Consider the following 123,718-nt stretch of genomic DNA (forward strand, 5'->3'; position numbering starts at 1 on the left):
TTGCATTTGCTTCTTAGGGCTGCCATCACAAATTTCTCAAACTGGGAGACTTAAACAACAGAAATTTATTGCCTCATAGTTCTGGAGGCTGGAAGTCAGAAATGAAGGTGTTGGCAGGGTTGGATCCTTCTGAGAACTGTGGGAAAAATTTGCTCCAGGCCTCTCTTCCTGGCTTGTAAACCTGTCAACGCTATCTCCATCTTCATGATCCCACAGCATTTCTCTCTGTGTGCTGATGTTTCTTCACATGGCCTTTCCCGTGTGTGTCTATGTGCCTGTTTTCTCTTCTTATGAGAACACTAGTCATTGGATTAGGACTAACCTTACTCCAGTATGATCTCATCGGCAATGACTCTATTTCCAAATAAGGTCACATACACAGGTATTAGGAATTAGGACTTCAACATATGAATTTTGTGGGGGACACAATTCAACCCATAACAACAGTACATTTGAAATTTATGTTTCCATGTCATTTTACTGATGGCAATTCTGCCTTTTCCCTTAGAAAATGGAATTAGGGTCCGAGGAATAAGGGTCTTTTCCATTTCCATATCTTAACACAGTTCCAAGGACAGTGTTCTGCTCTATAAGCCTGCAACAACATTCTTAATCACCTGCTGGCAATAGACAGGGATTTCAGTGAGCTTCTAAAAACTTTTTTTTTTTTTTTGAGACGGAGTCTCGCTCTGTCACCCAGGCTGGAGTGCAGTGGCCGGATCTCAGCTCACTGCAAGCTCCGCCTCCCGGGTTCACGCCATTCTCCTGCCTCAGCCTCCCGAATAGCTGGGACTACAGGCGCCTGCCACCTCGCCCGGCTAAGTTTTTGTATTTTTAGTAGAGACGGGGTTTCACTGTGTTAGCCAGGATGGTCTCGATCTCCTGACCTCGTGATCCGCCCGTCTCGGCCTCCCAAAGTGCTGGGATTACAGGCTTGAGCCACCGCGCCCGGCCTAAAAACTTTTAATGTGTGGGCTGGGTGCGGTGGCTTATGCCTGTAATCCCAGCACTTTGGAAGTCCGAGGCAGGAGGATCACTTGTGGTCAGGAGTTCAAGACCAGCCCAGCAAATATGGTGAAACCTCATCTCTACAACAATACAAAAATTAGCCAGGCATGGTAGCATGCACCTGTAATCCCAGCTACTCGGGAGGCTGAGGCAGGAGAATTGCTTGAACCTGGGAGGTAGATGGTGGAAGTGAGCTGAGATCACACCACTGCACTCCAGCCTGGGCAACAGAGCAAGACTTCATCTCTAAAAAACAAAAACAAAAACAAACAGACCAACAATAACAACAACAAAAAACCCTTTTAATGTGTGGTCTATTCTCATTAGTGAAGAGAAAAAACTCTTATCTGCATTCCTCTTGGCTGGATAGGCAGAACATGTAGTTACCTGCTTTGGATGAGCAATGGTTCCCTTTAATTTCATATGGCAAGGGCTGGCAGCCAACTGCTCTCATCTTACCCACGATGAGGCTCAGCAGTGGCTACAAAGGTCAGCCACAGAATGGCAGGAGATCTTGTTTATCATGCTTTTGATTCTTGAAGATGTGACATTTATTTTGGAACTATCAATAACCAAACAGACTTTCTCCGTGTAGAACTAAAACATAGATTGAAAGAACATGGCCTCACTGGGGACTTAGCTACTGAGAGATCATACTGAGAAGATTTAGAAAGGCTATGGGAGGCTCCAATTCACCCCCTGTAATAACTGAGACCATGTCTAATCACAGAGGTGTGGGTGGGTGAAAACATGGGCTCTACAGTGTCATGGAGGCCAGCCACAGTGGCTCATGCCTGTAATCCCAGCACTTTGGGAGGCTGAGCTACTTGCAGGGCTGAGATGGGGGTATCACTTGAGCCCAGGTAGTCAAGGCTGCGGTCAGCTAATTGTGTCACTGCACTCTAGCCTCAGTAACAGCAAGACCGTGTCTCCAAAGAAGAAGAAAAAAAGAGTCTCATGGACCTGGGATTAAAACTCTGCTCTGATTTTAAGTTAAGTGATGGCTCCATTACCAAAAAAAAAAAAGAGGAACTAAGTAAAGGCAGGTGCCTCCTGATATGATGCACCAAAAAGAACACAACATGGTTTATGTAGCATACCTACCAAAAATGCATAATTAAACTTAATCATGAAGAAACAGTCATGCCAGCCTAAATTAAAGGACATTCCACAATACAATGAGCCAATACTCTTTAAAAATGTCAATACCATAAGAGAAAATGAAATGCTAAGGAACTGTTCCAAATTAGAGAAGACTAAACAGATACGACATCTAAATGCAATGCTTTATCCTGGATAGCATTTTGGGTTGGAGAAGAGTTTCTAGAAAGAACAATATTGGGACAATTGACAAAATTTAAATATGGATTGTAAATTGTGTCAATGTTTGACTATGGATTTTTAATACAATTTGATAATTCAAGTTCATAAAATTTGGATAGGAATTGTATTGATACAATTGATTGTATTGTATCAATTACATTTCCTGAATTTGATAATTTTTAGTAGATACATGATAAAGTACTTAGGACTGAAGGGTCATAATCTCTAAAATTTACCCTGAAATGGTACCGAAAAAATTAGAATAAGAAATAGCCAGGTGCAGTGGCACACACCTGTAGTCCCAGCTACTTGGGAGACTGAGGTAGGAGGATTGATTGAATCCTGTGCACTATGATCTTGCTGTGAATACCTACTGCACTCCAGACCAGGCAACATAGTGAGACTGTGTCTCAAAAAAAGAAAAAGAATAAGAAATAATGAGGATCTTACCTCTGCAATAGCAGAGAGGGAGAGAGAGAGACAAAGCAAATGTGGCAAAATGTTAACAGTGAATAAATAAATCTAGTTAAAGTGTATATGAATTTTATTGTAATTATCTTGCAATTCTTCTGTATTCTTAAATTTTGTTTTTCAAAATAAAATGTTTAATTTAAAAAGTAGAGATGGGCCAGGTGCAGTGGCTCATACCTGTAATCCTAGCACTTTGGGAGGCCAAGGTGGGCAGACAGCTTGAGCACAGAAGTTGAGACCAGCCTAGGGAACATAGGAAAACCCTGTCTCTACAAAAAATACCAAAATTAACTGGGTGCGGTGGCATGCACCTGTGGTCCCAGCTACTCAGGGGCTGAGGTGGGAGAATCACTTGAGACCGGGATATGGAGGTTGCAGTGAGTCGAGATCACCCCACTGCACTCCAACCTGGGCAACACAGTGAGACTCTCTCAAAAAAAAAAAAAAAAAAAAAAAAAAGGAGAGATGAACCAGCCTGGACATTGCCCAAGACACTGATCTAAAGGGGTGCTAAAATCTCCCTGGAAATGTAACTTGAAAAAAAATGTACTGTGAAAACATACCATAAGCTTCCATTTGTATAACATTCAAAATAGGGTGTAGGGGATGAGGAAATGGCAGCCTAGGAGGAAAACAGCTGCGGTTATAAAAGGGTAACAGGAAGGATCCTTGGAAATGTTCCATATGTTGACTGTAGTGATGGTCACACAAAGCCACACATGTGAACTAAATACACACGTGCATGCACACACACACACACACACACAAAACCCCCTACGAAGGAGTACATGTAGAACTACCTAAATCTGAACAAGGTGGAATGATTGCATGAATGTCAATTTCTTCGTTTTTATATTGTACTATGCTACATGGGGGAAGACTAGGTGGAGAGTATATGGGATCTTTATTACTTAATACAACTACATGTAAATCTACAATTATCACAAAATAAGAAGGTTTAACAATAGATAAATTTTATGATATTTAAATTAAATCTCAATAAAACTGTTAAAGCTGACTGAGATGGCATATGCCTGTAGTCCCAGCTACTTGGGAGGCTGAGGTACGAGAATCCCTTGAGCTCAGCCTAGGAAAATAAACAGACCTCTGTCTTAAAATAAATAAAATTTTCAAAAAGTAAATAAAACTGTTAAAAAAAAAAAAAAAGTAATGAGTCCAGCCACACGGGAACATATCATGATTGTTCTAAGTTAGTGCTTCTCAGTGGAAGCAGGACACTGAGAAAATGGGTGTTTTTGTTTGTCACCATCATGGGGCACTCTTGGGATTTGATGAATGTTGGATTACCTGCATTCCACACTATAGAAGTACACAACAAAGAATCAAACAAGGGCCAGGCCCGGTGGTGCACGCCTGTAATCCCAGCACTTTGGGAGGCAGAGACGGGTGGATCACGAGGTCAGAAGTTCAAGACCAGCCTGGCCAACATGGTAAAACCCCGGATCACGAGGTCAGGAGTTCAAGACCAGCCTGGCCAACACGGTAGAACCCCATCTCTACTAAAAATATAAAACTTAGCTGGGCGTGGTGGCACGTGCCTATATTCCCAGCTACTCAGGAGGCTGGAGCAGGAGAATTGCTTGAACCGGGACCCGAGAGGTGGAGGTTGCAGTGAGCCAAGATCACGTCATTGCATTGCAGCTTGGGCTACAGAGCAAGACTCCGTCTCAAGAAAAAAAGAAAGAATCAAACAAGACCCATACTGTCAGAGATTCAAGTACATTAAACATACACACAAACATAAAAACAATAGCAATACATTTGTTTATAATTATCTGAGCCTAGAGTTTAATCCCATATACAAGTAAAAACAAAAGTAATTTGTGTATGGTTTTAATATACATGGAATTTTCTAGGAATACAACTATTGTGTAAAAAAAGCAAAGGTTTTATTTTTTTTTTTGTTTTGAACTTTACCAAGAGTTATTCACCATTTCAGAAAATCACAATAGTGACAACACTTCCAAAATTTGAGTCACAAATATATTTTCATTAGTCTTTAGAGGCCATTCATGATATATATGTACATTTTATACATATGTGCATTTACATATGTGCATTTACCATATATGCATTCATAATATATATTTATGCATATGTACGTATATATTGAATCCTTATTTTGCAATGTCAGACATAAATAAAAAGTGTTGACCATATTCAGCTGAATATTACCTACAGAGTCTTGCACTGTTGCCCAGGCTCAAGTGCAGTGGTGTGATCTTGGCTCAGTGCAAGCTCCGCCTCCTGGGTTCACACCATTCTCCTGCCTCAGCCTTCTGAGTAGCTGGGACTACAGGCGCCCGCCACCACGCCTGGCTAATTTTTTGCACTTTTAGTAGAGACGAGATTTCACTGTGTTAGCCAGATGGTCTTGATCTCCTGACCTCGTGATCCGCCTGCCTTGGCCTCCCAAAGTGCTGGGATTACAGACGCGAGCCACCGCACCCAGCCTTACCTTTTTTTGAGACAGGGTTTCATTCTGTCACCCAGGTTGGAGTGCAGTCACACAATCATAGCTCACTGTAATCTTGAATTTCTGGGCTCAAGTGATCCTCCTGCCTCTGTCTCACAGTAGCTGGTACTACAGGCATGCACCACCACGCCTGGCTAACTCTTTAAGTTTTTGTAGAGACAAGGTCTCACCATGTTGCCCAGGCTGGTCTCAAACTCCTAGCATCAAGCGATCCTGCTGCTTTGGCTTCCCAAAGTGCTGGGATTACAAGCTTGAGCCACCAACTGTGCCTGGCCCAGTCGAATATTATATGTCCTGTAAAACCAAACTCATTCGTTATAAGTAGATACAAGCATCTGATTACTCAATTTTGTCATCTAATAGAGACATGCCTGTGCACCTACATATTGTAATACATATTATTTTCTAATAAATTACTTTCCTATTTTTCTCCTTTATATTATAGTTAGGTCATTAAGTAGAGTATTTATTGTTGTGTATGTAGATTGTATTACCTATGAATTTCATGCTGGGATTTTAAAGAGATGTTACAAAATACAGCAAGGTGAATAAAGGAAATATATTGGAGTTTGGGTTGACAGGGCTTGGATCAATGATTAAAGGGAGTGGGTGAAGGAGTCAGGTATAATGTGTTGATTTCTGACTTGGACAACTAGGTGGATGGTGGCGCCATTCACTGATACAGGCAATACAAAAGAAATAGTGGGGTTTAAAGAGGGAAATGATGAGTTCGGTTTTTGAGATTTTTAGCTTGAGGTGCCTTGGGATGTGGAGGCATCCCATGGGTACTAGGATATATACCTTCGGGTTTAGGAGATAGGTTTAGGTCACAGGCAGACTGGGAAGCATCAATATATTAACTAATAACTTAAATCAAAAGATGTATGAGATGGGCCAGGGAAAATGGACAGAGGAAGAAGGTACAAGACCAGAGCCCTGGGGGCACATTTAATGTCCAATACTTTTTTTTTTTTGAGACAGGGTCTTGCTGTGTTGCCCAGGCTGGAGTGCAGTGGTGCAATCATGGCTCACCATAGCCTCAACTTCCTGGGCCCAAGTGATCCTCCCACCTCAGTCTCCTGAGTAGCTTAGACTACAGGTACATGCCACCACATCCAGCTAATTTTTAAATTTTTTTTGTAGAGATGGGGTCTCACTATGTTGCTCTGTTTGGTCTTGAACTTTTCAGCTCAAGCCATCCTCCCACTTTGGCTTCCTAAAGTGCTGGATTTACAGGCACGAGCTACTGTGCCAATCAAGTGCCCAGTACATTTAAAAGCTGGGCAGAGGAAGAGGCCTGCAGAGGAGCCTGAGATCAAGCACCCTTAGGAGAAGAAAAGAAAGTAGAGTCTGAGGTCACAGAAGCTGATGGAAGAGTATTTTTCAACAATGGGAGAAAACCAGTCAAGATTGAGATATGTGAGATTAGAAAGCGGAGTTATGGCTGACCTTGGCTAAAGGCATTTCTGGCAGTGGAAGCCAGACTGGAAGAGGATAAGAAGTGAGTGGGGGAGAGCGAGTATGAGCAACTCTTCCTGGTAAAAAAAAAAAAAAGTTGCTGTCCACAGAAGATAATGCTTGGTAGGTGGAGAACATAGGGACTGAAGGAGCTGAGGCGGAGGGATGGAGAGGCTTAAGCATGTTAACTGCCACTGGGAAGAAGTCGGTAGAGACGGAAGCTATGGGAGTGTAAGAAAAAATTCATTCATTCAACAGTTGAGCACCTCCCACGCGCCCGATCAGTATGGCCGCCCCCACTTGAAAACATGCGTGTGGGTCGCCCATGTCTGACAAGTTAATGCAAGGCTTTATAGTTAGGTGAAAGCAGTTCTCCTTGAGCTCTTTCTCCTAACAGTTCCGATTCCGACCCTGACTCCAACAGACACCTCGTGGGAACGCACACACCGCTCGAACTCATGACCCCAACAGAAAACTTAAGGCCACAACTAAGTAACGGATCGCTGCCAAGGCCAAACTAGCCACGCCAATGCCACCAACGGAACCTCCCTAGCGCTCCGCCCCCGCTCGCGAGAACAGGGGCAACGGCGCGAGAAATCGCTTTCTGGTGAGCTCCGCCCCTTCTCTTTCTTTGTTTTCCTGTCCGACGATCTCGCGGGAGTTAGGCGACAAATCCCGCGAGCGCAGACCCGGGGCTGGCTCTGCGGCTCTCGCGATATTTGCGCGAGCCTGCTTCCTTCTTTCCTCCCTTGCCAGTCCGCCTGTCTTCCTCCCCCTCTTCCCTGCCCGGCCTCCCCCTTCTTCCCCCGCTGGCCCCCTCCCCGCAGGGATAATATGGTCTCCGGCGATGGACGCCCCAAAAGCAGGTCAGTTTCGGGCCTCCGAGCTGGGTCTGGCAGTTGGAAACGCGCGCTGTCTAGGCGCCGAATTCCTTGCTTTTCTCGCCTGGAGTCGCTCGGCAGGCGCCCAGGCCCTCGGGGCTCGGGTTGTGCTCCCCTCAGGGCCTGCCTGCTGGGCCGCCCTGTGAGCCTTGGCCGCGGAAGCTGGGGCTCTGGGTCCTCACCCTCTTGCGCGACCCCCGCAGGGCCGGCCGCCCCACCGCTGGCCTTGACCAGCACCACTCTCTCTTCGGTGGCCGCTGCCTGCTGCCAGCGACTTCCTGGCCCCCGTCAGCAACGCCAGGGGCAGGGAGAGGCCCACCATCTTCCCCTGCCCGCCCCCTCGTTGGCGAGCGATGAGGGCGGGGGCCTGCGTCTCCGTGTTCGGGTTTCACGCAGCTAGATGTTGATTCCACGGTCCAGCCTCAGGCCCCTCAGTCTCTCTATGCCTCTGGAAACCGAGTCAGGGGCAGTCAAGGTTGAACATTGGTCAGTCAGTTCTCCGACCATTTATTGCAACGCTGTCTCCTCCCCCGTCCACCTCCCTCTACAAAAAAGAAAAGAAAAGAAAAAAAGACTATTTGTTCTGAAAATGGGCTGTGCTTATGTTTTCTCCTTTTGGATGAAAGCCTTAACAATGTTGAGGGTCCTGCCCACCCACCGCTATGAGTCTGCACAAAAGATCTGAAGGTTCTTTTCAACCTCAAGGCTGCCTCCCCGCCACTGCCCCCTAGAATGTTGGGAGCTGAGGCACATTCAAATGAGACCTCTGGATCTTTGACTTTGTAGTTCAGCTTCAATTCGTGCAAAACCAGAAGGACTTGTCTCTTTCGGGGAGAATATGCTAATTTCCTAGATATTCTGTTACTTTTCAGTACTATGCTCTGGTAAGGACTTAATTGAGAAGTTTTTTTGTTTTGGTTTATTGAATGCTCTAAAAATCCGTCTTTTGGTTTTTATTTTTAATCAGCCCCTCTAATGTTAATTGTGGAATTCACAAATTCCTGTCTCTGCAGTTTTCAAGACATGTCTTTCCAAAACGTCCCCGTGGATTATTTAAATCATTCTTATTGTCCCTTTCCAGGTTTTCTTCGTTACATTTCAGGAGTGAATAATCTTACTAGTTTTTACTTGACAAATTATGGTTTAGAGCTGTGCTGTCCAGTGTGGCGGATACTAGCCCTGTGTGACTTTAATCAAAATTAAATAAATTAAAAATTCAGTTCCTTGGGCACCGTAGCCACATTTCAGGTGCTCAATAGCCACACGTTGCTACTGACTACTTTACTGGACAGCTCAAACATAGAATATTTCTACCATTGCAGAAAATTCTATTGGATAAAGCTAGTTTCCAGGTATTTTCACTTGAATAAGATATTTTGTTGCTGCGTTTAATGAAAATATATATTTTTTTTCAGGATACGCCTTTGAGTACCTTATTGAAACATTAAATGACAGTTCACATAAGAAGTTCTTTGATGTATCTAAACTTGGAGGCACCAAGTATGGTAATGTTGCTTTACATTTTCTTGGGTTTGTTTAGTCTCTAATGATGAAAATGCATTTGTCAAGCTGAGCTGAAGAAATTTTAAATGTATTTCCACCGTATTGTAACAGGTACACCTACACATACCTATACCATTTTAAATACTCCTCTTGAGACAACTTTTGTTCAGGGGAGATGTGGGCCCATACCTTAACTTCTCACTTAAAAATCTAAGTTAATTAAGGACTATTTTTTTTCCTCAAAGAAACCAATAATGCAGTTTTCAAGTTTTTGTGAAGACGGGGGTCTTGCTATGTTGCCCAGGCTAGTCTTGAACCCCTGGGCTCAAATAATCCTCCCGCCTCTGCCTCCCTAAGTTTTGGGATTATACATGTAAGCTACTGCGCCTGGCCTAATATGATTTTTAGAAGAACCTGACTGACTGATTATATTCTACACCAATTAAATGTATATTTTACTTTCTCTTTTCTTGTTTTTTTTTTTTTTTTTTTTTTTTTTGAGGCAGATTCTTGCTCTGTTGCCCAGGCTGGAGCACAACGTCATGATAATAGCTCATACAGCCTTGAACTCCTGGGCTAAAGCAATCCTGCCTCAGCCTCCCAAGTAACAAGGCCTACAGGTGCGTGCCAACACACTTGGCTAATTTTTATATTTTTTGTAGTGATAGAGTCTTGCTGTGTTGCCCAGGCTAGTCTCAGATCTCAAGTGTTCCGTCTGCCTCAGTCTCCCAAAGTATTGGGATTACAGGCATGAGCCACTATGCCTGGCCTATTTTACTTTGTCAAATGAACAATGCCCACATCTGTTCTTTCTGCTGTCTGTTGAATAGGAATCACCAACAGTACCCATTGATTTGAGTTGTTCTGAAGTATTGGGCGTGATTTGCCCCAACCTCCACACCTACAGTTTTGGCAGGCATTCTCATTCACCTTATCAAGGTCAAACCTTTCTCTGTGGTCTCAGAAGAGTGAATGTGGGTGACCTATAGAGCATTGGATGGAAGTTTTGGCTTTACTGACAGTTGAGTAACTTTCTCAATTAGGCCAATAAAGAGACCTGTTTAGAAGACTGATTATTCTTTGTGAGCTTTTCATGACAGTGACATGAAAAGGTAAATTGAATGCCACATCTGTTGCAGTCAGTTTTGGAAGGAGCTTTAACCTTTTTTTTCTTGCATTATTTAATTAAGAAGATTGTTCTTTTGATTTTTCTGTAGAGTTTGAGGAATTTAAATATTCTTGACTGCTCTGTGTAATAGGTTTTGTGTATTGTGAAATACAGCTATTTTGGGGTATCTTAGAGAATCCCCATTTTAGAATTAGGTTGTCATTTAAAAATAAACAGTTTGCCAAAATGAGAGCAATATCCTTTACCTTGCATGTGTAGCTGCAGTGATTTGTGTTGATATGTTTGTTAAAGGAGGTTGATCATTTTCTTAATGATGTATGTCTTTCACATTAATTTTATCCCTTTACTGATGATGAGTTTGCATTAATTTTGAAAAGAAAACAGCTAGATTGATTGTTTACAAGAACAGTCATTTTATTTCCCTTTTACTTCTCCAAAATCTAGTGATCCTGGCTTGGAAGTCTTTTAACCCAGATTTCATAGTTTAATAAATTAAAGGAGCACATATGATGTTTTGAAAATTGAGTATAAATTCTGTGTATAATCTGTAGAAATGTGCTTACTTGAAGATGACCTATATTTCTCAAATTTAAGGAATCAGTAGGAAACTATCAAAAACAACTGTAAAATGCATTGAAAGGGAATGATTGATAATCTGAAAGTTAAATTTTCTCTGGGAAATAAGCTGTCATGGGAATTTGTACGTAACGGTACAGAGTACATGTGTACTTAACATAATTCCAGAATTACCAGTTTTTATAACCATGATAAATGCAATAATAGAATACCTGTGAATATAAATACTTTCAAAACAGAAAGTTGGTTTTTATTTATGTGGGGTCAATACCCTGGTTTTTATTTTATTTTATTTTATTTTATTTATTTTTTTGAGACAGGATCTTGGTCTGTCACCTAGGCTGGAGTGCAATGGTGTGATCTCAGCTCACTGCAGCCTCTGCCTCCTGAGTGCAAGCAATTCTCCTGCCTCAGCCTCCCAAGTAGCTGGGACTATAGGCGTACATCACCACACCCAGATAGTTGTAGAGACGGGGGTTTTACCATGTAGGTCAGGCTGGTCTCGAACTCCTGACCTCAAGTGATCCACCCACCTCAGCCTCCTAAAGTACTGGGATTATAGGAGTGAGCCACTGCGCCCAACCCCTCCTGGTTTTTCAATAGAGTGATTATTATGAGAGGTTATTAAGTAATAATTAAGTAATTTCCTAATAAGGAGTAAAATTTGAAGAATTGACTTTGAAAGAAAGGAACTTAGGAAGTATTTGGTTGTTCAGCCTTAGAACAAAAAATTCTTACTGCATTTTTGAAAGGAACAGATTGAATTGCCTCCTAGACATATCCCTACAAAAAGATATTGCTTTGGTAGTCACCAAGGTTCAGAGCCAGTCTTCTCTGCCTCCATTCCACATTTTGATGCCTGCTAGGTTGAGAATGACTGTTGTAATGAGTAACAATTAATGAAGGGAATGGATTCTATCCCTCATAAATGTTGCAGAGTAAAGACAGTTGAGAAACATTGTTCTGAGCTCCATGCTAACCGTATTAGGGATGCCTACAGCTGCAAGGAACTGAAAACTTGCTGTCCAATGACTTTAAGAAATAGGAGTTTATTTTTCTAACGTAACGAAGTGTGGAGATGGGCAGAATGGGGCTGTGCAGCACCAATCTCAGCAAGGATCTGGGCTCGTCCTTTCTTCCCGTTTTGTTTTTATTCTTTTGGTTGCATCTCCAGGCATTATGTCTGTGTTCCAAGCAGCTGGAGGAACAAAACAAGAAGAAAAACCCTCTCCAGGGGCTTTTGCCTCTTTGGCCAAAGTGTCAGTGGCCACTCTTAGCTTCAAGAAGGCTGAAAGATGGAATAATCATGGTCTTCTATTATCCATGGGGGATATGTTCCAAGACACTCAGTAGACACCTGAAACTATAGATAGTACCAAACTGTGTATATACTGTTTGGTATATATATTTTTCCTATACGTACATATCTGTGATATAACTTAATTTATAAATTAGGAACAGTAGAGATTAACAATAGCTGGTAATAGAACATTTATGACAACGTACTATAATAAAAGTTATGTGAATATAGTCTTTCGCTTTCAAAATATCTTATCGTGCTGTTCTGCAGGTAACTGAAACCACAGAAAGCCATAGATAAGATGGGGTACTGTATTTTACCTTTACAGCTTTTACAATAGAGAAAGGAAAGGGAGAAGTGGTTGGGAGTGAGTGGTAAGTGAACCAGCCTAGTCTATCTGCGTTACCAACCTGATGCCTTCTCTTATTCTGACTTTAGGTAGAGTTCAACACAGATTATTTGATTTCTGCTTTTTTACTGCTATTTTATCCTTTTGCTTCCCAAATTTATACTCAAGGTACCTCTATGGAAGTGGGCACATCTGAGACATTGATTACATTTTGATCTTATATCATTTTGCTTGTGCAGAATCTTTTTTTTTTTTTTGAGACAGAGGGAGGCTCGCTCTGTTACCTAAGCTGGAGTGCAGTGGCACGATCTTGGTTCACTGCCACCGCCATCTCCAGGGTTCAAGTGATTCTCGTGCCTCAGCCTCCCAAGTAGCTGGGACTACAGGTGTGTGCCACCACATCCGGCTAATTTTTTATTTTTAGTAGAGATGGAGTTTTGCTATATTGACAAGGCTGGTCTCAAACTCCTGACCTCAAGCAGCCCTCCTGTTTTGGCCTCCCAAAGTGCTGGGATTACAGGCGTGAACCACTGCACTTAGCCGGTTGTGGGGAATCTCTTTAATATTCTGGAGCTGGCTATCTGGCACTCCAATGCGCTGACTAGAAACATGTCAAAATCTAGGTAGTCTCAAAATGTAGATTTTGAGTAACTCTTAAAAAAGAAATTATAAAGATAGGGTCTCACTGTCACCCTGGCTGGAGTGCTGTGACATGATGATAGCTCACTGGAGCCGCAAACTCCTGAGCTCAAGAGATCCTCCCACCTCACCCTCTCGAGTAGCTGATTTGGGTGACTCTCTTAAGTAGATCTCTGAATTTGAAACTATTGCTATTTTTAGGGAGAGGAAAAATCAGTGTTGTCTCCATGTATGATGGAGGACAGTCAACACCAGATAATTAGAATGAACAGCATAGTGGAAACATGAATGACTATCTCGAATGAAGGGGAAGACAGTAGAGAGACTGGCCTAGCTGGAGTGAAAGGTAGTTTTAAGATAGTACCTGTTACTGGGCAACAGGGCCTCTGGTGGTGTAAAGCCCCCAGGCACCCCTCTTTATCTCAGGTCATCTCATTCACTCTTTCTTTTGTCCTTTCTGTCTGCTTGCTTTTTTAACCACAGTACTGCTTAGTCCTCCAGTAGAGCTGGGACTTAGTGTCCAAATCCTACCTTGCAGCCTTTGAAAGAAAATCCTGTATTTATTTAGGAGAGTTTTTATCATTTAGAAGAATCACAGAAAGACAAGAACATTGCAGATGGTACAGAAAGTCTCATTTTTATGTGTATACAAAAGTATATGTAAATATGCTACTTTTAATAAAAATAGAGTATATGTTGTAACCCTTTTTTTCACTTAATATATCATGAACATCTTTCCATGTCATTGAATACAGGTATCCCTTGCCATCTGAATCTATTTGATTTCTCGGTCACGGAGCATGAGTTCAGGTAGAAAGGGATACCTGTACTTCTCTACAGCTTCTAATAGCTGCACGATATTGCCTGTATGAGTGCATTATGGTTTAGTTAACAGACCTTTGAATATTGAAGCTGATAGTAACTTTTCTCTATAAAGTTTTGCATGTGCTAATACTTACATTTTTGTGCAAACTTGTCATTATATAGAATTGTTGGGTTGAAAGTATGTTATTCCCTCCACCCCATCACACACTTTTATTTTTATACTTTTACTATTTTCTGTTGATTCCAGTCTTTTACTTTTTATTTTTTGAGACAGAGTCTTGCTCTGTTGCCCAGGCTGGAGTGCAGTGGCACAATCTCATTTCATTGCATCCTCCACCTTCTGGGTTCAAGTGATTCTTCTTCTCCAGCCTCTGGAGTAGCTGGGATTACAGGCCGATGCCATCACACCCTTCTTTTTTGGTATTTTTGGTAGAGACGGAGTTTCGACATGCTGGCCAGGCTGGTCTCGGAACTCCTGGCCTCAGGTGATCCACCTACCTTGGCCTCCTAAAGTGTTAAGATTACGGGCATGAGCCACTGCGCCCGGTCTGGTTCCAGTTTTTACCTTGGACTGTAAGGAACAAAAACTCACTCAAGTAAAAAATAGGTTGCAGTTTCCAGACATCCAAAGACAAAGGAAGAAAGCATAGTCAAGTTTCAGGGAACCAGAATTTCTAAGCCAGAGGCAGTGTTCTGTTTGTCACTTGAAGGCTGCCTGGTTTCCTTATTTTCTGTTTCTTTTTGAATATCCAGTCTTCCATCTCTACAGCTTACTTTACTTACTCATTTTTGTATAATGCCCAATATAGCCACTGCTGACCATTCTTGTATGTTATGGCTGGATTTCCAACCGGTTAAGACTGTACCTCTAGGTGACTCTTGTACTTGTTTTGTTTTTTTCCTCAGGGTCTTGCTCTGTTGTCCAGACGAGTGTAGTGGTTCAATCATGGCCCACTGCAGCCTGGACCTCCTGGGCTCAAGTGATCCTCCTGCCTTAGTCTCCCAAGTGGTTGGTACTACAGGCACATGCCACCATGCCTGGCTAAATTTTAAATGTTTTGTAGAGACAGGGTCTCCCTACGTTGCCTAGGCTGGTCTTGAATCCTGGCCTCAAGCAATCCTCCTGCCTCAGCTTCCGAAAGTGCTGGGATTACAGGTGTGATCTGTTGTATCTGGCTTACCTGTTGTTTTAACCTATTTTGACTGCACTTGTCAGGAGTCTATTGCTGGTCCGGTTATCTTGCTGGTAGAGACACAAATCTGGTCATCTTTTATGCGGACTCTTGAAAGACTGGGTTGGGAAAGCAATGAAATAGTTTGCTTGTAATTTGTACACATAGTACATAACTTTCCAAGGATTACCTTTACCTGACATTATCCTACTGGTCCATGTTCAGCCGTATATTTATCAGCCCTCCACATTTCAACTTTGCTTTTATTGTCAATTTCTATTCTAGATTAGGCCCTTTTGGTTCCAAGGAACAGACACTAGCTCGAGTGAAGAAGGATTTATTGTAATGATACAGCACAGCACTCTCCAGGCCAATGAAATGTGGCTGTCTCTCAAGAAAATGGTGGTGGCCCAGAATTAAGAAAGTTCTTTATTATTTTCTCTGAGGAGCTTCAGATTTCTACCCTGTTCCACTCTTCTACTTCCTCCACTTCACTATAGACAATCCCCCTCTGCCCACTCACTTTGTACATGGCCTCAAATGGCAACCTCAGACCCTAGCTTACCTCTTAACACCTTTCCGGTTCAGTCTCTCTGTGTCCTGATTACACCTTTCTGATAGGTGAATCTAATCGCCCCAGTGTCTCCTTTCTCACAAGACTTTTGGTCATCAGCCTGCCAGGGGATTGGCTTTTGCTTCGCTGCTGTAACCAAGGAGGCCACAGGCCACTGAGAATGGTAGCAGTTTGATAGGCACCACGAAGGACATCTGTTGTATTATGTTAGCAAATAATGCCAGTTTACATGCTTACCAGTAGTGAATGAAAAGAATATGTGTTTCTGAACCTTGATCAATAGTAGATATTATTTTTCTTGTTGGCTCAATTTCTGTCGGTGAATGAAGTGAAGAAAAAAATGTTTTTTCTTCTACATTAAATTGGGGAGTTTATTGTGAAGATTTGAAGGAAATACGAAAATTGAGGGGATCTGATTGTGTGGTCAGATTAGACTTTTTGTTCCCTTCAGTAGGCTTGTGTATAGCCCATGATTCTGACTAAGCTGATTTTCCCTATTTCTGCTTTCCTTTCTTTTTCTTTTCCTTTTTTTTTTTTTTTTTTTTTTTTTTTGAGATGGAGTCTCGCTCAGTCACCCAGGCTGGAGTGCAGTGGGGAGATCTCGGCTCACTGCAACATCTGCCTCCCAGGTTCGAGTGATTCTCCTGCCTCAGCCTCCTGAGTAGCTGGGATTACAGGTGTGTGCCACCACACCTGGCTGATTTTGTATATTTAGTAGAGATGGGGTTTCGCCATGTTGGCTAGGCTGGTCTCAAACTCCTGACCTCAGGTGATCCTCCTGCCTCAGCCTCCCAAAGTGCTGGGATTACAAGCGTGAGCCACCACTCCCGGCCTAATTTTTTTTAATCTTTTATAGAGATGGGAGTCTCCTGAACTCCTGACCTCAAGCAGTCTTCCTGCCTTGGCCTCCCAGAGTGCTAGGATTACAGGTGTGAGCCACCGTGCCCAGCTCATTATTCTGCTTTTCTTTTTCTCTTGGTTCCTCTTTGTTTCCATCTGTTTTCTGCCTTCTCCCTAAGTCAAGTTCAAGGTATCACAGAACGAGACTGAGGCAGCCTATTAGATGTGGCATTTGTGCTTGGCTATTCCCTATGCCACTGGCCAGACTCTAGATTGGTTGTCTGTTGGAAGGCTGGCTCCAGGTCCCAGCCATTCATGACAGGGTGGCAAGACTACCCAGAGCCCACCAGCAATTGGTGTAGAGGGAACTTTTTAGAAAGAGGGCTGTGGTATAGGCATTCTGAGGACCTGCCAGTACAGGTGAAAAAACAAAATCTTATGCAGGGATCTGTTTTGTTTTCTGCTTCCTCAGACTCTTGTCAATGGCAACGTATGTATGTATGTAAGTATGTGTTTATTTGAGACAGTCTTGCTCTGTCATCCCAGCTGGAGTGCAGTGGCATGATCTTGGCTCCCTGTGACCTCTGCCTTCCGAGTTGAAGTAACTCTTGTGTCTCTGCCACCCGAGTAGCTGGGATTACAGGTGCACACCACCACGCTCGACTGATTTCTATATTTTTAGTAAAGATGCGGTTTCACCATGTTGGCCAGGCTGGTCTCGAGCTCCTGGCTCAAGTGATCTGCCAGCCTTGTCTTCCCAAAGTGCTGGGATTACAGCCATGAGCCACCGTGCTGGACCCAGTGGCAATTTGTTTAAAAAGAGGGGGAAAAAAGGTCAGAGTTTGTTTATTTATTTGAAGAGACAAGGTCTTGTTCCATGGAGGTCAGACTTTCTTTATTGGAAATCATCTCTATCCTGCCTGGTTCTGGTTAGAGACAGAAACACTTCTTTGCTTCTAGTCAGACATGGGCATGGGTGAGTCCTGTTGCCAGGCCTGATGTGATTACAGGGCTTTTTAGAAGGGCTTCCTAATCTTTTCTCCAGGCCCCTAGCCTTCAGCAGGGCTAGCTTTACCCTGTAGCTATGCTGGCTGGTTCCTGCTCTGGTCTTCTAGCCCCCCTTTCCCAGTCTGGACTCCAAAGATGCAATCTCTTTGGGGGCTTTTGGCAGGCTTAGAGAACCTGTGGCTTCAGTCTTTCCCCCTTCCTTCAGGCTGATGGGTTTCTCTGTTACATTTAGTTATCTAAAGCCTGCTTACTAGAGTACTGATATTCCTCATGGGTAATTTCTTCACTACTGCTTGAACTTGGAATTTTCCATTTTTACCAATAACACCACCCTTTTACTTCACTCTGCTGCTTCATGATAAGCAGGGAAGATAGTTTTAAATCTGCCGTGTGCAGATAATACAGATAAGGTTAAAAATCTAAGTAATGTGCCTAAGGTCACAACATATCTTCTAGGTGAGGAAACTTAGCCTTAAACTCGTATCTTCTGATTTCAAGACCAACACCTTTTCTCTCCAATACCATACTATTTCCCAGTTTAGTAATGTCAGTAATAAAAAAAAATTTTAAGTATTTGTTGAGTATGTATTTATCCACTTCTATAAGCTCTGTTATACACTTGGCCAAGGTCCCACAACTAATTACCATTACCTACTAAGTGGTGGAACAGAAGCATGAACAAAAATCTTGATTCCAAAACCTATGCTTGTAAAAACCTATTACAGCAGGGATTGCAAGCTCATGCTTATAGGGACCAGAGAGGCAACATAAACAAGTGAAATGCTCTGCTGGGAATTGTGTGGCAAACAGGAAGGCACATGTCCTATATAGAGTAGGTGCTTACTAAGTTCCAGCAGAAGTATAAGGTTGTATTGTAAAGTGTTCTGATTGAAAGACCTGTGGTTTTTTAAATGTTGGCAGTTAAATTTAAAATGTGAAAACTCTGCAGAACAAGCAAAACATGTCTGCAGGCCAGCAGACATGAGACAGAGTTTGTGACCTCTCTACTGAGAGATACACTTTATTTTCTAATCTTTGCAGCGGCTATTTAGCCTTGAATAGTAGAATCTGCAGTCTTGGGAGCCTTGGTTTGCCTTTCATCAGATGCTTCCCATATACAATAGCAGACCTCAGCATTTTTTTTTTTTCAGAGCCTGAACCACCTATTGGATCTTCTACTAAGTAACTGATCAAAGGATATTTATTGTTACCAGATTATTTCAGAAGTGGGATAACATGAATTACTATACTTAACCAGTTTAAATTACCAGCATCCTGGTTCCTCCGTGGTGTTTTTAATTACCTGTCCTTAAAGGGTTAGCTTTGTGGATTCATAGAATTCTAGAAATTCCTAATTAGAAAAGGCAGATGTAATCTAGTCCATTTTTTTTTACTTGTTGCATGAGTCTCTCAACAATACCATTTAATTCATTCAGCTAATATTTATTGAGTACTTGTATATTTCTAGCAAATGAAAGATGGCTAAGATAGTATCTGTGCTAAAGAAAACACACGATTTAGTAATGGGGACATACAAGGAAAATATGCGTAAAGTACAGTACTATGTTGTAGCAATTTGGGTCTAGTCAGGAGATAGAAACCACATAATAGGTTAAACAGAGGAAACTTAATATACATAATTATTAACTATGATAAGAATAATTGTAATACAGAAAAATTGTATATAGTACTGTAGGATTAAGGGAGAATACCCAAGGAAGGACAAACTTGGAAGAGGTTCAGAACTCACTGGAATAGGTGTGGGTTGGCTCACAGATAACAGAGAAGTATATTGGTTTTGGCCAGGTTGGAGCTGGTCTGGAGTTGCTGGGTAGGCAGTAGGCCACCCTCTGGAGTGCAGGCAGGGGATCTAATGATCAGGAACTAGTGGTGTGGGCATGCGTTGGGAAAACAGATGCTGGTAGGGGGCAAGAGCCCTTCAGAGCTCATAGGCCGTGTTGGAGCTTGCAGAAGGAGTGACGGCTCAATATGTGACCTTCGAGGCAGCTTACAGATGGAGTCCACGTGCTGTCAGAGCAGCAGGCCTTCTTTACGAGAGTGCCTCAGTCCAGGTACTGGCACAGGCAGGAGGCCTTCAGAGCGTACAGCTATATAGGGACTCCGGCTCCCATGTTGAGAGGGCTGTGGTGATATTAACATGTTTGTATGTATTTGTATATGTGTGTGGGTGTGTGTGTGTGTGTTTTAATATACAGTGTAATGGTGTCCACATTTGGAAGTTCTGCATAACTTGATGAACTCTTATTTCTCAAAGACCAACAATGTAATGAGCAGACTGGTAGAAGCTTATTTCATTCAAATATTGCTCTGTTGCCCAGGCTGGAGTGCAGTGGCACAATCTCAGCTCACTGCAACCTCCACCTCCTAGGTTCAAGTGATTCTCCTGCCTCAGCCTCCCGAGTAGCTGCAATTACAGGTGCCTACCCACCACGCCTGGCAAATTTTTTGTATTTTTAGTAGTGACGGGGTTTTACCGTGTTGGCTGGGCTGGTCTCAAACTTCTGACCTCAGATGATCCACTCACCTCGGCCTCCCAAAGTGCTGGGATTACAGGTGTGAGCCACCGTGCTCAGCCTTCATTCACTTTTGAGAAACTTTTTGCCAAATATACACATTTGAGTAACCATAATTTGTCAGTTCCTTCAAGTGAAAAACTGTTCTTTGAAAAAAAATGGCTTAATTTTAGCTTGCAACTCAATCATACAAGAGTTTTTCTGCAGGCAACTGATGTACTTTGGTATTGAGTAGAAATGTTGTATAAATATATTTCATTTTTGTCACACAGAATATTAAGACTTGACCTCAGCAGTTGAGATTTAGTAAAATTAAGTTTTTCTGCTTCTTAGGGACATTTTTAAGTGAAACTGGTATTTTGTGTGATAATAAACAATACAAGTACTACAGGTTGAGTATCCCTAATCTGAAAATCTGAAATCTGAAACTTTCTGAGCACCGACGCTCAGAGGAAATGCTCATTGGAGCACTCTAGATTTTTTTCTTTTTTCTTCTTTTAAGATGGGGTTTCACTCTAGTCTCCCAGGCTGGAGTGCAATGGCACAATCTTGGCTCACTGCAGCCTCTGCCTCCGGGGTTCGAGCGATTCTCCTGCCTCAGCCTCCCTAGTAGCTGGAACTACAGGCGTGAGCCACTGCACCTGACAGGGTTTCACCATGTTGGTCAGGCTGGTCTCAAACTCCTGACCTTAGGTGATCCATTCACCTCGACCTCCCAAAGTGCTGGGATTACAGGAGTAAGCCACCACACCTGCTGGATTTTGGATTTTTGGATTAGGGATACTCAACCTGTAGTACAGTTTGGTGCCCCTGCTTTGAGTCCTGCTAAGGCATCAGCAGTTTAGGACCACATTTTGAAAATCACAGTATGGTGTTGGAGGCACCCCCTGAGGAACCTAAGCGAGAGATGATGTAGTGGTGGTTTGGGCTAGATTTAATGGTGATATTGATAGAAGACAAAAAGATGTGGGAGAGAGGCATTGAGGAAGATGCCTCATTGTTTTGGCATAAACATCTGGAAGGATGGTGGTGCTATTTACTGCTCTAGGAAATGGAAGATGAGGTGTGATGATAAGGGGAAGGGGCAGAAGGGAAGTCACTGAGTTCAAGTTTAGGTACTAGTGAATTTGGGAACATACCAGTATTAAAGTAAACATGTTCAGGAGGAATCGGGCATGTGGTTTTGGAGCTTAGAAGGCAGACTTGGACTACAGAAAGTATTTTGGAATTATTAGTGTAGATGTAGTGATAATTGAAGCCATAGGGGCAGTTGTACTCCCTGGAAGAAACAGTGTAGAGTAAGAAAAAAAGTGAGTCTCAATATGAACTCTGAGGAACTCCTACATTTAAAGATCAGATAAAGGAGTAGAGGTTAAAAAGGAAAATAGGGCTACCTAGAAGTGTTAAGAACTATAAAGGCTTGACATGGTGACTCACGCCTGTAATCTCAGCACTTTGGGAGGCTGAGGCGGGAGGATCTCTTGAGCCCAGGAGTTAGAGACCTGCCTGGGCAACATAGACCTCTATCTCTATTTTTAAAAAATGAAAAAGAACTGTAGAGGATCTAAAATTTTACCTTCCTCGAAAGTTAACAAATTAACCTGACGTAATTTCCTGTGTGTTGGCAGGAGGCACCTGACTCCTGGATCCAAGACAATGGATTTTACTCACAGCAAAACATTATCCTTATTACCAGTATTTATGTTGGTTTCCCAAGCTCCAGTTTCTACAGGGTAATGTTGAAGAAGGCCAGGTAACACCTGCACACACAGGGGTTGTGTTACAGGAAAGGAACTGTGGCTTAGGAAACCCAAGTGTTTTATAATGGGTAGTAAGCATGCCTGCTCTTTGCTCCAGAGCGAGACGCTATGGTGTATTTGAAGACTATTCACTATATAGACATCTCTGAAAAAGTAGTCTGGAACAAAGGCAGTCATTGCCTCTGTTCACAAGTCTTGAAGAAATGTGAGATGGGAGACATGGAAAATTGCCTTCCAACAGTATGTTAGAAAGAAAACTGGAAGATGGTGGTGTGGAATCCAGTAGAAGGAGTGTTTCAAAAAGGAGGTAATTAATAACTCTGTTGAATATTGCTACAAGGCTGTTGGGACTTTAGCTAGACCTGCTTCATTTGTGTTTAAGGATAGAAATCATATAGATTAGGGCTAAGGTGAATGGAAGGTAGAAAAGTGGGCACTGAAAATATAGAGAATTTGAAGAAAGCAGTACTTTTGTTGTCAGTTGGGGCTAAGAGCTGTTTAAATGTTGATGGGAAGAAACCAACTGAATTGGAAACCAGTTTGCAAAAAAAGGAGAGAGGAAATGATGACTCTTGGGTCCTAAAATGGTTAATGGAAATAGGATGCAAAACTCCTATAGAGAAGTTATCATTTAGTAGGAGGAAGAAGTCCGCAGCTCCCTTAACTGGTGAAAGGGTGAATTCAGAGGCAGCGAGGCTTGTGGGTATAGTAGGAGGAAGTTGAGAGGTAACTGTTAGTTTCTGTTTATCAGTGGGGTAAGAATTGGGGGTAGGTCCTGTGGAAGATAGAGATTAAATTTTAAGGAGAGTGGATGAAGATAAGAGTTAATTGATGTGGAGTGTGGGAAAATAAGCAGATCAGAGAAACATTAGGATTTCTGGGTGAATAGTGAAGACCTGATTGAAGTTATAATCATGTATTTACATGGGTACTAGTTTCTCTGCGTTGATGTTTTAGGAATTTTTTCCTCATTGTTCTTCCTCAACATAAAACTTAAAACCACAACAAATTACCATTCATACCTATTAGAATGGGTACTGTATAAAAGACAGACAATGACGAATGTTGGGGAGGATATGGAGAGATGGGAAGCCTCATACACTGCTAGTGGGGATGTAAAATAGTGTAGCCACTTTGGGAAACAATTTGGCAGTTTGTTAAAAAGTTAAACATAAATTTACCATGTGGCCCAGCAATTTCATTCCTAAGTATCTATCCAAGAAAAATGAAAACGTTTATTACAGAAAGATTTTCAAATGATCTTAGCAGCATTATTCATAGCTGAGAGTTGAAACCAACCTAAATGTCCTGCAGTGGGTGAATGAATAGGCAAAACTTTGGTATACAGTGGAATACTATTCAGCAGTAAAAAGAAATTGACTATAGATACCTGCTACAATGTGGATGAACTGTAAAAAGCAGGCTCAGTGAAAAAAATACAGACGTAAGAGACTTTATTTTATGATTGCATTCATATGAAATGCACAGGAAAGGCAAAGAATAGATTGGTGGTTTCTTGGGTTAGAGAGGAGGGGGAGAGGGATTAACAGTAAATAGGCATGAGAGATCTGTTGAGATGATGAAAATGTTCTAAAACTGATCTATGATGTTGATTGTACAGCTTGGTAAACAACGTTACAAAAATCACTAAATCATACACTTGGAAAGGATGAATTATAGTTTTAAAAAAGAGAGAATAGTTCTTAAGCAGGGAGGTGATATGGAGTGGACCAACTGCGGGGGTGGGGTGAAAAAAGAACAGGATTGGTGTTTTCTTGAGCAAATGGGGTAAAAGAACAAAGAGGATTAATGTAGGGTTTGGGGATGAGAGATTGAACCACATTGACCCTAACTGCATAAGTAAGGAAAGCGTGGATAGGCTGGTGCCTATGAATAAGGAGAAAGTCCCCACAGTGTTGGAAAGAACAGGTGTGGTAAGAGTGGGGACCAGAGAGGTTCTGAAGTTTAGGGAACTTGCAAGATGGTATAGTTGGAGCATAAGAGCATATGTAGAGGTGAGATGGCGAGAGAAGGGAGGAAGAAAGGGAATAAATGGGCCTTCCTGAACTTTATACCTGTTTGAAAGTGGGGATGTAGAATTAATATTGTTGAAAAAGCAAACCAAGGCTGGACATGGTGTCTCCTGCCTTTAATCCCAGCACTTTGGAAGGCCAAGGCTGGAGGATCGCTTGAGGCCAGAAGTTGGGAGGCCAACCTGGGCAACACTGGGAGATCCCATCTCTATTAAAAAGAAAAAAACCGGAGCATGTGTTCATTTTTCACATCTGCTAGTTTACTCTCTTGTTATAACTCTTCTACTGGAATATCTACCTGTAGGTTTAATTTAAGGGTTAAATGGAATAATTTATATAAAGTACCTCTGTATCTGCCCCTTAGTCTTAAATAAACAACTGCAGATGTTATTGTTGGAAAAGTTGAGGAAGAAAAGCATATTTGTTGTCTATTGCATAACAAATTAAACCAAAAGCAACAATAAACATTTATGACAGTCACAATTTCTGTAGGTCGGGAATTTGCAGTGGCTTAGTCGAATAGTCGTGGCCCAAGGCCTCACTCACATGGCTGACAGGCTGGCGCTTCCTGATGATGGAGAGGCTTCAGTTCTTTTCCATATGGGCCTCTCCTCAGTGCTGCTCAATAGTCTCATAATAGGCTGCTGACTTTTCACCGAGTAATCTAAGAGAGGAAGGCTGAAGCCAAAATACTTTTATAGCCCAGCTTTGGAAGACACACTCTGTCATCTCTGCCATACTCTATTGAGTCAGACAAGCAGAACTGATTTCAGTACAGATTATATGAGAGCATGACTATCAGAAGGCAAGTATTATTGGTATCATCTTGGAGATTGGCTACCACAGGGAGAAATAAGACATTTTGTTTTTGTTTTCAGAGAGAGTGGTATATTTATTCATTTACATCTTCCCTGGCAGTAGGTCTCTAGTCTTTACTTTTGCAAATTTAGACAAATTTGAGATCGTTGGTGCTTCTTCATGACAAAATGTTGAGTTAACATTTGTGGGGCCGGGTGTGGTGGCTTATGCCTGTAATCCCAGTACTTTGGGAGGCCAAAGTGGGAGGATTGCTTGAGCCCAGGAGTTTGAGAACTCCCTGGGCAACATGGCGAAACCCCATCTCTACAAAAAAAAAAAAAAAAAAATTACACAAATAAGCTGGGCATAGTGGTGTATGCCTGTAGCTCAGCTACTCTGAAGGCTGAGGTGAGAGGATTGCCTGAGCCCAGGAGGTCAAGGGCACAGTGAGTCATGATCGTGCCACTGCACTCTAGCTTGGGCAACAGAGCAAGGCCTTGTCTCAAAAAAATAAAATACATTTGTGATTAGTGTTTTCTCATAGCACTCTTATTTGATAATTGCTTTTTAATTTTTGAATAAGAATTTTTTAAAACCCTACTTGTTTAGTTATAACTAAAACAGTAGCCTTTTGCCCTGTCCCCAATTTCTACTCCCCAGAGAATACTATTTTCAATTCCCTTGACTGTTTCTTCTGGTAATTTCCTCCATGTTGTTAAATTGCCCTTCTTATACTACTGTTTCTTGATTTTCCAGTCTTAGACTTTAGTAGTTTTGTACTGTGAAAATGGTAATTTGGCACTTCTTCTGTGTATTTATGCAACTCAATTTTTGGTGGAGTCAATGTTCAGCATTTATGTTATTGTGACTATAAATGTTCTTAGTCCGTGTAGTAAATGATGATTGTATCTTATTTCTCATATAACTTTGTATTTTTCCTGGGATTAATGGATTGCCTTTTTTTGTTTGCTTAGTATTCTATATTGTTATGAATAAATCATCTCTAAACTCTCCAAAAGAACTAAATTCCTCCTCTTGGTATAATCATGTAATCTATGGGTAATTTTTTTTTCTTCTGTTGGTGACATCCTATCTGGACTTCATCTTCTGGTCCATCTGGGACTGACTGCATTGTAGCTTGCATAGCCGTTGTCGTAGAAGAGTCTGCTCTCTCTTTGTTTTGGAGACTTTCTAAGATTTAGTGGTTTTCTATTTTTTGTTTACTTTCTGGTTTTATAGAGCATGTCCTCCACTAGCTTCCTAAGAAAGGATGCCTGAGAAATACATTTTTGAGACCTTGCTTGATTGATCGTTTTCCTGTGTAAAAATTTCTTGGTTGGAAATTGTTTTCATTTGGAATTTTGAAGGCATTGTTCCATTGTCTGCTAGCTTTTAACACTCCTCCTAAGAAATCCCAGGCAATCCTGATTTCCTAAACTTTGTTTCTGCTTACTTTTCCCCCATGTAGACATTTATAAATTTCAGCTCTCTCTCCTCTGTTCTGCTCAATCCATTACTAGTCATCCATCTAGTAATACTCTGTTTTTCAAAATTTTGTTGACTTTGCCTCTCCCTGTCACTTTTTTTTCTAGTGGGTTTATAACTTTTACAAACAAAAAATATTCCTGAGATTGTTTTTCCATAATAATTATCTAAATAAAAGGTTAATCTTGTATATAATTTCTGTGATAATATTTTCCTTCTCATTATCTCCATATGTTCTATTAAAAAAAATTTTACCCTGTAATTCCCCTTGGCTTGGGGGACTTTTTATGTTTCTAATTGAAGTAAAGATGGAAACTAATACTGGTTAAATGCCAACTATTTATTGTACTTTGAGAGCTTTACATGTACCAACTGGATAGATGAGGTAGGAAAGATATTCTTCACATCTCTGTTAGGTAGCTGATAGACCCATTTTAGTAAGAAAATGTATTAACTCAGTCACTTTCCAGAGGTCATACCTGTAGTAAATACAGGCTTTTAATCTAGTATTCAAAAAGGATACTGTAGTCCTTTTTCTACTTTACATACAGTTTTATGAGTCTGTGTGTGTGAAAATTTTCAAACATGAAAGTAGGGAGATATACAACACTGAGAGTGAACGCTAATGTAAACTGGAGTTGGGGTAATTGTGATATGTTGATATAGGTTCATCAATTGTAAAAAATGTACAGCTCTAGTGGGGAATGTTGATAGTGTGGGAGGCCAAGTATGTGTGGGGGTAGCGGGTATATGGGAAGTCTGTATATCTTCCTCTCAGTTTTGCTGTGAACCTACAACTGCTCTAAAAAAAAATTAAGCCTATCATTATGTTGGCCAGGCTAGTCTCAAACTCCTAACTTCAAATGATCCTCCAGCCTCGCCTCCCAAAGGATTACATGCTAGGATTACAAGCATAAGCCACCGCTCCCAGCTGGTCATCACACTTTCGCAGAGGTGCCTTCACCACTCGCCCCATCTAAGGTTGTTATCTTCTGTCCTGAACCCTACTCACTTCCCTCATAGCACCTTCTACTGTTTCTAAATATTTGTTTGTTGACTTGTTTATGGTCCGAATCTCCCAGTAGGCTCCAGCTTCGTAAGAGCAGATACCACATCTCATTTGTTCACCTAGTGCTGGAACATACTAGAAAAGTGAATAAATATATTCATTTTGTTGTTATTTTTTGAGACAGGGTCTCACACCCATTGCCCAGGCTGGAGTGCAGTGGCAGGATCAGCCTTGACTTCCCATGCTCAGGTGATTCTCCTGTCTCAGCCTCCCAAGTTGCTGGAGCCATACCCGCATGCCAGGACACCTGGCTAGTTTTTTGTATTTTTAGCAGAGATGGGGTTTCCACCATGTTGACCAGGCTAGTCTTGATCTCCTGAACTCAAGCAATCCTCCCTCCTTGGCCTTTCAAAGTGCAGGGATTACAGGTGTACACCACCATACCTGGCCAATAAGTATATTCTTAATCGGGAAAAAAAGTAGGGTGAGAATAGTCTTATAACCCACCACATAATTGTCAGCCATTTATCAGCGTTTTGCCAATTTTTTGTTTCATATATTTCACCGTTTTTTAACCTGTATTCTTCCATATACGTAGCTGATATATAAAAGGACTTTTAAAAAATCACAGTGCCATTGTTATTCCTAACAAAATTAAGTAATCCCTTAATATAATCGGTTTTTTTTTTTTTTTTTCTGGAGACACAGTCTCACTCTGTTGCCCAGGCTGGAGTGCAGTGGCAAGGTCTCCGCTCAGTGTAGAATCCGCTTCCCGGGTTCAAGCAATTCTTGAGCCTCAGTCTCCTGAATACCTTGGATTACAGGCACATGCCACCATGCCTGGCTCATTTTTGTATTTTTAGTAGAGATGGGGTTTCGCCATGTTGGTCAGGCTGGTCTGTAACTCTTGACCTCAAGTGATCCACCTGCCTTGGCCTCCTGAAATGTTGGTATTACAGGCGGTGAGCCGCTGAGCCCGTCCACTTAATAAAATCTAAAACTGAGTTCATATTCAGATTTTTCTGGTTGTCTCAAAAATATATTTTTACATTTGGTTCGATGAAACAGTATCCAAATAGGGCCAACACATAGTATTTGGTAGTTATGTCTTTTAAGTCTCTTTTAATCTGTAATAGTCCTCCTCTCCTCTTTTTTCATGCCATTTTTGTGTTGAAAAACCTAGGTTCTTTATTCTATAGAATGTCCCACATTCTAGACTTGGCTGATAGCTTCTTTGTGGTTTCATGCTTTCCTACTATCCCCCATGTTTCCGGTTAACTGGGAGTTAGAGCTAGAGGTTTAATTAGATTCAGGTTTATTTACGTCCTTGTTTTTGCAAGAACACTTCTTAGTTGGTACATGTAGTTTTTGTTTCATCAGGAGGCAAATAATATCTCTGATCTCTTACTTTTGGTGATGCTAAGTGGGTATGAGTGTTATCAGCTTGCAAGTTCCCCATCCACATAAATCCTAATGATTTTAGCGCCTATTTGTGACCATTATCTAGATCCATTATTTCATTAGGTGTTGCACATTGGTGATCTTTCAAATTACGTCATTTCTTCCACATTTACTAGCTGTAATTCTTCTATAACAAAGTACTTTTCTCTATTTGGTTACCTGAAGTAAGGAAAGATAATGTTAACTATTGATTTTCCCCCTTTGTCAGTTTTCAGAGTAATGAGTTGATGCCCTAGCAACTTTCATTGGTGATCAGTGAAAGGTTTTTTAAGAGTCATTATGAACTAAGGGCTATTTATATATTTGATGTATTTTGGTGAATTATAGTTATTACTCATTTTGATGCTCAAATTGACCCATTAGTGTCCCTATTAGTCTTTGATAACTTCTTTGGTTTCAGACACTGGATATCCCAGGGTCATTTTGTACAAATCCTTCTCCAGACTAGAATCAGTCATTTCTCTGAAAAGGTGTTCTGTTGTGTGTGTTTAGGAAATAGTGTTTAGAAAAAACAAACAGTTATTAGGGGTTTGTTACTGTTGGGTTGTTGTTATTCTGGGCATTTTCAGTGACAGAGCTAGGATATACCTTTTTTTAGGAAGAGAAAAACATAAGTTCATATCCATGTTTATAATTGAAGTGTAAGGACTTTTTTTTTCTTTAACTTGGCTACTGTGACTTTTTTCCCCAGATTTTAAAAGTAAGCTTCATTAAAAAAAAAAAAGTAACGTGCGCTATTGGAAACTGAAAAACACAAGAAATGAGGAACAAAGTCATCCACAATCATAAGCAGTTTGACATGCCCTTTTAGGTCTTGTGTGTGTATATATACATGACATCCAATTTTATGTGATTGAGATCATATAGTATGTATCATGCTTTTTCACATATCATGAACTGTTAGTTGAGAACCCCAAAGCTACCTTCTGCCCTTCAGCTGCCAACCTATTGAATAAGTCCTGATATACACTACCTAGGTGGTTTAACAGTTCTGTGTTCAAGATGCATCTTTTCTATCAATTATACCAAGATATTTACAAATTGGCTAACTCACTAGCTCTGCTTTTTATCATACATTGTCACCTCAGGACATCTATAAAGCTTAGATGTTGCAAAATAAAGATTGAACTTTGTTCACAATAAACAGATGCTTTACCAAAAATGCACATAGAGACCTATGATTAATATCTAAAACCTGTGCTCTGGGTATAGAGACACTGGCAAAGAGCCTCACCCTTCACCCCTTTTCCCTCTTCTATCATTTCAGTGACTAAGTACAGTACTGTATCTAGCTCTAAGAGGTAGGTTAACAAATACCACTCCCAGAAGACAGGTCTTCCTAAAAAAGGGATGTTTAAAAATGGATTATTTTACTGCCTTTACTTTTAACATACTTTGAGCATTAGGAGTTTTGTATACTTTAAACACAACAGTATTAACTAAATTACATATATAGAACAATGGTTAGACGATCTGAACTAATGTAACTCAACAGACACAGAAGTCTTCTCTCTGTATACTTCCTCCTCCTCACCCCCCTCCACCCCACCCAGTGAACAGTTAGCATATTCTCCAAGACTTCAGGTTTAACAATTTCATTCCCAAAATGCAAACGCTCCTGTGAAATAACAAAAAAAAAACTTCGTGTTACTTTAGCTGTCATTAGCTACTCTGATTTTAAACTTATATGCTCTTGAAACCATGGTAACAAAAAGTACTTTTTTGCTTGCTGCTTGTTACACAAATCACAGTCTCTGAATAGCAGCACTAATGACTGAATATACTTTTCTTTCTTGTGATTCTTTTTGTACTTAGTACCAAGAAGGTACTCCCAATAAGGAAGTAAGTGGAAATGCTGTGTGAGATATATGCTTAGTTTTTTCGTTTATCCTTTCATTGTTTCTTTTTATTAAAATACACATACTAATGTATTTTTAAAATTATATTTCTCATAATACACATTTGATGATCTTATGTTTAATTATTTTAAAATAATATGGGTATATTTTAAAACTCTCTTTCTTACAGGAAAGTTAGCATACTATAAACACTGTTCTGCCCTGCTTTTTCTCTTAATGATATATTCTGGAGCTCACTGTTTATCAGCATGTAACTTTACTCCCTTAGACAGCTGCATGGTAATCCATTGTGTGAATTACAGTGATTTATTCAACTAACCCCATATTAATTCAGTCTTCTCTTTAAATCGTAAGGAAACACTTTTGTGTGGCGCAATCTGGTGTGAGAATTTAATATGATTGAAAATTTAAAAATATTGAAATCACTTTCTCAGTTGTGTCCTTAAAGTAATTTTTTTTTTTTTTGAGACGGAGTCTTGCTCTGTAGCCCGGGCTGGAGTGCAGTGGCCGGATCTCAGCTCACTGCAAGCTCCGCCTCCCGGGTTTACGCCATTCTCCTGCCTCAGCCTCCCGAGTAGCTGGGACTACAGGCGCCCGCCACCTCGCCCGGCTAGTTTTTTGTATTTTTAGTAGAGACGGGGTTTCACGGTGTTAGCCAGGATGGTCTCGATCTCCTGACCTCGTGATCCGCCCGTCTCGGCCTCCCAAAGTGCTGGGATTACGGGCTTGAGCCACCGCGCCCGGCCGTCCTTAAAGTAATTAAGAGTGAATCAAAGTGTTTGTGAAATGAATTTTACTCACTCAGGCATTCCAGTTTACTTTTAAACTTAGTCATTTTTGTTGGAAATAATTTAAATTTATTAAAGACTTTATACAATTTAATCATTTTCTTTTTGCCATACTAGGGGATGTCTACATTATTGAATTCAATTCTGATATTCTGTGCTTTTTAGTTTTTCTGTGAATTCCTTGAATGTCAAGTATTTGTCATGGTTGCAGTATGATATTCCTAAATTAATGCAACTCTTGTATGAAGGTTTTTATCTCTGCTTTTTTCAGGGCTTTGAGGTTATGTACAGGAAAGTCAGTTACAAAACACCTGATGTTAACATGAACGATGTTATACTCTAGTTTGTTAGACTAAAAATGAACTGTTTAAATTGAGAAACCTGCATTTTTGTCTTTATCTAACTTTTTGCTGTGGCATTTTAAAAATAATATATAGGTATGACTGTTTGCTTGTTAATCGTAATATTTTATTGAATCAGATGTTCTGCCTTATTCAATACGGGTCTTGTTGGAAGCTGCTGTACGAAATTGTGATGGCTTTTTAATGAAGAAGGAAGATGTTATGAACATTTTAGACTGGAAAACCAAACAAAGCAATGTTGAAGTGCCCTTTTTCCCTGCCCGTGTTCTTCTTCAAGATTTTACGTAAGTAATGGGTTTATTTTTCATAAATGAACTCTTAGAGTGTGTTTCCTTTTTAAAATTGAGACTCTTGGCTGGGTGTGGTTGTTGACACCTCCCAGCACTTTGGGAGGCCAAGGCAGCAAGATCACTTGAACCCAGGAGTTTGCGATCAGTGTGGGTAACATAGTGAGACCCTGTCTGTACAAAAAAAAAATTTAAAAATTAGCTGAATATAGTGGTGCATGCCTGTAGTCCTAGCTACTCTGGAAACTAAGGCGAAAGGATTAGTTGAGCCCAGGAGGTTGAGGCTGCAGTGAGCTGTGATCCCACCACTGCACTCTAGCCTGGGTGACAGTGAAAGACCCTGTCTCTAAAAATAGAAAAAAAATAAAAATTCAGACTCCCTGATGGATGGTTCTGTTTTTTTGTTTTGTTTTGTTTTTTTAATTTTAAGGTTAGTTTATAAACTTAAAAATTTTGCCCTTTCTAAACTGAAGCAATTCATTAAAAATTAGGCACCTGTTTTGTATACCATTTATTCAAAAACTGCTTTTGCTTAACTACCTTCTTATGATCTCTATGTAACCAATAGGTTTCTCAAACTTAACATATTGAAAACTTGATTTTCTCTGTCACCTAGGCCAGAGTGCAGTAATGCAGTCATAGTTCACTGCAGCCTCAACCTCCTGGGCTCAAGCGATCCTCCTGCCTCTGCCTCCCAAAGCTCTGGGATTACAGGCATGAGCCACTATACCCAGCCATCAAAACTTGATTTTTTGATTGTCTGTCTCAACTCACCTATTTCTTTCTAAGTCTTTTCTGTTATAGTAAATGTCACCATACGCTCCCATTTGTTTAGGCTTCAAATCTAGGAGTTAGCCTTGATTTTTCTCTCTCTTTAATACCCTCTAACCAGTCTATCAGCAAGCTCTGTCAGTGCTACCTTTGAAATATATCTTTTGTCCAATTATTTCTTTCCACCTCTATCACTGTCATTGTGGTTCTAGTCCCATTCTCTCTTAACCTGGACTATAACTGCAATAGCCTCTTAACTGGTATCCTTGCTGTCACACTTGGAATCAATAGTCTGTTCTTTACACAGAAGATGGAGTGACTTGGTTACAAATGTAAATCAAGTCATATTATCCCTCCATATACCAGCTGGCTTCCATCACACTTAAAACAAAATCCAGAGCCTTTATCATACTCTGAAAGATTTTGCCTGATCTGGGTGTCCAGGGATTATTTATTGGAAGAGTTAACCTTGAGCTGAGTTTTGAAAGAGGCATAGGGGTTAGCTAGAACATCCTCTTCACCCCACCCACTCAAATCTGGTTTGTGTGCCACAGCTCTTTGTAACCTATGTATGCTGCCATTACAGTACTTGCGATACATAGCCGCATAAGAAATAAATGGTATTTCTTACACCATTTATTCAGAAACTGCTTTTGCTTAACTACCTGCTTATGATTTCCACATAGCCAATAGGTTTCTCAAACTTAACATATTGAAAACTTGATCTTATTTTGAGATACAGTCAACACTCTGTCACCTAGGCTGGAGTGCAGTGACGTGATCATAGTTCACTACAGCATCGACCTCCTGGCCTCAAGCTGTTAATTTATGCAGCTATTATAGTACTTACGATACTATTCTGTAATCATTATCTTCCCTAAAGTTTTTTTGAGAGCCAGAACTATGTCTGACTTGGCCTTGTACCATTGGTATCTAGCACACTGAAGGCATTTGATAATACTTGTTATATATTTGGCTGGATAGGTGGGTGGATGAATGTAAAATGGCAAAAGCTACTGTGGATAGCTTTGGGGTAACATGAAGGCACTAGGCAGAAGGGGGTGGAACTAGGAAAAGGGGAGGGTGCATCAAAAAAAATACACGGCGAAAGAGAGTTTCACAGGCAGTTTCCTTGAAGTTCACTTATGCCTCCAAAAATTCTCTCTTATTATTTTTGGCACATTTGCCCAAGTAATTCAGTCCTTAGATAATGTTTAATGTTAATTCCCATTAAACCAGGATACTCCTAAATTTAGATAATAACTACATTATGAAAAATGAATGTAAACTAGACAGGGATACTTTTAAAATGTGAAAATGAAAAAGTTTATATTGATCATTTATTAAGCATGTATAAAAAACAATTTGGACTATAATTTGACCATTCTTTATTTTTTAGTGGAATACCGGCAATGGTGGATTTTGCTGCTATGAGGGAGGCAGTGAAAACTCTTGGAGGTGATCCTAAGAAAGTCCATCCTGCTTGTCCAACAGATCTTACAGTTGACCATTCTTTACAAATTGACTTCAGTAAATGGTACGTCAATACAGATATTTATAGACAGCCATGCAAGTTAACTGACTGGAAATGTGTCGTGTAGAGGAAAAGGAGTAGAGATAATTTATGGCAGAGAAAAGTATGCTAAATTTAGTATTGGCTAGTATATAAAAGCTAAAACTGGTGAAAAGTTTGGAATGGTGGGTTTTTTTGGAATTAGTCTGAGTGTAAAGTTATTTTCATATTTGTGTATTTCTGCTGACATTTTTGGTAGAAATGTATACGCCTAGGACCTGCCTTTTGGAGTGAACCTCTGAATTCAGTCTTTGTTTCCTTTTTGTTTTTTAACCTACTTGTCTTTCAGAAAGAATCGAAAGATGTGAGCCATGAATGGTTTTAATTATTTGGTGATTAAAAACATTGAACTCACTAAAGCTCTATTTTCCTTCCACTGAAATAAGTATCTTGTATTTATAAGGCCCCTTTGATTAAGACCAAACTAGAGAAGACGTATTTCTGTTGCCATAAATTAACTTTTTTAAAACATTCCCTGGAGTAGTGGAATAAGACTGTAATTTATTATAGCCCATGAGAGAGATTTTTGCCCTCGAGATAAACTGTAGCTCTAAATTTCTTTTAAGTTGTTAGGGGGAAACAATCTGTTTCAGTACTTGCTAAAAGTTATGTGAATTAGTAGAGTATATGAAAGTGATTTTACTGGACTCTTAGAATTATGTTTTCATTTCTGTAAATTTAAATGACCTGTTATATATATATACACACATATATATATAATCTGAGATCTGCCTTTGAAACCTGAGTTAAATGATACAGTAGCCTTCAAACATCATTCAGTTACTTCTAGATAGCATTGCTAGTGTGCATTTTTTTTAAGAGCTAATTTTTGTCCCTTTTAAATGGCTTTATTTTGTTTTCTTTTTGGAATGACAGTGCAATACAGAATGCACCAAACCCTGGAGGTGGTGACCTGCAGAAAGCAGGAAAGCTTTCTCCACTTAAAGTGCAGCCTAAGAAGCTTCCCTGCAGAGGCCAGACTACCTGCCGAGGATCTTGTGATTCTGGAGAACTAGGCCGAAACTCAGGAACATTTTCTTCACAGATTGAGAATACACCCATCCTGTGTCCTTTTCATTTGCAACCAGTGCCTGAGTATGAGATTGTTTTTCTTAGTGTTTATTAATACCAGGTTATTTTCCAGTTAAGAAAATCAAATTTATTCTCATTCCCACCCAATTACTATGTTGTATTGTAACTAATATGTTACCTTCACACTTAAGTACTGGAATGAATTTTTATATGTATTTCCTGTTATACTAAAAGAAGTAAATTTAGTGAAAATGGTGAACTCTAAGTACCATTCTCTGTTACCATTACTAAGAAAACAAACCTTTCTTAAGATTTATCTGTAAATATAATTTATCTTTTTGACGATTGTAAGCAGAAAATGGGGTCTCATTTTAAACTAAAATTTTTACTTTAGTACATTTGTACCATTCGTATACTCATTATAATGTCATTCATATTTCTTATGTTAATTCCCTGTATATATTTTTAGCATTTTTTTCCTACTAGGGGGTTTCTTATCTTTTCCTATTGCATTAAGTGCTCTATGTTGGCTGGGCATGGTGGCTCACAACTATAATCCTGGCACTTTGGGAAGCCAGAGCAGGTGGATGACTTGAGCTCAGGAGTTTGAGACCATCCTGGGCTGCATGGTGAAACCCTGTCTCTACAAAAAATTACCTGGGTGTGGTGTCGTGCCCCTGTGGTCCCAGCTACTCAGGAGGCTGAGGCAGGAGAATCTCTTGAACCCAGGAGGTGGAGATTGCAGTGAGCCAGGATCATGCCACTGCACTCCAGCCTGGGCATGACAGAATGAGACTCTCTCAAAAAAAAAAAAAAAAAAAAAAAAAAAACCCTATGTTAACAATAAAATTTTTATTTTTTATGTTTCAAATCTAGTAAGTTCTTTTAAATAAATGATTTCCTATATGGTAACATGGAAAGTAGTAAATATGCCTACAAAATAATTCTATTCCTAGGATTTGGCTTCATTTCCTAATAGGTAATTTTTTTAAATAAGAAAAAGAGTTCTATGGCCAAGTGAGGTGGCACATGCCTGGAATTCCAGCACTTTGGGAGGCCGAGGCAGGCGGATCACCTGAGGTGAGGAGTTCGAGACCAGCCTGGCAAACATGACGAAACCCCATCTCTACTAAAAATACAAAATTAGCCAGGCATGGTGGCAGGTACCTGCAATCCCAGATACTCTGGTGGCTGAGGCACGAGAATCGCTTATACCAGGAGGCAGAGATCACAGAGAGCCGAGATCATGCCACTGGGTGACAGAGCAAGACTCTGTCTCGGGGGGGGGGCGGGGAAGGAGTCCTACGACTTTTTAAAATATATACTATAAAGTTTCCAAACTTTTAAAATTTATTTATTTATTTTTAGAGACAGGGTCTGACTGTGTTGCCTGTGCTGGTCTCAAACTCTTAGGCTCAAGCGATCTTCCTGCCTTGACCTTCCAAAGTGGATTTTTTTGTTTTGTTTTGAAACAGAGTCTTATTCTATTGCCTGGGCTGAAGTGCGGTGGCATAAGCATGGTTCACCGCAGTCTTGACCTCGTGGACTCAGGTGATCCTCCCGCCTCAGCTTCCCAAGTAGCTGGAACTTCAGGCACGCACCACTATGCCTGGCTAATTTTATCTGTAGACAAGGGGTGTTACTGTGTTGCCCGGACTGGTCTCGAACTCCTGGTCTCAAGTGATCCTTCTACATTGGCTGTCCAAAGTGCTGGGATTATAAGCATGAGCCACTGTGCCCAGCCATATTTTTATTTTTAAGAGAGTTATGTGAATTGTTTTTGTCTTAGTTTAAATAATTCATGTAAAATATAACAATTTATCCCATTGTGAGTAAACGGTCTTTTTTTTTTTTTTTTTTTTTTGAGATGGGGGGGTCTCTGTCACCCAGGCTGGGGTGCAGTGTCACCATCTATAGTCCACTGCAGCCTCCAACTCCTGGGCTTAAGTGATCCTCCTGCCTAAGCCTCCAGAGTAGCTGGGACTACAGGCACACACTACCAGGCCTGACTAATTTTATCTACCTTTTTTGGGGGTAGAGATGGAGTCTCACTATGCTGCCCAGGCTGGTCTTGAACTTTGCTCATGCAGTCATCCCACCTTGGCCTCCCAAAGTGCTGAGACTGCAGGTATGTGGCACTCCACCTGGCCTTGTTTTTTTAATTTAGTAAAAAATACTTACACTTTAGGTTTTAAAAAGTTTAACACATTTAAGATTTAGAGTAGCTAAGAGTAATGTCCATTCATTTATCCTAAGTACCAAATAATACGTTAATTCCTTTGTTCCTGACCGGATCTTCCAAATTCTGCCTAGTTCTAAAATTTTAGGCTTAAGATTTTTATAAAGCCACAGGTTATAGTGACCTCGTATGCTCTTCCTTTCTAAGGATTCAGTATAATCTGTGAGTCTTTTGCCATCAAATTTTGACAGTTTTATGTAATCGCTTTCTTGTTCCTGTTGCCTAGTTGTCCTGGTTGTTAGGAACATGTTGACTTTTGAGATTAACACCTCTTATACAGAAATTAATTTCCTGAAAAGGCAGATTTATTGATTCAAAATCATTGATTTCTTTAGTTTTTGTTTCTTTTTATAACTGGCACATTGTAAATGCTTAGTGCTATATTTTTGTTTCTAAAAATCCAATCTTCTGTAACATTTCCCCATAATTTTGACTCTGAATTACAAAGCATTAAGATAGATTTTATTGTAGTTCCTGGCTATGTGCTAATAGTGACTCATTGGTATCCTTTAATATGTCAATGAAGTATTAATTACAGACTTAAAAAGTTGAGTAGAAAGATGAGAGCATAACCTTTGGCACTTCAAATTACCCCCTATTTGAAGTCAGTTTGTGAGCCAATAAATGTTTATATGGCACTTTGTAGCCATAAGTGCTGTTGAAAGGTAAAATAATTGGAGTGGCTCAGAAAGCTCTGTTCCCTGAGGCCCTGAAAAAATCTCACTAAGATATGCTTGGCTTCAAAAGATGACTCAACTATGAATTATTAAAGTAATCTTTGTTTTAAAAAAAAAAAAAGTTTTGCGGGTGTGGTGGCTTACGCCTGTAATCCCAGCACTTTGGGAGGCTGAGGGGGGTAGATCGATCACCTGAGGTCGAGAGTTTGAGACCAGCCTAACCAACATGGAGAGACCCCATCTCTACTAAAAATACAAAATTAGCTGGGTGTGGTAGCACATACCTGTAATCCCAGCTACTCAGGGGGCTGAGGTAGGAGAATCGCTTGAACCCAGTGGGGCAGAGGTTGCGGTGAGCCGAGATCACACCATTGCACTCCCACTCCAGCCTGGGCAACAAGTGAAACTCCGTCTCAAAAAAAGTTGACTATTAAACAACTGTAATTATCTGGACTAATAATCTGGTCCCTGGAGTACATGTGTAATCTAAGTTATATTGATAGTCTAGTGAACACCCAGTCACCAGCTGGCAGGTAAAAGAACCAGCTTAAAGCTGTTTGAAATAATTTTTTTAAATACCTATTAGATAAAAATAATTTTCTAAAAATGGTACTATGTTACTGCATAGAGGTCAATTATTTTTGTCTCTTAAATCATATAAACTATATAATCCATGTAAAGTGAACTGCTACTTATACATAAAGTAGAGCCTTCTTTTGGTATGAGATGAATGAAATATTTTTGCAAAAAGCTGTTTTTAAACTATAAAATGATGTTGAGATATTGTTCATCAATGCCGCATAGCAATAATTAGCACCCATCTCCTAGTTTAACAGGCACAAGAGCCAGGTGGGGAGGAAAGTACATGCTTGTCGAAGCTACTACCTTCCTCTTTTGTTGAAGTGGATAACCCAACAGTGTATTTTTATTATCACTTTAAGTACAGGTTTGGACATTGGTGTAATGTGGCTTTCTTACACTCCGTAAAGTACAACTCATTTTTGTAGTTTTCTAGTGTGTTATTTTAAAGCAGAACTTTGTTGAAAAAGAATAATTCTGAGAAACCTAATAGTTCTTCCAAAGATTTTAATAATATATTTGTGTATATATATATATGCCTAAGAATGATGACTTAGAAAGAAACAAGGCAAGTATTTTTTGTAATACATACATTTAATGCCAGCTCTTCTTCCTTTTAGACCTGAAACAGTGTTAAAAAATCAAGAAGTAGAATTCGGCAGAAATCGAGAGAGGCTTCAGTTTTTTAAGGTATAAATGATTCAGGGAAATTTTTGTATTGTAATATATAAACTAATGATAGGTACAATTTTTATATCTTTAGTTGTTTTTTGTTTGTTTGTTTGGTGGGGGGTGGGTGGGGAGACAGAATCTCGTTGTTACCCAGGCTGGAGTCCAGTGGCGTGATCTCAGCTTACTGCAGCCTCCACCTCCCAGGTTCGAGCAATTCTCCTGCCTCAGCCTCCCGAGTAGCTGGGATTAGAGGCGCACACCACCACGCCTGGCTAATTTTTGTATTTTTAGTAGAGTTTGGTTTTCACCATGTTGGCCAGGCTGGTCTTGAACCTCTGGCCTCAGGTAATCCGCCTGCCTCAGCCTCCCAAAGTGCTGGGACTACAGGCATGAGCCACTGTGCCTGGCCTATTTATTATTTTATTATTTATTTATTTATTTATTTTTATTTTTGAGGAAGAGTCGTGCTCTTGCCCAGACAAGAGTGCAGTGGTGTGATCTTGGCTCACTGCAACCTCCGCCTCCTGGGTTCAAGCGATTCTCATGCCTCAGCCTCCTGAGTAGCTGGGATTACAGGTGTGCACCACTGCCTGGCTAATTTTTGTATTTTTAGTAGAGACGGGGTTTTGCCATGTTGGCCAAGCTGGTCTTGAGCTCTTGGCCTCAAGCAATCTGCCCACCTCAGCCTCCCAAAGTGCTGCGGTTACAGACATGAGCCACTCTGCCCAGCCACTTTAGTAGTTTCTAAAGGCATTGTAGTAGTAGAACGCTTTTGTGCCTCAAATGAAATCTTATTGGAAACCCCATTGTGTAAAGAAAGATGAAAACAGTGGCTCTAGTTTAGGAGAGAGAGCTTGGAGGGAGCCTTGTACACTGAGCCTTTCTTTCTTCCCATTCCTGAGAATCTTTGGAACACAGTTGAATACTGTCATTTGTCTGGACTTTTTTAACATTTTTGTTTGACCTAAAGGGTGTCTTAATAAAAAATGTATTTAGGTTCAGTATCTGTATCTTTGTTTTTAACTATGTGATAATGAACTTTGTATTTACCGTATTGAACATTAGTTAAAATATTTTTAGTGTTAATATTACACCTTGATTGTGAACACAGATTCATATACTAACATTTGTATTTCTTAAATTTAAACAAAATATAGTGGAGTTCAAGAGTTTTTAAGAATGTGGCAGTAATCCCTCCTGGAACTGGAATGGCTCATCAAGTAAACTTAGAATATTTATCAAGAGTGGTTTTTGAAGAAAAGGACCTCCTCTTCCCAGACAGTGTAGTCGGCACGGATTCACATATAACGATGGTGAATGGTTTAGGGATTCTGGGGTGGGGTAAGTAAATGACTAAATATATTTCATTTCTTTTGGGGTTAAGAATGTCAAGAACATTGTAAAAGAACATAAATTACTGAGTTTTTATAGCCTCTTTGAGGCTCCGTGTTTTTCATCTGTAATAGCAGCAGCAACAACAAAATATTAATCGAGAGTTTGTGATCAGTGTTGTAAAAGAGGATTTATCAAAAGAAATTTACACAGTGCCTAGCACAGCACTACCATTTGTGAAGTAATTGAATGATGATGATATGTCTACAAAGGTTGCTTCTTTGTCTAAGGTATTTTGTGGCTTCTCCTGGTCTTCTTTATTAGTCCACATTTCTTGCCATTTTATACAAGGCCCTTCACAACCTCTGGTGTCCCTTTAGCCACTCACCAACACCCATCTTAGAGACTAGTCATTTCTTTACTTATATGGGCTGTCTCTTTTCTTTTTTTTTGTTTTGGAGACAGAATCTTGCTCTGTCACCCAGGTTGGAGTGCAGTGGCACAATCTTGGCTCACTGCAACCTCCACCTTCTGGGTTCAAGTGATTCTCATGCCTCAACCTTCCAAGTAGCTGGGACTACAGGCACATGCCACCACACCCAGCTAATTTTTGTATTTTTAGTAGAGATGGAGTTTTGCCGTGTTGGCCTGGCTGGTCTTGAACTCCTAGCCTTAAGTGATCCACCTACCTCGGCCTCCCAAAGTGCTGGAATTACAGGCGTGAGCCACTGAGCCCAGCTAACTGTGCTCTTTTATACCCCATGACTTTGCATAGGCTATTTCTTCTGGCAGAATGCATTCTGCCGACCATGACTTTGTTGAAATGTGTCTACTGTTAACTCGGTCCAAGACTGGCCTCAGTTATCTCCTGAAAGCCTTAACTCGCTTGCCGAGTTCAGTGTACCTCACTTTGTAAACTTACTCTTTCACAGCGTGTTATAATTGTTGAATTTTTTGTCCTTTTTCATTAGACTGAACTTGTTGAGGTTGGCAGAGACTGGATTTTGTTTTTATCTGTATCTTGAATACAGTACAGTGCCTACATAATGAATACTTAAACTAGTATTTTAACTTGAATATACTTAAAACTAATACTTTGTCTTGAATATAAAGGTAAAATAATAGTTTTTTGACCATGCGCATGGAGTCATTTCTTTTGGGAAGCCTTGGGTTCAGTGTCTACATTAATAGCAATATAGCAACTCTGTAAAGTACTATGTAAGACAAGCTCATGAAACACCTAGAGACTCAGATGTTACAGAGATAAATTATCTTTAAATATACGGTGCTAATATACCTGTCTTTATTACATTAGGGGTTGGAGGCATTGAAACAGAAGCAGTTATGCTTGGTCTGCCAGTTTCTCTTACTTTACCAGAGGTGGTTGGATGTGAGTTAACTGGGTCATCAAACCCTTTTGTTACATCCATAGATGTTGTTCTTGGTATTACAAAGGTAAGTTAAAGTTGTGGTAGCTCTACAACTTAGTGAACATTATTTTTATAAAAATGGAAGAGCCCTATGAGAGCAGGGATTTGGGTTCATTACTGCATCCTCAGGTCTCTGACATTAGCCATGTCATCATAGTTACAGTAATAACAACAAATGTAGCATTTACTTTGTACTAATAAATACAAAGAAATTTGTTGTGTTCACTTATGTTAGCTCGTTTATTCCTTGTAACAAGTCTGTGAGATGGGTGCTATTACTATTCTCATTGTAACTCTGAGAAAACTAAGGTACAGTGTAGGGTTTAGTGACTTACCAAAGGGTCGAAGGGCTGAGTAGTAAGGGGTAGAACAAAGATTCCAGGCAGTCAGATTCTTGAGTCCATTCTCTTAACCATTATGCCTTATTAGTGCCTTGTTGCCTTAATGAACACTTGCTGACTACATGATTTTTTTTTCATTTTTCTACGTGAATTTTTAAAAAATGTTTAGCAAAAGTTAATTGTATCTTCTTTAAATTATTTGCCCATTAGAAACTGTCGCTCTACTAAGTAATGCTTTCAAAAACATGGACTGTAGAAATGTGATATATCATTTTTCTGTTTCCGTTTTAACATTTCTCTGGATTATGTAAAAACCTTTTCTCTGAATTTCTAAAATACTGGCTGCAGAACTTCAATATGTATACTGAGCTTCTTAAGCGTATTAATACACAGACTCACGGATTTCCTAGTGAATAATAATTTGTAACTCTTCTTCCTAAATGTCTGGCTTTTACTAACTTTACTTTAATGATTAAGTCCTATTTTGTTAAACGATTGTACCTGGAAAGTGTTCCACATGTAGTTCCAATTTGGATCCCAGTCTCAGCATTTTTGGTTAGATGATTGGCACAAAGGCTTTCAGGAGTATCAGTCTCAGCATTTTTGCTTAGATTATTGATATGAAGGCTTTCCGGATGCTCCAGCTTAAGGAAATGATAATGCCTCCCTCCCAGCATTTGGTCTTGATCCTTCTTCCCTAATTAGAAAAGAATTTGGCATCTTAGAGAAATTTTTTTTTTTTTTTTTTTTTTTTTTTTTTTTTGAGATGGAGTCTCACTCTGTAGCCCAGGCTGGAGTGCAGTGGCCGGATCTCAGCTCACTGCAAGCTCCGCCTCCCGGGTTCACGCCATTCTCTGGCCTCAGCCTCCCGAGTAGCTGGGACTACAGGCGCCCGCCACCTCGCCCGGCTATTTTTTTGTATTTCTTAGTAGAGACGGGGTTTCACCGTGTTAGCCAGGATGGTCTCGATCTCCTGACCTCGTGATCCGCCCATCTCGGCCTCCCAAAGTTCTGGGATTACAGGCTTGAGCCACCGCGCCCGGCCAAGAAATTATTGATTCAATGTATGGTACCAAAAGATCAAGAAGTCAATTGGGAATTGCAGGATTATTTCTAAAGGAAAAGGAATATCCCATTATGTTTTTACAGAAATCAATTCTTTTCTTTAGACATCCTGAAAATTAATGCAACTTTTTAGCCTTCTCTGGCTGTTTTTTCCTGACAATATTACTATGTGTGTTTTGACATTTTAATTTATTGTTAAAAAATTAAACTATTAAGTATGTTTACATTTATTGAATATATTATTACTTCTTTTTTGAGACCCTGTTCCATTTATGATCCTTACAGGAGTAATCCTGTGTTGTTTTTTTGATGAGAGCAGCTTTTGGTTTGTAATATCTAATCTGTATTTCTCTCATCCTAAAAAATATAACCATACATGAGGAAACATCTTTACACTTAGGGTTTGAGTTTCTGTATCTATAAAAAAGGGTTTGGATTAAGTGATCCCTGGCACTTATAAAATGTTAGGGCTTAATATTATTCATAGATCGAGGATAGTTTCATTCTTAGTCACCTCCTTAGTCACTCGTATACCAATCTGAGACCATTTTACAATTTAGAAAAGACGAATAACTGGTTGGGTTACTTGAGAGTATAATAACCAAGAAAAATAATTTTAGAAGGAATTAAGTTTGAAACCACATGTTAACAAATTCTACCAAAGTGGGATTTGCCTGTGATTAAAGATGCTGTAAACACTTTGGCCAGTAATTACAATTTGAAAAATTTTTATAGTCAGTATATAATTTTTTATTTAAATATACAGTTTCATCAGTCTATTAGTATTTCATTAAGTCTAAGATGCCATCAGTGGTTAACAAACACCACTGTTTTATGCACTGCTAAGAAAGAACAAGGGGCTATATGCAGTGGTTCACACCTGTAATCCCAGCAGTTTGGGATGCCAAGGCAGGAGCATCACTTGCGGCCAGGAGTTCAAGACTAGCCTGGTCAACACTGTAAGACCCTGTCTCTACAAAAAAAAAAATTTTTTTTTAATTTGCTGGGTGGCCAGGGGCGGTGGCTCAAGCCTGTAATCTCAGCACTTTGGGAGGCCGAGACAGGCAGATCACGAGGTCAGGAGATCGAGACCATCCTGGCTAACACAGTGAAACCCCGTCTCTACTAAAAAATACAAAAAAACTAGCCGGGCAAGGTGGCGAGTGCCTGTAGTCCCAGCTACTCGGGAGGCTGCGGCAGGAGAATGGCGTGAACCCGGGAGGCGGAGCTTGCAGTGAGCCGAGATCTGGCCACTGCACTCCAGTCTGGGCGGCAGAGTGAGACTCCGTCTCAAAAAAAAAAAAAAAAAATAAGCTGGGTGTGGTGGCACATGCCTGTAGTTCCCAGCTGCTCGGGAGGCTAAGATGGAAGGGTTGCTAGAGCTGGAGTGTTGGAAGCTGCAGTGAGCTGTGATCACACCACTGCACTCCAGCCTGGGCAACAGAGTGAGACCCTGTTTCTAAAAGAAAGAAAGAAAAGGGCTGCCAGCTAAACAGACACACTATTGAGTTGATGTGCCCTGATTTCAAAGACATGAAAATGCTAATTATAGCCACCTTGAGCTTTCAGGCCCCTTTCTACCCTGATTAACAGTGACATTGGACCAGTCTTCTCTTTACTCCTTATCTTAAAATACCCCCAAAACCAGAATGAGTTGATTCTTAAGGACAACGAAGGATCTCATTCCTTCACCATCACTAGTATTGATTAAAAATTATATTTTATAGTTTTCAAACAATCCTTGCTAATCTTGTCTTTGCAATTTTGTATGTGTTTCTGTGTATCCCTTTTATAGCACCTCAGGCAAGTAGGAGTGGCTGGAAAGTTTGTTGAGTTTTTTGGAAGTGGAGTTTCACAATTATCTATAGTTGATCGAACTACAATAGCAAACATGTGTCCGGAATATGGTGCTATCCTCAGCTTTTTCCCTGTTGACAATGTGACATTAAAACATTTAGAACATACAGGTAAGAAGATAAAAGATCATTAGAATAAGCATGTTACATTTCCAATGTGTTTGATAATATTTTATAAATGACTACCTTATACATGTTATTTAATATTCACAAAATTACATTATGTTGAAACAACAACTTCCAAGCAAACATCAGATGTCTTTAAATTAGAGTGTTGCCGGGCGCGGTGGCCCAAGCCTGTAATCCCAGCACTTTGGGAGGCCGAGACGGGCGGATCACGAGGTCAGGAGATCGAGACCATCCTGGCTAACACGGTGAAACCCCGTCTCTACTAAAAAATACAAAAAAAAACTAGCCGGGCGAGGTGGCGGGCGCCTGTAGTCCCGGCTACTCGGGAGGCTGAGGCAGGAGAATGGCGGGAACCCGGGAGGCGGAGCTTGCAGTGAGCTGAGATCCGGCCACAGCACTCCAGCCTGGGTGACAGAGCGAGACTCCGTCTCAAAAAAAAAATAAAATAAAATAAAATAAAGAGTGTTGTGTCCTCAAACCCTAGTTCCCTGTGACGCATTGAAAACAATTTAAAGGACTTATTCAAACCATTGGTCCTGACTTGACTGTTTCCCCAAAATAATGGATACCTCCACCTCTACTTAGGGGTCAGAGATTGCAGTTTAATGGAAGTCAGCCTTAAACATATTTACAGCAGTCCCCTTCTACAACCAAGAGTAGAGGAGCTATCAGACAAAGGGGTTTGGGAACCAGTTTTCTATCTAAAGAAGAAGAAGCACAAAATTTTGCAAAAAACAACATAGGACCACAGGTTCCAAATTTTTTGTCACCTGATTAACTAGGAATTTTGGTCACTCTTCTATTGACTGTTTAGATTAAAGTAGAAAGTACCTATAAAACAAGATAATGTTGATATTTCATAAGGCTGCTCTTTAAAAAGTAAGATCTCTTTTTTTAATCTCTTTAATGAGGTAATCATTGCTGAGTTACTCATTTCTAAGCATAGATATATATTTGGAGGATATATTGTAGTATTCTTCAGTGTGTGGGCAGATTATTATGTTAGTTAATCAGACAGCAAAATTGATAAATGGTTATATAGAATCCTGGAGGGAATGATCCCCCCAAAGGCAAAACTTCTGCATTTGAGTTGGTAGAACATTCAAAGTAGAAATGGTTAGAAGTGCCTCATTCCTTGCTTATTAATCTTGAGTTAAGATTTTAGTGATCCTGTGTAACAAATTATCCTAAAATTTAGTGGGTTGCACAAGCAGTAATTATTAGCTCATGGTTTCAGTGGGTCGGTAATTGAGACAGGGCACAGTGGGGACAGTTCATCTCTGTTTCATGTTTCGAGCCTCAACTGCAAGATTTGAAAGGCAGGGCCTGGAATCCTGAAGGCTTGTTCTGCTTGCATGTCTGACAGCAAATTACGAGCTGTCAGCTGAGGACTTAGGTAAGGCTGTCAGGCAAAACACCCTCATGTGGTTTCTCTGTGTAGTCTGGGCTTTCTCACGTGGTAGATTCTCAAGGATTAGGAGAAAGAGAAATGTAAATGAATATGTAAATAGTATTTGTTTCTTGCTCATCACTGGAATTCAGTACTCTTACCCCCAAAGATTTCAAAATTCCTTACTGAGGCCAGGCTCAGTGGCTTACACCTATGATTCTGGCACTTTGGGGGGCTGAGGCAGGAGGATCACATGAGTCCAGGAGTTTGAGACTAGCTTGGGCGACATAGCAAGACCCTGATTTCTACAAGAAAATAAAAAATAAAAAATTAGCTAGGCGTGGCAGTACAGACTTGTAGTCCTAGCTACTTGGGAGACTAAGGAAGGAGAATCACTTGAACCCAGGAGTTCAAAGCTGCAATGGGCTATGATGGCACCACTGTACTCCAGCCTGGATGACACAGTGAGACCCTGTTTCTAAAAATAATAAATTTATTGGTGGGATGTTATGGCTCATACCCATAATTCCAGCCCTTTGGGAGACCAAGGCAGGAGGATCTCTTGAGGCTGGGAGTTCGAGACCACCCTATTAAAAAAAAAAAAAAACAAGACCCCCCCTCTCCCCACATCTGTACAAACATTTGTAAAAAAATAACCAGGCACGGTGGTATGCTACTTGGGAGGCTGACATGGGAGAATTGCTTGAGCTAGGGAGGTCAAGGTTGCAGTGAGTTGTGATTGCAGGACTGTGCTCCAGCCTGGGCAACAAAGTGAAACCCTGTCTGAAAAAAATAATAAGTAAAGAAATTTCTCACTGCATTTTGTTTGTTCATCTTGGTTTTAGGTTTTAGCAAAGCCAAACTCGAATCAATGGAAACATACCTTAAAGCTGTGAAATTGTTTCGAAATGACCAGAATTCTTCAGGAGAACCTGAATACTCCCAGGTATATGCAGAATAACCCACCTAGTAGTAAAGAGTGTAAATTGTGGTGTAATCCCAGTGCTTTGGAAGGCTGGGGTGGGTTGGTTGTTTGAATTCAAGAGTTTGAGACCAGCCTGGGCAATATGGTAAAACCCTTTCACTGCAAAAAAATACAAACATTAGCTGGGCATGGCTTGTGCCTGTAGTCCCAGGTACCTGGGAGGCTGAGGTGGGCGGATCGCTTGAGCCTGTGGGGCAGCAGTTGCAGTAAGCTGAGATCATGCCACTGCACTGCAGCCTAGGTGACAGAGTGAGACTTGTGTCAAAAAAGAAAAAAAAAAGGAAATTCTGGAGTACCTGACCACCTGGGTTTGAATCCCAGCTCTAAGACATGTTAGCTGTATAACCTTGGGCAATTTATTTAGCCTTTCTGCCTCAGTTTTCTCATCTCTTAGATACTACAATAATATCTGCCTCTAAGGATTCTTAGATATTAAAAACAAATTCATGGAATAGTTCAGACACATAGTAAATACTTAGTAAAGGGTAGCTAATCTTTTTGTTTTGCTTTTTGAGACCCAGTCTGGCTCTCTCACCAGACTAGAGTGTAGTGGCACAATCATGGTTCACTGTAGCCTCAACCTCTGGGCTCAAGCTCCCACCTTCCTGAGATTACAGGCGTGAGCCACCACCATGCTAAACCCCCTTTTTGTTTTAATATTACTATTTTTTTTAATGTTATTATTTTTTGGACCCTGGGCAGGGTCTCCTTTTACTGCCCAGGCTGGTCTCAAACTCCTAGCTTCAAGGGATTCTCTAGCCTTGGCCTCCCAGAGTGCTGGGATTACAGGCAGGAGCCGCTGGGCCTGGCTGAGGGGGTAGCTATCATTATTATTATTGTCATTATTATTATTATTATCATTATTATTATTTAAGTAATGTTATTGTAGCCCAGTACTTTTGTTTTACTCATTAATTTTACGTAGAGTTTTATTGTAGTGAATTTTGTAATATTTTGTGAAGTCTAGTTGTGGTTTTTGGGTTTTGGTTTTTTTTTTTTTTTTTGTAGAGAGAGGGTTTTGCCATGTTGCCTAGACTGGTCTTAAACTCCTGGCCTCAAGCAATCCCTCCTGCCTTGGCCTCTCAAATTGCTGGGGTTACAGGTGTGAACCACCAAGCCCAGCCTATGAAGTCTAATTTTTTAGTATTTAAAATAGTAATAGTGACTCTTAATTCTTTGCTCTAATTTATTTCTACTTTATGATAAGAGTAATATCTCCCTTCAGAATAATCAGTTTTGATGTTATCTGCATCTGGTTTACTTGTGTATTTTGCAAAATTCCTTTATTAAGATACACACTACTATGCAGTCTTACGTATTAGTTTTAAAGATATTTTACAATCTAAGTAAATACTTACCTGAAATTAGCCAGGAGTAGTGGCATATTCCCATGGTTCCAGATCCTCAGGAGGCTGAGTAGGGATGATGACTTGAGCCCAGGAGGTCAAGGCTGCAGTGAGCTGTGGTGAGCCACTGCACTCTAACCTGGGTGACAGAGCGAGAACCTGTCTAAAAAAAACAAAAACAAAAAAAATGCCGGGCGCGGTGGCTCAAGCCTGTAATCCCAGCACTTTGGGAGGCCGAGACGGGCGGATCACGAGGTCAGGAGATCAGGACCATCCTGGCTAACACGGTGAAACCCCGTCTCTACTAAAAAACACAAAAAACTAGCCGGGCGAGGTGGCGGGTGCCTGTAGTCCCAGCTACTCGGGAGGCTGAGGCAGGAGAATGGCGTGAACCTGGGAGGCGGAGCTTGCAGTGAGCTGAGATCTGGCCACTGCACTCCAGCCTGGGTGACAGAGCAAGACTCTGTCTCAAAAAAAAAAAAAAAAAAAAAAAAAAGATTATCTGTTGGAAATGTATATCAAAATAGGCAGAATTCATTTCCAGGAAAGACTTAATTTTAATAAAATTCATTTTCTAGGAGTGTGTCAAGGGTTTCTAACAACATGGCTTTACAGTTTTAGTTAACTGTTCGTTAAACTCCATGAGGACAGGAAATTTGGTTTGGTATTGTATCCCCAGCTCCTAGAACAATGCTGGCACATAATAGATATTCAGTAAACATGTTAGGTGAATAAATGAATACATATAGGACCCATAGAAATTGAATTTGTGTGCTACTTTGGGCAAATCTTTTTACTTCTGATCATTTTCCATCATTTTCACCTCTATTTATTAGATCTAGTGCTTTTTCCATGTATTTTCCTTCTTCACATTTTTTAAACTACAGAAGTGGAAAGAATAAGAAAAAGGGAAAACTTTGGTGGTAGAATAAAATGAAATAAATATGCCTGTTACAAACCCTTGGCTAGGTGCGGTGGGCTCACGCCTATAATCCCCACACTTTGGGAGGCTGAGGCAGGCAGATCACCTGATGTCAGGAGTTCAAGACCAGCGTTGCCAACATGGTGAAACCCCATCTCTACTAAAATTACAAAAAAAGAAAAAAAAATTAGCCAGTTGTGGTGGCGGGGGCCTGTAATCTCAGCTACTCAGGAGGCTGAGGCACAAGAATTGCTTGAACCCAAGAGGCGAAGGTTGCGGTGAGCCGAGATGACACAACTGCATTTCAGCCTAGGCAACAGAGTGAGACTGTCTTTAAAAAAAAAAAGAAAAAAAATGGCCGGGTGTGGTGGCTCACGCCTATAATCCCAGCACTTTGGGAGGCCGAGACGGGCAGATCATGAGGTCAGGAGGTCCAGACCATCCTGGCTAACACGGTGAAACCCTGTTTCTACTAAAAATACAGAAAATTAGCTGGGCGTGGTGGCATGTGCCTATAGTCCCAGCTACTCGGGAGGCTGAGGCAGGAGAATCGCTTCAACCTGGGAGACAGAGGTTGCAGTGAGCTGAGATCACACCACTGCACTCCAGCCTGGGCAACACAGCGAGACTCTGTCTCAAAAAAAAAAAAAATTCTCACCAGGCCAGGTGTGGTGGCTCATGCCTGTAATTACAACCCTTTGGGAGGCCAAGGCAAGAGGATTACTTAAGGCCAGAAGTTCAAGACCAGCATCATAAGCAAGGCCCTGTCCCTACAGAAAAGGGATGGATGGCTTGAGCCCATGAGTTTGAAGCTGCAGTGAGCTATGATCGAGTCACTGCACCTAGCCTTGAGTGATAGCAAGACCCACCCATGCTGGAGTGCAGTGGCGTGATCTCAGCTCACTGCAACCTCCAATTCCCGGGTTCAAGCAATTCTCCTGCCTCAGCCTCCCAAGTAGCTGGGATTACAGGCACGCACCACCATGCCCGGCTATTTTTTGTATTTTTGGTAGAGACGGGGTTTCACCATGTTGGCTAGGCTGATCTCAAACTCTTGACCTCAAGTGATCCACCTGCCTCAGCCTGCCAAATTTCTGGGATACAGGCGTGAGCCACTGTGCCCGGCCCAAGACCCTGTCTCTTAAGAAAAAACAAAAACAAACTTGACTATATAAAGAAATTAAAATCATTAGGATGTTGATTTCAAGAGAAACTTCTTAAATGGATATTTATGGGCAAAGACTAGGATCACCTGAATCCACTAAATGAAAGTATAAGTAAGCCAGGTGTGGATACTCACGCGTGTAATCCCAGCATTTTTGGAGGCTGAGGCGGGAGGATTGCTTGAGCTCAGGACCAGCCTGGGTGACACAGTGGGACCTCATGTCTACTAAAATTCAGTTAGCCAGGCATGGTGGCGCATGCCTGTAGTCCCAGCTGCTTGTGGGGCTAAGGCGGGAGGATCACTTGAGCCCAGGAGGTTGAGGCTTCATTTAGTCCTGACTGTGCCACTGTGCTCCAGCCTGGACAACAGAATGAGACCTTTTCTCAATAAAAATAATAATAATAAATAAATAAATAAAGTGTAAGTAGTTGGATCAGTCAGAATAAACAGGGATATAAAATAATGTTGAAAGCCATGATGAAAAGTTTCGAGTTGATTATATTCACATAAATGCATGAAGGAAATAATAGAAATACCAGAAGAAATAAATAAAAATCTAGTTGGGAAGTAAGATTTTTAACAAAAAATACGATTTCTTAACCAAGGAATAAAAGCTTGGGTTGCTGGCCAGTGAAACCCTCTGGAACAGGAAAAAGAACCCTTTCTCTGCTGTGTCCCTTCAGCACCCTCTAGTGACCAGTTGTCACATCATGTGTGCTGACAAAGGAGAAATGTTTACTAACGGTTTACCTCTGTGATCACAGAGCTGGCAAAGGAGGGTGAATTTGGTGCTCAGAGGCAATAAGTTGAGAGCTGATACAGGCATCTATTTTATCATTGGACATCAGTTAAGACAGTGTTTATCTTTATGAGAAAAAACACTTGGGAAACCAGATTTTGTATATGCAGTACAGTTGGTGTTGTGGTAGTTTAATTGCATACTGATCTACTAGTCTTGCTTTTAGCAAATTTTCATGTTTCATACATTTAAATGTGCTTGTTTTAAAATCTTTATTTCTTGGGATTGAGGGTGTATTATACTATTAAAACAAATTGCATTAAAATAAATACGAATATACTTATTCTGCTTTAGAAAGTAATGCTTGAATTGGAATCCATTGTAAGAAATTCTGATTCCTTGTTCTTTATCTTTCTCATTTCCTAGGTGATCCAGATTAATCTGAATTCAATAGTTCCATCTGTTAGTGGTCCAAAAAGACCTCAAGATAGAGTTGCTGTGACAGATATGAAAAGCGATTTCCAGGCTTGCTTAAATGAAAAGGTAGGTTATTGTTATCTGTGTTTTTCAACCCGCTTTGTGCTAAGTAGTAAAGAACCAACAAGGTGACCCATAAACTCAGTTCACTGCTATGTTTTATATATTATGGCACACACCAGCAGCCCCCTTATTTTCCTTCTGTCTGATGTGCCAGTCAGTCATTTGGTACAGTTCTATTGTGAGGATCAGAGATTGATTGTGTCTATTTCAATTAAAATTATATACAATTTAAAGTTGAGTTTGTTAGTCACAGTAGTCTCATTTTTAAATGCTGAATAACTACATATGGGTCTTGTATTCATGAACAGCATAGATAATTGAATACATCATTACAGAAACTTTCTTCTTTTTTGAGACAGAGTCTCACTTTGTTGCCCAAGCTGCAGTGGCACAATCTCGGCTCACTGCAACCTCTCCCTCCCGGGCTCAAGTGATTCTCCTGCCTCAGCCCCCAAAGTAGTTGGGATTAACAGGCGTCTACCATTATTGCTGGCTAATTTTTGTATTTTTAGTAGAGACAGGGTTTCACCATATTGGCCAGACTGGTCTTCACCTCCTGACCTCAAGTGATCTGCCCACCTCAGCCTCCCAAAGTGTTGGGATTATAGCCATGAGCCACCACACCTGCCCTACTCTCATAAAATTTGGTAAATGTGACTGAATAGCAGGTGGTCTCTGGCTTTTTGGGGTTTGTATTTTCTGTCTCAGAATCACAGTTTTAGTCTTGTCACTTTCTCTATTCTGAGATCTCTAGTACTTGACTTTCCTTTCAGAGCCTTTCTTTTTATGATTTCTTGACTTTTTGTTCAGAAAATGTTAAACTTGTACAAAAACAAAATAGTCCACTGAATTGCCATGTACCTGTTAATTAGCTTCAATAATTAGCAACTCATAGCCAATCTTGTTTCGGCTATACCGCACTGACACGTACAGGATCCCTTTGGAGGAAATCTTTGGGGTCATTTTAGCAGAAAAAAATATGTGCCATCTCTTGAGAATTACTGTAAACAGGGATGATTAAGAACAACAAAGCCAAATAAGATCTGGATTCTGAGTGGTAGGCTGGACTTACTTAGTAGATAAAAATTTTGCTTGTGAACATACCAGACTCTTATTGTGCCTATGCAGATTTATGTGTCAGCTGAATTAAACAACTACTGAATGTTATGGGCCTTCAGCATCACTCACAAATATGATTTTTAATGTTAAATTATCAGATGTCCAGTCTGCTATGTTTTCTGCCGGTGTTTTATTCTGTACATACTCAGAATATTTAGTTTATATTTTTGTGGAAATTTGTATAGGTTGGATTTAAAGGCTTCCAAATTGCAGCTGAAAAACAAAGGGATATTGTCTCCATTCATTATGAAGGAAGTGAATATAAGCTGTCTCATGGATCAGTGGTCATTGCTGCAGTTATCAGTTGTACCAATAATTGCAATCCATCTGTCATGCTTGCCGCAGGTGGGTTGTAGTTTATGGCCATACTTTTTTTTTTCCTTAATTATTGTTAGCTTTTCTGTTATTGTAACTTTCTGTTTCTTAGATGATGCAAGAGTGTCTACATTTGATATTGAGAGACTTTCTGTTATTTTAGTTAGGTCTTAAGGAGCCTGAGTTTGATTTATGTTATTTTGTTTTTATTACACTGAAGGTAAATTTACTGTTTACTATAACTTACCTATCAATTAATTTTAGGTTGTATCTGCTTCTCTTGTTAATTTAGAACTATAGTTATTTAGCAGGTATTTCTTGATTATCTGGAAGTTAACCATAACAATGTGGGAGATTTCATTAAAAGTTATAAAAGTAGTAAAAGATCATTGTCTTGGCAAGGATTGTAAATGAAATCAATTTGTATGCCCATTGGAACATTTCCTTCGATGTATAAGACCATGTATAATGTGTTACATTCCCCTTAGCTTATTGTAATTATGACTTTAAAATGGTTCGCTTTAGAAAAAAGAAAAGAAGAAAGAAAAAAAAGATGGTTTTGTTAATGTGTACTTACATATGTGCATCTTTTGTTTCCAGTTGTGTGAATGATGTCAGCCTGTATCTTAATAATTTTCAACATAAAGGCTAGTATATTTACTGTAATTTTAAATTTGTTGTAAATGAAGCAAATCAGTAGAATAAAGTGGAAAAAATAATGACAATGAGTTTATGAATTCATAGTTTAATCTGAATTGGAGATGAATCTGTTAAATAAATTACTTCTCACTTTTTACTTTAATATGAGTGAGAGAGGGAAAGAAACATTGGCATAATAAATCACTGTTTGTTGGCTGTGCAGGTCTTTTGGCTAAAAAGGCTGTTGAAGCTGGTCTGCATGTTAAACCTTATATAAGAACAAGTTTATCGCCAGGCAGTGGGATGGTTACACATTACCTCAGTTCAAGTGGAGTATTACCGTATCTCAGTAAGCTTGGGTAAGTGACAACTATCGCTGTTCATATTGATATTGGTGTTCAGTAGGTACTGAAGCTTCTTGTTTGTGCCTTTCATATACAAAGAGAAGATAGAGAGCCAGGCGCGGTGGCTGACGCCTGTAATCCCAGCACTTTGGGAGGCCGAGGCAGGCAGATCACAGGGTCAGGAGATCGAGACCACGGTGAAACCCCATTTCTACTAAAAATACAAAAAAAAATTAGCCGGGCACGGTGGCTGGCGCCTGTTGTCCCAGCTACTTGGGACGCTGAGGCAGGAGAATGGCGTGAACCCGGGAGGTGGAGCTTGTAGTAAGCCAGGATCTTGCCACTGCACTCCAGACTGGGCGACAGAGCAAGACTCCATCTCAAAAAAAAAAAAAAAGATAGAGGCCGGGCGCAGTGGCTCACGCCTGTAATCCCAGCACTTTGGGAGGCCAAGGCAGGTGGATCACGAGGTCAGGAGATCGAGACCATCCTGGCTAACACGGTGAAACCCTGTCTCTACTAAAAATACAAAAAATTAGCCGGGCAAGGTGGCGTGTGCCTGTAGTCCCAGCTACTCAGGAGGCTGAGGCAGGAGAATGGTGTGAACCCGGGAGGCAGAGCTTACAGTGAGCCGAGATTGCGCCACTGCACTCCAGCCTGGGGGACAGAGCGAGACACTCTCAAAAAACAACAACAACAAAAAGAAAGGAGGATAGAAAAAATATGCTTTAGTTTTACTTGCTACCTTGCCATTACCATACAATTTTTGATGCCTTATCACTCAGGAAACACTTATTGGGCATATCAAATGAGCAAAGCACCAGCTCAGATACACAGAAGTAGGAGATGTGGTCTTAGCTTCAAGATACTTAGTTGGAAAGACAAGACAAACAAGTATAACCAAATAACAGTTACAGTATAAGAAAAGATACCAAGTATGCACAATGTCTGTGAGTTGTGTAGGTCAGTTCAAAAAAGAAAGAAATCTTACAGTTTGCATTTATTAACTGAAAATTGTCATAATTTTAGTTTTATGAGGTTATTGGGTCTATAATACATAAGTTTAAGTTGTCCCTGAACTTTGGAGAAAGTAACTTACGATTTTTGGGCTGGGCGCGGTTGCTCACGCCTCTAATCCCAGCACTTTGGGAGGCCGAGGCAGGTGAATCACGAGGCCAGGAGTTTGAGACCAGCCTGGCCAATATGGTAAAGCTCCGTCTCTACTAAAAATACCAAAATTAGCCAGGCATGGTGATGCACACCTCTAGTCCCAGCTACTCAGGAGGCTGAGGCAGAAAAATTGCTTTAACCCGGGAAGCAGAGGTTGCAGTGAGCCGAGATCATGCCACTGTACTCCAGTCTGGGCAAGAGAGCGAGACTCCATCTCAAAAAAAAAAAATTACATACGTTTTTTATGTAATCCAAAACAATTGATGCTAGTTGTGCAGGAATTGTTTGGTTTTGAGACAGTGTCTTGCTCTGTTGCCCACACTGGAGTGCAGTGGTGCAGTCACAGCTCATTGCAGCCTCGACCTCTTAGGCTCAAGCAGTCTTCCTACCTCACCCTCCTGAGTAGCTGGGACCACAGGTGTACACCACCACACCCAGCTAATTTTTATATTTTTAGTAGAGACAGTTTCGCCATGTTGGCCAGGCTTGACTCAACCTCGTTGCCTCAAGTGATCCGCTCATCTCAGATCGGATTACAGGCCTGAGCCACCACATCCAGCCTAGCTGTATTTTCAGTGTCTGTTTTGGAACATATGAGTCATCAGTTCCTTTGCAAAATGATAAATTTTCGATTTTTTTGCTTTTAGAATAGCATCTGAAAGTAATTTAGAGGACGGTGCCTGTAATCTTTTAGTTGTATCATCTTGGATTTATTGTCAGGGACTCTTCTTGGGTTTAACTGGTTGATAATTAAGAGATTACTCCTATCAGAGTGCCCAGTTACAGTGCCTCTTTTGGGACCTTTGGTCAGGTTATTATAGCCAGGTCCTCTTTACATTTTAAACCCTTGGATGGAAGTACAGAATCAATTATTTTAAAAGGTCATGTTATATTCCTAGCAAGTAGTATTTGGGGGAATTCTCTTGTGCATTGATAAGTGCTGTTAAGGCTCTTCAAAGATTTGCATTCAGCTTTGAGACCTGCCTGAGCATTTTTATTTTTTATTTTACAAAAAAAGTAGCTGGGCCTGGTGGCGAGCGCCTGTGGCCCCAGCTACTCAGGAGGCTGAGGAGCAGAATTGCTTGAGCCCAGGAGGTTAAGGCTGCAGTGAGTTTGTTCAAATAGCATGCCTGAGAGTTAGACTTGATTGCTCAGAATGTTGTGAAGTGAATATATTGATGAAGGTTAATCCATGTGTCATGAATAGTCTTTTAAGTAATCTTATTACAGGGATAGAAATACAAGATAAGACTTATCTTTTCTCTATAAATATTGTGATGTGCTATTCAGTCACATTTATTTTTTGAAATGCAGATTTGAAATCGTTGGTTATGGATGTTCAACTTGTGTGGGAAATACAGCCCCCTTATCAGAAGCAGTTTTAAATGCGGTAAAACAGGTAAAATGTGTGGATCGGCAAGCCATCTAAATGGTTTTCTTAACTATGTTTTGTTATTAAATTATAGAAAATATATATTGATGTGTTTATATTTCTGTAAACTCTGCACCTCTTGGCAGTTGCAACCTGTGAATGTTTAAATGATTGAAAGACTCATTTGTAGATCCTTGAAATAATTCCTTCATAATATAAGGAATTGATTTAGTTTATTCGCAAGATGGATAGTTCTGTATTTAAAAGTTAGTAATATGTTTTTTGGTTAATCTCGCCCTCAGACTTTAAGATTGGTTATATATGATTATCCAAATTTGTACCATCTCTAGAATTGAATATGTTTGTGTGTTTGTGTTTTTTTTCCAGGGTGATTTGGTTACCTGTGGAATTTTATCTGGAAACAAAAATTTTGAAGGTCGTCTTTGTGATTGTGTTCGTGCCAATTATCTTGCCTCTCCACCGTTAGTGGTAGCTTATGCCATAGCAGGCACAGTGAATATAGATTTCCAGACAGAACCTTTAGGTATCTTTTCCTTTATGTATATGTATACCTACACATATGTTTCCCCATAGAAGTCATTATATTTTTGAAATGTTTCTTAGACCATCTATTCTTTGAATTATTTCAGGAAAACTTATGATAATGTATAGTTATTAATTTCTGTGTTTATGTGAAGAAAATAAAATGTGCAGGTAATTAGTTCTTCCAGCCGCTTAAGCCTGAAGCACCCAGTTGAATCATTTACTTGATGTCCATAATATGTCTTTGAAAAGGTATGAACATTTTCAGAGAGTTATTTTTTTACTGAGTGTCATGTTCAAAAATTTTAACCAGGTACTGACTCCACCGGCAAGAACATTTACCTGCATGATATTTGGCCTAGTCGAGAAGAAGTTCATCGAGTAGAGGAAGAACATGTTATACTATCCATGTTTAAAGCATTAAAAGATAAAATAGAAGTAAGAGTCTTATGTGTTTCTTAAATAGTTTAATCAATTTGCAGTGTTCTTTTATTTCATATATCTTGTTTTCTGACTAGAATAAAAATTAAAATTACGTTATTTTGAATGCGGTTTTCAATGTGTAATAGTTTGTATCTGGAATCTATAATTAAAAAGCAAATGGCGGCTGGACACAGTGGCTCACGTCTGTAATCCCAGCACTTTGGGAGGCCAAGGCAGGTGGATCACCTGAGGTCAGGAGCTCAAGACCAGCCTGACCAACATGGAGAAACCCCATCTCCACTAAAAATACAAAAAAATTAGCCAGATGTGGTGGCACATGCCTGTAATCCCAGCTATTCAGGAGGCTGAGGCAGGAGAATCGCTTGAACCCGGGAGGCAGAGGTTGCGGTGATCCGAAATCGTGCCATTGCACTACAACCTGGGCAACAAGAGCAAAGCTCCATCTCAAAAAAAAAAGGAAAGAAAATGTCTTAGAGTATCAGAATTGATTAGTGTTGATTGGATGATCCATGCAGCAAACCATCGTGGCACACATTTACCTGTGTAACAAACCTGCATATCCTGCATATGTACCCCAGAAGTTAAAATAAAAGTTGAGGAGGAAAAGAAAGAATTGATTAGGTGTTCAGAATACATCAGTGAACAAAACCCAGAATTCTCCTGGGGAGAGGCAAATAAGCTGTAAAGAGAATAATTATATAAATTATGCAATTTTAAAAAATTATTATTTATTTTTTGGTGTTTCTTGGGAGATGGCGCCCCACTCTGTCACCCAGGCTGGAGTGCAGTGGCCTGAACCAGCTCACCGCAGCCTTAACCTCCTGGACTCAAACAATCCTGCTTCTCAGCCTCCCGAGTAACTGGGGCCACAGGCGCTCAGGCCCAGCTAATTTTTTTATTTTTTGTAAAATAAAAAATAAAGATGCTCAGGCTGGTCTCAAACTCCTGGACTGAAGTGATCCACCCACCTCAGCCTCCCAAAGTGTTGGGATTACAGGTGTGAGCCACTGTGCCTGGCCTAAGAAATGGTGAGATTTTTGGATGTAGTTTGAAGGCTTTGATGTGGAACAAATATATCGAAAAAGCAGAGGGTTTTTCTCCATTATAACATTCTTAGACATTAACAGCATACCTCATACATGCTTAATCTCTCTGTGGCAACATGTAGAAATCTTTCTAAATTCTTTAACTTTTTTTGGACTCTGTAGTCTTTATGTTCAGTTTATATTGAAACTTTCCCCTTACAGTGTACCTGGAGATCTGGTATGCTAGAATTTGAGGAGCAAATTTTTAATCATTCTGTCCAAAAACCTCATGATTTTTTACAATGCACTGTTTTGGCTGGGCATGGTGGCTAACGCCTATAATCCCAACACTCTGGGAGGCCAAGGCACACGTATCACTTGAGCTCAGGAGTTTAAGACCAGCCTGGGCAAAAATAAAAATTTTAAATTAAAAAAAAGAAGAATACACTGTCTTAATTTTCTTTCCAAATGGATAAGGCCTATTTTTGTTGTTTTTGTTCTGACCTAAGTACTATTTTATTCCGTTGATCATTCATGTGCCTCTTCTTCTGAGCTCTTTTAACTGTATTCACAGATGGGGAATAAACGGTGGAATTCCTTAGAAGCACCAGATTCAGTTTTGTTTCCATGGGACTTAAAGTCTACTTATATCAGATGCCCTTCATTTTTTGATAAACTCGTAAGTACTGTTTGACTATTTGATCTTTTAAAGATTGTTATAAACTAAGAAGTCTTGTAAAGAGTTAAATGCCTTGAACTTTTACCTTCTAGACCAAAGAGCCAGTTGCACTCCAGGCTATTGAAAATGCCCATGTCTTATTATATTTGGGAGACTCTGTCACAACAGATCATATATCACCTGCAGGAAGTATCGCTAGGAATAGTGCTGCCGCTAAGTATTTGACAAACAGAGGGTATGTGTACATGGCTTTAGAGTGTTTTTGTTTTTTCTTGTTTCTTATTGATTCAGAGGCTTCTATTGGTCATGTTCCTTTTTTCCAGTAAATACACGCTATCGTAGATATCTGACTGCCAATGTGTTTGTCTTAAGCAAGAATGGAGAATGGAGGGGGGCGGTACCTTCTGTACTTGTCTTTGCTTGTGACTTTAGACAATGAAATTGCAATTTTAAATTGAGCCCTTATAGTCTCAATAAACAGCTGATTGGAAATAAGATTTTTCTTTTTCAGTGCTACTTTATTGAAAAATCAGCTTGGTTTTACCTACCAAATGAAGCCTGCTCATTTGGTTAAAACCAGCTTCCCATAATGGGAGTAAGGAATTTAAATGTGTATTTTATGGGCTGTGAAATGTACATGTGTGAGGCTGGGAATGATGTGTATCAAATCAAAAGACAATGAATTTCTGCTTCATGAGCCAAAAATTTTATAGGAACAATAAATGTAAATGTAAAGGCTGTTTATATTGGAGATAAAAACTTTAGTAAGATTTTATTTCATTTCTACATGATTAATCATGTAGAGTTGCCCTGTTATCAAAGGACTGTTTTGACAATGAGACAAAGTTTTGCTAAAAGCAGAATGTGTAGTACTGCTACCTGATTAGCTTATTGGATGCTTGTTTGATGCTTGTGTAATTAAAATGACAAGCTTTTTCATTGATATTTATTTATTTATTTTTGAGACTGTCACTCAAAAGACTATCACTCTGTCACCCAGGCTGGAGTGCAGTGGTGCAATCTCAGCTCACTGCCACCTCTGCATCCCAGGTTCAAGCGATTCTCCTGCCTCAGCCTGCCAAGTAGCTGGAATTACAGGCACACGCCACCATGCCCAGAGAGTTTTTGTATTTTTAGTAGAGACGGGGTTTCACCACGTTGGCCAGGCTGGTCTCAAACTCCTGACCAAGTGATCCGCCCACCTCGGCCTCCCAAATTGCTGGGATTACAGGCATGAGCCACCGTGCCTGGCCAAAATGTCCATATAGCTTGTCTTGACATGTGATAATATTGCATAGCTTTTATTATAAAGTGGTGAGAAATAAGTTTTCTTTCCTATAAATATTTTTTTGATTGTGATTTCCATCTTCATCATAATTGTGACATACTTCCAAAAAAGAAAAACAGTCAACACTTCTCTCAAATGTACAATTTTTGTAATTATTATGCCTTCTGGTATGTATTTCTTAGCACATTTAATCCAGTAGTGTTCATCAATTAGAATTTTCTAAAAATAAAGACACTCAAACCTCCTAACACTCCCACCCTGAAGTAAGAATTTAAATGCACAAATTTAGAGTATTGTTGCCTCTGCTTAAAAGACCAGATCAGAGGCCGATGAAAGTCAGTTGTTGATTGTTGAGATATTTATGTCAGTTATTTTTCCCTAAAACGTTATATATAGTCACTAGTCCAGTAGCAATACCCCTAGCACCCAGATTATGTTTTCTAAATACTATTTCCCAGTATGGTGAACCAGTGCTTCATGGAGAAATTAGTGATTCCAGATCTGGGACTGGAAAATGTACACGATTTTACCAAAAATTACCAAGATTACCAAAAACAAGGGAGTTGTCAAGAGACCATCAGTCTTCTGTCTAAAGGTCTCAGGGCCAGGACCAGCTCATTAGCTTGAAAACTGGTAAATATTATCAATTCTTTAACCAGCCTTTCCTGTATGGAATGTATTTCAGCATAACCAAATCATTGATGAAGGAAAGTTTGTCTTTTGTTTGTAGAGACGGTCTCACTCTTTCCCGGGCTGGAGGGCAATGGCAGTTGGCTCTCTGCTGCCTGGAACTCCTGGGCTCAAGCACTCCTCCTGTCACACCCTCCTGAGTAGCTTGGGACTACAGGCTCACACCGTCATGCCTGCATAATTTTTAAATTTTTTGTAGAGATGAGATCTCCCTTTGTTGCACAGGCTGGTCTCCAACACATGGGCTCAAGCATTCTTCCCACTTTGACCTCCCAAAGTGCTGGTATTGCAGGTAGGAGCCACCATGCCTGCTGGAAAGTTTTTCTTTATAGAACTTTTATAGCTAAAAAATGAAGAAGGAATGGGTGAATTATAGTGTCACTATTTTACAGTCTCTAGTAAAATAAGCAATCTAGCCCACAATGAGCTGGTAACATTCCAGGAAAAGACAATTGGCTATCTTGTGCCTCCTGATAGAAGTACACATGACCTATGAAGCATTGTTGCCAAAAATTAAAAACCCAAATCTTATCAAGCCACTGGATCTAACATGTGATTTACAAGAACAGAAGGCAGAAGAACTTGTTAAATGATCCATGGAGATGCAGTCAACACAATGTGGGTACAGAGAAGTATACAAGTGACTTTATTTCATCAGATAGAGCACAAGCAGGAGGAAGGAGAGGGAACATATACTGTCACTCCTTGGTATAGATGTGGGATTGGTTCCAGGACCACCCATGTATACCCAAATGCACACATACTGAATTCCTACAGTCAGTCCTGCAGATGCATGAAAAATTCCTACAGTCAGTCCTGCAGATGCATGAAAAATCGTATTTGCAGTTTTCTGCATCCTGTGAATAATATATTTTCTGTCAGCATTTGGTTGAAAAAAATCGTTGTATAAGTGGACCCACACAACTCAAATTTATGTTTAAAGGTCAACTGTAGATTAAAACACTTGAGATCAACTGAATGCATTTATGAACTGCATTTTGATCCTGATTTGAACAAGCCAACTTAAAGTAGTTTGGAAATAATCAGTGACATTTGAATATTGACTATCTGATGTTAATAAATTGTGATTTTTTTTTTTTTGGTGTAAAGATTTTAAATCTATATCTTTTAGAGAAATGTACTGAAATGTATGCTGTTAAAATATATCTCAGTTTTGCTTCAAAATGATCTAATGGGGTTGACTGTAGAAGAAACCAAGAATCCGTTAAGTTATAGCTTAGTGATAGGCGTGTGGACATTCATGGTTTTGTTTTCTTTTGTTTGTGTTTGAAATTTTCTGTGATAAAAAAAATTTTTAATAAGTCTTACAACTCAGTAGTGTGTGATTGTTTTCCATATGTAATGAAAACTGATTTTCATTACTTTCTTGTAGCCTTACCCCTCGTGAATTCAACTCTTACGGAGCTCGAAGAGGTAATGATGCTGTAATGACAAGAGGCACTTTTGCAAATATCAAGCTTTTTAATAAGTTTATTGGAAAACCAGCTCCTAAAACAATTCATTTTCCGTCAGGACAGACGGTGAGGATGCACACAAAGTATTTAGACAATTCTAACTGGATCAAAATTTGTATTAAAGATTTTTGTGTTTGTTTTAATCTACAGCTAGATGTATTTGAGGCTGCAGAGCTGTACCAGAAAGAAGGTATCCCACTGATTATTTTAGCAGGAAAGAAATATGGTTCAGGAAACTCCAGAGACTGGGCTGCCAAAGGACCATATTTACTGGTATTGAATCTTAAAATTTATCATCTTAAGCTTCAAAGAGTTTTAAATGTTCCCTTTTGTCAGTAACATACTGTCAAAGTTTATTTGGATTTTTTATAGTTATTTGAACCTCATAGGTATAGAGGGTTTTGTTTGTTTCAGTGATCTTAGATAATACTTTGTACTCATCTCGTTAGTATCATTTTAATACTCTTGAGTTTGGTTAAACCTACATCAGTCTTATGTGAAGAAGTCAGCATAATAGAGGGAAAGGAAATTCTGTTTTAAACTGTTGTTTTATAAGTATACGTATTGATTTTTTTGTTGTTGTTGTTGTTTTTTTGGTTTTGAGACCGTGTCCTTGTCACCCAGACTGGAGTGAAGTGGCGCAATCACTGCTCTCTGCAGCCGTGACCTCCCAGGTGCAATCAGTTCTCCTGTGTCAGCCTCCCAAGTAGCTGGGACTACAACCATGAGTTACCACCCCTGGCCAATTTTTGTATTATTTGTAGAGATGGAATCTCCCTATTTTGCTCAGGCTGATCTTGAACTCCTAGGCTCAAGCGATCCTCCCGCTGTGGCCTCCCAACGTGCTGGGATTACAGGCTTGAGCCTCTGTGCCTGGCCCCCACTGTTAATTTTACTTGCCTCCTTTTGATTCAGTTTTCTCAGATTTGCCCCATTAGTGGGTAAAAGACTCTGAAGTAGTGGGCCAAGCTTCACCTTTTTTCCCCCTAAATAGGAGATTGTGGTGCCTGGCTGTCTGCCAGGAGGACATTTCTCCTGAGACTGTTTCCTTATTGCAGAGCAAATAGGCCATCTGCTGGGGGGAATAGTCATGTGACATGTGCTTTTTGCCATTTCATACTGACAAGTGCTTCTCTTTACAATTGTAGCTTTAAAAAGGCTGGCTGAAACACAGATATCATGTAGGCCTCATTCTTATTTTAATCTTTAATATCTCCTTTAAAATGTAAATACTCTGAGGGGCTATAGGAATAAACCAAAATCTCATCCTTCTAAGATACTAATTATAAGTATTATTATGAGTATTAATGATAGGTATAGGTTCTTTTTTATCCTGGAAAGTGTTTTAGTGTTTGTATTTGATGTTGAAAGCTTTCCTCATATGGCAGGTGATGCTTGGCCCTCCATTTGTTAGATATTAAAAAACTGATTACAAGCCGTGGATGAGGGCTGGGTTTTGTCAGTTACTGTGCCTTACTATAGGTGATTGGGTGATAAGCTACCTTTTTCATTGAGAGATTCTATATGTTCTTATCTGTATTTTCTCTGAGGCCATTCAGTGTCTTCAAGGAAAGAGACTCGTTCAGGATGTAGACATCTACTTAGTCTCCTGTTTCAGGGGTATTCTCAAGCCCCTATGCCCAGTGTTTGTCAGTCTAGAGAATGTATTCTCTTCCTTATTTCTGCTATAACAGAAAATGAGTAAAAAAATTTTTTAAAAAGAATATATTCTCAAGAGGGGTGATGGCACTCCCAAAGAACAGAAATTGGTTCTCAGGTGGTAAAAAAAAAAAAAATTTTTACTTTTTGCACGTGAAGTACAGATAAATATAGAGTACATAAAAAGATACACGGCATCTTAGTGGTGTTAAAATTTTGGAGAGAAAGGAGGTGAACAGGAAGACACAATTATGGGGGGGGAAGTCTTAAAAGACTCCTTAGGTAGACAGTGGAGAAAAAAGTTGAAAAACACAAGTCTAGAGCCTTTGGCTCATTTTTTTTTTCCAGAGAATAAACCTCTACTCTTGTGGAGTGGGGATTGAGCTGGATCTTACTGCTTTGTGTGGCCTTGTAACCTGTATCCACAAGTATTCTGAGAAGCTCATCCTCTGAATCTCAATCCTTTTCCTGGGGCTTGTGTTGCACATTAACTCAGACCTTGACTGGTATCACTCTCTAATTTCATTTTATCATTCTGTGGTTTCAACATTGTCTTCTAAATCAGTTACCTATCTCTGTTTTCTAAATATTTATAGAATTCTCTCATCCTATTCCCTTCGTTGCTATGGGCTTATACCCTCTTTATTATTGTTGTTACTTATATTTTTTGGAGACAGAGTCTCACTCTCTTGCCCAGGCTGGAATGCAGTGGCGTGATCTCCCTGCAACCTCCGTTTACCAACCTCAAGTGATTCTCCTGCCTCAGCCTCCTTAGTAGCTGAGATTACAGGTATACCACCATGCCCAGCTAATTTTTCTGTTTTTGGTAGAGATGGAGTTTCACCATGTTGGCCAGGCTGGTCTCAAACTCCTGACCTCAAGAGATCCGCCCACCTCGGCCTCCCATAGTGCTGGGATTATAGGCATGAACCACTGCATCCAGCCTGTTCTTGTTATTTTTTATTTTATTTTTTATTTTTTTTGTAGAGACAGGGTCTCTCTATATTGCCTAGGCTGGTCTCAAACTCCCATCCTCAAATAATCCTTCTGCCTCAGCCTCCAACGTACTGGGATTATAAGCATATAAGCCACTGTGTCTGGCCCCATATACCTTCTTTATTCCTTTATTTTAGTGGCATTTCAAGAGTGTTGAACACATATATTAGATCTGTCATGTTTAAATAGAAATCCTTCTGAGCCCTACTTTGGGGTCAAAGGAACCAGCCCATTTATAGAACTCTTATGATGTGGTAGGCAGCGGCAGTACTTAACCCTAGAGCAGCAGAAGGGGAGCCAGAATAATTTAGGGAGCTCCATAAAAATTCAGAAAAATAATCTATAAAAAGTTTCTGTAAATACTTTGATAGAATATTGATGCAGTATGAGGTATTAGACTAAAAGTATTTAGAGAAAGGCCAAAGTAGATTTTTACCCCCTTTAAATGCTCAGTAAATAACTTTCACAAGTGATTGGAGGAAATAAAATGCACATTTATTACAGGGTGTGAAAGCTGTTTTGGCCGAAAGTTATGAAAAAATACACAAAGATCATTTGATTGGAATTGGCATAGCTCCACTTCAGTTCCTTCCAGGAGAAAATGCAGATTCCTTGGGCCTCTCCGGTAGAGAAACATTTTCTTTAACATTTCCTGAAGAACTGTCTCCTGGAATTACATTGAATATACAGGTATCTCTAAAATTTTCAAATATATGATTATGCACTCAAATGTTTATGAATTGAATACGAATCAATTGCTGTAAATTATATAGTGAAGTCCCTTAATGCATGTTAAGTTGCCATTTAAGATGACTCCCTCCGCCATACTTAAATCTAGCTATGTTAATAGTTCAGGTTCTCTGAGGAAAAGTGGAAAGAACTGGATGCTTATACCAGAAAAAAGAACACATGGAGGGGAATCTTGACTTCCACTTAACAAGTGCCAGTTTCCTTTTCATGGTGGTCATGTCATTTTTTTGCTGTCCCGATCTAATTTTGACGGAGGCATACATACCACTCCAAAGAGAGGGCAAAGTTGAACGTTCAAAGTTAGAGCAAAACAGACTTTACAACTAAGAAAAAAGGGGAAAGAGTAGGAGTTATTGATTACATGCAATGAATATTTGGTGTAAAATGAATATGAATAGTGAGTATAACTTCCCCAATTAATAAGTCAAAATCTAAATGTAGCTATTTTTCTACTTAGCTATGAAGCCCATGATCAGGTATCTCAGGTGTTTTTCTTTTTTTTTTTTTTTTTTTTTTTTTTGAGACGGAGTCTCGCTGTGTCTCCCAGGCTGGAGTGCAGTGGCGCGATCTCGGCTCACTGCAAGCTCCGCCCCCTGGGTTCACGCCATTCTCCCGACTCAGCCTCCCAAGTAGCTGGGACTACAGGCGCCCGCTACCACGCCCGGCTAATTTTTTTGTATTTTTAGTAGAGACGGGGTTTCACCGTGTTAGCCAGGATAGTCTCGATCTCCTGACCTCGTGATCCACCCGCCTCGGCCTCCCAAAGTGCTGGGATTACAGGCTTGAGCCACCGCGCCCGGCCCTCAGGTGTTTTTCAAGCAGCAGAAAAGTTTCAGGCAATCAGAATATAAGAAATTAGAACCAGGATAAATCAGACAGAATATGTGGCAAGTATAGTCATTAAATATGAAGACAGATGGTCTTAACCACCAAGTAGCAGCTGGAAGATTTACTTGCTCACATGAGATGTTTTTGTTTCTTGAAAGACAAGCACTGGAAAAGTATTCAGCGTGATTGCTTCGTTTGAAGATGATGTGGAAATAACATTGTACAAACATGGAGGATTATTAAACTTTGTGGCACGAAAATTCTCATAGTATCTACTTACCATGGATACCTTTCATAACTGATAACTGCAAAGCCTTTTGTGCTGGACCCAGGAATCCTTACCATGGAGCTGCAGATAGTCCCAGTATACTCACTTATCTCATCCATGGATGTAAATGATGATGAATCAACATAGTAACTGAAATGAAATCTTCTTGATTTTAAATAATATACGAATGGTGCTATTAACATTGCTAAAATCAACGTGTGAAGTGTGTTGTGGAAGAGACCTGTAAGTATGGGGGGGGGCGATATTTTATCAGACCATTTTGTAAATAAAGGCAGAATTTGTGTTGAAGATTCTTATATGAGTAACCTTCCTGGAGTTGTTTAGTTTTGCACCAATAAAACTGTGTACTACTGTTTGTTGGTTTAAGAGTAGCAGATTGAAATACAAGAAGCCAGATTAGACTCTAAAATTGTGGTCATTGGAATCTCATTTATAAGTGGACCTTTTAAGTATATTAATTGCTCTTCAGAATTGAGCTGGACACATTTGGCATTCTTAGTTTGTCATATAATCAGGTTTATCCTTAGTCTAACTTCAAGGGATAGAACCTGCCCCAGGTCACAATCATTCTGTCCAGTCCAGCCAAGGTTCCCTCCACATACGAAGATGGACCATGGCAAAATACAACTGATTGTGTGGCACCATGTATTAGCAGTGGAAATACATATCACATATGACGCAGCCTTTAATGTTTCAGCAGTTTGCCACTGTGACTATCTGACAAGCCCCCGATGGCATTATATTAATTGGATTAGATTTTTTTGCTCACCTTATGTAATACTGTAACTTCCTATAACCTAATATTTTCGGTGTCATTAACCAAAATTTCACACTCATACTTGCTAAAAAGAATGTTATTTAATCATTAAACTCTGAACTGATTTCTTCTAGACATTTAAATTATCCACCCTCAATTATACGGGTACTCAACCCTATGCATTTTTTAAATGTTGCTATTTCTTCATTAAATTGATTTCCTGTCATTTTGAATCATTTATCACCTGCGATGCATGATTCTATTAATTTTGTTATGTTTTAACCAAAGCTGACTGTAAGGATAAAACACTTAAGTTGTTGCTGAGTACTATGTATCCTCAATATGCATGTCTGCCCATCACATCAAATGTTCTGTCAACAAGATGTTTGGCAATTTTTTAAAAAAAGGTTGGAAAATTAATTATAGAAGGTTCTATACCATTTCTTAATTAAGAAATTTAGCAGGCTAAAGGTTAATTGTAGCGATTTTTTTTTCACATAGAGATCTTTCTATGACTTAGTTACTGCAATTCAGAATTAGTTCACATTGCATAAATAATTACTTGTTTTAAGCAAAATGCTGAAACTACCAAACCAGTGGATGAAGACCACTGAGAACTTTGCACATAATCATACAATCTTTTGAAAATATTTTGCAAATATGTGTTTAGACAATAAGACGGACTAGAGTTTGACAAAATGATTTCCTTATTTAAATTTTGTATAAGTATTTTCTTCGACACTTTCAAATTATATTGTGTTCTTGATATATACTGTATATTTATTTGTCAGTGCATGTGTTTTTAATTTACATGAAAACATGAGTTAGGAGAAATTACAAGTTGAATGATGAAATGCCTGTATGTGCTCTGAAGAAATGGTAATTCCAGATTGTGCAGCAGGAAACAAATCTGTTTTGTTTTGTTTTTTGTTTTTTGAGACGGAGTCTTGCTCTGTCACCAGGCTGGAGTGCAATGGCATGATCTTGGCTCACTGCAACCTCCGCCTCCCGGGTTCAAGTGATTCTTCTGCCTCAGCCTCCTGAGTAGCTGGGACTACAAGCATGCGCTACCACGCCCAGCTAATTTTTGTAGTTTTAGTAGAGACGGGGTTTCACCATGTTGGCCAGATGATCTGAATCTCTTGACCTCGTGATCCACCCACCTCAACCTCCCAAAGTGCTGGGATTACAGTTGTGAGCCACCGCACCCGGCCTATATTGTTCTGAAAGCATACTCTATATATAGTTATGGGCGGAGGCACAGGCATCCTCAGCAGCTGATTCAGGAGATGATGGTAAAGCTAGCTAACTATGAATTAAACATTCACATATCCAGTCTACCTAGTCCAGTAATAATACAAGCAAATCTTGTATTTCAGGAACAAATCAAGGTTCTCTTAATTTTTTGGCTTATATACAATGAAGTTAAAACTTGATAAACATGGTTCCAAATTGAGGAGGAGAGTCGTGGATGTATGTTTTAATATGTATACCTTATAATTCTGCCTCTAGCCAAATGCTGTGTTTGCAAAATGTGGCATCTGTTTTTATTGTCTATATCTTCTTTTTTGACTATACCTGGATAATTTTGTGTTACCAAAAAAAATAAGGAAGTGTAATGTCAGACACACAAGAAAAGCAAATCAGTGTTGTAAGCTTAAAGTACAATTTCAAAGGTCATTACCAACAGCAGGGTTTTTTTTATACTTTAAAAACATTATGCTACATGTCATTGCCATTTTCATATTTTAGGGTTTTGCTACTCTTATACAATGGAATCAATGAAAATGTCATCCAGCCACTGAATTGCCATTATTATATCTAAAAAGTATCTAAGATGACAGTTGTCACTATTTTATCTCCATGCTGACATTTGAAAGAAGGTACTAGTATCCCTCTAGCCAGAGTGCTCAGGTTTTCATTGGTAATCAAACAACAGTTGTACTAAAGGAAAGTAAAGCTAGGACCTAAGTCAGAATCATAGTTGCCTGCATATATGGTAACAAGGTTGTGTTCATTTGCTTTCACAGTGATGAATGAGAGGATGAGGAGAAATTATTTGACATTTTTCTGTGGTTGAATAGAAGACACCTTTCTTTTGTCTTTAGGTTTAGGAGAAGATACTAAGATACTGGATGTTTACCCTATCTTAGTTTGATTGGAGTGATAAGAGAGAAGAAGAGGGTGGACTTTGGCTTTTTCAGTGTTTTTTTCCCCTAAAGGGTGATATTGCTGATGTTTCTATCAATTTTACACATAATATGTGGCTATGAAAACATAATCTCACTTAAGTAACAGACAAAGTAATCACTTTGTCTATCACTAAGTAATAGACAAAAATCATTGTCTATTATTTAAAGCCAACAAAACAGTGTAACAGTTTTAAGTTCAATAATGTTAAGTATTGTATAAAAATATATTGGAGGCGAAGTTCAGTTGATGACAATTGTGTATATGTTACTGATGCTGTAAATTATTTTTAATAAAGAAAATTGTATTATCACATTTGATTCTTGTTCTATTTTGTAGTACTTGGAAATAAAACAAAATGATGTAGGAAATGTGCTGCCATCCGGCTGGGCACAGTAGCTCATGCGTGTAATCCCAGCACTTTGGGAGGCCAAGGTGGGCAGATCACAAGGTCAGGAGATCAAGACCATCCTGGCCAACATGGTGAAACCCAGTCTCTACTAAAAATAAAAAAATTAGCCGGACATGGTGGCAGGTACCTGTAGTCCCAGCTACTTGGGAGGCTGAGGCAGGAGAATGGCGTAAACCTGGGAGGCAGAGTTTGCAGTGAGCGGAAATTGCGCCACAGCACTCCAGCCTCGGCAACAGAGTGGGACTCCGTCTCAGAAAAAAAAAAAAAAAAAACGAAATGTGCTGCCATCCAGATGCTATGTGTTCCTGTGCCTCTGTGCTACAGGAGCAGCGCAGGGCAGGAGGATGCCTGCTCTCTGTGCTGCCTGTTCATTAATGTTCATGAAGCAAGTCATTGGAAGCTGGGAGCCAGGATCCCAGGTGTATTTGTTCTCGCATTGTATAAAGAAATGCCTGAGACTGGGTAATTTATTTTAAAAAGAGGTTTAATTGGCTCATGGTTCTGCAGGATGTACAGGAAGCATGATGCTGGCATCTGCTCGGCTTCTGGGGAGGCCTCAGGAAACTTACAATCACGGTGGAAGATTAAGTGGGAGCAAGCACTTCACATGGCCAGAGCAAGAGGAGGAGAGGGACAGGGGAGGTTCCACACTTTTAAACAACCAGATGTCAGGAGAACTCACTATAGGGACAGCACCAAGGGGGATGGTGTTAAACCATAAGAAACTGCCCCCATAATCCAGTCACCTCCCACCAGGCCCCACCTCCAACACTGGGGATTACAATCCCACATGAGATTTAGGCGGGAACATTGATTCAAAAAGATGTATCCTTTCTTCCCACTATTAGCAACCTAAATGAGTAAGGTTTATTTATTAGAATTCAGTAATCATAAACCACAATTGGCACTTTATTGGAATTTTCTAAGGATTCCAATTTAGTATTCTAAGAATTTTGCATTACAAAGGCTAATACCAACATAGGCACAAGCTGATAGTTTGAATATCCGCCTGGGAGGAAATTTCCAGCTTCATCAGTGTAGCATTTAGTTGGTTTACAGTTTTCACTTGATGCTAATTTTGCTTTTTAATTACAAAGTAGCTTCAGCTTTACCATTTTGATTTGATGTATGTTATAAACCTGTGTTGTATACTTGAAAAATGCATTTATTGCAAAAGCAAATAATTCTCACAAAATTTGCTTGTATAACAACAAGTGTGGGCCAGGCGAGGTGGTTCACATCTATAGTTCCAACACTTTGGGAGGCCAAGGCAGGAGGCAGGAGGATCACTTGAAGTCAGGAATTTGACCCCACCCTGGGCAACATAGCAAGGCCCTGTCTCTTAATAATAACAATTAGCTTGGTGTGGTAGTGTGCACCTGTAGTCCCAGCTACTTAGGAGGCTGAGGCAGGAGGATTGCTTGAGCCTAGGTTGAGGCAGCAGCGAGCTATGATTTATGCCACTGCACTCCAGCCTGGGTGAGAGCAAGATCCTGTCTCTTAAATAAGTGTGTTGTCACTGTGAATGTTGTGTTTACGTGGTGGTAGTACTGAATTTTAAAGCATTTTTTTTTCAATATTTTCCATCTATTAATATCTGTATGGTCTGTGGCAGGGTCCCTTTTTATTACCAATATTGGTAATTTGTGTTTTCTTTTTTTTCCTTGATCAGTCTTTCTAAGGGGTTAGAAATTGAATTAATTTTTTAAAGAGCCAATTTTTTACATTGTTTTCTGGTTTTTTGTTTGGTTTTGGGTTTTTTTTTTTTGTTTTTTTTTTTTTGAGACGGAGTCTGGCTCTGTTGCCCAGTCTGAAGTGCAGTGGCACGATCTCGGCTTAACGCAACCTCCACCTCCCGGGTTCAAGCAATTCTCCTGCCTCAGCCTCCCGAGTAGCTGGGATTACAGGCATGTGCCACCATGCCCAGCTAATTTGTTTTATATTTTTGGTAGAGACGGGGTTTCCCCCTGTTGGCCAGGCTGGTCGCAAACTCCTGACCTCACGTGATCAGCCTGCCGCAGCCTCCCAAAGTGCTAGGATTACAGGCATGAGCCACCGTGCCCGGTTTGTTGTCTTTTATTGGTTTCTGCTCTTAAGTGTTTCCTGTTACTTATTTAATTTCCTCCTTTCCCCCAGCTTTGTTAACACTTTTCCTCCAATGTAAATGTAAATATTTAAATTTTCCTCTAAGCGCTGCTTTAGCTGTAGCCCACTGTGGAGACTAAAGCCAATTTTGAGCATTTTAAACAACTTGTAATATATAAAGGAAGTATCATAAAACTGCTGGGATATTTTATGGGACATTGTTTTATAATGTAAAATCATGTCTATACTCTCACTGCAAATTGTTCATTTTGTTTCACTCCAGTTTTTTTTTTTTTTTTTTTTTTTTATCACTGAGCTCTTTTTAAAAACAAAACAAAAAAAGCCTGGCCTCAATCAGTTCTCCCACCTCAGCCTCCCAGACTGCTGGGATTACAGGCATGAGCCACCATGACCAGCCACTGAGCTATGTTTGAGAGCCACTACGTAAAACTGCTCCAGTAGCCAACTGAAGAAACATTAATACAACGACATGACATTTTTTTCACCCCTAGAAACCAGTCTCACTATGTGGCCCAGGCTGACCTCGAACTCCAGGGCTCAAGCACTTTTCCTGCCTAAGCCTCCTGGAGTAGCTGGGACTATAGACTTGCAACATCACGCCCGGCTTAAAATGAGATATCTGGCCAGGCACGGTGGCTCACGCCTGTAATCTCAGCACTTTGGGATGCCGAGGCAGGCGGATCACGAGGTCAGTTCGAGACCAGCCTGGCCAACATAGTGAAACCCCGTATCTACTAAAAATACAAAAATTAGCTGGGTATGGTGGCATGTGCCTGTAGTCCTAGCTACTTGGGAGGCTGAGGCGGGAGAATCGCTTGAACCCAGGAGGTGGTGGTTGCAGTGAGCTGGGACCACACCATTGTACTCCAGGCTGGGTGACAGAGCAAAACTCCGTCTCAAAAAAAAAAAAGACAACACATCTTGTCTTACGTTGGTGGAACTTTAAAAAATCATGATATCCAGCCAGGCGCGGTGGCTCACGCCTGTAATCCCAGCACTTTGGGAGGCCAAGGCGGGCAGATCACGAGGTCAGGAGATTGAGACCATCCTGGCTAACACCGTGAAACCCCGTCTCTACTTAAAAAAAAAAAAAAAAAAAAAAAAAAAATACAAAAAATTAGCCGGGTGTGGTGGCGGGCGCCTGTAGTCCCAGCTACTCAGGAGGCTGAGAGGCAGGAGAATGGCGTAAACCCGGGAGACGGAGCTTGCAGTGAGCCAAGATGGCGCCACTGCACTCCAGCCTTGGCAACAGTGCAAGACTCCGTCTCCAAAAAAAAAAAAAAAAAAAAAAAAATCATGATATCCAATGTTGGCATTATTGAGAGGAAAACATGATTTGGCAACATGTATTAAGAGGCTTAGACCGGGTGCAGTGGCTCACGCCCGTAATCCCAACACTTTGCTAGGCTGAGGTGGGAGGATTGCTTAACCCAGGAGTTCAAGACCAGCCTGGGAAACATGGCGAAACCCCTCTCTACAAAAAAGGAGCGGGGCGTAGTGATGCGCGCCTATAGTCCCAGCTACTCGGGAGGCTGAGGCAGGCGGATCCCTTGAGCACAGGAGGCAGAGGCTGCAGTGAGCTGAGATAGTGCCACTGCACTCCTGAGCAACAGATTGAGACCCTGTCTCAAAATAAATAAATAAAAAGGCCTTAAAAGTGTTTATTATCTTATTCCTAGTAATATGATGCTGAGCAGTTTAAACACATAAAGTGCACGAAAGATTTATGTATGAGGATATTCTTTAAAACAAGGAAATGGTCACTTAAAGTGAAAAAGGCAATTTCCAAAGTACATTTTTTTTTTCTTTTTTGAGACGGAGTCTTGCTCTGTTGTCCAGGCTGGAGTGCAGTGGTGCAATCTCGGCTCACTGCAAACTCCACCTCCCAGGTTCAAGCGATTCTCCTACCTCAGCCTCCTAGGAGCTGGGATTACAGGGGTCTGCCACCATGCACGGCTAATTTTTGTCTTTTTAGTAGAGATGGGGTTTCACCATGTTGTCCAGGCGGGTCTCAAACTCCTGAACTCAAGTAATCCACCTCCATCAGCCTCCCCAAATGCTCGGATTACAGGCGTGAGCCACTGCACCCTACCAAATACAATATTTCAAAAGAATTCACAGAGTGGAAACAGGCACATACCAAAGAGGCAGTTGTGGATCCAGTAGCCCTGCCTCCAATTCTCACAATTTACAGATTCAATCTTAATTCCCATTCCCTCATCCCAAGAGAAGTAGAAAAATACCAATATAGCTGGAATAATGTCAGGTGGAAATAACTCAGAAGCCACTCAAGGGAAAAGGCATGCAGAGGGGCCTAAGGGAGCCAGTAGGATTCCAATTCTGGTTACAGAAAAATCCAAGTCAAAATTACTCTGACAATCTAAAGGAATGAGATATTAATTATGTTCCCCTGGGGTTGTGAAAAACAGCCCTGCCTTTTGGAGATTAGAAGTGAAGCAGGTGCCGGGCACGGTGGCTCAAGCCTGTAATTCCAGCACTTTGGGAGGCCGAGACGGGAGGATCACGAGGTCAGGAGATCGAGACCATCCTGGCTAACACGGTGAAACCCCGTCTCTACTAAAAAAATACAAAAAACTAGCCGGGCGTGGTGGCGGGCGCCTGTAGTCCCAGCTACTTGGGAGGCTGAGGCGAGAATGGCGTGAACCCGGGAGGCGGAGCTTGCAGTGAGCTGAGATCCGGCCACTGCACTCCAGCCTGGGTGACAGAGCGAGACTCTGTCTAAAAAAAAAAAAAAAAGGAAGTGAAGCAGGTAAGAACCGTATCTAAAGCAGGAGAAGAAGCCTCCCTCAGTAGGTGGTTGATAGGGGTTTGAGAATCATCCAAGTTAATCAGGGTGACTATAGATAATCCGAGTGTGTTATATCCTGACAGAAAGCAGGGTGGATGTGCCTTGGCAAAAACAAAATAGAGACCAAGTTGCAGGCATGAGTGGACCAGTGCCCATGACTCTCTTCCAGTAGCCTACAGTAGATAAGAGTGCTCTGACTTACCCGAGAAGTCCTGCTTGGCTGGAGAAGGGCATCAAGCTATTTATCAGTGCCTCATGCCCTTGACAGTTAAGATCATGAGAGGTTTATTTTAGAGAAAACAAACTTGACAGGGGCGTCTGCCCAAGTTAGGTCAGAGGCACACTCTTACAGACTAAGTAAGTTTTTAAGGATTCGGGGTGGGAGAGTTTATCAGAGGCTTGGATTGCTTCTGCATCTCTTTGTTGCGCTTATCTGGGAGGGAGAGTTGTGTGTCTGTTCCCATACATCTTTCTGCAGCTGCAGGCATACCTACCCCCGAGTCTAATTTTTGTATTTTTAGTAGAGAGGGGGTTTCACATGTTGGCCAGGCTGGTCTCGAGCTCCTGACCTCAGGTGATCCTCCCGCCTCGGCCTCCCAAATTGCTGGGATTACAGGCGTGAGCCACCTGCGCCCTGCCTAAACTGTTCGGGTTCTAACATTCCAGCATCTCCCTGCGGAACGCAGCCAGGCCTTACTCAGGCCTTCCAAACAGGACTCTTGCAGTTCCTGGGGCTGGTCTAGGGTCGTCTCCCTGGGGCCACGTTTTCTAAACGTATCACTTCCAGGATACGTGCCTCCAACAGAAGGAGGGAAGGCTAGGAAACAAAAACGTGGATGCGGGTGAGGAGCCGTCAGGGTTACAGCCACGACAACCTGGACCCTGGGGAACTCGGAGGTGCCACTCAAGAGCCGAAAGCCTGCCCACTCGGGGTGGGGCGGCAACCCGGAGAGCCAATCAGGAATAAGGAGTCCGATTCATGAAAATGTAGCCGAATTCTGACTGGGATACTCACTGTGAGAAGGCGGGGCAGAGTTGCAGAAAGTCAACGGAAGTCGGATCTCTGAATTTCTGTTCTGTTCTGTAGCAGCCTCCTAGGCGGGGCCAGGAAAAAAATCCCGGTCTCCCGGCCTCGCCCCGCCTTCCAATAGTCTGCGCTGACTGGGCGGCGAGGGACGAGGGGGAGCCAATCAGAAGTCAGGACTCGCGGGGCTTGGAGGAGGGGCGCGGGGGCTGCGGCCTCTGCGGACCCTGCGGACCCTGGTGTACCTCCTGGCCACAGTGCCCGGCCGAGGCCGCAATACCCGGCTGCTGGAGAGCGGGATCCACCCCAGGACGTCGGGTCGCTGCGGGTGAGCCAAGGAGGGGAAAGCAGAGACGAGCCCCGCGTCCCCGCTGCGGGAGTCGGGGGCGTCCCCGAGGGCAGGGAGTCTCGCTGCGAGTGTGGAGCTGCGAGTCCTACGCCTCAGGCTCCTCCAGTCCGCGCTACCCTCAGCTCGCTGCGTGCGTGATGGGCAAGTCACCCTTCTCCCCGGACCTCACCTGTAACCTAGGAGGGCTGAGCTGGGCCCCCAGAATGAAAGCGTGGCACCCGAGAAGCTGTCGAGGGCAGCCCTCCCAGGTCTGTGTGGGGTCGCTGGCCGAGGACTGTGCCGGCGCCTGGCAGGTGTCTACTGGGAGCAGTCTCTGAGCTCCACTGGACCTCACTGATAACGCTGCGAACCTGACTCGTGCGCCCTCCTCCTCTCTTTTCCTGCCTCTTGGTTCAGCAGCCCCTCCACAGCCCGCTCACCCACCACTCTTTCCCCTTCACCCACCAGGAAGACCCTTAAAAGCACCTAGTAGTGTATTGTTGTCTTTGAAAAACTACAGATGCTAGATTCCCCACCTTTCTGTTTCATGATCCCCTTGGGTGTGAACTGCCCCATGGGTCTGTGGAGTGAAGGTCACCCTTGGTTCACCATTTAACATTAAATAAGGGACTAGCCTAGGGGCTGAGAATACAGACATTGACTGGGTATAATCCCTTGGAAGGACGCAGCAAAAAGGAATGTAGGAGAAGAAAGGTAGAGTTGGAAGACATGCTAAGGTTGAATTTACTAGACTTTGTTACACGTTGGGAGTGAGGGACAGGAAAGAATCAATAATGACTCCAGTTTCTTGTCTGGTATACTTTGCACAAAGTACAGAGCTTAAGGTCCAGCCCCCGCTGGCTGTAGGACAAAGGTGGTGAGAGTCTGGCGCAGATCCTGGAGTTGGAAATCACACTTGCTTCCTGCGGGCTTTTTCAGAAGCTAAAATACTGTTGGCCGGATATATAGAGCAACAACCTATAGTACCTGAATTCCTCCTCTCCTTTTGAATGAAGTTGGAAAAAAAGTTAATAATTTTTAAAAATGTGTGAGTGGGCAACATAGCGAGACACTGTCTCTAAAAAAATAAAAATAATAAAATAAAATTAAAAAGACAGGCATGATGGCTTGCACCTGTAATCCCAGCACTTTGGGAGACCAGGGTAGGAGGATTGCTTGAGCCCAGAAGTTCGAGATCAATCTGGGCAACATAGTGGGGCCCTGTCTTTACAAAAAGTAAAAAAAAAAAAAATAAAAACAAAAACAAAAAACAAAAACAAAAACAAAAAAAAACCCAGGCGTAGTGGCACCTGCCTACAGTCCCAGCTACTTGGGAAGCTCAGGTGGGAGGATCCCTTGAGCCCAGGAGTTGGAAGCTGCAGTAAGCAGTGATTGCACCACTACTCCAGACTGGGTGACAGGGTGAGACCTTGTCTCAAAAAAAAGAGAATTCCTCTCCATACATAGGAGACATTTGATTAAGATGGACATGTCTGATAAACGTATTTTTTTCTTTGTTTTTCTTTACTTTCAGGAGTTGATCTGTGCCATTAGTTCTATGATTTGGAGCCCTTGTATAAAGAAAAAAGGCAAACTTAAAAGAACTTTAGCGGCATAGAATACTAGATCTAGGGCCAGGCGCCATGGCTCACGCCTATAATCCCAGCACTTTGGGAGGCCGAGTCGAGTGGATCACGAGGTCAGGAGATCAAGACCATCCTGGCTAACACAGTGAAACCCCATCTCTACTAAAAATACAAAAAATTAGCCGGGTGTGGTGGTGGGCGCCTGTAGTCCCAGATACTCGGGAGGCTGAGGCAGGAGAATGGCGTGAACCCGGGAGGCAGAGCTTGCAGTGAGCCCAGATCGTACCACTGCACTCCAGCATGGGCAACAGAGCAGGACTCCGTCTCAAAAAAAAAAAAAAAAAAGAATACTAGAGCTAGAGGAGACTTTTAGTAATAATCTAGTCCAACTCTGTTTTAGAGGAGAACATGACTAGTCCAGAGTTTCAGAGGTTAGGTAGCAGAGCTGGGACTAAAATATGTCCTATTTCTCCCAGCACAACTTTTTATTACATCAGTCGCTTTGGATGGCCAGAGCTAACAACCTTGCTTTATATGGCTATGGAAAACAGGGCTCTCCTAAAAGGAGCTTAACAAGTCAAAGATTGTATGGGAACATCTGGACTAAAAAGGAGATTGGCCTTCACCAGTTTCCTCTAAGGTTCCTTCCAACTTTAGGAACTTATCATTCATTTCAAATTCAGAATTGTTCTGACATCTCTCACACTTTGGGAGTTGAAAATGACTCCAGGAGTTCATCTTGGAGTTAATGCTTCAGTTCATATTACATTTTGAATACTTACCTTATACCAGTTTACCTATCTCCAGAAGGAATGTTAAAATTCCTTGTAAAGTTTTAAGCCTAAATACAGGGTGACAGGATGTGTTGGTTCCCAGAAGTTTCAAGTGCAAAGATTGTTTTGAAACTCCATTTAGGCTTTGTCACAATATTTTCAGTGAACAAAATCTGAATGGCCTAACTTGCTTCTGAAAGCAAATGCCTGGTTAGAAAGTAAACAGGAAACATGATTGTCAAGAATGCATTAACTTGCAGTAACAGGTGATGGAAACCGACCAGTGGCACAAGCTATGCAAGTTAAGAGGCTGGAGCAATCACTTTGGGTAGGAGGATCAGGGAAGGCCATGGAGGGGGGTAGGGGGTGGTTAGTGTTTGAGGTTTACCTTTCCCTCCCTCCCTCCCTCCCTCCCTCCCTCCCTCCCTCCCTCCCTCCCTCCCTCCCTCCCTTCCTTCCTTCCTTCCTTCCTTCCTTCCTTCCTTCCTTCCTTCCTTCCTTCCTTCCTTCCTTCCTTCCTTCTCTTTTCTTTCTTCTTTCTCTTTCTCTTCTCTCTTTTCTTTTCTTTCTTTTTGACAGAGTTTTGCTCTTTCCCTTAGGCTGGAGTGAAGTGATGCGGTCTCATCTCACTGCAACCTCCACCCCTCTGGGTTCCAGTGATTCTCCTGCCTCAGCCTCCTGAGTAGCTGGGATTATAGGCGCCAGCCACCACACCCAGCTGATTTTTATTTTATTTTTATATTTTTTTTATTTTTAGTAGAGATGGGGTTTCATCATGTTGGCCAGGCTGGTCTTGAACTCCTGACCTCAGGTGATCCACCCACCTCAGCCTCCCAAAGTGCTGGGATTATAGGCGTCAGCCACTGTCTCTACCTACCCTTATTTTAACTTGAGTCATCAGGCTATAGTCCTGGGATTGAGGCAGGGAGGGGGTCATATAGGAGATTTCTGGTGTGTCTTCCTGAATGTTATCCCCTTTCCCTCACTGGAGTTAGGTGGGTTTTTGCTGTGACAGAGCCAAGTAAATTAGGCATTAACAGGCATATGGTCTGATTTTTGGAGTTCCAAGAAAGTCCTAAGATCCACCTCCCTTTTCCTAGCCAGTTTCTCAGAAGGGCTCTTTCTTTTTTAAAGGTAAATTTTACATTCAGTGATATTCACAGATCTTACTAGTTTACTTAGGTTTTAAGTTTTGACAAATATAAGCCGTGTAACCAAAGACTAATCAAGATGTAGAACACTTGCCTTTCAGAAAGTTCTCTCATGCCCCTTCCCTGTCAGAAGCAACACATCTTCCACTTTCCAGAAAAGCTAACTGTTCATGAGATTCTTTATTTTTTTTCAATAGAGAAGGGGGTCTCATTATGTTGCCCTGACTAGTTTCGAACTCCTGGCCTTGAGTGATTCTCCCACCTTGGCCTCCCAAAGTTCTGGCTGGGATTACAGGTAGGAGCCACTGTGCCCAGCCCATATGATTGTTTTTATATAATACTGTATCCCCTGAACAGCAATCAAAACATACCCTAAAATGCAGCTCACTCTCACGATGTTATCAATTATTTACAACTTAGTATGAAAGAAGGATTAGAATAATACTATTTTGGGAAAACAACATGAGATCGTAACAACCTTAAATATTTGGTTCCTGAAGGATGTTCAGAAGCCCTACATTGTCTTTCATATGTAGCTAGATGCTCAGGAAATATACCAGCTATGAGTAGCAGAGGGTGGAATTACCAAGTAAAAGAAAACAGTCTCCTGCCTCCCCCATGTATCCAAATCATACTTAAAAATTCAAGGCCCAGCATAGTGCTCATGCCTGTAATCCCAGCACTTTGGGATTACAAAACTGAGGCAGGCAGATCACTTAAGCCCAGAAATTAAAGACCAGCCTGTCCAACATGGTGAAAACCTGTCTCTGTAAAAAATACAAAAAATTAGCCTGATATGGTGGCTTCTGTAGTCCTAGCCACCCAGGAGGCAGAGGTTCATTGGAGGCTGAGGTTCAGGATCACTGAGCTTGGTGGTTGAAGCTACAGTGAGTTGTAATCACGCTGTTGCACTCTAGCCTGGGTGATAGAGCGAGACCCTGTCTCAAAAAAAAAAAAAAAAAAAAAAAAAATCAATTCCGGCCGGGTCCAGTGGCTCACCCTGTAATCCCAGAACTTTGGGAGGTGTAAGTGGGAGGATCACTTGGGGCCAGGAGTTTGAGACCAACCTGGGCAACAAAGTGAGACCCCCATCTCTATCTTTAAAAGTAAAAGTTCAAATCTATCTTCTCAAGAATGTCTTCCCTTAGGCTGTAGTAATTTCTCTCCCTCTCAGCTTCTGTCACAGTTTTGGCAGATATTAATTTTATAGGTCACAAACTCAAATGTAACTTTATTTTTTGCAATTGACCTTAATTTTAATTTTAAGCCGCTATTCCTCTCAGCAGTGGAAAACATATTCTTTACAATTTAAGGTAATCTCAGTCACTTCAGTGTTGATTCAGTCATTTCAGGTTAATACTTACAGTTAATACAGGGTTTTCTTTGGCTCTCTGGCCCCATCTCCTCTAGTGACTCACACAATACTTAGCTCATCAGTCTATGTTTTTCTATTTGAAATATGCATAATAAATTAAATGATGATCCTTATAATTTAGCAAAACTGTGACTATAAAAGATCACTGTATTTGAATTTATTGTTAAACCTAAGATGGTAGGAATATAGTCAAAAGGACATCATCATGGATTAGAAGTCTGGAGAGCTGAATTCTCTTTTTTTTTTTTGAGATGGAGTCTCACCCTGTTGCCCAGGCTGGTGTGTAGTGGTGCAATCTTGGCTCACTGCGGACTTGACCTCCCGCGTTCAAGTGATTCTCCTGCCTCAGCCTCCTGAGTAGTTGGGATTACAGGCGCCCACCACGACGCCCGGCTGATTTTTGTGTTATTAGTAGAGATGGGGTTTCACCATGTTGGCCAGGCTGGTCTCAAACTCCTGAGCTCAGGTGATCTGCCTGCCTCTGCCTCCCAAAGTGCTGGGATTATAGCCTTCAGCCACCAGGTCTAGCCCGAGAGCTGAATTCTTACTTAATATGTAACTTTGGGCAAGTCACTTAACCTCTCAGAACCAAAATTTCCCCTATAAAATTAATGGGGGAGGAGGAGGGATTGGATGAGGTGATACCAAGGTGCTTTCCTGATCTGTGTTTGGGAGGTAAGTTTAAAAATAATTTGTCCTATAAGAATTTGTTTGCACTTGCCAAAACATCTACTTCTTGACCTTATTCACTGATTTGATATTTTTTAACTTTATGAGTAAAACTTAACAATCAAAAGAAGTACAGAATCAGTAAAAACATTGTTGGTCTGTCTTGAGAAAAATCATTTAAATAAATATATTCATCCTATGTCCCCTTTCTGTTTGCTACTTTTTGTTCCCCTAGACATAATGTCAAGTGGAAATGATCAGCAGTCAGAGGCTCTTAGCAAACCCACTTTCAGTGAGGAACAGGCCTCTGCATTGGCGGAGTCAGTGTTTGGGTTGAAAGTTTCCAAGGTCCAGCCACTTCCTAGCTATGATGACCAAAACTTTCATGTCTATGTTTCAAAAACCAAAGATGGCCCAACTGAATATGTCCTCAAAATAAGCAACACCAAGGCTAGCAAAAATCCAGACCGGATTGAAGTGCAGAATCACATCATCATGTTTCTGAAAGCAGCTGGATTTCCAACATCCTCTGTGTGTCGCACTAAAGGAGACAACACAGCTTCTCTCGTGTCTATAGGTAAGAGATGACCAACTTGCTGACCCATTACCTATCCAGACACATCACTGCCTTTTGACCACAAGTAGAACTATGAAGGGCAAGTTCATAATTCCAAGTGTAGATGTGGTTGTTATTTTTTTAGCAACCTCAATAGTACGCCCTTAGAGGTGGTTATTTTTTCAGTGTTGGGAGAAGCCACAGCATCATCAAAGTGGTGATTGGTCCTCTGATTGAGTAGTGGTTAGAGCCCAATGTGGTATAAGTTTTCTGTTTAGAAAGGCCCTGACAGATAGTAACTAAGGGAACTTGTGAAAATCAGGGGAACATTTTTTGTTTTGTTTGTTTGTTTTGTTGTTGGTGGTTTTGGGTTTTTATTTTTATTTGTTTGTTGTTTTTTGAGATGGTCTCACTCTATCATCCAGACTGGAGTGCAGTGGCGCAGTCACAGCTCACTGCAGCCTTGACCTCCTGGGCTCAGGTGATCCTCCCGCTTTAGCCTGCTGAGTAGCTGGGACTACAGGCACGCGTCACCACGCCCAGCTAATTCTGTAGTGTTTTTGTAGAGGCAGGGTTTTGCCATGTTGCCCAGGCTGGTCTTGAACTCCTGGCCTCAAGTGATCTGCCTGCATTGGCTTCCCAAAGTGCTGGGATTACAGGCATGAGTCACCATGCCCGGCCGGTTTTTTTTTTTTTTTTTTTAACCAGAAAAATAATAAAATATTTTTATTACTTAGAGAAGCTATAAATTCTGGTGCTGCAGTATAGTAGAAAGAATATTGGGAATCAGGAATTTTAGATTTTAGCTTTGTCATTACTGTATATGTAACCTTGGACACATAGACCACTTAAATCCCTAAGACCACCAGTCCTCATCTGTGAGATAGTCCTTTTCACCTCAAAATACTAAAATGCCAACAATGGACCTAATTCAGCTCTTTAAGCAGCAGGCTAAAACCAATTTCTTCAAGTTTTTTTAAAGGTTCGAAATCTTGATTGTCTTTTTCTCTCTTAATTGTTCACCATTCTTTCTTAATTTGCATTGCTACAAATACCTGAGGCCCATTGTTCCCTGAGACATAGTTATTGTCCTGTGTTGCAAACAGAGGGTGTCCTGTGGGAAGCCTGATTCTGGAAGTCATTTATTGGTACCTCACTCCCTTCAACTGTGAACTTATGAAAGGGTATGTGTTGTTGCTTTCATTTACCACAGTAGGTAATTTCTGTGTAGAGCTAAGGCCAGCAGAGTTAGGGCTATAATTTTGTTGGTATGTAAATGGCCAGTTCCAGTGTTCTTAAGGTTTGTGTATTCTACCTTCTTGCTTCATCCACTCAACTCTGCCTCATAGAATCCTGCCGAGCTGTTTTAGATTAGCACATTTTTGTTGTTGTTCTGTAATTTCTGTTCTTTTCAATAATACTTGCAAAGGCATAATAGCTTCTAATTCTATTATATCTAAATATCTATATCTATCTGTCTCTCAATGTATATATTTAAAATAGTCAAAGGATATTTTATTCCATCCATTTAGATAGTGGCTCTGAAATCAAAAGCTACTTGGTGAGGCTGCTGACTTACCTCCCAGGAAGACCCATAGCTGAGATTCCCATCAGCCCCCAGCTATTGTATGAAATTGGAAAGCTAGCTGCCAAATTGGATAAGACACTGCAGGTAAGATATGGGGCTTTATTTTATTCTAAGGGACGTTTGTTTGTTATTTTATTTTTAAAATAAACTAAGAATCAGATTCTCTTTTTATGTATGGTGCACCTAAGGTATGTTATGAAGGGAATGGAGTCCTAGAGTGCATACATTTTATGACAGTAAGGCTAACTTCTGCCAAACTCTTACTGGTGTAGTCTGGGTGTGGTGGTCCACGCCTGTAATCCCAGCACTTTGGGAGGCTGAGGCAGAGGGATCTAACTTGAGGCCAGGAGTTTGAGACCAGCCTGGCCAAAATAGCGAAACCCTGCCTCTTCTAAAAAATACAAAAATTTAGGGCATGGTGGCATGTGCTTGTAGTCTTAGCTACTTGGGAGACTGAGGCAGGAGAATTGCTTGAGCCAGGAGGTGGAGGTTGCAGTGAGCCGAGATCACACCACTACTCCAGCCTGGGCGACAGAGCAACGCTGTCTCTAAAAAATTTTTTTTAATTTTTTTTAATTTTTTTTTTTTTTTTTTTTTTGAGACGGAGTCTCACTCTGTCGCCCAGGCTGGAGTGCAGTGGCCGGATCTCAGCTCACTGCAAGCTCCGCCTCCCGGGTTTACACCATTCTCCTGCCTCAGCCTCCGGAGTAGCTGGGACCACAGGCGCCCGCCACCTCGCCCAGCTAGTTGTTCTGTATTTTTTAGTAGAGACGGGGTTTCACCGTGTTAGCCAGGATGGTCTCGATCTCCTGACCTCGTGATCCACCCGTCTTGGCCTCCCAAAGTGCTGGGATTACAGGCTTGAGCCACCGCGCCCGGCCAATTTTTTTAAATTAAAAAATAAATAAATCTTACTGGTGTATTGGAAAGATTACCTAAATTTTTAGAAATTCATGATATTCTTCATGCTGCTCACTGAAAACAATCAATATTCACAAATGGAAACGTGAAGATTTCATCCAGTTACAGTATAATCAGCTGGAGTTCCGTATGAAGCAATAGCTAGGTTGCAAATGGATTAATAGTGTATGTTAAGGATGTTTTTGCCCTATAGAAACGATATAATGTATGACAGGTGCCTTTTAGACTCACCCATAAAACATCTTCATTTATTCAATATTGACTGAGTACCTTTTATATTAAAAAAAATCACAAGACAAAGGAAATATATTTACTATTTATTAAGTAGAAATGGGTCATCATAAAGGTCTTCACTGTCATCCTCACTTTGAGTGGGCTGAGGAGAAGGAGGAAGAGATGGGGTTGGTCTTTTTTTTTTTTTTGAGACAGGGTCTCACTCTGTCTCCCAGGCTGGAGTGCAATGGTACAGTCACAGCTTAATGCAGCCTCAACTTCCCAGGCTCAAGCAGTCCTCCCATCTCAGCCTCCCAGGTAGCTGGGACTACAGGAGTGTGCCACCACACCCATCTAATTTATTTTTGTATTTTTTGTAGAGATGGGGTTTAGCCATGTTGTCCAGACTGGTCTCAAACTCCTGAGCTCAAGCAATCTTCCCGCCTCTGCCTCCCAGTGCTGGGACGACAGGCATGAGCTACCCACGTCTCGCCAGGGGGTTGGTCTTAGTATTAGGCCATTCTTGTGCTGCTATAAAGAAATACCTGAGACTGGGTAATTTATACAGAAAAGAGGTTTAGGCCAGGTGCAGTGACTCACGCCTGTAATCCCTTCACTTTGGGAGGCCAAAGCAGGAGGATCACTTGAGGCTAGGAGTTTGGGAGCAGCCTAGGCAACATGGTGAAACCTTGTGTCTACTAAAAATACAAAAAATTATCCTGGTGTGGTGGTGCATGCTTGTAGTCCCAGCTACTTGGGAGGCTGGGGTGGGAGGATCACCTGAGCCCAAGAGGTTGAGGCTGCAGTGAGTTGTTACCACACCACTGCACTCCAGCCTGGGTGACAGAGCAAGACCTTGTCTCAAAAAAAAAAAAAAAAAAGAAAAGAAAAAAGAAAGAAAGACATTGCTCCACTTCTTGCTTCCATTTTTTCTTTTCTTTTTTTTTTTGAGACAGAGTTTCTGTCTGTCATCCAGGCTGGAGTGCAGTACTATGACCTCTGCCTCCCAGCCCATTGCTTGCATTATTTCTGACAGGAAATCTGCCATCAGATTGTTCCTCTTAATATAATGTGTCTCTTGTATGTATGTGGCTGCTTTTAAGACTTTCTCTTGAGGCCGGGCGGGGTGGCTCACACCTGTAATCCCAGCACTTTGGGAGGCTGAGGCAGGCGGATCACTTGAGGTCAGAAGTTCAAGACCAGCCTGGCCCACATGGCAAAACTCCATCTCTACTAAAAATACAAAAATTAGCTGGGCATGGTGGTGCATGCCTATAATCCCAGGTGGTTTGCAGACTGAGACAGGAGAATTACTTGAACCCAGGAGGTGGAGGTTGCAGTGAGCCAAGATTGTACCACTGCACTCCAATCTGGGTGACAGAGCAAGACTTCATCTTAAAAAAAAAAAGAAAAAAAAATTCTCTTTATCTCCAGTTTTGAGCAGTTTGATTAAGGTGTGACTTTGTATAGTTTTCCTTGAGTTTCTTATGGTTACCTTCCACTGGGATTCCTTGAGTGGATGTAGTGAAATTACTTGGAAGCAGTTTGCTCCTTTTGGGTCATGCTTTTACTACTTAATAGATGGGACCAAGGATCAATTTACTAATCAGAATCCTTCAGTGTCCTGTGAACTGTGAGGTTTTCCAGTGTGGACGGTAGGAACAGGCACTCTTCCTGGCCCTGTGCATGCCAGGTACTCTTTCCTCTAATCCCTTCAGGTAGCTCTTTCCCCAGTTTTGAGTAGTTTCCTCACATTTACACATGAGTCATACACCAATCTGCTAAATTCTCAAGGCAAACATAATGCAGATCCCTGGAGTGCTCTCTCTCTGCAGCTCTCCCGTTCCTGGTCATCTGTCCTGCAAACTCAAACTACCTTGGTCTTCCCGGACTCTCAGCTCTACCTCCTCAACTCAGAGAGTCCTCTGGGCTCCATCTGGGTCTTCCCTCTCTGCACCACATTCTCTGTCAAGGCAGTGAGCTGGGGCAAACTACCCTTGTGTGTTTTATTTTATTTTATTTTATTTTTTTTTTGAGACAGGGTCTCACTCTGTCACCCAGACTAGAGTGCAGTGGCACGATCTCAGCTCACCGCAGCCTCCGCCTCACAGGCCCAAGGGATTCTCCTGCCTCAGCCTCCTGAGTAGCTGCCACCACTGCCCAGCTAATTTTTTGGTATTGTTAGTAGAGACAGGGTTTCACTATGTTGGCCAGGCTGGTCTTGAACTCCTGACCTCAAATGATCCACCTGCCTCGGCTTCCGAAAGTGCTGGGATTATAGGCGTGAGCCACCACACCTGGGTCCCTTATTTGTTTTCATTCTCTCAGAGATCACTGTTTTTCATTACCTAATGTCTAATAACTTGAAAACCAGTGTTTAATGTATTTTGTCCACTGTTTTTGATTTTTCTGGCAGGAGGGTAAACCCCCTCTTGGCCAAAAACTCAAGACTAGGCTGGGCGCAGTAGCTTACGCCTGTAATCCCAGCACTTTGGGAGGCCAAGGCGAGTGGATCACCTGAGGTCAGGAGTTTGAGACCAGCTGGCCAACATGGTGAAACCCCATCTACTAAAAATATAAAAATTAGCCGGGTGTGGTGGTGGGTGCCTGTAATCCCAGCTACTCAGGAGGCTGAGACAGGAGAATCACTTGAACCCAGAAGGCAGAGGCTGCAGTGAGCCGAGATCACACCACTGCACTCCAGCCTGGGCAAGACAGAGCGAGACTCTGTCTAAAAAAAAAAAAAAACTGAAGCCCCTGCAGTGTAAGTAGTATTCATTTATCCTTAGATCATCAAATAGAAATATTGTAACCTTTTTTTCTGATTAAAAATCCTTGTGTGATCCATTATTTAAAGAAAACTAGATAAAAATACAAAGAAAAATTAAGTTACTGGTAATTCCATCATCCAGAGATGACATTCTCTGAACCATTTATTCCATGTGCCACACTATTCTACAGCCCCAGGGGCATACTTGGTGCTCAGCATATGTTTATAAACCCACAGACCTTTTTCTGTACTTACAATAATCACCATTTTATATTGCACTCTATTCATCTATTCAACACATATTTATTGAGCTTCTACAAGGGTTTGGGTGGTAAACATATTAACATTTCACTTGAAATAGTTTTCAATTAAGTTTGAGCAAATTCATTTGTGGACTTTCGTTAAAATGTTCATTTGTTCATAATAATATAATTTGGATTTAAATAGCCCGTTCTAATTAATTTATTTTTAGGAAATTTTCTTCACATATTAATTTTATTTAGAAAACCTTTGAACTGGGCGGGGTGTGGTGGCTCATGCCTATAATCCCAGCACTTTGGGAGGCCAAGGTGGGTGGATCAGTTGCGGTCAGGAGTTTCAGACCAGCCTAGCCAACATAATGAAACCCCATCTCTACTAAAAATACAAAAATTATCCGGGCGTGGTGGCAGGTACCTGTAGTCCCAGCTACTTGGGAGGCTAAGGTAAAGAGAATCACTTGAACCCAGGAGGCGGGGGTTGCAGTGAGGCGAGATCACACCACTGCACACCAGCCTGGGTGGAAGAGTGAGACAACGTCTCAAAACAAACAAACAAACAAACAAAAAAACCCAAAACAAAATCCTTTGAACTGATTGTAGTGCTCAGTAAAGTCTGTCTACATTCCTCAGACTTAAACCTACTATTGAGCTGTTTAAATGACTGTCTGCTACATAATAGCTTTCCTTTACCAGTAACCTTTCCTTCTGCCCTATCTGTGGGCTTCATTCATATGCCTATGGCCACTGAACTTTCAACTTTTCCTGCTATATTCTGAAAAAGTAATACGGTTTCAGAGGGAAATAGCACCACATCATTGCTGACAGTGAGTCAATTCTGCTGTGCATTTAGCCACCTACTGCTCTGCTGTGAAACTTACTTTAAGTTGTCTTACAGAGGACAACGGAGCTCTAGAGGGAACCAAGCCTTCTTCATTTGGCATTACATGCATTTTTATGATGCATTATTCCTGTTGCTCATCCCCTCACCCAGGCTTACCCCATGCCTTTGCAGGAGCTAAGTTCTTAGTTTTTCTGTAAGTATGAGAACTGTAGAGTCTATGAAAGATAATATATACAAGTGTGGTATTTCAGTCATGTAGGCATGGCCGAGGCTGGTGGCTGCTCTGCTGGGGACATGGTTGGGCCATTGAAGCTTCCCTCAGTTGGTCAGGTAGGCCTGTGGGATCCAAAGAAGGTAGGAGTTCTGGGGATTGTAGGGACCAGAACTGAGGAGTTAACAAGTGAAGGGACCAAATAGTACTGGAATTTGGTTGCCATTTGGTCCACAGATGGGCTGGAAGTCAATCTCAGGAGATTTCATTAACTATAAGAAAGAAGAAAATATAGGACAGGCTTATGAGTATGACTGTGGTAAAAGCTTTGTACTAGAGAATACAATATGCATGGGAAATGGGAGCTGAGGTGTGAGGTAGAGAATGAGGGAGTTATTCGATTGGTGCAAAAGTAATTGTGGTTTTGCCATTACTTTTGATTGCAACACTGCAGTTACTTTTGCACCAGCCTAATAACAAGAGGCAGGCTAAGATAGGCTAATAAAGAGTGCTGATTAAATTGTCAAGAATTCAGGTTGGTGTAGCAAGGAACCAAGTGGATAGAAAAGCCAGAGAAATCAGGCAGATCAAGGACAACACCGATTTTAACAAACATGTATTGAGCACCTATATGTATGAAGTTTTCATTTCATGTCTTAGTGAATCCACAATTGATTGTAAAGCTGGTCATTGATAGCTTGATTTTGCTATCTAAGGAAACTAATATCTGGGATATTAAGTGGTAGAACCAGTTGAAACCTAGATCTGTCTGACTCAACCCCAGGATTCTTCCCAGTACCCCACACTAGAGAAGTTCCACGGCTGTGTGGACAATCGTGCCATCATTTCAGAAGCTGACTCAGAGCCTTCCCTGAGTAGACTGTCGCTCCACTGGAAACCCAACTAGAATATTTTATTTCACTTTTCTTCTTCTTCTTTTTTCCTCTTCCTTCCTCTTCCTTCCTCCTCCTCCTCCTCTTCCTCTTCCTCCTCCTCTTCCTCTTCCTCCTCTTCTTCCTCTTCCTCTTTCTCTTTTTACTCCTCCTCCTCTTCCTCTTCTTTCTTCTTTCTTCTTTCTTCTTCTTCTTCAGATGAGATCTCACTGTGTTGCCCACGGTAGTCTTGAACTCCTGAGCTCAAGTGATCGTCTCACTGCAGCCTCCCAACTAGTTGGGATTATAGACATGAGCCATGATGCCCAGCTATTTTACTTTCTTTAAAAATAATAAATATGCACAGTATAAAATTTCAAACAGTACTGAAAGGTATAAAATGAAAATTTTTTTCTCTCCACCATCATCTCCATTCCTCTATAATCCCAGTCTCCAAAAGTAACAGCTCCTAACAGTGTTTTTTCAGTGCTTACTATGCAATGTCTTTGTGATCACAATTGGCATTTAACACACAGGATGTTAAATGTACAAAAGAGAAGACTCTGGTTCGAGACCAGCCTGGCCAACATGGTGAAACCCCATCTCTACTGAAAAAAAATTTTTTAAGTTAGTTGCCTGTAATCCCAGCTATTGTGGAGGCTGAGGCAGGAGAATTGTTTGAGCCTGGGAGATGGAGGTTGCAGTGAACTGAGATCGTGCCATTGCTCTCCAGCCTGGGTGATAGAGTGAGACTCCGTCTCAAAAAAAAAAAAAAAAGAGAAGCTCCAAAGCCAGGTGGGGTGGCTCACACCTGTAATCTTAGCACTTTGGGAGGCCAAGGTGGGTGAATCACTTGAGCCCAGGAGTTCGAGACCAGCCTGGCCAACATGATAAAACCCTGTCTCTACTAAAAATACTAAAAAATTAACTGGGCATGGTGACACATGCTTGTAATTTCAGCTACTTGGGAGGCTGAGGCATGAGAATCAGTTGAACCTTGGTGGCAAAGGTTGCAGTGAGCTGAGATTGTACAACTGGACTCCAGCCTGGGCAACAGAGTGAGACTCTGTCTCAGATTAAAAAAAAAAAGAAAGAAGAGAGAGAGAGAGCAGGAGTGCTATCCTCAAAAACCTGGAGGACTAATCCTGTTCCAGATGGTCTCAGAGGTCATAGTTGGAACCAGTGGCATGGATACTATTAGAGAGGCAGAGGCAGATTTTAACTGCACAAAGGGAAGAACACAAAGCCATCTCAATAAGGGTAAAAAGTACATACCATGGGAAGTGTGTTAGTCCATTCGTGAATTGTAATAAAGAAATACATGAGACTGGGTAATCTATAAAGAAAATAGGTTTAATTGGCTCATGCTTCTTCAGGCTATACAGGAAGCATAGTGGCTTCTGCTTCTGAGGAGGCCTCAGGAAGCTTCTAATCATGGCAGAAGGCAAAGTGGGATCAGGTGTCTTAAATGGCAGGGGCAGGAGCAAGAGAGAGCAAGGCGGGGGTGCTGCATACCTTTAAACAACAGATTTCATGAGAATGCACTCACTGTCATGAGAGCAGCCTTAAGAGGATGGTGCTAAACCATTCATGAGAAACCACCGCCATGATCCAATCACCTCCTACCAGGCCCCACCTCCAATATTGGGGATTACAGTTTGGCATGAGATTTGGTGAGGACACAGAGCCAATCCATATCATTCTGCCCTGGCCTCCCAAATGTCATGTCCTTCTCGCAATGCAAAATTCAATCATCCTTTCTCAACAGTTCCCCCAAATTTTAACTCATTCCAGCATTAACTCAAAAGTCCACAGTCCAAAGTCTCACCTAAGACAAGGCAAGTACCCTTCTGCCTATGAGCCTATAACATTAAAAACAAGGTGTTTACTTCTAAGATACAATGGGAGTATAGGCATTGGGTAAACACTCCTATTCCAAAAGGGAGAAATCAGCCAAAAGGAAGGGACTACAGGCCTCATGCAAGTCCAAAACCCAGCAGGGCAGTCATTAAATCTTAAAGCTCCAAAATAATCTCCTTTGACTCCATGTCCCACATCCAAGGCACACTGATGCAAGGGGTGGGCTCCCAAGGCCTGGGGCAGCCCCACCCCTGTGGCTGCTCTCAAGGGCTGGTGTTGAGTGCCTGTGGCTTTTCCAGGGGCAGGGTGCAAACTACTAGTGGATCTACCATTCTGGGGTCTAGAGGATGGTGGCCCTCTTCTCACAGCTTCACTGGGCAGTGCCCCAGTGGAGACTCTGTGTGGGGGCTCCAAGCCCACATTTCTCCTCCACACTGCCCTAGTAGAGGTTCTCCATAAGGGCTCCACCCCTGCAGCAGGTTTCTACCTGAACATCCAGGCTTTTCCATACATCCTCTGAAATCCAGGCAGAGGTTCCCAAGCCTCAACTTTTACACTCTGTGCACCCACATGCTTAATACCACTTGGAAGCCACCAAGGCTTCTAGCTTGCACTTTCTGAAGCAGTGGTCTAAGCTGTACCTGTACCATACCCCTTTGATCCATGGCTTGAGCTGGCACAACTGGGATGTGGGGAGCAATATCCTAAGGCTGTGTAGGGCAGCAGGACCCTGGGCCTGACCCACAGAACTATCCTGTCCTCCTAGCCCTCCAGGCCTGTGATGGTAAGGACTGCTACAAGTCTCTGAAATGACTTCAAGAACTTTTCCCCATTGTCTTGGCTATTATTGCTTGGCTCCTTTTTACCTATGCAAATTTCTGCAGCCTTCTTGAGGTCAGGAGTTCAAGATCAGCCTGGCCAACATGGTAAAACCCTGTCTCTATTAAAAACACAAAAATTAGCTGTGCATGGTGGTGGGTGCCTGTAATCCCAGCTACTGAGGAGGCTAAGGCAGGAGTATTGCTTGAACCTGGGAGGCAGAGATTGCAGTGAGCCAAGATTGCGCCACTGCACTCCAGCCTGGGCAACAGAGAGAGACTGTCTCAAAAACAAACAAACAACAATAGCAACAATAAAACAGATCTCATGAGAACTCTCACTATCACAAGAACAGCACCAAAGGATAGTACTAAACCATTCATAAGAAACCACCCCTATGATCCAATCACCTCCCACCAGGTCCCAACTCCGATATTGGGGATTACAGTTCGACATGAGATTTGGTGGGGACACAGATCCAAACCGTATCAAGAAGTATTCAAACAGGCTACATGACTATTTAGCAAGAAAATGCTACTGATAAGAGAATCATCAGGGGAAGGTTCTCAAACTCCTGGTCATAATAGTGAGTATTGAAATCCATTCAGAGAAACTTTTTTTTTTTTTTAATTTTTATTTATTTATTTGTTTTTTGAGATGGAGTCTTGCTTGGTCACCCAGGCTGGGGTGCAGTGGCATGATCTCGGCTCACTGCAAGCTCTGCCTCCCAGATTCATGCCATTCTCCTGCCTCAGCTTCCCAAGTAGCTGGGACTACAGGCACCCACCACCATGCCCAGCTAATTGTTTGTATTTTTTAGTAGAGATGGGGTTTCACCCTGTTAGCCAGGATGGTCTCGATCTCCTGACCTTGTGATCTGCCCGCCTCGGCCTCCCAAAGTGTTGGGATTACAGGCATGAGCCACTATGCCCGGCCTAGAGGAACTTTTAAAAGAAATATATTTTTTAAATTTTATTATATATATATATATATATATTTGAGACAGAGTCTCACTCTGTCACCTAGGCTGGAGTGCAGTGTCGCAATCTTGGCTCACTGCAACCTCCGCCTCCCAAGTTCAAGCTATTCTCCTGCCTCAGCCTCCCAAGTAGTTGGGACTACAGGCACCTACCACCATGCCTGGCTAATTTTGTGTATTTTTAGTAGAGATGGGGTTTCACCATGTTGGCCAGGCTGATCTTGAACTCCTGACCTCAAATGATCCACTCACCTCGGCCTCCCAAAGTGCTGGGATTACAGACATGAGCCACCATGCCCGGCCAGAATATAATTTTTAAAAACACCAGAATATGTAAACATATAATGGTCTGAGTATTGTTTACTGAGACTTTTTTCTTTATATGTGTGTGCCTGTATACTGGGGTTATGATGTAAAATATATTTCTTACTGCAAGTCGTGCAAAAAGGTTTGAAATAAACTTCACTGGATGACCATCAAGGCATCTTCCAGCACTCACTCTGTGAAAGAGGTCTGAACTGTGGGTCACAAGATCCAGGTCCTCCCTCAGCCTTATAATTACAAGTTGTTATCTCTCTGTGAACCCCAGTTTTCCCATTCGTGCAACGATAGTGAAAATTATTTACATCTTTAGATAGAGTGGTCAAAGTCTAAAGCCCCTTCCAATTCCAGAATTTTTTTTTTATTCTAAGAACATCCTTTAATTCAGCAAGTATTGCTCAAACAGTGCCTTCAATGTGCCAGGCACTGTTCTAGGTGTGGGGATACAGGAGTGAACGAAACAGACAAAAAACAGCCCTACCCCTCATGGAGCTTATATTCTAGTGAGAGTAGACAGTAAAATAAGTAAGTGAACTATGACAAATGTTAGCAATAAGTGGTAAGGAGAAAAAATAAGCAGAGATGATGGGTACAAAATATCACGGAGAGGGTTGAAATTCTAGATGGAGTGGTCAGGACATTCTCACAGAGAAGGTGTTTTTTGAGTAAAGACCTGGTAGAAATGACGGCACTAACCATCTGGTGAAGGGCATCCCCAAAAAGGGAAACAGCAAAAGCAAAAGGCTGTGAGGTGGGAACATGCCTAGCATGTTCCTTGAACAGCAGGGAGGCCAGGGTGGTTGGAGTAGGTGAGCAAAGCCAGTAGAAGATGAAGTCAAAGAGGTTACAAGGGGCATGGGTGAGAACAGAGTTCTTTAGAGCTGCCTCCAATTTCTTTTGTAAGCTGTGGGCAATAATGCCTATCTTTACATAATTATGAGGATCAAGTGAGCTGGGAATGTGCTCCCCAAACTGAGAGATCCTGCACAGATATGAAGGGCTTACTATTTTGTGAGTTAAAGTAAATGGGGCAAGTCAATGACCATGAGAGAATGCCACCTGTCTCCCTCAGAGACTCCCTGGCCAGTCTAGAGCAGGTAGTCTTCTGAAGCAGCAGATCTCTTGTGATAGTGAGTGAGTTCTCACAAGGTCTGGTTGATTAAAAATATGTAGCACCAGCCAGGCGAGGTGGCTCCTACCTGTAATCTCAGCACTTTGGGAGGCCCAGGCGGGTGGATCACCTGAAGTCAGGAGTTTGAGACCAGCCTGGCCAACATGGTGAAACCCCATCTCTACTAAAAATACAAAAAAAAAAAAAACAAACCAGGCATGGTGGTACATGCCTGTGATCCCAGGTACTTGGGAGGCTGAGGCAGAAGAATCACTTGAACCCAGGAGGTGGAGGTTGCAGTGAGTCGAGATCATGCCACTGCACTCCAGCCTGGGCGGCAGAGTATAAGACTCCTCCGTCTCAAAAAAAAAAAAAAATGTGCAGCACCTCCCATCTCTCACCAGTGGTTGCTCTCTCAAGAGACTAAGAATATCTCGCTTTTGATTGATTTAGAAATTCCATCACCCAAAGTTAAGTAGTCTTCATCGGAAGAACTTCATCTGGAATCTGAAAAATGTTCCTCTTCTGGAGAAATACCTGTATGTCCTGGGCCAGAATCGAAACCGAGAGATTGTCGAGCATGTCATTCATCTATTCAAGGAGGAAGTAATGACCAAGTTAAGTCATTTTCGAGAATGTGAGTATTCTCCCAATTAAGTATTTTTCTTGATATTTAAACTGTCAAATTTCATATCATCAAAAAAGTATGGAGGTACAATTTAGCTTTATCAAATCTTAAAATTTTGCCATATTTGCTTCTATTGCTTTTTAAATAATAATATTTTTACTTTCCTCAAAATTGCTACATTTGAAGCCTCCTCTAAACTTTACATGAGTCTACCTCTCTTCTTCCTATTAAATTTGCACATTACATATGTATGATTTATAAATTATTTATAGTAGGGTTTGTGTTTTTCAAACTTTATATCAATGGTATCACACTGTGTATTATTATTCTGCAACCTGCCTTTTCTATTCAACATGTTTTGCAGATTGAGTCATATGAATATTTGTAGTTTTAGTTCAGTTTATTAGTTTTAACTGCTAAATAGTATTCCATAGTATGAATATACCATAACTTATTTGCATGTACTATTACTATAATTTTTTGTCCATTCTCTTGTTAATGGAATTTTAGGTTGCTTCCATTTCTTTGCTACATAAATGATGCTTCAATGAACCCTCTAGTAGAGGGGTCCCCAGACCCCAGGAACTGGGCTACACAGAAGGAGGTGAGCAGAGGGAAAGCAAGCATTACCGCCTGAGCTCTGCCTCCTCTCAGATCAGCAGTAGCATTCGATTCTCGTAGGAGCGCACACCCTACTGTGAACTGCGCATGCGAGGGATCTAAGTGAGAATCTAATGCCTGATGATCTGAGGTGGAACAGTTTTATCCCAAAACCATCCCTCCCCTAGTCTCCTGTCCATGGAAAAATGGTCTTCCATGAAATCAGTCCCTGATGCCAAAAAGGTTGGGAACTGCTGCTGTAGTATATATCTCCCTGTGTACACAGACAAGTGTTTCTCTAGGGTATATATCTAGATATAACCAGCTTTTTCATCCAGCATTAAGTACTGGTCAAAGGCAAGGAACTGGCTGGGCACAGTGGCTCACACCTGTAATCCCAGCACTTTGGGAGGCCGAGGTGGGTGGATCACTTGAGGTCAGGAGTTTGAGACTAGCCTGGCCAACATGGTGAAACCCAGTCTCTAATAAAAATGGGAAAACTATCTGGGCATGGTGACATGTGCCTGGAATCTCAGCTACTCAGGAGGCTGAGGCAAGAGAATCGCTTGAACCCTAGAGGTGGAGGTTGCAGTGGGCCTAGATCGTGCCAGTGCACTCCAGCCTGGGCAACAGAGTGAAATCCATCTCAGGAAAAAAAAAAAGGCAAGTAACTGAAGGGCATTTCTATCAAGGCCTAAGATAGGCAGTATGTGTTTCTCGGTGTTTACTTACTTTGTGTAAACACAATGTAAGGTGTAGCGTAAAAACAGAGTTGATTTTTTTCCCTTTAAACCTGTTTTTCCCCCAGTCTTCTTCATCTCATTAAAGTGGTATCCACCATTCACCTAGTTAATCTGGACAAAAAGTTAGGAGTCATCAGGCTTCACTTTGTTCTTTCTCTCACATCACAAATCCAATCAAATTCTATCCATTCTTTCTTCAAAGGAGAGCCTATGATCTGGATGATTGCAGTGGCCTTATAACTGGTCTCCCTGCTCCTGCTCTGCCTCTCTACCATATATATTCACTTGTCTTCCCCTTCTTTTCTCAATACTACTTTTATAAGATTCTTCGTGTCATTGCATGTGCTAGAGTTGGCTAACTTTTATAACTAAAATATTGTATTCACTAATATACCACACATTATTCTACTCTTAAAAGATACTTGGGTTGTTTCTTATTTGGGGCTACTAAGAACAGTGGTGCCGTGAACATGCTTGAGTCTCAGTATACATGTTCATTAGTCTTTGAGTGTATACTTTGGGGTAGGATTGCTAGGTCATAGGACATGTCTAATGTCTATATTCAGCTTCACTGGATAATACTAATGTTTTCAAAAGTGGTTCTATGAATTTATACTACAGCTAGCAGAGTGTGAAAGTTTTCATTGTTCTATACCCTTGGTGTGGTCAGACTTTTAAAATTTTCTCAATCTGATTTGTACATAATACTTTATCATTACATCATGGTTTTAAAATCCACCTCCCTATTTATTGACCATTTGAAATATATTCTTGAGAAGTGCCAAATCAAGTCTTTGTCCTTTTTTCTATTGAATTTTTTTTTTCTCATTGATTTGTAGAAATGCTAAATATATTCTGGATGTGAGTCCTTTGCTAGTTATATGTGTTACAAATATTTTATCCCATTCTCTGGCAAGTGTTTTCATGGTATGGTATGTTTGGATGTGTAATTCTAAATTTTTTTTTTGAGGCAGTCTTGCTGTGTCACCTAGGCTGGAGTGCAGTGGCGCGATCACAGCTCACTGCAGCTTCGACCTCCTGGGCCCAAGCGATCCTCCCACCTCAGACTCCCAAGTAGCTGGGACTAAGCTATCCACCATCATGCCTGGTGAATATTTTTATTTTTGTAGAGATAGGGTTTCTCTATGTTGTTCAGACTGGTCTCAAACTCCTGGGCTCAAGCGATCCTCCCACCTTGGCTTCCCAAAGCACTAAGATTACATGAGCAACCGCACCAGGGCCCTGTTATTTTTTACAGCTTTATTGAGTTGTAATTCACAAACCATGAAATTAACCATTTATTTATTTATTTATTTATTTATTTGAGCTGGAGTCTTGCTCTGTCACCCAGGCTGGAGTGCAGTGGTGCGATCTCGGCTCACTGCAACCTCCACCTCCTGGGTTCAAGAGATCCTCCTGCTGCAGTAACCCAAATAGCTGTGACCACAGGTGTGTGCCACCATGCCTGGCTACTTTTTTTGTATTATTACTCATGGATATTTAGAAGTATAAATCCTGTTCCCCAAAATATGATGAACTTTTTTTGGTTATATATTATTGTTGATTTCCACGGTAATTACATTGTGATCAGAGAACATACTTTATATTAGTGCTGTCCAGTAGGATTTTCTTCAATGAAGGAAATGTTCTATATCTGTGTTGTTCAATACAATAGCTCCTATGTGGCTATGGGCATTTGAAATGTGGCTAGTGCTACTAAGGAATAGGAATTTCAATTTTATTTTAATCTTACTGAGCTAAAAATTTTTTTTTTTTTTTTTTTTTTTTTGAGACGGAGTCTCAAGCTGTTGCCCAGGCTGGAGTGCAGTGGCGCGATCTCGGCTCACTGCAAGCTCCGCCTCCCGGGTTCCCGCCATTCTCCTGCCTCAGCCTCCTGAGTAGCTGGGACTACAGGCGCCCGCCACCGCGCCTGGCTAATTTTTTGTATTTTTAGTAGAGACGGGGTTTCACAGTGGTCTCGATCTCCTGACCTTGTGATCCGCCCGCCTCGGCCTCCCAAAGTGCTGGGATTACAGGCTTGAGCCACCGTGCCCGGCCTAAAAAAATTTTTTTTATAGCTGGGACTACAGGCATGCATCACCATGCCTAGCAGATTTTTTATTTTTTTTATAGAGATGGAGTCTCACTATGTTGCCCAGGCTGGTCTCGAACTACTGGCTGCAAGCGATCCTCCCACATCAGCCTCTGAAAGTGCTGGGATTACAGGTATAAGCCAATGTACCCAGCTTGAATCCTGTTTTTTTTTTTGTTTGTTTTTTTCTTTTTGTTTTTTTGAGACGGAGTCTCGCTCTGTCGCCCAGGCTGGAGTGCAGTGGCCGGATCTCAGCTCACTGCAAGCTCCGCCTCCCGGGTTTACGCCATTCTCCTGCCTCAGCCTCCCGAGTAGCTGGGACTACAAGCACCCGCCACCTCGCCCGGCTAGCTTTTTGTATTTTTTAGTAGAGATGGGGTTTCACTGTGTTAGCCAGGATGGTCTTGATCTCCTGACCTTGTGATCCTCCCGTCTCGGCCTCCCAAAGTGCTGGGATTACAGGCTTGAGCCACCGCGCCTGGCCCTCTTTTTTTTTAAAGACAGTTTTACTCTGTTGCCCAGGCTGGAGTTCAGTAGCATGATCTCAGCTCACTGCAACCTCTGCCTCCTGGGTTCAAGTGATTCTTATGCCTCATCCTCTCTAGTAGCTGGAATTATGTACCACCATGCCTGGGTAATTTTTGTATTTTTAGTAGAGATGGAGTTTTGCCATGTTGGCCAGGTTGGTCTTGAACTCCTGGCCTCAAGTGATCCGCCCACCTCAGCCTCCCAAACTGCTGGGATTACAGGCGTGAATCACCACATCCAGCCCTCCAGTTTGAATCGTAATGAATTTAAATAACCACATGTGTCTAGTGGCTACCATATTAGACAGATCAAGCTCTATATGATTTCAGTCATTTCAAATACACTTTATCATGTAGTATTTGGTAAATTTTTATGAATGGTTCATGTGTGCTTTAAAAGAAAGTGTATTCTGCAGTGTTGGGTATGAAGTTATATATGCCCATTATGTCAAGTTTATTAATAATTTTTAAATTTTCTGTAACTTTCACTTACATTTTGGTCTGCTTTTTTTTTTTTTTTTAACAATTATTGAGTAAAGTACATGTTAAAGTATATTTTAATCTACTATGATTGAAGATTGCCTATTCTTTGCTTGTATTTCTGTCAAATTTTGCCATATATATATATGTATATAAATTTTTTTTGAGATAGAGTCTTGCTCTGTTGCCCAGACTGCAGTGCAGGGCTCACTGCAATCTCTGCCTCCCGGGTTCAAGTGATTCTCTTGCCTCAGCCTCCCGAATAGCTGGGACTACAGACGCCCACCATCACGCTGGCTAAATTTTGTATTTTTAATAGAAACAGGGTTTCACCATGTTGTACAGGCTGGTCTGGAACTCCTAGACTCAAGCAATCCACCTCGTTGGCCTCCCAAAGTGGCCAAAGGGATTACAGGCATGAGCCACCACGCCCAGTCAAATTTTATCTTATATATTTTTGAGTCAATTATATAATATATCCCAATTTCAGAAATACATACTTTAAAATCCATGATTTACAATAATATTGTTTCTGTGTGCCCACTCACTATGTTACATTGCTTAAGCATGATTTACACAATCCTAAATCATATAGAAAAAGTCAGCATTATAATTAAAAGTTAAAATTATATACTTTATATCATGTATGTGCTTCAGGGCTTCATTGACATCTCTTACTAATCTTTAGTCAGTGGCTTAAATCCGTGCTTCTTAGACTATCTATGGTAAAAGACAAGTGTGGGTTTTTTCCCCCAACCCATTACAGTCTGGCATATGGTCCTACTATGCAAGATTCGCTTACAGTTCGTGTCACATGCAACTAACCACGGGAGTTTGACAAAACTTTAACTCCTATACGCTCCGTTCAATGAGACAAGGCCACTGATCACACTCTTGGATGTCATATGACTGTAAAATTTTCTAAACACTCTCAACTCTGTTCTTATCTCTTGCAGACTAGTAACATTTTGTAGACCAGTACTGGCCACAGACCCCACTTTGAGTAGTACTGACTTAAAATATCACCACCAGGCCAGGCGTGGTGGCTCACGCCTATAATCCCAGCACTTTGGGAGGCCGAGGCGGGCAGATCACGAGGTCAGGAGATCGAGACCATCCTGGCTAACACAGTGAAACCCCGTCTCTACTAAAAATACAAAAAATTAGCTGGGCATGGTGGCAGGCGCCTGTAGTCCCAGCTACTTGGGAGGCTGAGGCAGGAGAATGGCGTGAACCCGGAGCTTGCAGTGAGCCGAGATCGCGCCACTGCACTCCAGCCTGGGAGACAGAGAGACTCCGTCTCAAAAAAAAAAAAAAAAAAAAAAAAAAATATATATATATATATATATCACCACCTATTTCAGTAATCAAAAAATGGGAAATTTAGAATTACCACATTATCAGAAAATTTTGTTTAAAATCCTAGGTGAGGCCAGTCATGGTTGCTCAGGCCTGTAATCCCAGCACTTTGGAAGGCTGAGGCGGGTAGATCATTTGAGGTCAGGAGTTCGAGAGCAGCCTGGCCAACATGGTGAAACCCTGTCTCTACTAAAAATATAAAAATTAGCTGGGTGTGGTGGCACACGCCTGTAATCCAGCTACTCAGGAGGCTGAGGCAGGAGAACTGCTTGAACCCAGGAGATGGAGGTTGCAGTGAGCCAAGATTGTGCCAGGGTACTCCAGCTGGGCAACACAGTGAGACTCTATCTCAAAGAATAAAAATAAAATAAAATCCTAGATGAAAATAAAGGTAAATCTGGTTCATTCTAGGACTCTTTGTTTCTTCTAACAATATGAATATGTTTCTATTCTTTTTAAACATTTCTGGGTTTGAGTAGTTCTTTTCACTTTACTCTTTTAATAGCCAAAATCAGGTATTTGTAGTGACTGCAGTCTCCATCTTCTGGCCTTGTATTGATGAAAAGCAAAACAACCACCCCAAATTAACTGCTTTTATTATTTTCAGATGAAATTATTTTACTTCAAGAAAAATAGGGCTTGGCCCTTTATCTCTGACTGCTCATCAAATTATCTGAATGGCTTTGCCTATGAAAGAGAAATGGAAGGGGAATAAATTGGAATATTCAATAACTATTTTTATGTGATTTTTCTATTTTCAGGTATCAATCATGGAGATCTTAATGACCATAATATTTTAATAGAGTCCAGCAAGTCAGCCTCTGGAAATGCTGAATATCAAGTGTCTGGGATTTTAGACTTTGATGACATGAGCTATGGCTACTATGTGTTTGAACTGGCAATTACCATCATGTACATGATGATTGAAAGCAAAAATCCTATACAAGTAGGAGGCCATGTCCTTGCAGGGTTTGAAAGCATCACCCCACTGACAGCTGTAGAGAAGGGTGCTTTGTTTTTACTTGTATGCAGTCGTTTTTGCCAGTCACTTGTCATGGCTGCATACTCTTGCCAGCTATACCCAGAGAACAAAGATTATTTCATGGTTACTGCAAAAACTGGGTGGAAACACTTACAGCAAATGTTTGACATGGGTCAGAAAGCTGTAGAAGAAATCTGGTTTGAAACTGCCAAATCCTATGAATCTGGGATCTCCATGTGACTGAGATCTCCATGTGATTTTAACGTGGGTAATTAAAATAGGGCCCAATCAAATTTTAGGAAGGATTTTCCTGTATAGTTAAAAATCAATTGATGGAATGGATCAATTCTGAATATGACAGAGCACATGAAATCCCTAAGGTCTTCAAGCAATCTCATGACAATTTTTTAAAATTCACAAAAGTACCACGAGCAAGCATATTTTTCTGTGAGTCTCACTTGCCATGTCTATAAACACATATGATACCATTTTGAATCAGATAATCTCACAAGATCTATTCCAGTCCTGAGATTAATGACTGTTTTTAATTTTTAAAATAATATATACATACAGATATATTGACATATTTTAAATATCTGGACATAACATACTGACCTAGATAACATACTAGCAGTTCTATGAAACCTCCTCTGATCTGTCCTTTCTCTCAAATCCCAGTGCACTGTGTCTTTTTCATGGCCCATCACTTTGCATAATGGATCATGGTTGTGCAGTCATCTTGCCTGAGAGCTATTGAGGGCAGAGACCATGTAAAACTTATTTTTGTCTTCTCATCCCTTCTTATCACACCTGCTATTATAGTACCTTTCCTACAGAGAGGTCTTTAAAAATATTTGAAAATAAATGTGTGCTAGAAGAAAGGATAGAGAAGGCACACACTAAGATGCTTTAGAAGAAAGCACAGACAGCATTCTTTTTTTTTGAGACAGAGTCTCACACTATTGCCCGGGCTGGAGTGCAATGGCAATTTCGGCACTGCAACCTCCACCTCCCAGGTTCAGGCAGTTCTCCTGCCTCAGCCTCCTGAATAGGTGGGATTACAGGTGCCCGCCACCACGCCAGGCTTATTTTTTGTATTTTTTTAGTAGAGACAGGGTTTCACTATGTTGGCCAGGCTGGTCTTGAACTCCTGACCCTGTGATCCACCCACCTCAGCCTCCCAAAGTGCTGGGATTATAGGCGTCAGCCACCATGCCCGGCCACAGGCAGCATTCTTGGAGAAAAAATTTTAACTTGTCTGAGAGTGTGGTTGAAACTGGAACTCGAGAGACAGATGCTGGAAGACCCTGGGAACTGCAAGGAAGCAAATAATGACATCCAGGCAAGGCCACTAACCCCTCACCTACCCAAATATAATGGTTCCTTTCAGACTGATACCAGGAACCTCCTTAAGCATATATATTTTAATTCTCTATAATTTCTTTTTGGATGACTATGAAGTAGATTGGGTAGACTGAATCTCACTGTATACTTGGCTGAAGGTATCCCACTGTGTTTCCTTCACTGGTTTCTCTTCATGTCTCCTTTAGTATGATTTAGTAAATGGCTGTTTACTATTCTTATGGTTTCAACTATTCATTATCTACAGATGACTCAAGCCTAGAACCCTGGCCATTCAAACACTCAATAGTTATCTTTCTATATATGTGAACAGGCATTGATCCTATCTCCATCTTTCTGTCTACCTACCTAGTCTTCCCAAAGTAGATATTTCTCTAAATTGTCTTATATGGTTCATTTTTCACTTCTTTGTCCCTCGATTTCATTTCATTTCTTTTTTTTTTTTTTTTTTTTTTTTTTTGAGGGCAGGGGGACAGGGTTTCACTGCAGCCTCAACCTCCTGGGCCCAGGTGATCCTCCCACCTCAGCCTCCCTAGTAGCTAGGACTTCAGGCATGTGCCACCATGCCCAGCTAATTCTTTAAATTTTTGTAGAGATTGGGGTAATACCTATCTCATACAGTTAACAAGAGTTCATTGTGAGAATTTCATGAGAGAACAGTGCCAAGTGCTTAACACAGTGTAACACATAGGACTCAGTAACTATTTACTCTTAATAAATGAACCATATTCCAGGTTACCCAAACTCAAAATATTGAAGTAATTTTTTGCTTGCCTCTCTTATATTCAGTGAGCCCTACTGGTTTTTAGAATCGTAGAATTTTAGGAATCTCTGTCTTTCCTGAATTTTTGGGGGTTTTTTTGTTTTTCTGTTTTGTTTGAGACAGGGTCTCAGTCACCCACGCTGGAGTGCAGTGGTGTGATCACAGCTCACTGTAACCTCTACCTCCTGAGCTCAAGCAATCCTCCCACCTCAGCCTCCTGAGTAGCTGGGAGTACAGGCATGTGCCACCATGCCTGGCTAATTTATTTTATTTTGTAGAGATAAGGTCTCACTATGTTGCCCAGGCTAGTCTCAAACCCCTGGACTCAAGCAATCCTCCTGCCTTGGCCTCCCTAAATGCTAGGATTACAGGCGTGAGCTATCATACCCAGCCTGTGCTGTTTTTTAACAATATATAATAAAAGCCAACATTTATTCAGCACTGAAGTATTTTACACACATTAGCTTACTCAATTTTTACAACAAACCCATGAGGGAAGTACTGTTATAATTAATTCTCATTTTCAGATAAGAAAATAGCAGCTGAAAAAGTAAAAATAATTTGCTCAAAGAGAGCTAGGGCTTAAATCAGGTCTTTCTGACGCAGACCATGCTCTTCACTACCACAAAGTTCCATGCTACTTTCTCTCCCTCTCCCTCCTCTCCTGTCCCTGCTGCGCGCGCACACACACACACACACACACACACAGGCACACACACTCACACACAGGAGGAACAAATGAGATCATTCACATGAAAGCACTTACATCTCTCAAATTTAAGGGATTGTGGTTTTTATCTAGTTTGACCACTCAAGCTAAAAACTAGGAACCAGTAAAATGGACTGAAACTTGGGTTTCACTTTCAGACCAGTGTTGATCCTCTGAATTGATGAAACTCTATAGATTTCCCTCTTGATTGCCCCTGCTAACATAGATTTCCTTTCACGCAATTCCTAATGCAGATATTGCTGACCACTGTTTAGATGTTTATATGCTGCATTGCATTGATATTTTACTATTTGGTGTTTGTTCTAACTTGTCTCCAATCAATCAATTTCATGTGGTTTATATAAACTCTTTGGTGGCTGTGATGGTTAGTTTTAGGTGTCAACTTGCCTGGATTAAGGGACACAGAGATAGGTAGCAAAGCATTATTCCTGAGCATGTCTGTGCAGAAGTTTCCAGAAGAGACTGGCATTTGAATCAGTAGCTGAGTAAGGAAGATCCCCCTCACCAATATGGGTGGGCACCATCCAATCTGTTGAAGGTCTGGATAGAACAAAAAGACAAAGGAAAGATGGATTCAGTCTCTCTCCTGGGACAACCATCTTTTCTTGCCCTCAGATAGCAAAACTCCAGGTTCTTGGCCTTCAAACTCCAGGACTTAACCAGCAGCCCCTCAGGTTCTTAGGTCCTCAGCCTCAGACTGAGAGTTACACCATCATCTCCTTTGTTCTCCAGCCTTTAGACTCAAACTGAATCACACAATTGGCTTCACTGGTTCTTCAGCTAACAGAGAGCAATCGTGGGACTTCTTAGCCTCCATAATTTAGTTCCATAATAAATCCCCTCCTGTCTGTCTACCTATGCATCCATCCATCCCATTGATTCGGTTTCTCTGGAGAACCCTAATACAATGCATAAATTAAACATTTATTTTACTTTACCTTCAGGACCTAGCACCATGCCAGGCCCCTAGAAGACCCAGTAAAGATTTGTTGAATAAACTGTAAGAATGAACACACCACTACAAGTGCCAGGTCCTGGTCCTTTCAAACAACGTGGAGAAAACCCAGTTCCAGATTTAGGAATTAATACTGTATGTCTGGCAAAGACTCTTTGCTCTTGCTAGTGCCTTCTGTCCAGGCTTTTAACCCCCCTGGACTACAACACACCTTTACTTTCTGGTGTTCTTAGTCTCCCTAACCTCTGCACTTTGTATTATGTAGGCAGATAAAAACTCTGGTTACATATATTGCTCTTTGATGACCAAAAAAATTGTGGCTTAAAACTTTAATCATTTTATTAGCTTATGGTTTCTGGCAGTCATGAATTCAGACAGGCCCTGGGACAGTTTGTCTCTGCTCCCCAGTGCTGGGGCCTCAGCTAGGAAGACTTTAAGGCTGGGAGAGATTTGATGCCTGGGAGAGACTCAATCACTGTGTAACCGAACACTCGTTTCTTAAGAGTCCAATTGACAAGGGTGAGGTATGATAGAAAGACAGAATTTATTAACCAAAAATAGTAAAGGGAAAGCAGTCAGATTCCTTTCCAAATTAACGGCTTCTATTTTTAGGAAGAAGGCAGGGGTTTAAAAGGAAAAAACTTGATAAGGAAGACATGCAAGAACTGGGCTGAGTACAGTTGTCCATGTGTCTTGTTCTGGTGGCTATCTTGGGTTCTGGTCCACCTGGACCCTGGGCTGATGGCATTTCAACAATGGCCAGGTTGTTAACTAGCTGCCTTGAAGTAATCTCTGGAACCTTGCAGCTGGGTCTCCAGACTTGGTCTCTGTGTCTCAGGATTGACCCCTGGAACTTCTAAGAAGACACATAATTAGATACTAATAGACAGTTATGTGAAGGGAGTATATATGATGAGAAAGGGAAGGATGTGGAGTCTAGAAAAGGCTTCTGCAGTTTGCTTCAAGGTTGTATCTTTAAACCCAAGGAAAAGGGGGAAAAAATTTTAATGCAGTTTGAAGCTAAGCTGCCTGGTTACAACTGGGTACTAGGATCATCTGGAGGGATCTTCACTCAGCTATTTGGCAGGTGATGCTGGGACTTCATCTAGGCTGTTGGCCAAACACCTCTCCATGTGGCCTTTGCCTCCTCACAGCATAGTGTCTGGGTCCCAAGAACGACCATCCCAAGAGGACAAGACAGAACCATATCACTATTTGTGACTTGCTCTTGGAAGTCACATGATATCCCTTCCATTGTAGTCACAGGCTCACCCAGATTCAGAATAAGGGGACACAGAACCTCTCAATGGGAACCATCTGTGGCACATTGTAAGAGGAACATGTGGGATGAGAGATGTTGACGGTTCATCATCCTAAAACATCACTTTAATCCTGTCTTCCCATTACTGACCAAAACAAATTCTGGCACTAAAAGCACTCTACACTTTGGCCTCAAACACCTTTCCTTCTTTACTTCCTGTATTATCTCCTCCATTCAGATCAGACGGAACTACTCAGTCACCCACACTTGTCAGACTCATTCTTCTTTTGTCCTTTTTCTCAACTAATCCTTCTTCTTTTGACCTGAGAAATTCTACCTCTGACTTAAAAGTTACTGTTCACTGAATTCTGCAGAATGAACTAAGGTGGCAGGCAGGGGCCCTCAGAGATGCCATACGTTACACCACCTGAGGATGCTTTCAGAGCACCACCTGTGTGTGACTCTTTGCCATCTTGCCTTGGCTCACTTCCCTGTGTGCTTGGAAAGCAGAGATGATAGGTGAGACCCCAAAATGCAACTTCCAAGCCATCTCCTTTTCAAAGCCCACATCCCCCAATTATTTTGCAACCAACATGAAGAGGACAGAGTTTCTGCCCAATGGGTTGCTTTTTGGGAGAGACTGAGCAGATGACTTCATATGAACCCAGATCTAGTCAACCTTCTAGCCTGAAAAAACCTGAAATGAATAGTAGATAGTTTACATAGGGACTGAGGCTGAATGAGCAAAAGGGTGGAGAGATGGATAATGAACACATAAACAAGTATGACAATTTCAGTAAAGAAGATAAAATGGTGCAAGTATATGCTGACAGTAGGGTATTGTTTTAACTACGCTGGTCAGGGTAATCCTTTCTGACTGGTGAAAAGCAGAGAAACACACCAAGTGAAAATTCTAAAAGTGTGAACCTGACCATAATTTTTTTTTAATTTTTAGAGCCAGAGTCTTTGTCTGTCACCCAGGCTGGAGTGCAGTGGCGCGATCACAGCTCACTACAGCCTCAAACTCCTAGCCTCAAGCCATCCTCCTGCCGCAGCCTCCCAAAGCAGTAGAATTACAAGCGTGAGTCACCATGCCCGACCATCATTTTTTTTTTTTTTTTTGAGACGGAGCCTCACTCTGTTGCCCAGGCTGGAGTGAAGTGGTGCACTCTTGGCTCACTGCAACCTCCGCTTCCTGAGTTCAAGCGATTCTCATGCCTCAGCTTCCTGGGATTACAGGCGTGCACCACACACCCGGGTAATTTTTGTAGTTTTAGTAGAGACGTGGTTTCACCATGTTGGCCAGGCTGGTCCCGAACTCCCGACCTCAGGTGATCCACCCTCCTCGACCTCCCAAAGTGCTGGTGCTGGGATTACAGGCGTGAGCCACCCAGCCTTCCTCATCATAATGTAAATGTCCAAAATGTATACATCAGCAGTAAAAGTGAAAGCCAGAATGAAAAAGGGAGATGATTACAGAGGTAAAGTCTCATGTGATTGGAACCATTTCGGGAAACAGGACAGGAATGGTAGCAATTAAGAAGCCGGTCCACACTATTTGCTATCCTAGGTGTGAATAGTGAAGAGAAAGTGAAAGTAGAGCGCCAAGGGTAAGAGAAGGAAATTAGTTATTCCACCTTCTGGTTGGCTACGGTCTTCCTGCCCTCCTCCCCATGGCGCAGCAACTCCTCCACCTGCTGCAGCGCCCCAGCTCCCACGAGGGCCACGGGTTCTAGCTCCGCCCCACAAGGAGGACTTCCGTGTCCTCGGCCATCCCACTACCCCCTCCCTTAGCGGTTCTGCGCAAGCGCGGGGGCCATATTAGCAGCGGTTATTCGGGCAGCCCTGGTGGTTTATTTTCCCGCGGAGATAAGGGCTCAGTGGACATCTGAAGTCTTCAGGGTCTTCCATCTGGTGAGCCTTTGGCCCCTGGGGGCCCGCGGAAGCATGGCCGCTCTTCCCTTCGGCGGGGGTAGTGAACGTCAAGACAGTCGGTCCCGGCCTGCAGTTGCCGCCGAGGAGCCGTGGGCACGATGACTCTGCACCGCCTCCACGGTGACAGACCAGCCGCCGGGAATGGCCCCCTCCGGCCGCCGTTGGAGGCTTCCCCGTGCCGAGCCTGGACGCCGGGGCCCGGCGAGGGGGCGAGCTGAGGGTGGGGATCTGTGGGCAGGACCGAGGACTCGGGGCGGCTTCCGTCCCCGGGAGTTCGGTACGTGAAAGTTAGCGCTCCCAGAGGTGCCGGTGAACTCAAAATCGTGCTGTGACCGGCGTCAGGCGTGGAGACCACAGAAAGTTGTGCTTACGCTCGAATCAGAAATCCCCGGCGAGTCTCTCTGTGTCCTACCTGTTTCTCTGCTCTGGGCCATCCTTACTTTGCACCTTCCTATTACCTCAACCAGTTCGCTGCCCTCCGTCTCTCACGAGCCAGAGGGATCATTTAAAATGCTAATCAGTTCTTGCGGGCCTTGGGAATCATTCCGAGGAGCCCCAGTGGCTGAGAGAGAAAATTCTGTTTTTACCTGGGCACGCGGGCTCTCCAGGATTTGATTCCAGCTTACCTTTCCAGTCTTGATTCCCTGTATTCCAGTATTTGGGAATGTGGGCTTTGGACTGAGGCTTTACCAAATAACACTGAGCACCCAGTATTGCCTTTTGCACGAATGGTACTGATGGTGCCCAAGATAACTGCCTCCACCCCCAAGTTCAGGACTCTCTGGAGAAGGCCTAAGTGTCTTAACTTGGCATTCAAGGCTCCGCGGGATTTGGATACTCGCTTAGCTCTTATTTATGTATTTTTAAAAACATCAGCAGTTTGTCTCATGCCCACTAAGCTATCCTGCCTCAGTACCCTTTGTTCATACTTTCTGCTCTGTCTGGAGTGCCCTTCCCTTCTTTCTTCCCCTGTTCTTTCTCTTAGACCCAGGAGTTCTCAGCCTTATTTCTGCCTCTCCCGTCTCTGATTTACTTTCATTTTCTGTATCGGTTTCTCAAAAAATACTTTCTGGATTTTTTTCATCATCCCTTTTCCCATTCTACCCCCGGTTCCTCTTTCTGCATTATAATCTATGACTGCCTCTCTCACCTAACTGCCAGTATTAGCTTTTCAGGACAGGAATTGGTTTTACACATTTTGGTATTCCAGCATCTAGCATAACGCCTGACACTTAGCTGAATAAAGGGAGTAAATAAAACTAATTTGTAAAGTCAGCAAATGCTTTTTAATTTGTGAATCTTATTTTAATGATGATCTGATTTTCTTTTTACAGGAACTATATAAAGTTCAGAAAACATGGTGAGTTAATACATGTGCCAGTAAACTGTTGCCTGATAAATAGTATTGCTTGTACTCAGCTTACAGACTTGTGTGGGAAAATTGAAATAGAAGGAAAGCAGTGAGATGGTGCCTTTTTTCTTGTCAGTTTCCTCTCATCTGCTGAACTTTGTATACCAGGATAGGTTTTGTAAGGTGATTTGTGGGCTTGCAGGAGTTGGCCTACTTTCAGTGGGTAGGAATCACTCATGTGTTTTTCCTTTGCAGTCTCGAAGATATGACTCCAGGACCACTATATTTTCTCCAGAAGGTAAAATAGAAATTGTTTAATCTGCCTCAAGTTTAAAAAAAAAATGTGTTAGACTTTTAGAAAAAAAAAATTACAAACTTTTTTTGGTAGTTGCAAAGTTCATCCTTTTTGTACTTCGAAGCAATTATGGTCACCGGGTTGATTATACCATAGAAGAGTGAAAGTGGGAATTTGTTTCTAGCTTGCTTCCTTGCTAATTTCTTTTGGGTCAGTGGTGCAAGAGCATAGAGGAGAGTCTTGGCTTCTCACTGCTTTTGTTTTGTAGGTCGCTTATACCAAGTTGAATATGCCATGGAAGCTATTGGACATGCAGGCACCTGTTTGGGAATTTTAGCAAATGATGGTGTTTTGCTTGCAGCAGAGAGACGCAACATCCACAAGCTTCTCGATGAAGTCTTTTTTTCTGAAAAAATTTATAAACTCAATGAGTAAGTGAGATTTTAGGAAAGAGTTTTAAAAAAAATCTCACTTTCTCACATAAGTGGGATCTATGTAATTTGGGAGGGCTCTTCTGTGTGATGTGGTAGGATTGAAGTTGTACCTTTATTTTGCTTGAAACCTCTTTGAGGCCTGGTACCATGTGTTACTCCTTTTAAGTGCAGGGCAAACACTTAGTAGAGAAACTAGCATTGTGTAGTGGTAAGAGTACAGACATAGTAGTCACACTGATTTGGGTTCAGCTCCAGGCTTCCCCCATGCAGGCTATGTGATCTTGCACAAATTATTTAATTTCTTTGGGCCTCAGAGTCTCCTCAAGTGGTTGTGGCAGTTTAATGAAATAAAATGAATGAAATAAAATAGTATAGTGTCAGGCATATAGTAGGCCCTCAAAGTATTGTTTAGAATAGCTATGCAGGATTTTGTTGAATTATACTGAATCTTACTAAAGAACAAGCCTGTTGGAGATCTGGGAAGAATTTAGCCAAGCCTTGTACACGGTGTGAGATGTTGGTTATATTTAGATGTGCAGAACTTTGCAGCTCATGGAGAGCTGGCCATGCTAAGTAGAGACTTTCCCTTCAGTGATGGTAGGCTTGGTAAATGCTGATTATCAGGGCCTTTGGATACACTTGTCCAAAGTGGTGTCACCCCTCCACAGAGCCTCTGTTGGGCTCACCCAACAGCTGGCACACTTGGCTAGGCATAGTCACAGGGTGAGTCTCAGCTATAAGAGAGCCAGGGCAGCCCTCAGGAAATGGTCCAAAAAAAATGAAATGCACCTCGAGTAGGAGCCTAGCCCTGTACTTCCTAAGCAGGCTTGTAAACCCTCCTGCCACTGTCCCCCGTCACCTCCATCAAGCCAGGCCTTAGGAAATGAATACTACTCAAGAGCAATCTGTCTAGCAAAATCTTTTTTTTTTTTTTTTTTTGAGACAGATTCTTGCTTTGTCACCCAGGCTGGAGTACAGTGACGGCTCGCTGCAACTTCTGCCTCCCAGGCTCAAGTGATCCTCCCACCTCAGCCTCCCAAGTAGCTGGGACTATAGGTGTGCACCACCACACCCAGTTAGTTTTTGTATTTTTTGTTGAGATGGGATTTCGCCACATTGCCCAGGCTAGTCTTAATCTCCTGGGCTCAAACCCTCCATCTACTTCGGCCTCCCAAAGTGCTGGAATTACAGGCATGAGCCATTGTGGCGAGCCTGTCTTTGTATTCTCTGTTGCTAAATCTTCTTGAGATTTACTTTAGCTTCCTGGCATTAATCCTGTTACCCTATTCACAGGGTGGTAATGATAAATACATCTATTAACGAACTTAAGGGTGCATTTATTTATCTTTCATGTTGAATGACATCAAGTAAACGTCTCCTACAAAGATAAGACTTTTATAGGTTTCTTCTGAAGGAAGTAGCTGCTGTGAAGCAAACGTAGTGAATTGCTAATATAATTCTGTGCTTTTTAATATTTATAAATGCTCCTTGCAGGCATCTTCCCTGCTTACAGATCAATATCTTTTTTTCTTCAAGGGACATGGCTTGCAGTGTGGCAGGCATAACTTCTGATGCTAATGTTCTGACTAATGAACTAAGGCTCATTGCTCAAAGGTATGGTCATATATAGCATAACTGATGATACAGAAATTAGTTTTGATGTTTCTTTTTTTGAGATGGAGTCTCACTCTGTTGCCCAGGCTGGAGTGAAGTGGCGCCACCTTGGCTCACTGCAACCTCTACCTCCCGGGTTCATGCCATTCTCCTGCCTCAGCCCCCCAAGTAGCTGGGACTACAGGCGTGTGCCACCACACCCGGTTAATTTTTGTATTTTTAGTAGAGACGGGGTTTCACTGTGTTAGCTAGGATGGTTTCGATCTCCTGACCTCATGATCCACCCACCTCGGCCTCCCAAAGTGCTGGGATTACAGGCATGAGCCATTGCGGCCGGCCTAGTTTTGACGTTTCTAAGGAGAGCTCACTTTTGCAAAGATTAAAGTCATTAAAAATCTTTGAATTGAAAATTACAGATTTTTTTCAACCAAACTTACAAAATGTTACTTACTATGAGAATATTCGGATATTGACTTGTTCCCTCCCCTTCAAATTACAAATGACTGTTAGGTTGTCCCCATGGCATGGATTGCTTTTCAGAGAATATTTTCCTTAGAGTCTGTCTGTGTTTTGGAGAAAACTACTAATATGCCCATCTCTTTATCCTAGGTATTTATTGCAGTATCAGGAGCCGATACCTTGTGAGCAGTTGGTTACAGCACTGTGTGATATCAAGCAAGCATATACACAATTTGGTGGTACTTAATTTTTTTGAAAATGTTATTCCAAAAAGTTAAGACATTTTATGAGTTATAACCCTTTTGAGGTAGTAAAAAATTGAAAATAGACCCTTTGTTTTAAATTGAATTTAATTTTTTTAATTGACAAATAAGAATTGTACATATTTGTTGGGTACATAATGATGTTTCGGTACACATAATGATCAGATCAGGGTAAATGGCACATTAATCATCTCAAACACTTCTTTGTGTTGGGAGCCTTCCATATCCTTCTAACTATTTGAAACTAATGTGTTACAGTTAACCATATTAATCCTACAGTGGCGTAAAACACTAGAATTTCATACATTCTTGCTTCATGAATGAATGTGTTCCTCCGCCATGTAGATTACCCTAGTTTTATTAATAGGATATTGAAAGTCCAAAACAACATTTTCAGATCTGGAAACTAACTGCTGTTTACATAATAATGAAATTCAGTACTGGTCCTTTCTCTGTTCCCTCTCCTGGCTGTGTCCAAATCATAGAAACAAGTGGAATTTGTAATGGAGCTTATCTCTGGTAGCCAGAATACAGAACAGTTTATGAATGCTTAAGTTCACAGAGAAAGGTTTAGCTACATTCACTGAGCTCAAGTTATAGTGATACTAAATTTAGATTATTGATATATTTGGCTTTTTTTCTTTGTTAAAGGAAAACGTCCATTTGGTGTTTCATTGCTGTACATTGGTTGGGATAAGCACTATGGCTTTCAGCTCTATCAGAGTGACCCAAGTGGAAATTACGGGGGATGGAAGGCCACATGCATTGGAAATAATAGCGCTGTGAGTATTTTTGTTGTGCTGTGAAATCTAGCAGAACGTCTAATAGATGCCATAATTTTGCCGTGGTGATGAATGTAAACAGTATTTAAAGATAGGTGCAACAGCCTTAATGTGATATGGAAATATCTGTGATTTCTGTTGGGGACAGAGTTGCTGGTATAGCTAATACACTGGGGTTCGTTAACTACATTAATAAATGCTAATTTTCAGTTAGGAGTTGTGTAATTAGAAGTTGTGATTTTGTTTCACATCCTAGTTTACAGACCCCTTGAATTCTATGACAGACCCCTTGGGAGACTGAGGACCTCAGGTTAAAGACACACTATATAGAGCATCAGTACCACCTCTTCTCACCCTGTGCCATGTGTGCCCTCCCTGTCATCAAAATTATTTATATGGGCCAGGCATGGTGGCTCATGCCTGTAATCCCAGGCCGAGGCAGGCAAATTGCTTGAGCCCAGCAGTTTGAGACCAGCCTGGGGAACATAGCAGAACCCCATCTCTACAAAAAGTACAAAAATTAGCTGGGCACCATGGCATGTGCCTATAATCCTAGCTACCCAGGAGGCCAAGGTGGGAGGAGGAGCACCTGAGCCGGGGGGACTTGAGGATACAGTAAGCTGAGATCATGCTACTGCACTCCAGTCTGGGCAACAGAGTGAGCCCGTGTCAAAAAAAAAAAATTGTTTATACTTGTAATGCCAATAGTAATTCAGGCATTTTTCTTCTAGACCAATTCATGTTTCTAAAAAATGTAAAAACTTAAAATTCTGTGTTGATTCATGTTTTATAGGCAGCTGTGTCAATGTTGAAACAAGACTACAAAGAAGGAGAAATGACCTTGAAGTCAGCACTTGCTTTAGCTATCAAAGTACTAAATAAGACCATGGATGTTAGTAAACTCTCCGCTGAAAAAGGTAATCCATATCCTCTGCTTTAATTATTTCAACTGAGCAAGGGGAATTAGCAGCTGTTAAGTTTTTTGTTTTTTTTTTTAAAATATGGAGTATTGCTCTGTCACCAGGCTGGAGTACAGTGGCACAATCTTGGCTCACTACAACCTCTGCCTTCTGGGTTCAAGTGATTCTTCTGCCTCAGCCTTCCATGTAGCTGGGACTACAGGCTCACGCCACCACGCCCAGTTAATTTTTTTTTTGTGTGTGTGTGTCTCGCTCTGTCACCCAGGCTGGAGTTCAGTGGCGCAATCTCGGCTTACTGCAAGCTCTACCTCCCAGGTTCACACCATTCTCCTGCCTCAGCCTCCCAAGTAGCTGGGACTACAGGCACCCGCCACCACGCCCAGCTGATTTTTTGTATTTTTAGTAGAGACAGGGTTTCACCGTGTTAGCCAGGATGGTCTTGATCTCCTGACCTCGTGATCTGCCTGCCTCGGCCTCCCAAAGTGCTGTGATTACAGGCATGAGCCACCGTGCCCGGCCTAATTTTTGTATTTTTAGTAGAGACGGGGTTTCACCATGTTGGCCAGGCTGGTCACGAACTCCTGACCTCAGGTGATCCTCCCACCTTGGCCTCCCAAGGTGCTGGGATTACAGGCGTGAGCCATCGTGCCCAGCCAGCAGCTGGTAAGATTTTTAACGTCATCCTAGTTCATTGAAACAGCAACCTTATGAATTACGTGATGTTATCCCTGTCTTCTGAGGATACTAGGGCTTAATGAGGTTAAGTGAGTTGAGCAAGACCAACATTGGTAAATTGTGGAGTCACAATCTCATACTGTATTCCACACTTAAAGGCTTGATACTGAACAGTCTCAGTACTCACAGATAGACATCCTGCACTGTGTCACTTTTAGTTAATAGTTACCAAGTCTTCTCATCAATGTCTTTGGTTCTATGTATGATAAAGCATATGTATATAGTTATATATTTATACATAGGTTTGGTATACCTTACCAGAGATACAACATTTGCATGGGTTGTGATACCCTCTCCTGTTCTTAATCTACTAATCTCTTATTTTAAGCTCATGTTAGCAATTCCAAATACTTTGTTCAACTTAAGCTATATGACTATATAAAAGAATATTTCAGTCGAGCATGGTGGCTCGCGCCTGTAATCCCAGCACTTTGGGAGACCAAGTTGGGTGGATCACCTGAGGTCAGGAGTTCAAGACCAGCCTGGGCGACAGAGACTCCACCTCAAAAAAAAAAGAAAAAGAATATTTCTAAATGTTTTTCAGAAATTGTGGTAAATTAACATGTTGCTTTATGTTAGGACAGTTTAGCTCCTGGTGTTCCTTAGAAAATGCCATTTATGGTCAGGCACATTGGCTCACGCATGTAATCCCCAACACTTTGGGAGGCCGAGATGGGCGGATCACCTGAGGTCAGGAGTTCAAGACCAGCCTGACCAACATGGTGAAACCCCCGCCTCTACTAAAAATACAAAAATTGGCCAGGTTTGGTGGCGCATGCCTGTAATCCCAGCTACTTAGGAGGCTGAGACAGGAGAATCACATGAACCCGGGAGGCAAAGGCTGCAGTGAGCTGAGATCGCACCATTGCACTCCAGCCTGGGCAATGAGAGCAAAACTCTGTCTCAATAAAAACAAAAAGAAAATGTCATTTACATGCAGATTTCCCTCTGTTGTCTACTTCCACCCAGTTTCAAGGAGGCACTACTCACTTTCCCTGGTACAAAAAAATTCCTTCCCCTCGAGGTATCAGTCTGCTTTTCTTGGCCATTTCATGCCCTTTTTTTTTTTTTTTTTTTTTAAAGACTTGAAAAGTCCATAAAAAATAAGCTATTATTACCAGTTGAAGATTCTGGCTGAGCCCTCAGAGGTTCCTACAAGAAAATTGTGGTTCGTCTAATCGGCACAGCTAATAGCAGGCCAGCAATAGCAATTAGTCGATTATACTTTTTCTAAGGGAGTGACAAAATGGCCACTAAGAAAGTTGGGATGGGTGAGGAGAAGGTATTTAAGTAAAAATTGTAATTAAAACATTACAAAATCAAAAATGTTTTGTTCTCATAAAAGGGAATAATATTAAGCATAAAACATAGGAGAGTGCTGAACTAATGTTTAAATGATGTGACGAGCATAAACCATGAGTGCCTATTAAGTTTCTCTGCTAAGTATGCCTGCCTGCAGTACAAATACATGTATGTGTTTGTTTTTAGTGGAAATTGCAACACTAACAAGAGAGAATGGAAAGACGGTAATCAGAGTTCTCAAACAAAAAGAAGTGGAACAGTTGATCAAAAAACATGAGGAAGAAGAAGCTAAAGCTGAGCGTGAGAAGAAAGAAAAAGAACAGAAAGAAAAGGATAAATAGACAAAATTGGAGATTTTATTACTCATTTGGGGCACCATTTCAGTGTAAAAGCTGTCCTACTCTTCCACACTAGGAAGGCTTTGACTTTTTTTAACTGGTGCAGTGGGAAAATAGGACATTACATACTGAATTGGGTCCTTGTCATTTCTGTCCAATTGAATACTTTATTGTAATGATGATGGTTACTCTTCATGGACATCTTAATCTTCCACACACATCCTCTTTTTTTGGAATAAAATTTGGAAAATGGAAATGAAGGAATAAATTCTCTGTAGCAGTAATTGTTAAATATACAAAAACTGACAGGGCGATCATCTTTTGCACACTGTGGCTTACAGTCCTTTCACAAAGATGGGCACATTCTTCAAGCTGACCAGATTATTTGTCGCTGTCTGCAGGGATTGGTTTGAGAATGAACACTTGAGCTGAACAAAGCCAGAATTAATATATAGGTGTGGATCTTGCAGCTAGGACTGAGGCTGCCCACAGGCAGCAGCCCAAGCTGCGTGGAAGATGAGGTATGGAAGTTAAGGCCACAGAGGAAAAGTGGAACCAAGAGATGAGAACAGTTACGTGTTGGCTGAAGGGAGCTCTGTTGCTGGGCTTTGTTCAACCTGAGTTCCCTTGGGTGTCTGTGGCTTCATGACAGAAGTGATAATGGGGCACTTAATGCATAGCCATGGTGCTTTAGCATCACCTATGCAGATTCTGATGTCCCATCCCAGATCTACTGAATTAAAATGTCTGAGGGTGGAACCCAGTAATCTGTTTTAACAAGCTCTGCATGTGATTCTTAGGAATGCTAAATAAACCTTTAGAAGGTTTTGTTGCATATTAGAATCACCTGGGAAGCTTTTGCAACTTGTAAGCATGCGATATCAATTAACTCAAGCTGTGGTGGAACCCAGATAGTAACATAGCTTAAACTCTTCAGGTGATTTCCATCAGCCAGAATGAGACCCGTGCATTGAGCCATTCTTTACCCTTCTCTCAGCTGTTGTCAATCAAATATGGGATTGCAGTCTAATTCCTCATTGTAGATTTTCTTAATACAGCTCCCTGCAGTTTTCTGTATTGGCTAAGGTATTTCCAAGCCCTATTTGCAGTACTTATTTGAACTTCTAAATTATTCCGTTACTCTGTACAGCTGGTTCTCGTTATTTTTGGTAATTATATTCTAAATTCACTGCTAAAACTAAATAACTGACCTCTTGCACCTAGGGGAAGTACTGGGTTAGGGTCCTACAAGCCACTGGTCACATTTTTACCAACTGATCAGTACATAACCTGTTTTTTGTGTGTTTCTACTTAAAGACACCTTTTTAAATGTATATTGTGGATTCATTAACATAGAACTCAGCCAACGGCTCTTTACCTGAATGTTTTAGTTTTGTTTTGCTTTTTGAGACTGCGTCTTGCTCTGTCACCCAGGCTGGAGTGCAGTGGTGTGATTATATTTCACTGTAGGCTCAAACCATCTTCCTGCCTTGACCTCCCAAAGTGTTAACATTACAGCCCTCTTATGCTTAGGAACAACACTAAACTTTTTTTTCGTAGAGACAGCAAGCAGGGAAGGTCTCACCATGTTTCCCGTGCCAGTCTCAAACTCCCGGACTCAAGTGATCCTCCTGCCTCAACCTCCCAAAGTGCTGACATCACAGCCCTGAATGTGCCAAGCGCCCCTTGCATCACTTGCCAATACTTCTGCCTTGAGAATGCTCTTCCTGGGTATCTATCGCCCACTCCCTCATCTCCAGGTCTCTGCTTGAATGTCACCTTTTTTGGGGTACTTCTGTGAAGGAGCAATTTTTTTCCCCTGCACACTTAACATTTTCTATTCCCCATACATACCCTGTTGATTTTTTCTCCATAGCACTCATCACCAACTGGTGTATTTGTTTATTGTCTCTCTCCACTAGAATACAGGCTTCCAGAGCAGTACTTTGTTTTCATTCAATAGTTGTGTCTCAGTACCTAGAACAGAAACTGGCACATGTTAGGCAACAAATAAATACTGATGAATGAATAAATGCCCTGGATATGCTGGTGTGAAATCCTAAAAAATACCCACTTTCCATCCAGATCAATAGCACTGGTGGATTTTCTGTATTCTGACTACCCCTTCAACACTTGCCTAAAGCTAGGACAACTTCTTCAAAGGCAATAGTGGATAAGAGAGGCTGGTATATTTGCCGCCACATTAGGAAAGTCTTCAGAATTTGACCCTAACAACAGGCAAATTTCAATGTATTCATCCTTTTGTTGAAATAAGTTCATACCACAGGGAAAAGCAAAAGATAGGAGGTGAGGCAAAGGCTACTCTATAACTGAGTTTTTTTCTCTGCTATGGGGTTTGCCTACATAGTCTAGATTCTCACACTAGCCTGACTTTCCTCTGCTCTGTGGCATATTTTTAACCCGAGTTGCAGGGCTGTTGGTTTCCAGAGTGTTGCCTGATGCATCCCAAATGTCGGCTTAGCAATCAATACACATCTGAACAGGGGCCCATCACTAATAGCAAGCATCTCATTCATCTGGGCAAAACTCATGGGTTTTCACAGGGACCCTACCAGCTCAGAAGCACCTTGATATAAATAAGTAGAAACCAAAGACAGCTAAGTTTTAAATCTTGAGTCAAAACTTTAAAATCAAAGTCAAGTTGATTTCATTTTGGTGAGTTTTCAAATCATGCTTTTAAAAATAAATCATGTAAAAAAATCATGTACTCCTATGTATAATTTTACTTCTGGTGTTTTTTCTTAATCAGAAAATAAAGGAAGACTCTGGAATTTGTACAGTCTAGCACTTTGAAAGTTTCATGAGAGTGTTTGTTTTAGCAGTGCAAAAATATTCCATACTCTGAAAAACAAAACCAGAAAGTTGATTCATTCCTTCATTGGACACTTACCATGTTCCCGATAATTTTAGGTGGTGGGGATACATGGATAAGACATGTTCTCGGCTCTTGCAGTCTTGCAGGAAAAGCGGATAATCAACAACTTAATATTGTGGAGGAGTGCTAGACTCCAGGTAACTGTGTGCTGAAGGGTAGGGAGTAAAGGCAGAAGGAACTGCACGTGCAAAGGCTTGGTAATGGGAAAACTTCACAGTAGCTAAGCAGAGCTAGAGCACAACTTACTGGGGAAATAAGAGATGAGGTTGGAAATGTACACTAGGATGAGAAGACAGCTTTGCAGGTCTTGAAGTCTGTGCTGTATGCAATGCAGAGGCAGCTGAGATTTTTTAGTGAATAAGAAAAACAATTACTCTAACTCGTTTAGAACAATGATTCTGGGAGCCCAGAAGATGGACTAGGTGGGAAGAGACAGTGAGTTAGGAGGCTACTGAAATAGGCAAGGAAAGATGACGGTGTAAGACTGTAGCAAAGGGAACAGAGAGGAAGGGAAGCTGCCATGGAGTGACAGAGGAGAGAGAAAAAGAAAGGGATGACAAGGGCGTCAAATTCAAGTAGTCACAATCTGATCTAAAAAAGTACTCAGTGAACACGATGAACGACTCTTAAAATTTCCTAATGTCTTTTTTGTTACTATTGTTATCACATGAAACCAATTAGAGTTAATATTCCTAGTAGGGAAGAATTCTATAAACAACATTGCATATCACACATCAGGGTAAACCCATGTCAAATGCTTTTTTCCCCTTCTTCTTCCAGATATTATTCATTTGTATTCTTGTGTGCACTGTCTGATCATCTTTTTCCCAATTTCTATCAGAGAATTTAACTTTCTAAAAATTCATTTGTGAGCTCTTTTAAAACAGTTGTTTGTCATCTGTGTTACATTTTTTTCATTGTAGCATTTGCATTTTTATTTTGTTTTTGATGCTGATGTGCCGAAGGGTTGTTTTGTGTTTATGTAAACAAAGCTATCATTTCAAGTTCTTGTTAGTACAATGCACATAAAAATATTCCCCATGCCAAAGTACATCAACGTTATTCTAGTAAAT

The 123,718-nt window shown here is 41.3% G+C and overlaps 3 protein-coding genes and 1 long non-coding RNA gene across 10 annotated transcripts; 3 read left to right on the forward strand and 1 right to left on the reverse strand.

The window, feature by feature from the left end:
* The first annotated feature begins 7,482 nt into the window (after positions 1–7,482).
* Positions 7,483–71,599, forward strand: IREB2 (iron responsive element binding protein 2). The gene is made up of 22 exons (XM_005560209.4): positions 7,483–7,623; positions 9,054–9,143; positions 31,761–31,926; positions 34,100–34,237; positions 35,150–35,368; positions 39,421–39,490; positions 40,630–40,813; positions 42,120–42,259; positions 45,436–45,607; positions 47,861–47,961; positions 52,599–52,715; positions 54,017–54,176; positions 55,009–55,144; positions 57,614–57,698; positions 58,059–58,215; positions 58,528–58,652; positions 60,258–60,362; positions 60,455–60,597; positions 63,734–63,881; positions 63,966–64,088; positions 66,975–67,160; positions 68,207–71,599. Exons 1-22 carry the CDS (start codon positions 7,605–7,607, stop codon positions 68,315–68,317), a joined length of 2,895 nt encoding a protein of 964 aa, XP_005560266.1. The 5' UTR covers positions 7,483–7,604; the 3' UTR covers positions 68,318–71,599.
* A 6,218-nt stretch (positions 71,600–77,817) lies between these two features.
* HYKK (hydroxylysine kinase) lies at positions 77,818–110,406 on the forward strand. Of its 6 annotated transcripts, none has more exons than XR_278938.5 (6): positions 77,818–77,963; positions 83,753–84,094; positions 85,606–85,745; positions 97,293–97,476; positions 97,978–98,071; positions 104,030–106,356. XR_278938.5 is itself a non-coding variant. In XM_065548264.2 (6 exons), exons 2-5 carry the CDS (start codon positions 83,758–83,760, stop codon positions 99,886–99,888), a joined length of 765 nt encoding a protein of 254 aa, XP_065404336.1. In that variant the 5' UTR covers positions 77,818–77,963; positions 83,753–83,757; the 3' UTR covers positions 99,889–99,918; positions 104,030–107,450. The 6 variants fall into 6 exon arrangements, 4 of the variants coding, with proteins under 4 accessions (XP_065404336.1, XP_045251811.1, XP_005560268.1 ...); XR_012415238.1 differs by having other exon boundaries at positions 77,818–78,232; positions 104,030–105,829; XM_065548264.2 differs by lacking the exon at positions 97,978–98,071 and adding an exon at positions 99,785–99,918 and having other exon boundaries at positions 104,030–107,450.
* LOC135971858 (uncharacterized) lies at positions 108,588–111,046 on the reverse strand. Its single transcript, XR_010588184.2, has 2 exons — positions 110,959–111,046; positions 108,588–108,916 (listed from the first exon to the last, which is right to left on the reverse strand). It is a non-coding gene; the product is annotated as an uncharacterized lncRNA (long non-coding RNA).
* A 70-nt stretch (positions 111,047–111,116) lies between these two features.
* Positions 111,117–120,017, forward strand: PSMA4 (proteasome 20S subunit alpha 4). Of its 2 annotated transcripts, XM_045395877.2 has the most exons (9): positions 111,117–111,235; positions 112,591–112,616; positions 112,863–112,905; positions 113,171–113,333; positions 114,873–114,950; positions 115,560–115,648; positions 116,324–116,454; positions 117,248–117,371; positions 119,598–120,017. In XM_045395877.2, the coding sequence occupies exons 2-9, from the start codon at positions 112,614–112,616 to the stop codon at positions 119,750–119,752; spliced, it is 786 nt and encodes a 261-aa protein (XP_045251812.1). In that variant the 5' UTR covers positions 111,117–111,235; positions 112,591–112,613; the 3' UTR covers positions 119,753–120,017. The 2 variants fall into 2 exon arrangements, with proteins under 2 accessions (XP_045251812.1, XP_045251813.1); XM_045395878.2 differs by lacking the exon at positions 117,248–117,371.
* Positions 120,018–123,718: the final 3,701 nt, after the last annotated feature.

Source organism: Macaca fascicularis, chromosome 7 (assembly GCF_037993035.2).
Source record: "Macaca fascicularis isolate 582-1 chromosome 7, T2T-MFA8v1.1".
Taxonomy (NCBI): Eukaryota; Metazoa; Chordata; class Mammalia; order Primates; family Cercopithecidae; genus Macaca; species Macaca fascicularis.

What these genes read in the sequence shown, in the direction of transcription:
- IREB2 (XM_005560209.4), top strand. An exon ending in TTGTTCTTGGTATTACAAAG is followed by an intron (nt 42,260 to 45,435) that starts GTAAGTTAAAGT and finishes TCCCTTTTATAG; the next exon opens with CACCTCAGGCAAGTAGGAGT. An exon ending in TTTCCAGACAGAACCTTTAG is followed by an intron (nt 58,216 to 58,527) that starts GTATCTTTTCCT and finishes AATTTTAACCAG; the next exon opens with GTACTGACTCCACCGGCAAG.
- HYKK (XM_005560211.5), top strand. Translation starts at nt 83,758, where the DNA reads ATGTCAAGTGGAAATGATCAGCAGTCAGAGGCTCTTAGCAAACCCACT. An exon ending in AATTGGATAAGACACTGCAG is followed by an intron (nt 85,746 to 97,292) that starts GTAAGATATGGG and finishes TGATTGATTTAG; the next exon opens with AAATTCCATCACCCAAAGTT. An exon ending in GTTAAGTCATTTTCGAGAAT is followed by an intron (nt 97,477 to 104,029) that starts GTGAGTATTCTC and finishes TTCTATTTTCAG; the next exon opens with GTATCAATCATGGAGATCTT.
- PSMA4 (XM_045395877.2), top strand. An exon ending in CTAAGGCTCATTGCTCAAAG is followed by an intron (nt 114,951 to 115,559) that starts GTATGGTCATAT and finishes TCTTTATCCTAG; the next exon opens with GTATTTATTGCAGTATCAGG. An exon ending in AGCATATACACAATTTGGTG is followed by an intron (nt 115,649 to 116,323) that starts GTACTTAATTTT and finishes TCTTTGTTAAAG; the next exon opens with GAAAACGTCCATTTGGTGTT.